This window comes from Drosophila tropicalis, unplaced genomic scaffold, assembly GCF_018151085.1.
Source record: "Drosophila tropicalis isolate 14030-0801.00 unplaced genomic scaffold, ASM1815108v1 contig_694, whole genome shotgun sequence".
In the NCBI taxonomy this organism is placed as follows: Eukaryota; Metazoa; Arthropoda; class Insecta; order Diptera; family Drosophilidae; genus Drosophila; species Drosophila tropicalis.
This window is the reverse complement of record NW_027173176.1, coordinates 1-102,210: the sequence shown is the minus strand read 5'-3', so window position 1 is coordinate 102,210 and position 102,210 is coordinate 1. Positions and strand designations below refer to the sequence as shown.

The 102,210-nt window shown below is 39.3% G+C and overlaps 14 protein-coding genes across 20 annotated transcripts; 6 read left to right on the top strand and 8 right to left on the bottom strand.

Moving 5' to 3' along the window:
- Positions 1-23,589: 23,589 nt before the first annotated feature.
- Positions 23,590-37,728, bottom strand: Hml (Hemolectin). Its single transcript, XM_068292709.1, is given in 28 exon segments — positions 23,590-23,801; positions 23,874-24,130; positions 24,198-24,650; positions 24,725-24,940; positions 25,005-26,800; positions 26,862-27,193; positions 27,195-27,346; positions 27,403-27,912; positions 28,001-28,495; positions 28,567-28,765; positions 28,767-29,321; positions 29,387-29,639; positions 29,703-31,104; positions 31,169-31,717; positions 31,787-32,680; positions 32,756-33,874; positions 33,937-34,539; positions 34,598-34,752; positions 34,810-34,967; positions 35,030-35,196; positions 35,262-35,459; positions 35,522-35,617; positions 35,676-35,803; positions 35,872-36,264; positions 36,332-36,373; positions 36,433-36,579; positions 36,648-36,743; positions 37,582-37,728. Coding segments are annotated over 28 exon segments (11,589 nt in total). The 5' UTR covers positions 37,689-37,728; the 3' UTR covers positions 23,590-23,684.
- A 902-nt stretch (positions 37,729-38,630) lies between these two features.
- Positions 38,631-39,737, bottom strand: LOC137579041 (GPN-loop GTPase 2). Its single transcript, XM_068292718.1, has one exon. The coding sequence runs from the start codon at positions 39,644-39,646 to the stop codon at positions 38,723-38,725; it is 924 nt and encodes a 307-aa protein (XP_068148819.1). The 5' UTR covers positions 39,647-39,737; the 3' UTR covers positions 38,631-38,722.
- A 202-nt stretch (positions 39,738-39,939) lies between these two features.
- flr (actin-interacting protein 1 flr) lies at positions 39,940-44,838 on the top strand. Its single transcript, XM_068292892.1, has 6 exons — positions 39,940-40,346; positions 40,878-40,999; positions 42,103-42,193; positions 43,026-43,289; positions 43,354-44,559; positions 44,632-44,838. The coding sequence occupies exons 1-6, from the start codon at positions 40,313-40,315 to the stop codon at positions 44,739-44,741; spliced, it is 1,827 nt and encodes a 608-aa protein (XP_068148993.1). The 5' UTR covers positions 39,940-40,312; the 3' UTR covers positions 44,742-44,838.
- A 1,019-nt stretch (positions 44,839-45,857) lies between these two features.
- On the bottom strand, positions 45,858-56,834 carry LOC137578779 (protein abrupt). Of its 5 annotated transcripts, none has more exons than XM_068292344.1 (6): positions 56,301-56,834; positions 54,650-55,082; positions 50,973-51,173; positions 48,983-49,306; positions 47,546-48,702; positions 45,858-47,477 (listed from the first exon to the last, which is right to left on the bottom strand). In XM_068292344.1, exons 3-6 carry the CDS (start codon positions 51,117-51,119, stop codon positions 46,949-46,951), a joined length of 2,157 nt encoding a protein of 718 aa, XP_068148445.1. In that variant the 5' UTR covers positions 51,120-51,173; positions 54,650-55,082; positions 56,301-56,834; the 3' UTR covers positions 45,858-46,948. The 5 variants fall into 5 exon arrangements, with proteins under 5 accessions (XP_068148445.1, XP_068148444.1, XP_068148448.1 ...); XM_068292343.1 differs by having other exon boundaries at positions 54,820-55,082; XM_068292347.1 differs by having other exon boundaries at positions 54,820-55,079.
- On the top strand, positions 56,116-68,318 carry LOC137579124 (probable chitinase 10). Its single transcript, XM_068292821.1, has 4 exons — positions 56,116-56,754; positions 67,388-67,528; positions 67,592-68,028; positions 68,094-68,318. Exons 1-4 carry the CDS (start codon positions 56,292-56,294, stop codon positions 68,316-68,318), a joined length of 1,266 nt encoding a protein of 421 aa, XP_068148922.1. The 5' UTR covers positions 56,116-56,291.
- LOC137578780 (uncharacterized protein DDB_G0283357) lies at positions 56,846-64,812 on the bottom strand. 2 transcript variants are annotated; one of them, XM_068292348.1, is made up of 4 exons: positions 64,077-64,812; positions 59,254-60,081; positions 56,958-59,178; positions 56,846-56,890 (listed from the first exon to the last, which is right to left on the bottom strand). In XM_068292348.1, exons 2-3 carry the CDS (start codon positions 60,072-60,074, stop codon positions 58,314-58,316), a joined length of 1,686 nt encoding a protein of 561 aa, XP_068148449.1. In that variant the 5' UTR covers positions 60,075-60,081; positions 64,077-64,812; the 3' UTR covers positions 56,846-56,890; positions 56,958-58,313. The 2 variants fall into 2 exon arrangements, with proteins under 2 accessions (XP_068148449.1, XP_068148450.1); XM_068292349.1 differs by lacking the exon at positions 64,077-64,812 and adding an exon at positions 61,326-61,365.
- On the bottom strand, positions 65,419-66,854 carry LOC137578766 (protein obstructor-E). The gene is made up of 4 exons (XM_068292327.1): positions 66,815-66,854; positions 66,445-66,642; positions 65,713-66,194; positions 65,419-65,643 (listed from the first exon to the last, which is right to left on the bottom strand). Exons 1-4 carry the CDS (start codon positions 66,852-66,854, stop codon positions 65,419-65,421), a joined length of 945 nt encoding a protein of 314 aa, XP_068148428.1.
- A 317-nt stretch (positions 68,319-68,635) lies between the features above and the next one.
- On the bottom strand, positions 68,636-70,061 carry LOC137579123 (protein obstructor-E). The gene is made up of 4 exons (XM_068292820.1): positions 70,056-70,061; positions 69,437-69,632; positions 68,937-69,368; positions 68,636-68,850 (listed from the first exon to the last, which is right to left on the bottom strand). Exons 1-4 carry the CDS (start codon positions 70,059-70,061, stop codon positions 68,636-68,638), a joined length of 849 nt encoding a protein of 282 aa, XP_068148921.1.
- A 550-nt stretch (positions 70,062-70,611) lies between these two features.
- On the top strand, positions 70,612-71,932 carry LOC137578782 (uncharacterized). The gene is made up of 3 exons (XM_068292351.1): positions 70,612-70,752; positions 71,000-71,060; positions 71,122-71,932. Exons 2-3 carry the CDS (start codon positions 71,007-71,009, stop codon positions 71,854-71,856), a joined length of 789 nt encoding a protein of 262 aa, XP_068148452.1. The 5' UTR covers positions 70,612-70,752; positions 71,000-71,006; the 3' UTR covers positions 71,857-71,932.
- A 315-nt stretch (positions 71,933-72,247) lies between these two features.
- cmb (combover) lies at positions 72,248-80,408 on the top strand. Its single transcript, XM_068292340.1, is given in 9 exon segments — positions 72,248-72,677; positions 73,279-73,456; positions 74,057-74,595; positions 74,655-75,500; positions 75,502-76,219; positions 76,280-76,578; positions 76,636-77,216; positions 78,180-79,476; positions 79,547-80,408. Coding segments are annotated over 9 exon segments (5,478 nt in total). The 5' UTR covers positions 72,248-72,362; the 3' UTR covers positions 80,252-80,408.
- A 117-nt stretch (positions 80,409-80,525) lies between these two features.
- JMJD7 (Jumonji domain containing 7) lies at positions 80,526-81,561 on the bottom strand. The gene has a single exon (XM_068292350.1). The coding sequence runs from the start codon at positions 81,501-81,503 to the stop codon at positions 80,568-80,570; it is 936 nt and encodes a 311-aa protein (XP_068148451.1). The 5' UTR covers positions 81,504-81,561; the 3' UTR covers positions 80,526-80,567.
- Positions 81,562-81,803: 242 nt separating this feature from the next.
- Positions 81,804-84,554, top strand: LOC137578783 (GSK3-beta interaction protein). 2 transcript variants are annotated; one of them, XR_011032767.1, is made up of 3 exons: positions 81,804-82,430; positions 83,158-83,584; positions 83,641-84,554. XR_011032767.1 is itself a non-coding variant. In XM_068292352.1 (1 exon), exon 1 carries the CDS (start codon positions 81,817-81,819, stop codon positions 82,363-82,365), a length of 549 nt encoding a protein of 182 aa, XP_068148453.1. In that variant the 5' UTR covers positions 81,804-81,816; the 3' UTR covers positions 82,366-83,151. The 2 variants fall into 2 exon arrangements, 1 of the variants encoding a protein (XP_068148453.1); XM_068292352.1 differs by lacking the exons at positions 83,158-83,584; positions 83,641-84,554 and having other exon boundaries at positions 81,804-83,151.
- On the bottom strand, positions 83,033-85,830 carry Ddx1 (ATP-dependent RNA helicase Ddx1). Its single transcript, XM_068292342.1, has 4 exons — positions 85,624-85,830; positions 85,517-85,568; positions 83,775-85,450; positions 83,033-83,555 (listed from the first exon to the last, which is right to left on the bottom strand). The coding sequence occupies exons 1-4, from the start codon at positions 85,637-85,639 to the stop codon at positions 83,110-83,112; spliced, it is 2,190 nt and encodes a 729-aa protein (XP_068148443.1). The 5' UTR covers positions 85,640-85,830; the 3' UTR covers positions 83,033-83,109.
- On the top strand, positions 85,812-90,815 carry Rich (Guanine nucleotide exchange factor subunit Rich). Its single transcript, XM_068292341.1, has 2 exons — positions 85,812-85,933; positions 86,015-90,815. The coding sequence occupies exon 2, from the start codon at positions 86,077-86,079 to the stop codon at positions 90,475-90,477; it is 4,401 nt and encodes a 1,466-aa protein (XP_068148442.1). The 5' UTR covers positions 85,812-85,933; positions 86,015-86,076; the 3' UTR covers positions 90,478-90,815.
- Positions 90,816-102,210: the final 11,395 nt, after the last annotated feature.

The window sequence follows — 102,210 nt, the reverse complement described above, 5'->3', positions numbered from 1 at the left end:
TTTCCTAGCAAAAATGCAAAAACGAGAGGGAGAGAGAAAAAGGATTACAAAAGACAAAATGCTTTGGGCCTTCTCCTCTATGCAAATGCTAACAACACAAAATAAAATGTAAATAATTTTTCATTACGTATACGCAGCGTATACACCAAGTATCAGCCTTTAGGAAACGAAGACTTTGGATTAAAAAAACACAGTTGGCGGCAGCAAACTTGGGCGCCAAAAACCAAATAAAAATAAATATCACAACAAAAATTTTGAAAACAGACATTTTATAATTTGTTCTGTTCTATTTGCATCAGTATTGACTTATTCAATTAAATTCAGCGAACTTTTCACTTTCAGCATGCTTAAGTTGCTCATACGTAATTTAAACAAATGTAAAAAATGGTTTTCATAAAACTTCCTTTCATTTGTACACCAAACACTGACAAACAGTGTATTTATGCAAGTTTCCTTCCGGTTTGTGTGAGTTGGTGCTCGCATTTTTATCATTCTTTTGATACGGCGGCGTAGTACGTATTTTGCTGCAATATTTTGCGCTTCGCCTAAGAGCAACAACTTCTTGGCGCCAACAAGTGAAAGCATTCATTTTGCTTTCCCCCACAACTATAAAAAGCAATGTTTTTAAAACAAACGGAAGTTGCACTTGAAAATCAACAACAAGAAAGTACAACGAGTTAAAGGTAAGACAAGGATTCAGTCTACAGTTTTTCTTTTAGTCACGCTTAATTCTAGCTTTTTTTAATTTAAGTTTTCGTTATAAACAGCAATTGGGATAAAGTAAAATTCAATGTCTCATTTTGGCAACGAGAAACAAGGAAGAGAATGTCTTTTCTCCTATTGATATTAGGTATATATTAATAAATGTCTTGATAATAATTTATCAAACATTGAAACATATTTAACACGTTGCGATTGATATCAGTATCACTTAAATCTTCTAAGATATTTTGCAATCTATAATCTTAATGCAATTTTTATTTGGCATTTCATTTTGCCTGCATTTAAATGTTATTCCATGCTTAATTTCATGCCAATCTATTCTCACATCTCATCAAATATAACTCATACGCACGTTTGCACTTTAATAGACTCTTGCAGAGAATAATAAAAAAAAAAAATACAAAATTATATGTAAGTATAAATATTAAAACACAAAAAAAAACGGAAGGGAAAAAAATGTTTGCCATGTCACATGAAAAATGCCTGTTAAAAAAATAACCGGAGAAAGATGAGGAGAGGCGGCAGCCAACTGCCATTCAATCTTTGCAACTTATACACACTCGCACACACTCGTCTGATAAAAATTACAATCAGTTAACTCTTCTTCTTCCTTTCCGCTTTCCTCGCATTCAATCTCCTATCCTCGTCAAGCTAAAGCCAAATAAAAACATACTGTCATTTTGCCATGCAATTTTTATTTTTTAATAAAAAAAAAAAAACAGATTATTACAAACAAACAAAAACGCAGAGGACTTGATTAAATTTCGGTTATGCCGAAGTTTATATACCCTTAAACTTTCTCTAAGTCAGTAAGACAGGGTTTAAAGAACAAGCTATTAGCCTATATCGAACGCATCATATGGAACCGATCGGAGAAAAAACAAGGATTACATTAATAAGACTAATGGCAAAATATTAAAATACTCAAAGTTGTAATCTTAAAATCAAAATTTATATACCCTTATGCGAAAAAAAGTATATAAAAGTCGAGTAAACTGCACACATGTTGCACATTTTTGTTTGCTGTTGTAGTTGTTCTTGTTGTTATTGTTATTGTTGTTGGGGTAACATGTGATAGTCCTGATATGAAAGTTGGTTGGTTCGCTTCGGTTGGTTTGGTGTCACACTTGTAGCTGATAAAAATCAACAACACCAACAGCAACAACAACAACAAACCGCAACAATAACACAGCTGGAAATGACAACAATGCAAAATATTCTACATATAAAATGATTATCACAGGAATTTGTACAACAAGACCAAAAAGGAGCAAAGGAGCGAGAAAATGGGGAAATGTCCAGTTGTTGTCCTCCTTCTACTGCCCGGCCCCATTTATAAAGTTATGTCACCACTAGATTGTCTATATCAATAACATAAATTGTCGTTGATGGAGCAGGAAAGAACAAGGAGGAAGTGGCTATTGTTATGTGTAATCAAAGGAAATATATACAGTTTCTTAAACCGCAAATCGATTTGATAACCCAATTAGAAGAATATTGTTGTTGTTTGCAAATTGCTGCAGAAATATAGCAAATTGTTGGGTTTTTACTATTGTTTTAAAGAGTTATTTTTAAATTCATTGGAAATATTTTCACATTTATATGACTTGAAATGCTTAAGTACTTCAATCTTTTAGCCAATAAATGAGAAAATCGATTCCTTTGTAATCTAGAAATAATTTTATTCAAATTATTCGAAAATATAATCAAGCTATTAAACAATACTATTAAAATTATGCATATATGCAATGATTTACCAACACTAGCACAACAAAAAAGGAGGTCGAAGATTTAATTCACCATTATTATTCAAGAGCTTTTGGAAACATTGCGAAAAAAGCGGTCACATCCATTTTTTGGCTTTATTGTTTTATTTTATTATTGATTAAGTTCATTTAAGTTCAAAACCAAAAAAAAAAAAAACTTTGATTCTGGCATATCAAATGGATTTGGTATGGTATTAAAAGAAACCAAAGGCAATTCATAATGTTAACCAGTTTACTTAATTTACAGCTAATCATAAATAAAAGACTCTCAAGAAAAGCCCTATCAAGACAAACAGTTGGGAACGGATTGGATGGGGGGTGCGACGATGAGGAAAGCCATATTAAATATTGTAGGCCTGCCAGGACACATTAACTTTTTTGCAACAGAAACGGACAGGATAACGAACAGGCAGAACTCGTAGACAGAAGCAGGCACAAGTCGAGTCAAGTCAGAGTCAGAGTTGAGTTAAGCTGAGCAGGCAAGAAAATTATCTGGCTAAATGCCAAAAAATTATGCACACACATACATACATACACACACACACACACATATGCACAGAGAAAGAAAAAGGGAATGAAAACGGACAGATAGACAGACAGACAGAGAGAAAAAGCAAGACAGTAGTTGGACAGAGACAAACGTGGCAGGACATGCTCTATGCACGTTTCGCGTGAGCGGCTCACGAAGGACACTCGAACCTCTCCCTAACAAAGTCACACACACAACATACACTCACACAAAATAACCACAATTAGGATAAGCGACGCTAAAGTGCTGCAAAGTGCCAGCGGCGTTTAGTATGAGAACCGAAAAAGTACGTAAAATTTTGGATGAAGAGAACTAAAAACACTTCGCCATGTTGGCCCGCTGCTGCAGGGCAAATGCCCAAAAATATATAAAAAAAAAAAAAAAAAGAATTTGTGCAGCCTACTCCTCTTTTTTTTGTTGTATTTAAAGTCCAAAATGGAGGGGTGGACGAAATTAACAGTTAGCTACAACAAACGTAAACGTGCTAACGCCATCGCCGCCAACGCTGCTGCCAGTTCCGAAAAACAAACAGGGCTGGCAAGTTTTCTTTGAACTGAAAAAAACTTAACTTATTCATTTATAATTAAATTTAAAATAATAGATTTCTCAAATTTTCCAACTAACTAATCGCAATCAATTTATATATCATTTGAAAAGAGTCAGAAAGAGGGTAATTCAGAAAATGTGTAACCTTTCGTTTCGATCGTTAGAACAACTTTTGAAAACCACCAAAGTAAATTAATAATATCACTTGTGAAAGCAAAGAGCTCTAGCATTTGCCATCCCTGATCAATACAACGCGACTGAAGTCAACCAAACCAAGTGGACTGACTGTTTGCCCAGTCTGGCGGCTGCTTTGGCCTGACTCGCTTTACCTACACACGGCTCGGCTCGGCTTTGCCTCTAACCCATACACCTCATCGTTCTATGCCTGCCTCGAAGCTGTCTCTTGCTTTGGTCCTTTTGGGCCTATTAGCCTTAATGGGACTTTTGCATGCTTCACTACAACAACTCGCGCTGGCTGCTGCTGCCGCTGCTATTGCTGCGGCTGTTACTGGTTCAGGGTGCTGGGTGTTGGTGTTGCTTTTCCTTCATTCTGTTTTTTAGAAGCTCAACTCGCTTGGCCTTTGGTATGAGCATTTTTGCACGTCTTTGCAGTTTTCAATTATTTATGGTTTGTGGACGCTTTTGCATTAAAACTGCCTAAATATTGCCTTGGTCCTTCATCCTACTACTCGTAGTCCTTCTCTCTATCTTATATATAGTTCTCCTTTTCTTTGGAAGGGCACAGACAACCAAAATTGCCCAGACACAAATTATTGCTCTAGTGCATATGAGTCAATCTCTTGTTCGTCCAGCTCGTCCGGCACCAAACTACGGAGCACGACCATGACCAGTTTTCGTTATAGTCGCTCTTGTCTGTTTATGTAAAACAGCTTAACACGCTTACACAAATTGCTTTATTTTCCCAAGGAAAAACGCAAAAAAAAAACACACATATAATGTCTAAATTACAATGTAAATATTGGTTAAATGTTCAGTTAATGTTTATTTATTAAGGCCAGTGTGTCCAGTTTTTGTTGTCCGGACATGCTGAAGTAGAAAGTTTAAACAATTCACCATGAGTGGAAATTGGGTGTTCTTAATAGAAAGATAAGAAAATAGGATGTCAAACAAATTGTAACAGTATAGAAAATTTAGAAGGATACAGATAGTAACTAATTACCCACATAATAAATAGCATACTTTTTAGGGCAAACTAAGTTCTTTAGTCAGTATTGCACTGCACCGACCTGTTTTTTATTAGAATTTCGATAACTACAAATTCAATAATTTACCTCTGAATATTTTTTTTTTTTATTTTGCATAACTTGCGATATTTGATTTATTTATTAAGCGTGTTTAAATGTTGTGCATGTTTCTATATATTTGGTAAACTCTTTAACTCATTCTCCAGTGTATTCGCTGCGTTGTTCTCAATTCAATTCTATCAACTTTGACCTCGACCACTTGGCGGCATAACTCTTGCCTCGTTATTGTTGCTGTCGTCATTGTTGTTGATGCTGCTTTTGCCCCACCATTTTGTCAACTTCTAATAAATTTGCAGTTGGAAAAATATAGCACCAACAATAGATGGGCTATGGCTCTAACCAGAGGGGTGTGGGGCGAACAAAACCCACCAAAAACCCACCCACCACAAAGAGGTAACAAACAATGGAGCGCCATTTTGTAAATCAAACAAGTTTTAAGTACGCGAACCGAACCAACAGCAGCACCCACCAACAACAAAATATTCATGAACACAACAGCCTCATAAATAAATTGCAGCCACAGCGACGTCGTCGTCGTCGGTGTAGTCTGTTGATGCAGCTCCAAACCCACCCCCTTCCACTCATAGATCTTGCCACCCAAAAACTGGGCACAAAGTGGCTTTGGATGCGGCGCGAAAAATTTGAAAATATGCTAACATAATGCAACCACCTAGCACCACCCAATCCTAGTACCACCACCCACAATGGCAAGCGAGGCAAATGCAGCATCAAGGTTTTATGATGCTTCGATTTCGTGGAATTAGCAATGAGGCAGATAAAACACAGGAAGACGACGACGATGACGACGGGGGGGCGCATCAGGGAAAAGGGCCAAGAGCCATGCACAAGTTAAAGGGACAGGCAGGCAGAGGGCAGAGGCGATGCGCAGGCAGGGGGCATCATTGCCGTATAGGTCGAAGCTCGATATTTATTTGCACACAGTGGCAAGAAGCGAATTTTTAATATCACCTAGAGAGTTTAGTGGGTGAAATGGCAACTGTAAACTGGAATGGGAGTAGTGGTAGAGGGGAGAGTGGCAGTGGGAGAATTGGGAATGGGAATGGGTCTGAGAATGAGTGCCGAATGCATCATGCAGAGCCATCAAAGTGCTCAGGCTCCTGAATTATTTGTCAGGGAAAACGAGGCGAATAAAGGCAGCTGACTACTGCTGCTTGCTTGCTGCTTTCTCTGTTGCTCCTGGGCAAAATAATTGTTTAACCGAAAGGGAAAATTTATAATTTGCCAATTTCAATAGTTCTTACTTACTCCCCATTTGGTCTACCGACAAAACAAAGCATTATTCTAAAGAGCATATTAAAGGCATATTAAAAATTAAAAAGGGTTCTAGGATCGAGGAAAAAACTCACCAAACAAAAATAATATTTTTGGACTTCAACGGAGCCTTAAAGTCAATGAATGAAAACTTTATAAAATGAATACTTAAAAGTTCAATCATCAATTTTGATTTTTCAACAAGAGTTACAATTACTAAGAGTATCCAAAAGTCAACACGAAGCACTTTATGGTGTATTTTTTTGATTCATTTATAATTTGCCTTAGTAGATTAGTTATCATTGAAAATTTATGACATCATTTTGGTCACACAAGAAAGCTAGTTGGGCTTAAATTGAAACATATCTTGATATGTAGATGTATATGTATGTAAATGTATATATCTGCATGGTAAAAGTGTAAAATCTCTTCTAATTAATTTAAGCCACTGACATTGAAAGACTTTTGCTGAAATAGGATTAAATGCAATTTGCAAAACTTACACGACGATAGAAAGTTGGAGCGATAGACATAAAGACAGATGGACGGAACGACATGCTCAGCGAGGAGTAAAGAGATAGATGGATATACATGCATAGAGAGGCTGTGTGAGAGAGATAGAAGTTGGCGACAAAAAGCCATGAAAATAAATTATTTCAAGAATCAATTACAACTAATAGCATAGACCACTTGAAAATCAATTCAATTCACTTGAATGGCAGACATCCTTACCGTGCCAGTTGCACAGAAGTGGATAGGAGTGTGGAGAGTGGGCAAAAAGCAGCCAGGTCACACAAGAGTCACATTCTGGATAAGTTCAGGCCTGTATGGATGTGTGTGCAGACATTGGTTGATATGGCATAAGTGTATGTGCACACACACACACACACACACACTTCCCCACATATGTGACGATTTAAGCTAATGCATAATTGATTGTAATGCCTTGGCAAGCCGATTTTCGGTTGCACAAGCAACTGCCTTTTGAAACTGAAAGCAAATTAACCAGGTAGGCTGAGAAAGGTTGTCTAACTGGCGCTGGCTGGTTGCTTGGCTAACAAAGCGTACAAAGTTGATCGAAATTCCAAGTAGAACTTTCAGAGATTTATATTAGTGAAATGAAATGTCATAAATTTTCATGTGGTGTAGTAGCCTCAACTTACAAAAGAAAAAAACAATACTACTTGTGATCACCTAAAAAAATCTAACGATACTCCAATTTATTTAAGTTGGTCTGTAATTAGAGAAATTCTTTCATTTTTTTTTGCATAACTTACTCCTATGTGGTAGTTAGTAAGGTACATCATTTAATTTAATGAACGAGATAAGTTTATAACAAAGTGCAAAATTTCAATTTTCACAAAAAGTTTTTATTTGCCAGTTGGTTTATGTTTTAATTTTTACGTTAAATTGAGTCAAAATTTATGCATCTATTTATTATTATTATTTCCCCTGTTGTTGTATAAAGTTTAGTTTAATTTTGAACTAAAAATCAGCCTTGGCAATTTGCTCAACTTCATTCTTGTACTCTTTTTCCCTCTATTTGCATCATAAATTTACCTTTATCCAAAAATTTTGACCATCGTCTTTTCCATTTTCCACTAAATTATTCCACACAGAGAAAAGTTCAATGTTTAGTTGGGTGTGTTGTATATTGTATGAGTTTGTGTGTGTATTCAAAATAACTCTCTTTTATAATGAAAACTCTATACCCACAGACAGATACAGACACATAAACAGAAGTTTGCCCTCTCAGACTCAAAAATCAGCACATCATCCATAACCCCGCAGTTTCATCTATATATCCCAAAAGGTTTTCTCATCTCCTCGTCACTGAATTTTTGGTCACTTTTATATTTATGAAATGCATAAACAACAGTTGCCAGGCGGCGGCGGCGGCGGCGGCAACTTCCAGTCTGTGAGTGTCGAGTGACAAATGTGGAGTTTCTTTTTTTTTCTATATATATGTATGCATTTCTATACCAAGGCAAACTGAGTCGTTGAGTTATTTAAGCTAAACATGGATGAGGCTGAGAGACAAACGGACGAACAGCCACACAAAATAGTAAACCCCAAAACGTTGGTTTGATATTGCTGACGTTTTAATACTCTCTGTTGTATACGCATTTAAGCTTGTTCTTGGTTTTAAGTTTGTTTCCCTTCTATTTGCTATTTGCTTTTATGTCTAGAATTTGCAAATACTTTATATTTCTCCCCATTTAATTTCAGTTCTAATTTTTGCGTATACGTGATATTTTTTATAATTCTTTGTAATATTTTCACTATCTGGATCGACATGATTCATTTTATAATACTCTCTGTAAGAGAATACAACTGCTTTTGTTTTGGGAAACCAAAAACACAAAAAAAAAGCTATGTATATAAAAAGAGGAACAAAAATGACAGACAAATGCAGTGCAAATGTCAACTGCTTGCAATTTAGAAGCAAACATCTAACAAAAAGAAAAAAAAAGAACAAATATAAAATGAAAACAAGAACAAAATGTGAAACCCCAAAAATTCGCATCTCTTCTTGCTTAGCTTGCTGTCATTTAATTTGTTTATTAACTCGGCGCAATTAAGCCTTAATGAGCTGGAGCCAAAAGAGGAGGAAGAAAGTAAAAAAAAAAAATAACACACAGAAGGGAAACTAAAAAAAAAAACGACCAAGAAAAAAAAGAATTAAGAGTAAAGTTTCTTATGGTCATGCACTCGCTGTAAGAGGACGTGAGTTAGAGGCTGTGGAAAAAGTTTCTTTGGTCTACAAGAAACAAGTTGAAGCTGATGTTTCTCTGTGTCTGTTCTTCTCGTCTCGTTCTCGTTCTTGTTCTCGTTCCCGTTCTTGTGCTTCATCTTGTGCTTGCAGCTGCTGCTGCTGGCCAGCAGCACTAACCGCAACAACAATGTGGCAAGTGCTTTAGATGCAACTGCCGATAGAAGAAGGGGCAGATGGATCTGTGTAGACTGTGGACCACTTATTTTCATGGCGGGCATCCCGAAATTAATATCTAGTTTGTCGCAGTTTCATATAATGCAAGATTATATTAAAGAAAGCGAGCGCATAGTATTAAAATCATTCAGAACAAGTTAATGCAAATTCCGTTTCAATTAAACATTACAATTTCTTTATTTTTTGGCTTTCCAGTTAACGCCGTCAAAATGAAAAAGCTAAATAATATAAATTTTCTTTAATCACTAATAAAACCGACAGAAATTAGAAAGAATATATTATCAAATTGTTTATGCACTCTTTTTTATATTGTGCCACCATTTATTTAAAAATCAACTCAAAAGCGAAACGAAAAGTAAAATAGGGGAAATGATGTCTCTATAAAAATGAGATTTTAATATGATAACGCCGAGACAACTAACAAGAAGACTAGGATGTTTCTCAGAGTTTCTAATTTTAAACTCAAATGGCTGGTACTTAAATTTACCAACAGTAGCAAGTAGAATTTAATGCATTTGCAGCTCTTTTCCTTAAGAATGGAACGCGTTCGCTCGCCTGCATTCCGATTTAGAGCATCTAATCTGTTATCTATTCCCGTTTCACAAAAATTTCATTTTGCGCCATTTCTTTTCCACTTTGCTTATTTCTGGGCCTGACGGAAATGCAAACGCATAACTTTTGTCAACTGCAGCCCCTACAACAACAACAGCAACAACAACAAGAACAACAACAAAAAAACGAACCGAAAAACTCAACTTCACTTCACTCCACTCCACTGAATTGCACCACCAACCAACCAACCAACCGACCACAAAATATGCTCAACGCAGTGCAAATTTTTGGTTTAGTTTACTACTCATGGTAGTAGTAGTAGTACGTTGGCGTCGACGTCAACGTCGACGTTATCGTTTCAGTGCAACTTAATGTGTTTGCAGTCAGCGTAAACGTCGACGTCGACATCGAAATTAGAAATTAGTATTCATGCCCCACAGTGTCATTTCCGCGTATACGCGAGAGCAGTGCAACAAGAGAAAAACTTTTACCCCAACAAGTCAAGTACAGTAGAGAGAGAGAACAGCACAGAACCGAACCAAACCGAAGAACAGAGAAGAGAAGTGTGCAAAGGAGTGGTTTTGGTGTGGTTTCGTGTAGAGTAGAGTAGAGTAAAGTAAAGTGGAGTGGAGTGGAGTGAAGTGGAGTGGAATAGAGTATGGGAGTGAAAGAGTGTGGAGAGAGATTGATATGCCAGCCAACCACCAGCCAACATGGCTGATTATGAAGTGCATCTTTCTCTCGGTGGATGCATCTGTATGCGTGTGAGACAAGTTCAAAATTGCCAGAGTTCAAGTTGCACAAGTGCTTAGTATGTGCGTGTGCGGGTGTCCCTGTGTTTAAGTGTGTATGTGTGTGTGGGTGAGTTTATGGCACAACTTTTTCATATAAATCCTTAATTATGACATTATTTTGCATATTCTAAAGTTGCCCTTTTTTGAGTCATGTTCATTCTTCTTCAAAGCTTCTTCTCAGTTTGCCCATAGAACTTTACTCATATACGCAAACGACAATATTTCAAAATAAGTATTCTCAAAAAATTATGATACTATATTAAATTCAATTAGTTTTGCTAGCATTTCAGGTAGATAGATACATAGAAAACAACTTCACTTGGCTGACTGTTTTGTCACCATTGTTCCATTGACTTATTAAGGCTAATTAATAATACATATTTTTTTCTAACTTGAAAATGGAAATTAATTTTATTTAAGCGGTTTGCGTTAATTCCTTCCTAGAAGATGAAATATTTTATCACACATTCCACAATTCTCCGGTTTTTTCTTTTCTTTCATTCCAGTTTTAAATATCCGTTGGAATTATTCATTTGTCGTGTTTTTAATTTGCCGCATGAATTGATGTGTCCACTCCCTTCCTCTTGATCCCTCTCTTGAAGTTCAATAAAAGAAAAGCGCATTAAGATTTTACCTTCAAGCTCTGGGAACTGGGGCTATTAATTGAAATTTTTACCCTTACTTAACCTACCATTTCCGCGTAAAGTTGTCAATTTATATATCTTGGCTTTGTTTTCAGTTTTTGTTTTTGTTGCTGGTCGAATTCCTGTAAGCGACACATGAGAGGTTTCTTTTTTTCCCCCTGTGCAGTTTTTTGGGTGTGCCACAGAAATTTCAAAAGCCACGCCTTGCAGTTGCCTCCCTCAAATAAAAATAAAAAAACATAAAGGCACAAAATGGGCAAAAAAGAAAAAACGACTTAAACAATAAGGGAACAGACTTTTTGCTTGCCGCGTTCTGGACAGGCATATTTGCATTTGTTTTAATGCCAGGACGACGATGCTTAGGCCTGGTTCAACGATTTGAACTCTTTTGCCGCTCGCCTGCTGTTAAGCCTAAAATCGACATGCAACCTACACGATGGCCTCCGGCTGTGTTCCTTCTCACACGCCCGCCTCCTACTGCTCGTCCTCCTCCTCTTCCTTCACCAAACTTCCCGCTCCAACACCATCCTTTGAGGGAGAGAGAGAGACGTGTGTTCAAAATTGGAGAAGTAGCTGGAGAAGGAACTGCAACCAACACAAAATGGGTTGCGGTAAGGTAAGGGTGAGGTGCAAAACAGGTTGGGGTTGAGTCTGGGGCTGGTTTTGGTTCTGGTACTCGGTTGGTCCTGATCCTGATGCTGATGCTGATGTGGCGGCAACTTTGGCACTTGGCCAACGGAATTTCCAGGCATAAAATACAAAATATTCCAACTGCCGGCCGTCCTGCCTGCCTAGTCTTTGCTGCTCTCACAATTTGAGGCTTATTTCTGTTCGCTTGACACTCAGTGAGACTGTGTGTGTGTGTGGGTGTGTGTGTGTGCAGCCGAAAATTTTAGCCGTAAGTGCAATTCGTTGTGGCATCAGCGTGGGCCATCGACTCAGTAGACACTCAATTGCCATAGTGTTTTGGGCTTGTGTTTTTATTTCGATGTTTCTTTTTTTCCCCCTTTTATTTTCGTTTTCCTTTTTTAGTCTGATTTTTTATTTTCCATTTTTGTGTTGTTACCAATTTAAAGTTTCTTCAAGGATAGGTCAAGAGTACTAGAATCTAAATAACATATATATCATATTATACAAAACTAGTTCAATACAAAGTTTTGTTCGGCTTAAATGAAAATGTATTCTATCACGATCGATTAGTTCCTAATGCGTAGAAAAACGGGCAAATAAAAAAGTTACAGGAACCTTTTACCAATAGTGTTTTAGAACGCCTTTCAGTCAAATAGTAATCAAAGAGTATCTTTCAACTTAAGAAACAATCAAATCGAAAGGAAGAATTTTAAGTTAAGAAAAAAGGGAGCGATACTCTCTAAATCTAAAATATTTCTGATTTCAATTTATCTGAAAATAAACTAGATCAGTTGCCAATATCGGTAAAGCAAACTTGAACTAGTATATACTTATGTTTCATACTTAAACTTCGTGGATATATTGCCAAACTGTTTCGATGTTTTTGCTATTTGAATTTTTATTGTTTCCCTTTTTTATTCGTTTTCTGCAGAACTCTATGCGCACACGTGTGCTGGCGTATATCCTTTTCACCCGCATGAGCATCTAGTAGGGCCAAACTCGAGTTAGCCGTCATGTTTACCCCTCTTTGAGTGGGTGTATGGGTGTGGACGGGTGTGTGTATGCTAGACATATTTGTTTAGCCGCTTAGGCTTAAAAGTTGAGCCAAAAGTTTTGACCTTGAAAGCCACATTTACACACATTCGCACACGCCAACACACACACACACACACAGACACCAACGCACACATAAACTCACATGTATGTAGCGAGCTTGTCTATCATTTAGGTAGGTCCAACATTTTTTAGACTTGCCGACTTTAAACAAAAACTTGTCCCTCTCACATAGAAAAACCCAACACACACACATACATGTGCACGTATATATATGTATACAGTTAGCTAAAGTAAACAATACTCGAAATTTGAAATTGTAAATGTTTGCACTCAAGAGTTTCTCGGGCCCGAGTGGGAAGCCAAAGCCGGGGGCGTTGCCATTTGCCGCTATGTTTAACTAAAGTTTCGTGCTCTTGTGCAAATAGTAAAAGGATTTTGCCCGTTCTTGATCCCTCCTCTTGCCTCTCCTTACCCACAACACAGCCCTATGCCAGTCAGCCAGCCAGCCAGCGTCGTCCTGTGTCGACCCTTTCAACGTGCCTCTTGTTTCTTGTTCTCATTCCTCTCATCATCATCCTCTTTGGCCGCCGTCACCATTGCCGGCATCATCGTCGTTGTCGGTGGTCGTCGCCAAAAGCGGATTACAATCATAAGCGAAAATTAATGAATTATTTACCAGCAGCTTAGTTAAGCGAAATGTGCAAGATGTGGGTAAAGGTGTGAGTGTTTCTTGACTCCCACTTATACCGACTTTATATACATATATTTATATATATATATATATACATCTGAATGTCAAAAGTTCCTCCAAAGTTAAATGCCTACCCCTCCCCAGAGAGAAATAGATTCGGATGTGCGATGACTGGATGAGAGTTTGGGTGGGCTGATTGTTTGTGTGTGTATGTGTGTGTTTGAGTGTGTGGGTGGGTGGGGTAGACCTCTGCAGCTGCCACCTGATAATTAATTAGCCAAGTCATTTGTCAATATTATCTGCGACTGTTGTAAATTGCAGCAAATTTCAAGAAAATTGTTGCCTACCTTAAGGCGTTTGTTTTGGTCTCTATACTTTTTTCCCTCTCATTTGAATTTGATTTATTTGTGTGTAATGGCATCATGGCAACAGGGACTCATAGCGGCGCGGTGGTGCTTCAGAACCACTTAAAACTTGTCACGCAAAATGGCCTTGGGAAGTCATTAATAAAGTGCCTACAGGTACAGCAAAATGCACTGACAAATATTTTCAAAAAAAAAAAAAAAAATGTGTTTATATTATAAGCCGACGATCTCATTAAGCTGAAAATATAAATTATACACCATAAACAGAGAGAAAAATAGAGAGAGAGAGAGGTACTTAGGATTTCAGGATGTATGAATATAAAATGATAGGGATTTACCCCCTAAAGTATGAAAGTATTACTTGAAAACAATTAAGACTATTAAGAAGCAAATGTCGATAATTACATAAATAACCCTAGAGCCGCCCTTATGAAAAATATGTCTTTTCTTGTGTATAAGATGCTGGCCTTATTATTTGAATTAAGGAATTTGAATGTTTAAGTTACTCTTAATCAAACGTGTTTTTTTTCGTCTATATGAATTAAGAATTTAAGTAATATTTTTTTAGTTAATACATAAATGAACTAAATAATGTTTGGAAATTTTCATCAAATGATTGTCCAGTGTCCAATTAAAACCTTTCGCCAATGGTTCATTTACCCCTCATTTAACTTTCGCAATGTGTTCAGGTTAATCAATTTCAATTGCAAATATGTCTAAATATCAATTTACATAATTAAACGGTAAATATATGTATTTGTGAATGTATGTGCACATATATACGGCATACAGTTGTTGCCCATACAAAGCAAAACTACTTAAAGCATTTTCTGTTTTTGTTTGTCGAAATGTGTTCAAAGGATGGGCAAAGTTTTTACGCCCTGAAGAAAGTTTTTTTTATTTTACACTTTGATTGTAAGAGAAATGCATATTAAGTTTTGTCCCCGCCCCAAAACCGACAAGTTGCAATAGACCTAAAGAGAAAGAGAAAGAGGGAAAGATCGAGACAGGACACCACGTCCCTTTTTGCAGAAAGTTTGTTTTTTGTTATGCAAAGCACGACATGCAGCCTACGAAGGATGAATATCCTTTCTTCTTTCTTCTCTCTACCCAACGGCTCATAGGAGCAACAGAGATAGAAAGAGAGGTAGTTGGAAAATGCAAACAAAAGAGAGGCAAACACACAGATAAATCCATTATAAACGCACGTTTGCACACCACAAAAGCAAAATGAAAGAAGAAGATAAAGATGGAGATGGAGCAGACAAAATTGCAATAGCTTTAAGCGCCGACCATAATATATTATCCTTTAAGGACTGATTTTCTCTCTCACTCAAACATCCTGCCTATCTGTCTAGCCAGTTGTTGTTGCTGTTATTGTGGTTGTTGTTGGCTAGGCACCCACCCCATTTGGGGGTAATTAAAAGCGATTACAGCTCATTAAATGATAAAAGAACGCATTGCACGCGTTTGCTTCGCAAGTTTCGTTTCATTAAAATGATAAACACGCACGCAATGTCCTGGCAGGATGTCCTTGCCGCAAGCGGCTTGCAATTGCGGCCAATGCAGCAACACTACCAGCAACACGAATACAAACACACACACCTCGCCTCGCCTCGCCTCCCGTTGCCTGCCTTGGCTTGCTTCCAAAGTGTAAGCAACAATTTTTGAGGCAGCCGCCAAAGCTATTATCCTGCTTCCAGCTGCCGCAGGACCTTGTCGCTTTTTGCTCCCGGGCCTCAGCCTCCCCCCCCTGCTTCTCCTGCTTTTTGTTTTGTTTTTTTCTTTTTTTGGATGGCACACAAATTGTTTTTTTACACATGTGCGCGCCCAAACATATTAAATTGTAAACATGCATAAATGTTGTTTATTGGACAACAAACAAAAAAAAAAACATAATATTAAAAGAATAAATACAAGTACACTGAGAGAAATTAGCAAATGTACGGCAAAGAGGAGTTTTTATTCCAAAGAACAGCCATTTTAGATCCTTTTTTACAACATTCAATTAACTGGAGTGAAAAATATCAAGTTTATTTTCAACTCAAACTAACTTAAAACGAGCTCAGCTTAAAGTTGCAGATGCTTCTTGTTTTAGTGTGCCGAATTTTTGAACTGTGTACTACCTACCAGAAGTCCTCAAGTTCGCCAAGAAAAACTCGAAGCGTGCCAAAAACAATTTTATGTTATTTGATGACATTTTGAATAGCATCCCCGCAAAGCAAGGAGGAAAAGGACTCTAGTCTACTCTACTCAGTTGCTGCTGCTGTGCTCCTTGAAGCTTAGCGAAAGTGTATCCTGTCAAAGGATATTATGCAACGAAATTATTGTAGTTGGCACCAAACAACAAAAACTTGCATGTTTTTTTCGTTCTGCCCCTGCTTTATTTTGGGTTTTGCCAAATAAACACACACACACACACAGGGAGTGAAAGATGGGAAGGAGAGAAAGAGCATTGAAATAACACACCAGGAGGCTCAGCTTAGCTCAGCGCAGTGCCAAAAAGTCCTTCTGAGCCTGGCCAAAACAGAGTGGCATGTGTGATATACCAAAAAATTGTGTCAGGAAGAAGGGAGATGGAACAGAATGTGAGCCACAAGGCGACAAATGAGCACCGCATTAGCGTCACCAAAAGTGCGGTCTCTTCATTTAAATGCAACCAACAAAAAAAAACACAACACAACAAAAATATTGTGAAATCCCTGTAATTATTTTTTTGTGCACACTTTGTCAAGGATTAGGTGCAGACCAAAAAAAAAAAAGGGGGAAAAAAAACAAAACATTGTAAAGACTTAATTATAAGCAGAACTTAATGGAAACCATGTTTTGAAACATAAACACATGCAAAACGACTGGAAAGAGAGACCAGAAGTTTGTAAATTCGTTTGATAAATTAACAAAATTAATGAAGAGATATCTCTACATTAAGGTTTAAAAGACAGACTAACTCTATCAGCCATGATCATGCAAAAGTTATTAATTAAAGTAAACAAATTCTTTCAGGGACAGTCCACTCTATATTTTGAAAATCTCCTTATAACATTAGATGCAAGAGAAATATAATCTCATTAGAGGTTAGAAATTTGTTTATGTGTCTCATTTTTTATTCAAAATTAGTTTGTTTTAAAAATCCAAGAATGATGACTGTCGTAAACGAAAAGCAGAGGTAACTGTTCCAATAAAGAGCAGACAAAGACATAACTCTTTGCAAACCTGTTAACCTCTTCAATTGAAATTCTTTAAACCATCCAAGTTATGTAAGTGCCCATCATTTTTACTCTCCCATTGCCTGGTATGCACTTGCATTAGATTCTTAGGACTCTCTGAAGTGAGGTTGTAGAGGATGGTGGGCATGATTATATGTGCATGTGCTTATATACATATGTGGAGAGTTCTAGAGGCGCTTCAAAAATAAATTTGCTAAGTATGTTTCCTACTTTTAACACCAACTTTTGTGTGTTGCATTTATTTTGCCAAAGAGGGGCATAAACACGCCCACTTTTCAACAACAGCAACAAGCAACAACAATAATAGTACGAACCCATAATAATAATTCTCGGCTGCTGTAGCATCAGCAGCAGCAGCAGCAACAACATTAACAAGAACAAAAAGCCGACTGTAAAACTTAACGTGCAACTTTTCCCACACACGCACACACACACACAAACAGGCTGCGATGTGTGTATAAATGTAAGCACCCTGCTCTGGTATGTCTCTCTTGATCTTTGTGTGTGTGAATGTCGGTGTGTATATGTGTGTGATAATGCAATTGTAATTGTGGTTGTAAATGTGAATTTGCATTTGTTACAAAACTCTGTGGCAAATTTAAACAATTTGCACATTGTTAACATTTATTTATCATTGTCAGCGAGGCAAGAGCAAGCTACTGAGACCCACACATACACAAACAGAGAATGAGAGAGCGAGAACGAGGGGGAAAAATGAGAAGAGCATTTTAGTTAAATTATCTTTTTGGCATCAGGCACAACAAGGCGGCAGGCAGGCTTTTTTTTTTTTTGTGTGAGTCATAAATTTTCGTTAAGTAAATCAACAACAAATAAAAATCAACTTTAACACCACACAATTTTACTCAACCAAAGGCTCCTCGAACCACTCATCCACCCCCACCCACTCGTTTATTTTTACATATATCAGAGAGGGGCCAACAGCTTGCGCCGGAAAAACCATTGCAAATGGCAAATTCTATACACATACAAAAGCATATGTGTGTATGTGTGTGTGTGTGAGTGAGTGCGTGTTTGTTTGTATTTTTAGTATTTATTTATCAAACAATATGCAGCTGTTGCATTTCCCATACACGCATTTGCCCACGTATTTTGAATTTAATGCCAAAAACTTAATGTTTCTTCTATGTTATCTTCGTCTCTGTTTGCTACTACTACTGACTGTTCGTATACATGTGTGTGTGTTTGAGTGTGTGTGTGTGTGATTTGGTATATCTTGTCGTATTGCTTTGAGTTCAAAAATAGCATTTCCTTTTTGCATTGTTCAATTTGCTGTGCAAGATTTCCTTAAAGTATGCTTTGAACTTTTTAGTAAACAAGATCATGAAAAAAATTGATTTATATCTTTAACTCAACCAATCAATACCGAAAAGGCCGAAATTTAATTTAATAAACTTGTATGTGTTTAAAAGCATTTCCGTAATTTAATAAAAAATAGTAATATTTAAACAAATAATTCTAAACTCAATAAAATTTAAAGCAGAAAAATTATTGGAAAACTTTAAAATTTTCTGCCGATTTTTCTGTTTTCTAATCGATGACTCTTTTTAACCTTTGGAAAGGATTGTGAAATAGAGGCACCTTGTCTCATACCCTATACAAAGAGAAAATTAATTGAAAACTATAAAAGTTTTTAAAGTATTGCATACTTTAAAGAGCAAAGTTCCTCCGTAAGGCCTTAAAACTGTCTATGATTGTAAGAGGGTTCTTACTAGGGAGAATCGATTCTATTTTGTCACTTAGTCACTCTAAAGCGATTGTAAATTATTCAAATTATATTGCAAATTAACACTTCAACGCAAAAACATGATAGAGTTATAACTGAGGAAAGGACTTGATTTGATATGGAGAGTAATCCTTCGATTGGAGTATTAAAATTTCATTTGTGACATTTCTATTTTAAATATGACAAAAATTTGAAACTGAAAATAAAAGCAACGAAAAAAGTGTCTTTTTGATTGGTGTGTGAGTGTGTGTGGGAGTTTTTTTTCGTTTTTTTTTTTTTTTGCTAACCAGGCAAATGCAATGACTTTATGGAAACGCATTTGTAAGCGCAGCTGTTGCACTAGAAGAAGCACAAGGAGACAGAGTAGAAGTCGAAGGAGTAGGAGCAGGAATAGGAGCAGCAGCAACAGCAGCTGTTGCTGGCGACGAAGAAGACTTAAAACGTCGCTTGGCATAAATCCCCGCCCAAGTAAGAATCTGCTGCACTCACCCACACCAACACACACACACACAGACTCATATTGAATCCCCACTACCACCTCTAAGCGCATTTGTATTAAATCGAACGTGTTCGTACCCCAGGACTTTCTTCTACTAGTTCTACTTTTGCGAAGCGAAAGGACTACACAACTGTTTTATTTATTGACTGCACGTAGCGTATATCCTTATAATTTTTGTATGTCTCCTTTTTCTTATATGTTTGTATGTATATATAGAAGAGAGGCCTGTGTGTCTGTGTATTCTCTTCTGCGCTCGACTGCACGTCCAAATATCTACAACAATTTTCTTCGTCAAATGGCATTGAAGGTAGCGGAAGAAGAGGAAACATCCTCCCCCTCTCTATTTCTCTCTTGCTCTTCTCATTCTGTCTCAGTCTCAGTCCCGAGCCCGCCATGAGCTTCACTCACTCACTATGTATGCAATCAACTGAAATTGAAACCTGCAACAAATGGCCATGTTTGACTTTTTGCAGCATGACCAAGTCGAGCGGCTCCTCTTAACCCCCAACAGCCCCTCTCCTCCCTTACCCATACCTCTGCTTCCACCTTCTCTTCCTCATCCTGATTTCTCTACCACCCATACGTTCATTCTGTATCCAACCGAGAGGCCGTAGCACATTTGTACATTTTAACGGCTCTTGAGCAAATAAACGATTTTTGCATTTTAGATTTTTAAGCGTTATACGATATTTAAGGAAAATTGCATATCGATTGGAGGACACACAATTGTGTGTGTGTGTGTGTGTGTGACTGTGTACATGCACATATGTATATTTCTATATTATATTTTAATATTCTCTTTTGAAGTCGTTTAGCCATTTCGGTAGCTCATTTCCGTCTGGAGATTACTTTTCTGCATATGCATGTTGCTGCTGCTGCTGTTGTTGTTGTTGCTTTTGCTGTTGCTACTACTTTTGCAAGGTGCACTACAATTTTAAAAGGGTAGGCTTCATCGGATAACACAATCGAAAATTTATAAGTATTTCTTGCCAATAATATCAAAAATATTATGTAATAACATTCAAAAATAATGCCGATATTATAGTCTACTTTTGTGCGTTGAGTTGAAAGATTTACTTTGGATATTGATTACTATCATAGCATGATATTCTTAGAATTTCCATTTTATAGAAATCTGATTGACGTCGCTTCTTTTCAAACATGTTTCAGTGCTGACTGAGAGAAAGATAATAAAACTTGGATTATGGAACACCAGTTTTAAACCCTTCTTGTGTTGAATAACTTTGCAACTTTGAATGGGATTCATTCAGATCTATACTCCGTTGTCCAACAGTCATAAGGTTAAGGTTCTTATTTTTATGGATTTTATTTAACTGCTATTGTTGTTGTTTGCGTTTCCCTTTTATCCTTTACAAAAGTGTCAAACTGTTGTAAAGAACTTAAAAGTTTTTTAATTCTACAGCGTATTACTTATTCGTTATATCTTTTTGAATGCTTTTGCAGATTGCTCAATTAACTTTTTAATATGCACTAAAACCGAATATTTGTATATGAACATAAGTGTGTCTGTTTGTTTGTGTATGTGTGAATGTGCTTGCGTGTGTATATCTTTCTGTGTGTGTGTGTGTTTGTGAACTAAAGTGAGTTTATCTAATTGACAATTTCCTCAATTTTTGCACCTGCTGAAATCGTGCCATGTGAAAACAGTTTCGTCTATTTACTAATTGATTCTGATGACAGTTTTCCTTTCGTTTCTTTTTCCCTCTCCTTCTTCTTGTTTGTGTTTTTGTAAGGAATTCATTCGTGACCTGCACCAGCTACATGCATACAGCTAAAGATAGTATGAGAGAATGTGTGTGTGTGTGTATATTTCATAAATTAAATTATGCGCAACTTGGCAAGTTAAAAGAGGGCCGGAAAAATAACTCAACTCAGGTACTTGGCTATTGCATTAAAAAGAGGAAAAAAATCAAGAAAATTGCTAAAGAAAGAATGAAAGAAAAAAAGAGAGTGGGTGTGTGGTTGGTTGGAGAGAGAGTCGGATGGATAGGGTCGAGGAAAACGGCTCTAAACCTGAGCCAAGTCATAATAGAAGGAGGCGTGTGTACGTGTTTCTATTGTTCACTTCCTTACCCAAAGGATAATTTCATATTCGCGTCGCCTAACTTACGTAAATTGTTGAATCATACAATAAATAAAATGCAATGAATGTGCAAAAGTTCTCTCCTACCGTGGTGGGTAGTTAGGTGGGGTAGGTAGGGGAATAAAAAAAAATAAAATAAAAAGTGCAGAGCTTGCGGTTTTCTTTTTCATTGTTGTTGTTGCTGTTCGGTAGCTTACTACTTGCTTGCCATTTGCCAAGCGCAGTAAATAAATTAATGTCAGCCGCACCACAGCGACGACGACCGTCAACGTCTTTGTTGGTTGGTTATTATGTCCTTACGTAGTTTGGCTGGGCACGCATTTTTATGGCCCGGTTAAGTCAGGGTTGGCGACCAAATGAGCTCTTATTGCACATCAAGCAGGATCATTTTGATCAATACGATTTGTGTTTTAACAACTTTATAATAATTCTAGAGAGACAATTTTTTTAATAAAATGGGTCTGTCTGTAAATCGCAAAATTTAATAAATCTAAGTACAGTTACATATGTACATATGTACATAAAATGTTGGGGAACATCGAAACACTTTAATGGACAGTGACGATAATGAGGAAATGTCCTTTTACAAAGAACAATATTTTATCTCCTAAATTAAAATTTTGTTATCCAAGATCAATTTCTTATCTTAATGATCAATATAACCCTTCAAAATCTTTAGGTAGATCCGCCCATTTGCTCCCTCTATTGAAGGGAGAGAGGAGCCCCACAAAACCAATTCGGTTCCGTAAAGGGACTATTTTTGATTACCAGGCGAAGAATACATAAACAACAAGTCTACACTTATGTATATTTCCAAAAAAAATATCCCAACATTATCTTCAAAAACACAGTTTTTTAATATGTAGATTCCTGTAACGTTTTTGGAAATAAACTGTATATGTACATATAAACAACAAAATGACGTACTTACCAGGAGAAGTGCTAGCTGTCTCTTTCTGTCACATTCTTTGAATAGTTTGCATACGGCAACGTTGAAGCCCACTCCCACTCCACCATCTTGGTTTTGTCACAAAGAGCCAATTTATTCACTTAAGTTATTTTTCGATTTCACAATCATTATTTTAATATTGATAAAGAACTTTCGCGATTGCCCAATTTGAAACAAGACAAATTTTAATCTGCTCACACACACACAAACACAAGGGGAAGGAAAGAAATGTGTGCCAAAAAGAGACAGGCAATCAGAGAAGCTTTAACTGTAAGTGTGTGTGTGATTTCATTGTATAGAAGCACATGCATATGCATGTATGTATGTATGTATAACGGATCGTAATTGTATCTAGCTAAAATTCTTAATTTGGTTACGAAAAACATTTGCCTTTTCATCCCTGGCATATGCCACAGCATACAATTGCACACACAAACACATACACACGGATATGTATGCATATGTAAGAAAAACAAACAAAAAGTGCTCAGGCCAACAATAACAATTAATTATTGAAATGCAAATGCAAAAAGCATGGCATGGTGGCAAATGAATGGGGGTGGGGCAGCGGCGTCGAGTCAGAAAGCCGCAAAGTTTTCATAAACAGCGACAACTCCTCGCCAACCTACTCCTGCGACTCTCCTTGTCCACGCGCACACTGAGACTCTGCTGCCGTCGAAGTATGACGACCAAGAAGTGCATTATCAAAAGGTGCCACAACATTGTTAATGGGCTGGCTGGCTCTGGCTCGGGCATGGACTTGGGCTTTGGCTTGTCCTACTTCTTCTTCTTCTTCTCCTCGTCCTCCCCTTGTCCTAACGCTTATACATTCTTTTCCAGTTGTTGCGTGCCATTGGCAAATAGCGCTGCTCGTGCCGCAGGCGCTGCTATAAATTGACTTAAAATTAAGCCGAACTCGTTGACTTGACTATACTTATACACATACATACGTATGTATTTGTGTATGCCATGGCAATTGAACATTATGGGAATAAATGTTGGCAAATTACCTATTTGTGTTTCAATTGAGCTGCGATTTATATACATTTATTTTGAATTATATATTTACTTGTGCGACATTTTTGCAAAAGGAAGCGTTAGTTAAGTGTGACCGTATTAAATTGATCTAATGGCAGTGTTGGTTAACCTTTAAATTGAGGGCTTTCGACTTGTAACGGTCGTTGGAGATCTCATGACTTATTTAAAAAAAAAATACTAAATTTAAATAATTCAAAAACAATCGATCAAGTTTATTTACATACTTTCCCAAATAAACGATATAATTTTGTATAATCAATTTATATTTTTTTTATTGTCAATGCCTTTGGTTTTAAAACCTTAGAACTAAATACTTAAAATATTCTAGCATCTAATTATGCTATTGGCCGAGCAGTTTTAGCAGTGGGGATTGAACATCAGGTTGCATTCTCACATCAATCATACTGTCGGAGTTCTCAGCGCAAGGCGAACAGCCACAGTTAGAGGGAACTTCATGCTAATTGGATATGGGAAAACAAAAAGAATTAATATTTAAAATTACAATTCATCGATTTGGGGGAAAACCTACGCGTTGTACATATGTATGACCATCTTCACAGATCATTTTCACTGAGATCGGTTGATAGGATTTAATGCTGCAGCAAGTACAGAACTTCTCATGCATGTCGGTTAGAGAATTGTATTTGGAACCGGAATTACAGGCGCCCACACAATCCGTAAATCCTTTAATGGGCTCTGCGTTAATGCAAACACCATGGCCAGATTTAGGGAATTTCAGTAGCTCCTTAGTCTGGGATTCTGCCAAGGACACAGGCAAGCAAGTGGCTACAAAAGCAAACAAGAAATTATAAATTACATATAAAATATTTTCGTTATCTCTTCAATTACTCACATTTATCCTCGACAAGTGGTTCCACTTTGCATCTCTTACAGCAACCATCCTGGTATAGTAAATGTGTCAGACATTTGCTAACATCTGGACAGATTTCTTTCGAAGAACTAACCAACAATTGTTTGTCCTTCTTGAGACAAGCATAGTGGGTACAATTATCAATGGATTTCCATAGGGCGTCAGCCTCATATAGCTTTCCTTCAAACACACAAGCCGTTTGCACACACTCGCCACAACATTTGTTATCAACTTTCTGGTATGTAAATCCAGGCTCACAAGCTGTATTACATTGCTCTGAAGTAAATGATATTTGGGCAGTGCCCTCGGGACCATAAGAGCACACTTCATGGCGACACACATCCTTGGGATGAAGCCATTTATCGCCAATTTGCTTTGTAAACTGCGTAGATTCATCAATCTCATATTGAACAATGCAAAGATGTTTGGGAGGGACTAAAAAAAAAACACAAAAACCAAGAGTTTCATCATAATAATTCCACAAAAAAAGTGTTTCCAATCTCACTTACCGCATTTGTAGGTGGGACAACAGTCGTCTATGTCGTGCTTAGTCTTCAGTTCATAGAAACGCTCCTTACAACTCTTTGGAGCTGGCGGACATTGATCTATTTTGCAGACAATCTTCTGACTGGGACAGCAACCTTCTTCGATTTTAATTAATTGCTCACCGGGTAACAATTCCCGTGGTGGTTTAAGCTCTTCACACTCTTCTTTAGGTTTGCATTCTAGAAATAAATAAAAAGTGGAAGATGAATTGGTTTAAAGGACATAATGTCTCTCTTTCCTTACCGCAAATATATTGAGGACAACCGTTGACATCATTTTTCTGTTTCTTAAACTGCCCGGGTCCACAAATTGGCATAAGAGGAGCTAAGCACAATTTGTGCGGTTCTTTGGGCTCGGGCACACAACGATAACGTGGACAACATTCTTCCTCGGTGACAATTTTTTGCGGCTGGTAGCCTTCGGCACAGATATTCTCCTCCACTTGGCATTTCTTAACCACACACGAAGTTTTTCCTTTAGCATCACATTGACAATCTGTACATTTATCCTTTTGCCATTGATCGCCTGGCAGATGCAAGGCGTCCTCGCATTTAGTGCAAGCTGCCTCGGGAATACATTTACCACCATCCATTACTTGTCCCGGGGGACAGAAACAACCCTCGAAGCGTTCCGAACTCAGGCACATTTCATCACTCTTGACCGTATGGAAGATAGCCTGATCTTTGAGATTCACTGCATCGTATTCAGTAAGGGCTTTTACTGTATCACAATTCTTGGCACATCCGCATGGCTGGTACACCATATCACTGGGGCATTCATAAGGACATAACTCGGGTCGTCTCCAGTTCGTGCAAATGCCATGTTGATTACACTCCTTGGCATAGGCAGCCAAGGACACACAAACTCCTTGCTGTGTATTACCGGGCTTGCAGATATCTTGTTGGCATGACGAGACATAAGCTACCGGATCCACCACCAAAGGACATTTGCCGAAAAGCTCCGCATTATAGAATTGTAGGCAAGGATCCTTTTCGGGTGCAAGAGGAATGCAATGATCTTTGGGCACATTCTCGCTGAGACACTCAAGGGCATCTTGCAAACCCAATTTGGGTTCATCTGCTTGCCAGCTTTCAATGACATCGATTTCCACACCTGGCTTGCTCCTTTTAGCGGCCGGATTACGTTGCAAATCATTGTTAGCATTGCCATTACAATCGCCACAGAGTCCTTCCATCTTGCTGCCATACTTAATACTTGGTACACCCAACGAAAAGATCAATTTCTCCAAGGATGCTGACAATTCCACATGCGATTCAGTCAGCGACAGCTTTAACTCTTTACCCTCCACCTGACGCAATGTTATCCAACTATCCTTATATGGCAATTGCTTCACCTCAAATCCATCAACCAGAACCTGCAAGGATTTCGGCTTATTTGCCACCCTCTGGACATGTATGACATGATCTCCGTTCAAAATGTGCAATGATTTCGCACAACTTCCACCCTCCACTGGGCTAGTCTGTCCCAGTTTCTGGCAATTATCCATGCTAACATATACCTGGAATGTATGGACACCTGGCAAGATGACATCGCGTGACAAAAGATATGTACAATTGCCATTGAAACTGAAACTCTTGCGATCGTAGGTCATGTATTTGGAACCACCCATGGCATTGCATACACAATCCTTGCACTCAGCAATTGGCACACATTGCGGTCCCTTGCGTACAGTGCCCTCGGGACAATAGCAGCCAGGGAAACATGCATCCGGCAGAATGGGACATTCGTCGGCATGTAAATTATCACAAGAAGGCTCACAGCGACGTTTATAGCAATCCGAATGAACTGAATTCGATGGGCAACTTATCTCACATTGAACGACAGCACGCCAATTGCTCAATTGTGCCAAAGGATTGACACTCAAGCATTTCTTTACAAAACTTTCCAGGATATTACATTTACAGGCCGTTGGATCACCATTATTGGCATTTAGACAATCACAGGCCGCCTCTAGACAATAATTATTCGAAAATTGTTTATAATTCACAGACTTATGGCATCGTGCAAAAGTTGGATGACTGTAAGGGTAAATAGAAATAATTAGATGTCTGCCTATTGTTAAATTCATTGCCCACTTACTTGATTATATTACATAATTGCAAGGCCTTGGCCTGCATAGCCCTCGAGCATTTGAGATCGCCGCACTGTTCCTTTGGTATACGCTGATCATACCAACTGTCACCAAATTTCTCGGTATTGGCCAAAATTTGACCATCTGGCGTACGTTTATCATCGCGGGCATTGCCATTGTAATAGCCACATAGGCCATCAACGGTGCGCAAGAATTTGGATGAGATGCCCACCTTGACAATGCCAATGTCATCGAGTTGCACCCAGAAACCATATTTTGTGGATACAGCCAGCAAGGTCTTACCCGGTTGGGAGACCACAAATGATGCCTTACAAATGGGGGGAATTGCTTAATTGTTCCACGGTGAAGTCAAAACCATTGAACTTCAATTTCAATTGTGGCAAGAGAACCAATTCCTTGCCAGCTTGTATATCCTTAATGGTGATCACCCTGTGGCACACTTTACGCGTCTCGTCCGTGCATTGTTGGTGAACTGTGAAAAGGTTGGGCGATTAGGAGTGACTTTAGAAATTTCTGTGCCTATCTTACCCGATATAGACCAACTGCCATTGTGTATATCCCTGGCCAAGATGTGACTACATGGACCATATTTAAAGAGTGTGCCATCGAATGTGGTGAAACTTTTGCCACTTATTTCACACACATCATCCTTATTGGGACGCAGGACACAAGTGTATTTAAGGCAATCGCCCGCCTTGGCCGTACTCAAATCCAACTCAACATCATATTTATCTGGACATTTGGGCTCCGGGCATGTAAACGTTTCATTCTTATCGATCTTGGGTATGGGCACACAAGTGAACTCATCGCATTCCTCGTCCCTTTGGTAATCCAGTACTTCCAAACCAGTGCTAGGCATTGCCAAAATTTGCTCCTTCGATGAGACATATTTGGTCTTGGTTATCGTTTCGCCATCGTCCACAATTGAAATCTGTTTCGAGAACGTAAATATTTTCGACATTTTGCGGGCCTTCTTTTCAATGATTTTCAGTTTCATTTGTGGCGGACATACAGGTGCCGGGCAGGTGATGACTTCAGCTGCAACGAGAAGGAGAGATAGAGAGTCGAAGAGGAATTTCGTTGGTAAGAGTAAATTTCTTGTTGGTTTCTCCATTCGAACACTCACTTTTGTTCTTCTCTGGCTCTGGTTCAACAGCAAATGAATCTCGGCATGTGGCATCCTCATCATCGGCACAATCCTGCACACCGTTGCACCAAAGGACCTCTGGTATACAATCTCCACTCGATGGGCACAATTTCTGCTCTTTGGGACAGGGTTCACATTTGCAACGGCAATCGCTGGTTATCACTGGACGTAAGTTTCCACCACCTTGGCATGGTGGGCATTTTTTGGGCTTACAATTCTTATGACCGCCCAGGACACAAACACATTCCTCGCAAGCGGCATTCTCGAATTTATTGCCAATGGGGTAGCTAACATAGTTTTCCACACAAGGACACAGATTATGCTGGACACAAGTGTTACCATCCCAGAACAGTTGTTGATCCTTGCATGGGCATTCTGTGCTGCCAGCTGGAGATGGTGGTGATGAAATACCATCACAAATATTACATTTGGTTGGCTCTTTAGTCTCTGGTATAATCTGGCGAGCGATTTCCGCTAGCAAAGGGGAAAAATATAATTGATATTAGGCTGTGTTTTTGTTTTTTAGAGGAAACCATCCCACTTACGATATGGTTTAAAGCACCCTAAGGGTTCAATGCGCATGTTGATATTCCTTTCCCATTTGGCCGGAACCAGTTTGAGGTACTGCGTCAAAATGGGTTTCTTGAAATGATGTTTACGCTCCGTATCCGCATCGACATTGGCCTCAAAAATTCGTGGTTGACCACTGCCTGAGAGTATGGTATTCCAGGTGGGCTTCTTTTTTGGAGAACATAACTTTATAGCCAGTGACCCAGCCATCTGGACCTCCTTTGGTAATGAAGCCGGATATATTTCGAGGTTCCAAGAAGTCAAATTCAATAAATTCATTTGCCGTATTGGCCAATGGACGCCAAGCCTGAGTTGTGGAGAGTTTTAGTTGTTCCAAAAGTTGCGGTTTTCTCGACGATTGCCAAAGACTAGAGGATTGTATCTGCTGCTCATACATTTTGCCCTCATCCACACCCATTAAATCAATGCACTCTTGCTCAATTAGAGCAGCTGGATGCTCTGTACTGGTCACTGGAACATATGGAGGAGCTGGCAAGGGCAATTCCGGCAAATGGGGTAATTCCTCTTCACTACAAATCAAAAGCTCCACACGCATGGCAATGGAACCATGCCATTTCAATGGATAAATCCTCAAAGAACTCGCTTCAATGGGTATCTTGAAGAGTGTCTGCACGGGAGCACGTGAATCCAGTGGACCATTGAACATTTGCGGCTTGTCCGTTTCATCAACCAAATAATGATAGGCCACACCATCATGACTGTGTAGGATCTGAAACAACATTTTGTGTAAGTTTTTTGAATCTTCCATAGAAATTTTCTTCAAAAAGTTCACACCTTAAATAGGGTAACATAATTATCAAATTCAGGACTTCCGGCCATTATGACACCATAGAAGGGTTCTGGTTTACCAAAATTCAATTCAAGATATTGCATTTGATCATTGATATTGGGTGACCAACTGCCCTTGGGATGATCCCCCCTATGCAAACGAGCCATATGAGGTCCATGTTCGGGTCCAAGTTTTGAGCTAGCATTGAATATGCTGTCCGGCAAAGAATGTGGACCATTTTCAATCTTTGGAATAAGTCTAAAATCAAAGTTAAGTTATGATATGGAGTTCTTGGAATTCTTTTATTTTTAACGATCTTACCGTTGTGGAGCGCATTTCAGTGGTGGCGTATGGGTAACTGGTAGCAGGGGCAATAAAGTTATCACTTCGACTTCAGGTAAAGGTGGCAATGTCACGGGTTCCGGTTTATTGGGCACACAAGTGAAGGAATTATCAATACATTGGCATATCTCGAATTCACCTACAACCGGTTTATGGGGCTGAACATAATGCTCGGTCTTATCCATGCATGGGCATTCATCGGCATGGACACAAGTGTCCTCATCGCGCCAATATTTGCCCAATTTGGGGCAATCGGGTCGCAGTTTATCCACACAGCCGGGCTTACAGTGTTCACCGGGCTGGCAGAGACCACGTTTCTTTAATATACTGCCATAATAATGACAACTATGCTCACACTGATTGGCACAATCGGACCATATTTTATCATCGGGACATTGCTTGATGGGTTCCAGGGGTTCCAAAGGTTGTGGCTTCTTGCCACCACATGTGGGCTTTAGTTCCTGAACTGTGGCAATGTGATCACAGATGAATATGGTCGGATTGAACATCATAAATTCACCACATGTCTTCTCCACATAGATCCAACCGCCATCGACACCCTTGGGTTGGCAATGCAGGAATTTATGACAATCGCCTGGATAATCCTTGTACTCCACAATGCCTGCATCGCAGCTCATGCCAATTTGTGGCTTCTCGGTTGGCTTGGGTGCCGGCTCAAGTGGCTCTTCATCGCATTGGCAAAATGCCCTCAGCTCATAGTCATGACATTTGCCAATGCAACGTAAGCCCTCCTCCAAATTGCATACAACATTCTCGTCCATTTGCTCGGGCGGCTCATGTGTCTCCTTCACCCGGCACTCCACTTTGGTCATAAATTGCTTCAAGCAAGTGCCATAAATATTCTCCATTCGATCGTAGCGTGGCACTTTCTCTTCATCATTCAGACGAACACTCTTATCGGAGTTATCCTTATCCTTGTCACACCATCTTGTCCAGCCACGCACACATTTCGTTTGATTCTGTGTGGCCAAGACCGGTGGCAATGTGGTGCCCTCTACGATGGGTGCGAGTGGTGGCAGCGGTGCAGCGGCACATTTCACTCCACTGCAAATCTCTTTGCGCTTCGAGCAACGGCAGGTGGCGCAATCGTCGATAAAGGTTATATCGCCCTCATAATAGGTTTTGCCCTCCTTGATCATGCAAACAGGTTTACATTCCGCTTTCGGTACGCACTCCTTGAATGTGTCATTCGAATAGATGAAGCCATCCTCGCACGGTTTAACGTGACAACCTTCGAGACAATTCTCACGATTGCACATACGTTCGGCAATTCCCTGATCCAAGAAGTTATCACAAGTCTCCACAGCACAAGCTGGAGTACAGGCCTTGTAGTCCGAGCAATGTGGATCACACTGCATGGCTGCAAATGAAGAATTCTCATTTTTAATTGGTGGTTTCTTTTTTTTCATTCTGTGCGAACTTACGACAAAAGTGCTGGGACCGCCAACGTATATTGATGCCCTTCTGGGCACAGGCATCGGCATAGGCAGCCACCGCCGTGCATAGGCACTCGCAGTCGCCACCTTGATCGCAGGCGCAGGTATCGAAGATGCAACGTTTCCAATACCTCTCAAGGGGAACCTCCGAATGGCATGGCTTAAAAAGTTCCGATTTCAAGGCACCACATTTCAATTGAGCCCAGGTCTCACGCTCTGGATGCTGCTTACAAGCATCAATGGGAGCTACCGGCGCAGCACAATGTGGCTGCAATTTCCAGGAATGACCGAAGAGCATGGCACTAGTTTCCAATCCCAACGAGGGCGTCTGCATATCATCAAGTCCGTTGCCATTGTAGTTACCACATAGTCCACTGACCTTGTGACGCCATTCATTGCCCAGTTTAACATAGACTCGAGTGCCCTCATCCCATTTGACCTGCAGCTTAAGAGGAATCACTTCGACCACAACAAACACACCGGCCTTGTAGATATGGAAAGCAGCGTGCCCCTTGGAATTGACACTATCGCGTAGCTCTAAGATATGAAAGTAAGAGACCTGTTCAACTGTATCTGTGATTAAGTTAGTTGCATAGGATTACTCACTCTTTATGGCCGACTTGTTGGGATCAATACTATAAGCAGAATCCTTACTTAACAATAGAGATTCCTGCGCATGTCCAGTTAGGGATATCTCCAAGGACTTGGAACAAGTTACACCCATGCTGCCACATAGCACATTCTGTATGGTTATGCTAAAACCATCGCCATTATCAAAGACACCCTTGGCCAGGACATAATCGCATGCACCTTGGAAGTCAAAATCTTGCCCATCGAAAGTGGTAAAATGGGAATCACCCCAAACACTGCAAGTGGATTCACAGCCATTTTCGGAGCACTTCCAATTGCCCGCCTGACAATGACAGACATTGCAATCCTCTTTGATTTTCTCGCCATCATCATAACTCTTGCCGGCATGATGACACGAGCAATTGGTGGGCAGGACACAGGATTGACGTGATATATCATAGACATAACCCTCCAGACACACACAGCCCGGCAAACAATCCGAAGAGTCGGCCACATATTTATCCATATTTTTGCATGTCTTTGGCTCCTTTGGAGCACATTTCGTAAACTCGGCAAATGGCTGTTTCGAGCATTTGCTACGCAATTCCGATGATGGGGGATATTTGTCTTTGTCACCCGTTTCGGCATCCTGGCAATCCCAGATACCATCCGTGCAGGTGCAAAGGTCAAGGAATTTCTCGCCAGGACGAACCTCTTTGTAGCCCGGACGGAATGTCATGCCATCGAACGTGCATTGGCATCTCTGTTTGGGCACACAGACGCCCTGATCGTTAATGTACTCCCCATGGGGACAGCGACAGCCCTCAACGCATTCCCGATTGCAGGAGCCCTTGCTGGGTAAATCATCACAGGTCAGAGCACAGCCATCGCCGCATTCATCGAAAACTTGACCAAGTGGACATTTAACAGCTGGAAAAAGAAAACAAGAAATGAAACAGTCTTCATCAGACTAAGAAATGAAGGAGAAGGATGAGGTGGAATTACCGCAATCCTTGACTGTCATTCGCCAGCCAGTTTTGACTCCTTGTCGCATGCATTCAGTGCCATAGGCCGATAGAATGGGACAGTAGCACTTGTCCAGATCACTCTTACAGGCGCATGTATCATATAGACAATCCTCATAGAACTGCTCCGGTTCGACCATGAAATGACAATCCTGGAAAATATCCTGTAAAAGCCAATTGCAGTGTTTCTCTGCCTGGGCTTTACGTTCCGGATTCAATGTGCATGGATGTGGACCTTGATGGGTCTCGGCAGGAAATTGACAAGTGTCCTTTGTACGCCATTTATCGGCAAATGGTTCAATGGCCGTTTCCACATCCCCCTCCGGAGTGAGGAAATCATCTTGGGTATTCGAGTTGAAGGTGCCACATAAGCCCTTAGTCTGTCCCCGCCAACTGGGTGGGGCATCGATATAAACTCTCGATACACCATCCCACCAGATGCGTATGCCTCCAGCGAATTCCACAGTCAAAAATGTTGAACTGGCCCGACGAATCAGCACTTCACCCAATCCCAACATTTTGGGCAATTTCGCTATCGGCTTATCATTCACAATTGTGGTCAGTCCCTGATCTAGCTTGATCACCGCCGGCGAACCATCCCTCAAAGTGAAACGGATGGTCACCGATTTCGTGCACGACGGATCATCGGGTGCGGCCAAATTGAGAGCCTCGGACAGGGCACCCGAACATGCCACATTTTCCGCCTCCACCGACATGTTTTCCGTCTTCAATAGATAATACGAACATTTGCCCATGAAATCGAAGCGTTTGCCATCGAACGTCTGATAATGAGGATCACCAATGGCCCCACAACGGGCACCACACTTATCATCCGTACACTTCCATTGGCCATTTTTGCAGGTGCAGGTATTGCAATTCTTTTTGATCGTAGCCTCCGGCTTGAATTCCTTGCCACGCAATGTGCAGGGACACAATTCCCGTGTGATGCAGGCATCCTTGTACTGCACTGTGCCCTCGGGACAGAAGCAGCCCTCATTGCATTTATCCTTGGTGGGTGTGATGGCCAAATCAGAATCACATGTGGGCTCCACATCGGGCCCACAGGCCCGATAGACACGCCCGAAACCGCAACTGATGGCTAAGGGAGGAAAAGGGAATCAACAAAATTGTGGGATGAGATTTAATTGCTAGCAAACTCACGGCATAATTCCAAATTGCGCCAACCATGTTCCATCTTAATGCCTTTGAAGGCACACTCCTTGGCCAACATGGCGAGGGCATCACAATTACAACTCTCGGGATGATCACGATTCGGGCAATTGCAATAGTCCGCCATGCAGGTTCGGATCAAGGCATCATAATTGAAGGGTTTGATGCAATCGGAGAGCTTTTCATTGGCCAACAGACGTTCACACACCGATACGGCCTTTTGGAGTTTATTCTGTTCACACGACTCCAGGCCAAAGTCCAGTTCAGCGCCATTTTCCACTCGACACATCTCGCTGCGATCCTCCACACGCCAGGCATCGGTGAATGCCTTGACCGTTTCCAATTTTTTGCCCGTTTTTGATACAAAATCATTTCTATGATCACCATCCAGAGAGCCACAAAGACCAGCAACTTTGCCCCACATTTGCGGACCGGCATGTACTGCAACATATTGGTGATGATCCCAATCCAATTTCAAGCCAATAGATTCCAAGTCAATTTGCACATGCTGGGCCACAGGCATTACCTTCATGCCCATAACCTGGACGGGCATCGGTAGTCTTTTAGTGGGCGTGACCAATTGTATGGTGCCATCTATCAAAAAGAGACAAAATTAGGGCATCCATAACCAGAACGCTATGTTAAAGCTTACTTAAATTCTCGAATGTGTATTGAACGGATTGCCAGTAAACCTTCAGGGAATGGGCACAACCATAGCCAGATCCATAGGGGCATGCTTTCAAGATTATATCAAAAGTGCCAGATATTTTGTCGGTGATCAGAGTGTGCGAACAGGACAGAGGAGCCCTGTAATAATATACGTTAAAGAGTGTGACCCTATTTTGGCTAGCAAAAAATACTCACTTAAATACCAAACCATCGAAAGTTTTCATATTAATACCACCCCAAGTGGTACAAAGCGCCGGTTTTGGTGTATTATCAATGGTTATATCCAAATCACTGCTCTGATATAACGAATAGCTGCCTGGCGTGACCACAGTCTCCTCCGATGACCACCATTCCTGCCAAAAAGAATAATCAACAATCATTTCATTTCATATATTTGTTTGGAAGATATACCCACACTTCTTCTCTCCAGATCTCTATACTTGGCCAGTAGAGCCAATATTGTCTCACGTTGGGTACGCAGCTCGGATACCATTTCACCACTAAAACTGCCATGATAGACATGTCCTGCTTGTTGGGTTATCTTTTGGCTAGTGCTACCCTTACGAATTGTATAACCGGGAGCTACAAAAAGGATTGAGTTAAACATCTTTGGCAATTTTCGACCCATTTTTTTGAGGTTATCTTACGGAAAATGCATTTCGGCAATGGTTGTGGCAAATATTTGCTATGCTGATAGCTGCACTTGTATTCAATATCCAAACGTCCTTCAACTTTCAGTCCCGGCACTTGGGGACATGAGAAGGTACAACGAGCTTCTTCCTGATCATAGGCACATTTGTAATTGCCATTAAAATTGGTATTCGTCACATTACAGCTTCCAATGTCTTTAGAGTATTTCAAAATAGAATGATGAATAAGTTTCAAAAAGATTTTTCAATATACTCACTATATTGACAATGATTGCCACGATATCGCTGAGAGCACTGACACACATTGAAACTTATGCATTGCCCTCCATTCTGACAGGCCGGAGCACAGGTGGCTAAGGTAAATGATTTGAATCATCAGAATGAAAAATAATTGCTACTAATTGCACTTACGTCCACAATCTGGCGGCTTGGCCAATCCGGACTTGGAATGTATCCACTGGCCATTACGGCACTCGATATTGGTTATGCCACTGCCATCGGGAAACTGAAAACCACGCATACACTCCGCATGGCAAAGACTTGAAAGGCACAAAAAAGGATGGACAAGTTATGTGGAATCTTTGGCATTGAATATTGAAGACTTTACTTATTCATGCAGGAGACTTTGGAGTTCTTGGGCACTGGCGGCTTGGCTGCACACACCGACTTCTTATGTTGGCACAGTGGGCCCGAGTAATTCTCCGGGCACTGACAGACTCCAGCCGAGAGACAAATGCCGTTATTCTGGCATGGCGGCAAACATTGGGCCTGACATGGTGGCACCTTGGTGAACACTGAATTGGCCACAATCCAACCATCATTTGAGCAAAACATATCCAAAGCTTTGGTATCTTGAGCAAAGCTATAGCCATCGGGACAAAACACTTTGCAACGTCCACTATGGCATTCGGAGAAGACATTCGGTGGCAACTGTATGGCCGCACATTTGCCATAGGCAGCCAAGAATTGTGCACTGTTGCCATAGAAATTACCCTGATTCCTAGAAAGAATAAGCTCAAAATTATTCAAAATCATTATTAAAATTAAATGTACACCAATTCACTTACCCCTTGGTTAGACCAATTAGGCCGAGAGTACTCTTAATGCCCCTTAAAACAAAAGAAGAATTATAAATCGTCGACACTCAAAAGTTACTTTCTCTACTAACCCGATGACACTAGTCTTGATGCCTCCGCCATAGCCTCCACCAAAGCCACCACCATAGGAGCCACCACCATAGGAACCACCACCAGTTTGGACTATTTGTTGCTGCTGCTGATTGCCTCCATATCCTCCTCCATATGTATATCGGGCACTTGTTGGGAATAATTTTTACTTTTATTATGAAATTCCATTTATAAGATTTTGGCATCATTTCATTACCTAACAGCGGGAGCACTATGAAGTTTGAAGCTTATATGGCGCTCATCTCGCTCATTTGCCTTATCATCTGCATCCGGTATGGCCTGAGCCAAGGGGCTAAACACAAAAAATATTCGCAAAAAGTCATTGAAAAGAATTTGCTTAAAAAAATAGAATTTAATGTGATTAGAAAGAACGGAAGTGGGCAAGATATGTTTATACGTAGCCAAAAATAAACGTAAAATGGGTTTTTACTTTGGTTTTTCCCTTAAGGATTGTGCTTTATGATAACTTGACTTCAGAACATTTGTTTGCAAAAGTTCAAGGACATTCAAAATCAAGACTTTTGATCACCATGATCTTACTTGGTGTTGACTTACATTTTCACCTGAAAAGGACTTCATTCATTTCATTCTAGGAAAGACTTAAAATGGTAGGAACTAAATCTAAAGTTTTGATTTCCTATAGATAAAATATAGATCAATATATTTCAAGCAGATCGAATTTAATACTTAATAGATGTATCCAGAGCCGTTTATCAAGGGCAACCGGCGTGTCAATTTCGCCAGTGATTCATCGAGAAAATAGTCCTTAAACGTTCCAACAAGTCGTCGAAAGGATAATTTTACACAAGGTTTAATTTATATAAATATTAATTTGAAAAATAATCGCACATAATTCTTCGTCTTGGCCCCTTATAACTAGCCCTCATTTTTGTTAATAGAATGCTGTATATATAAATTAATAGACAATATAATATTTTCTAGAAACCTTAAGAAACTGCCAAGTAATTTTTTATATAATCTCAATTGAATCAGAAGTTATTCCTTTCAGTTTGGAATTTATGCATGTTTGGAGGCTTTTTTAAGCCACTTATTATTGCTCATTTTCCAAATATTTTATATTTTTATTATGATATTTCAAATTCTCTATGTTTTCCTCTCTCTCAACTCACTTTATATCCTCGTCTTCGTCATCGGTCATCACAATATCACCATTTTCGGCCCAAGTGTGGCCCAACATTAGAAGCCATAGGGAAAAGTATATTAATTTGTTTGCCATTTTGGCAAGTAAAAAAAAAAAAAAAACTCTAAATATGTATTTTTAAATTAAATACGTTTAATTAGTTCTTCCCCTTATTCCCGGAGGGAACAAAAATCACTTGTAGTCCGTTTAATGTTTCCTTGTAAATCTCTTTTAAGTTAACACTGGTAATCCATACTGTTTTGCCTAATACTGGCAATCGATGAATCCCTGAGGATCCTTGACACTATTTAAAATGTTGAGCACTTCATTAGCACTCTCACTTTTCCGTTGATCACAGAAAAAAGCACAGAAAAAACAATTAAGCGAGCATCAGGCAACCGCGCGAACGCAATTAAAGCTGGATACGTGGAGATATTGCCTTTTATAGTCTCCAGATTGGGTTCTAAGCGCCATTTTTGATTTATACTTTATCAAAAGTTCTATGGATTGGTCGAGGGTCAACAAACACACCCACAGTTTTTATCCAAAGTGCGCATTTTTTAAATCATTTCGTACTATTTTTATGTGTCTTATCGTTTGAAATATTTGTGTAGTTTTCATAAAAAAATGTGCCAAGTTGAGTCTGAGGGCTAATTATATTATCATTTCCGGTTTGCTGATGTTATAACATTGACATATTGAAGATTATATGGTGAAAAAACCCACAAATACAAAAACTGTGTATTATGTAAAGTATGTTCATTCACTAAAGTGTAGCTATGTCGCAACTTGGCTTATCACTCATAATATATAAAATACTGGACACTAAATGACCTTGTACTTGAAAATCGTAAATGAAAGTGAAGGACTGAAGATGAATGAAACTTGAAAGTTTTAAATTTGCAACGGACTATTGTGTAAAATCCGTTGAAGGGGAATGGTAGAATTTGAATTCATGGCAAGTACTTTACAACACTGTACTTAACAGATCACTGTTAACATGTAACATTGCTGAATTTAAAAAACAGGACAAAGCAGTTTGAATTGGAAATGGTTTTTCTTTTGTTTTATTTAAATTACTACAATCAAGGTGAATAAATTATCACAGGATTACATCCGCCAGGCCATGCCTACTCCACATAGGGTTGTATATCGTGCTGCTGCCGTACTGCCTCCGTTTCAGCACCGACAGCACATGCCAGTAATGAATTGACCGTCTGCTCCTCTCCGGCTTTATACACATAGCCATTGGCCTTGTCGATATGGTTCCTTAATCTCAGCATGCTGTCCATACTGAAGGCATCGAGCAGTTGAAAGGATACCAAAGCATAGTCCTCTACCATCGAACAGATGGCTTCATTGAGTTTCTGATATTTACGCATAGCGGGATCATCGTCCAACTTGTCCAGCAGGTACTTCAGATCCAGCACATCTGTATAATAGTCTACATTGAAATGAAGCTTTGATTCGTGCTTCCGTAGTAAGTCCGCCTTGGACAGTACATTCACATGAGGCAGACTCATCCGTAGCATGGTATTGAGGGCCATCAACAGTGTGGCTATAAATTTAGCCGGTTCGGAGCAGTAATGCGAATCGATAAGATTCACTGTGACCAGGCTGTAACGTTCCCGTTCCAAGCGCTCAAACACTCTGGCCATGGCCGTGTGATGTGTGTAGAGCTCTATCTGGCCAGGGCAGTCGAAGAGAAAGTAATTATGCGTGGCACCCAATTGCCGCAGTTTGGGCAAGAGCCAATCGTCGATATGATCGGCCAGGTATTCGGCGCAATGCATTAAAGCACCATTGGGTCCCAGCTGCAGGTGCTCCATGCAGTCCTCCACAGTGATTAGTTCCATTACGTTAATTACCGGATCATAGGACATATTTTCATTGGCCGGATCCAAATTGACAACGCCAACTTGGCGTCCCAGTTCTCGGTAGAATTTGTGTGCCTCGGCGCAGTAAGTCGTCTTGCCAGAGCCAGGTGGTCCTATTATCAGTTGGCCATAGCGAGGATTTTCCACCTTGGCTTGAATTGTCATTCGTTGCAGCATTGTTCTTTGCAAGTTAATTATTGAGTCAATTGAAATAATAATTGCACAAAAACAAAAACATATGCGCTACTGTTATTGTTATCGATAAAAATGTATCGATTGAATGGGGCTCTGTAAACTAGAAAAATAGTGTTATTTTAGTTACAGTTTTAGTTCTCTGTTTTAAATACGGGAACAGTTTGACAGCCACTGTATTGAATATCGATAAGTCCGAGAAAATACTACACACTTGTAGTCTGCTTTAGACATTTACGTCAATATTTGAAAATCGCGCAGTTGTTTCTAACATAAATACTTTACATTTTGCCCCAACAGACTCAAATTGGAACTCCGCAACGAGAAAACAACAACGAATGTTTTGCTCATGAATTTTATTTAATTTAAATATAACATAATTTCCAAACTTCACATCGATCGGACGTGTCTGGTAGTGCTCGTACAAAAAATAAGCAAAAAATAAAACAAAAACAGATACCATATTTTTTTTTTTGTCCGGCCTGGTCTGCGTCTTTGTCGGCTGCGCGCTCTAGTGACTGTTAGTGCTGGTGTGTGTGTATGTCTGTATTCGCCTCAAGAGTTCTCTCAAAGTGCTAAATTTTAATTTTTGAACGGGACCCCGCATTCGTTTAAACAAGTTAACACAAGAAGCAAAAACACAACAACATCATGGCTCAACCGCAACCACCGGCCTATGAAAATAGTGAGTTAAAATGCAATGTAAAATATCAGCATGACCTTATTTGGTCATACCAAAAACAAAAAAGAAAGAAAAAGCGAGAAAAGAGAAGTGAAATGGAGAATGAGTCAGTCAGTCAACGCAAAATAAAAAAGAAACGAAACTCAAAACGGTAAATCAAATACAAACGCCGGAAGCGCTCTCGATTATGACCATAAATGGACACAGCAGAAGCAGCAGCTGACTGAGTGTTGGGATAAACAAAAAAAAATGAAAAGAGTGTCACATGAGGAGAAGGGTGTAAAAAGGAGTATTTTGTTGTTGTTCACAAGCAACAGCCGAAGCCGGCCGGCTTGGACCGCACCCTCTTTTTGCACCACCACCTCTCCCCTCGCTCTTAGTTGTTCTCTGCTTCTCTTACTCGCTTCTCCATTCTCATGGCTTCTTTTTGTTTTTCTTATCTATACTTTTTTTTTTTGTTTTGTATTAATGAGTATTTTTCTTGGGTGAACTAAATCAATTTTTTTTTACGTTTGTTTTTTTGTTATTGTGCAGAAAATATCTACGCAACGCTGCCCCGCACCCAACGAGGCCAACCCATTGTTCTAGGTGCCGATCCCAAGGGCAAGAACTTCCTCTATGCCAATGGCAATTCGGTTATCATAAGGAATATCGAGGTAAGTTGATATCTTCCAAATTTTTCCATTCCCCACCCAAATTCCTCCTCCTCGCAACTTTCTCTATGGTCTTTCTTTTTGGTCATAATCTCGCGATGTGGTGTTCCATTTATTTTTGGACAGCTGCAGTTTCAGCTGTTGCTTTTTGGTTTTTTGTTATTTTTTTGTGTTTCTATATGTACATCGATTTATTTATAAACATTGTCTATGCCGCACGGCCGGCTAAAATGCCGAAAATGAAAAAATTTTCCTCGAAAATTTTCCCCACAACACTTTTCTTCTTTTTTTCTGCACCGCCCACGCTTCATCATTATCATGTTCGGGTTTCTATTTTGTTTTGCCTTATATACATAGAATATATACCCTGCTAACATCAAAATTGCCATATATATTCCTGTTCAGTAGTGACAGCTAAGCAGATTTAGATTAAAAGCAACTATTCCTCTTATTGTTAGTTTCGACTATATACAGTCTATATTATTAAATCATTTCGTTTTTATGTTCTATACCATAAAAACATATAGTCTCTCTTCTTCAAATACACTTCTCTTTTTGGCCTATGAAAACTCAGGATATTGTCCCTGATCTTTATCCTTTATATTCAACTGAATATTGCTTTGCATCTTCTACAACTATAGCCAAAAACGTTTATAGAAACTGTCAGTAAAAAGAAATCAAGAATATGTGATCTATAAGGTTGTGGAACCAAAACCTTTCCTAGAGAATTTTCTAGAATGCTTTTTAGCCATTACCATTTTACAGTCTATAAACGACAGACAGACAAGCTGAAAATTTTTAATACAGATAATGTGTTTCATAGGATATTAATGCCAAATTAAAGATGTTAAAGTAATGATCTTAATGAAATATTCATATACAATTGGTCTTCAGTACAATTTACCATTGAAACTAATTAGAATCGTAGAGTAAAGCGAATCTCTAGGGTAGATACAAATTCTCACTATCGTCTTCTGGTGCTCCTGCTGTTGGTCTCGTTAATTAAAACCTAAATCATTCCGAGTGTCACATAAGACAGACCATTAATTTGTTTCTTTGCATACAAACTAATTGTAGATATTTCTTCTTGTTCTCTTATTAAATAGAATCCAGCCATTGCCGATGTCTATACGGAACACTCGTGTGCAGTCAATGTGGCCAAGTACTCGCCCAGCGGTTTCTACATTGCATCTGGCGGTAAGTTCTCCACTTTTCGTCTCTACCTCTTGATGCAATCGAAATTTCGCACTTTACGAAGAAAAAAAGTCATCGAAGCAGAAACCAAAACCAAATTGTGGGTTACCCAGTGATAGTGTGAGAGGGAGGGAGAGAGGGAGCAGAGAAAGAAAAGAAATGCAACCAACTGAACCATCATGCATATAATTATAGCATATAGTGCATATATGTATGTATTATAATTGAAAAAAGTCGTGTCAAGTGTTTGGATCACCATCAAAACGCAATGCGAAAAGTGTATTCAACTTTTGTTTGTTGGTTGAATTTTTATTTGAATGTGTAGAGACTTAGAAGAGACCAATTTGTCATAAATAATGATTAGATATTTAGTGTCAGATAGACTCTTCTACACCTAAAGTTGTAAATAGTAGACTCTTATATTTTCTTTTGAAATGATTGGTTGTGAAATTTCATAATTTTGATAACGAAAGACCTGAAAGTGCACTTCAGCTGAAGGTTAATACGTTTTTTTTTTTTGAGTGAATGAAATTCTTTATTTTCACACGTTTAAACTAAAATCACTGAAATGTTAAGTACTCCAATAGAAAAAGAGAAGCGAAAGAGAGAGGGAGAGAGAAATGAAGTGAGAGCATTAGTTTAGTTAGTAAGTCTTCATTTTAACCACTAGTCATATATGTACATGAGTCATTGATGTTTCATTACCATATTGGGTATTTTTGCTTTGTTTTTGCCTTTATCTAATCATATATTGCCACTGCTACGTGTATTATTTATTTTTGTATTGTGCTTTTTGTCGTTGATTACACTAATAGTAATTTCTCGCATATTTCAGATGCCTCGGGCAAGATACGCATTTGGGACACGGTTAATAAGGAGCACTTGCTGAAAAATGAATTCCAACCGATAGCAGGACCTATTAAGGATATCAGCTGGTCACCGGATAATCAACGTATTGTCGCTGTGGGTGAGGGACGTGAGCGTTTCGGTCATGTCTTTATGTCGGAGACCGGCACTTCGGTGGGCGAAATAAGTGGCCAGAGTAAATCGATCAACTCGGCAGACTTTAGGCCAGCGAGACCTTTTCGTATTGTGACTGGTAAGTACATTTATTTCTGTCTTAAGGTTTCTTCTTATTGATTTCGTGTTTGATTCGTTTGCAGGCAGCGAGGATAATACAATTGCTGTCTTCGAGGGACCACCGTTCAAATTTAAAATGACTAAACAAGATCACACAAGATTCGTGCAGGCTGTACGCTATTCACCCGATGGCAAATACTTTGCCTCTGCCGGATTCGATGGCAAGGTCTATCTCTATGATGGCGTTTCATCCGATTTGGTTGGTGAATTTGGTTCTCCAGCCCATAAGGGTGGCGTCTATGCTGTGGCTTGGAAACCAGATGGCACACAATTGTTAACCTGCTCGGGGGATAAAACTTGCCGCTTATGGCAAGTGGAGACACGTGAATTGATCTCGGAATTCGTTATGGGCAACACTGTCGATGATCAGCAAGTGTCGTGTTTGTGGCAAGGAGAACATTTGCTCACTGTTTCCCTATCAGGCGTTATTACCTACTTAAATGTGGACGATCCCAGTAAGCCATTGCGTGTGATCAAGGGTCACAATAAACCCATCACTGTCCTGGGACTAAGCGATGACAGGAGCACCATTTATACAGGCAGTCATGATGGCATTGTGACAAATTGGAATTCGGGTAATGGTGTCAATGACCGCATCGCGGGCACCGGACACGGCAATCAAATCAATGGCATTGCTGCTTGGGGAGATTTCGTTTATACTTGTGGCATCGATGACAGTGTCAGACAATTCTCCATTGAGGGTAATACCTATACAGATTATGTGGTCAAATTGAATTGCCAGCCTCGCGGATTGGCCATTTTGCGTAGTGAGAATATCATTGCATTGGCATGCATTAAGGAGCTGACTTTGGTTCAAGATCAAAAGAAAATCTTCTCATTGCCCATTAAATACGAGGCCAGTTCGATAGCCACCAATGCGGAAACCTTGGATGTTGCTGTGGGCGGTGATGATCAGAAACTGCACATCTATTCGCTGAAGAATTCATCGCTGGAATTGAAAACAGAACTCGATCACTTGGGCGCTGTGACAGATGTTTCCTATTCGCCAGACCAAAAGTATTTGGTGGCCTGTGATGCTCATCGTAAGGTTGTACTCTATTCGGTTGAGGAATATAAGCTTGCCCACAACAAGGAATGGGGTTTCCATAATGCTCGTGTCAATACTGTGGCCTGGTCGCCCAATTCGCTGCTGGTGGCCAGCGGTTCTTTGGATACAACAATTATTATTTGGTCTGTGACCAATCCAGCTAAGCATACCATTATTAAGAGTAAGTAACATCTTATTCTATTAACTAATAACTGATCTTGCTAAAATATGATTTCCCCTTCTGTTTTGTTAGATGCCCATCCGCAGTCGCAAATTACTCGTTTGGTTTGGCTAGATAACAATACTGTGATCTCAACTGGTCAGGATTGCAATACCAAAGTCTGGCATGTGGAAACTATTTAAAAATAACAACCACAAATTCATATTTTGTTACAACAAGCAAAATGCAAATATTTTTTATACATAATCAAGAAAAAGATCCAACAAATGTTGCTCAGTATATGACTCTGTGTATCTCATCTGTGTTTTCATGTGTATGTGTATGAGTGTGTGTAAAGGAACCCGAATTGCCAAACAGCGTTCCATTATCATCATCGTTAGCAGTAGGAGCAGCACCATCCAGCGTCATTCATCATCATTCAAAGGCACAGGAAATATATTTAGCTTCATTTGATTCAAGTGCAAAAAATGCAAGAGAAGAGAACAGAAAAGAAAATCCCATTTTCGATTTATTTATAAATATTATCGCATTTCTCCATGATTTCTAGCTTAAGAACCAGAAAGTGTGTGTGTCTCTTGCTAATCGTCATATCATGGATAACTTCTTTTATCAACAACAAAACGGAATAAACTAGCTATTCCATGATGGTATAATTAACAAGCTTGCGTGTTTCAAATCTATTTACATATATCTTTTTTTTTATCATGGAGCATTATTTATTGTTTGTTTCCCTTTCTATTTTTTTTTTTTTTTTGTTTGTAGCTTTTCTTTTCGTTTTTGATACTACTTACTACTTACAACTACAACTACTGATAATGAAAAAAAAAAAGGGAATACCTATGTACTAAGTACGCAAGCGTACGTAAATTATTGTATTATGAAATGAAAAATAAACTAGTTTTTGCATAAAATTTGAAAATTGTATTCCAATTGAATTGTAATCGAAGCGGGAGAAAACTTCATAAAATTCTATAATGAATTGATTGATCAATGTTAATTTGTACATAAATCGAGACTATATATAACTGCCAGTTGTTTTTATATAGAATTTTTGTCCGATTGTCCTTAATTCCACTATTTCTTACGTATTTCATATAAATACTTTAAGCAAACTCCAAAATATAAGTTTGGTGTTTAGTTAAAAAAAGAAAGTTTCATCTCTAATTACGAGACGTTTCCTTTTAAAAACTTTTTTGCAGTCTTTTCTTTCCTCTGTGTCATAATTAATTTCAATTTTATGTTGGATTTTTTATATATTTTTATTTTTAAAATTTCTTTTTGTTTCCTTTTTTTTCTTCTTTGTAATATTTTGAGTGGTAGGTTTCTTTTTACCTTGTCTTTTGTGTGTGCGTGTGGGTGTGTGTTTTTTTTCTTTTCTTTTTTGTGTATATAATTACAATATTTATAAAAATGTTTACTTAATTTATTAAGAATGTGTAGACTTGAGTGTGTGTGTGTGCGTGTGTAAGTGTGCTTGTGTCTGGTTTAAGAGTGAAAGGTTTTTGTTTGTGTTTCTTTGAAAGCCTCGCAAATTTGTACACTTTTTCTTTTTAACTCGAATTGAACATAAAAAATTTTTGCTAAAGTAATATTTAATTATATAAAGTAAAGGCGTGTATGTGTGTGTTCACGTGTGTGTGTGTAGAAGACGAAATAAAAAATGAATTGCGCTAAGTATCACAGCCGGGTCTAAGATGTTTGGTTTGGTTTTTTGTGCTTTGTCCTTTTTTTTTTGGTTTTTCTTTTTTGTGGGTTAAAAAAAAAGTTCCATTTTGGTGTATGTTTGTATATGTAAGGTGTAAGTGTGTGTGCATGTGTGTTTTGTGTCTCTTATGTTATGTTGTTGCAAAGCCTTTCCCTCCAAATGGTTTACCAAAATGATTTGGCTCGAACAGAACAGTAATGGGAACAGTTGTGGGAACAGTATCGGGTCTTAGGAGACCTAAAGCAAACCCTAAATCTTTTTCATTATTTCTATTCTCTTCTTTATCTCAAAGGGTAAAAGTATATGGGCCATATTGACTTCAGGAAGGATAAACTCCATAATGATGATTTTCTTTTGAATAGTTCAAATAGTTTAAAGAAAAGATAAACTGAGGGACACAAAGTAACTATAACCAATTTGGCTTAAGGCACTTTATAACAAGGGTTTGAAAATGATGGCTTCAACGACGTGTAAGTAGGAAGAAAGTGGGAAAGAATTACTTAACATTTCTTTTGGAAAAACCTTTTCTCTATCTAGAATCAGTCGTGGATCTGGCTGTAGATTTTGTGGGATGAAATCGCGGAGAGAGGGAAAATATATCTTCTCCTAGGATCGAATGCCTTTTACCATTTTGGCCTTGCAACATTTGTGGGAAAAAAAATATTTTAATTAACTTCTAAGCCTCTAGGTTGTTTCTGTTGCTGCAGCAGCTGATGAAACATTTGTGGCACTGTTCAACGTTGATGCTTCGCCATTGCTGGGGATTGTTGTTGCTGCCGCTGTTGTTGTTGCTATTGTTGTTGTCGGTTCAATTTTGATCATCTGCGTCGTTTCATGGGCCAAATCCAAGGCTGGCGTTGTGCTGGCATTGGTCTCGGCCACCGCTGCAGCAGCTGCAGCTGCAGCCAATTGAAACTGATTGGGTAGAAAGAGATAGGGATTGGTTAGGCCAGCATCATTGCAGTTGCTTGCCGATTGAGATTGAGTGCTGCCACCGACGATGCCGACTCCTCCTCCCAACAAACCATCGCCACTGATGGCCGTATGGCTGGCTACGGGATTCGATTGCGTAGTATTCACCGTCAGTTTTGTTACACGTTTACGTCGCGCCTCACTCTCACAAGGAGAAGGAGCTCCTGGATGGCGATAACTCACATGTTTGCGCAATGCATCCTTGCTGCGCGACACATGGGAGCAGACATTGCAGGCATAGCTGTTGCGGGAAATGGCAGATGATTATAGCTTAGTTAAAGGAATGGACTCGTGTTGCTGCTAACTTACCGCACATTCTGATGGGTCTCCAAATGTACTCGGAGATTATATTGATTACTCAATTGCTTGTGGCAAATGAAGCATGTGGCATATAGCTTAGAATTTGAAGGCGGCTTGATCGGCGTGGCTGGCAATTGCTTCTCGGCGGTCAGGGACAATAGATTCGGCTCCGACTTGGCACTGACCAGAGCCATGCTGCTACTGGCCGCTGCTGCTGCAGCTGCAGCCGCTTCCCGTTGATATTGCTCGATGTGTTGCTGCAATTTGGCATGATCTTCGGGTGAGATATAGGGCGCGGTGCTGTTGGTGCTGCTGCTGCTGTTGTTGCCCCCATGCTGATGGGAGTGATGCACCTGGGCGGCTTGTTGGGCTGACGTTGGTGTAACGGCGGCACTGTAAATGGACGGCTTGTTGCTGTTGCTGCTGTACATTTGACCAGGTGTTAAGGGACTATGATAATTTGGTGAGGGCTTCACCACCGGCAATTGGGGAGAGAAATGTGACATTGTTTGGGGTGTTAGGGTAATGGGTGAAGTGGCCACAATTGGATTTCCAGCTGAACATTCCATTGGTGACTTGTTGTTGCTAGTGTTGTTGTTGCTGTTGCTGGCGATATTGTTGTTGCTATTGTTGGTTGTAGTCCTCAAACTCTCGACAATCTTGTCAATGCGTTTAATATCCTTTTGCTGCTGCTGTTGTCCCATCAAAGTGGATGAACCTGCCAAAAGATTTGTGCCAGTCTTCAAACGCTTAGCGTTTCCATAGCAATCATCGTCCTCCAGGCCTCCACTCTGATAGAGCTGACATTGCTGTTGATATTTGGCCAACAGTTCTGTTGTCTTATTAAGAGCCGTTTGCGAAAAGTTCAATGGTTGCGGCAAAAGATTTGGATAGAATTGCAGCGATTTCAGAAAGAAGTTCTCGAGGGGTGTACAACCGCCGGCTGGACTGGACAGTGAGCCACCGCACCCAGTCATAGAGCCCAGCTTATTAGCCAATAAAGGAGTATTCAGTGCTGGATTGTTCAACTGTGGTAAACTGGGCATCGGTGTGGGCGATGGTGTGTTCGGACGTTCGAACTCTGATTGCTTGTCATTGGGGGAGTCCAGAAAGGAGTTTGTGGCACCGGTTGAAGCGGCAGAGCTCTTGGCTTGGCTCTTCGGAAGCTGTAAAGAGGGATAAAGTAACTAGAGATCCTTCACTTTTTTGACTAATTTCCAATGATAAATTGAAATCATTACAATTCGAAATGGCTTCGTATAGAAATTGAAAGACATTTTAAAAGATATTAAAAATATATTGACTGTTATGTCTTGAGCTCAGAGGTGGATCAGCTACTGCAATACTAGCAATTTTAGTTAGGTCCACTAATAAAATCGAGTTTAAAATTAAAAGAACTTGAAATTGTCTAAATAATGTGACTCAATTCGCGTAATCTTTACTTACATTATTATTTTGAACATCCGCCAAACCCTTGATGCCCAGCGTTTCGGCTAGATTCAGCAACATGGGTATCTGCTCCTCATAGACATTTACCTCGCCCGAATACATGAACGTGAGCAGAGCGACAATGGCCCCAAAACTAGCACCTGGTATGATAATAACCGGATGATTGCTTGCCTCCAGAGCTCGAAAGATTTCCATAAAGAAGGTGCTGCATGCACTGAGTACCACACGATGTGCCCTCAACTGTCGCCCCTCGGCCGAAATGGTGACATCTGTCAGATGCGATTGGTCCAGCAGTACGGGTAGAGTGCTTAGCAAACTGGTCTGCAGAATCAGAAACGACAATAAAAACAAAAAAGAATAGAGAAAATGAAGTATGCATATAGAAAATGAGATACAATATACAAATTTGGGTCACTCGATCATATAAATACATTTGGCAGGTCTTCTACTCCGGCTGTTTGGCTGGTTTTCCTAGAGCTCCCTAACTATATCTAAATTTGGTGATCATCTCGGTCTGAGGGCTGAGTTTTTGGAACACACACACACACACGTAGAGTGTATGTATGTATGTATGTGTCAGCCATGGGAATGGATGTTTCGAGGGGACAGCACTTGGGCAGCAGCTGGGGGCATTTAATTGCAATTTTCAGAGGAAAATTCTTTGGATTTTGGCAATTGCACGAAAATTTCATTTATTTGACATTTCTTGGCCCTCTCTCTCTCTCTTTCCTGCTCGCTCGCTCTGTCTTACTTTACGTCTATTTTGGACAGGGACCAGGGACAGACAGGCATTTGGTTGTTGGGTTAGTTGGTTTGGTTTTTTGGATTCAGCTAGTAGTAAACATCGAAAACAAAAATTGTCACCAAATGAAATGCGGAAAAACTATGTGTGAATAAGTATGCATGAATGTGTGTATTATATAGCCTATATATAGATGGGTGACATTTTCTCTCTATTTCGATTCTTGGCTCCCTGCTGACGATGCTGCTGCTGCCTCTGAGGCTATTCTGACACGATGTCCAGTCAATTTTTATGACCGAGGCCAAGCACCTACACTAGACAAACTATAGATAATGGTCATATAGACTCGAAACAATTTTGCTGTTTCTGTTGTGCTGTTGCTGGTGAGTTTTGAAAAACACTTTGGTCATCCATAAATCAAAAGATGATCTCTCTGAAGATGGAACGGTGTGTATGGAGTGGGATGAGTGGAACATATTCTGATTCAAAAAACAAAAAAGAAAAACCAGATTCGACTAGTTGAAATATCTATTATATTTTTTCTCGTCCAACTCATTCGCTATCGAAAATGTTAAGATCACACATTAATGGGGGATAAAAGGAAACTGAAACATTTTTGTATTTTTATTGACTTCCATGACTGATGACTGATAGAATACGGAACACGAGTTAATAACTTTTTAAAATTTGCTTGAAAGATGAAAGATTTTGATAAAGTATTAAAAGAAGGCAACGGTTGAGCTCCTTACAAATCATTTATATATTTCATATTTATATTTATATTGTTAAAATCTATCACCTTTGGCATTCTCCCTTATTTGACATACTAGAAATCCTAATATACGTATGAGTTCATTTAGTTTCCGATAATTGTTTTAACCTTTGTCCGAAAACAAGCTTCTCAATTGATTAGAATTTATAAAAATCTAGTTGGTATTATAGAAAGAAATCATATTTTCCATTTAAATGAGTTTTAATTTGTAAAATTCTATCTTAATGTATTTCAATCTATCATTATTACTTTTCAACTCCAACAATAAATCGATTAATAGATGATTAGTTGGTCTTCAAATTTTTGAACTCTGCCAACTAAAAAGTTATAGATATAAGAGACTAAAATCGAATCATTACTTAATTCCAAAATGATTACAATTTCGTATTAATAGGAGACGATGAAGAGAGGAATTCGTTTGTTTAAAATATAATTCGATGTTCGATTTTTTTTCTTTTGCCTTATTAATTTACCTGATGATTGTGCCAACGTAGGCAAAATTGTTGTTGATTCTCATTGTGTTGTTGTTGTTGCTCCAATTGATGCTGCTGCAGTTGATGGTGTTGCTGTTGTTGTTGTTGTTGTTGTCTTGTTGCATTAGTTGTATTTACATGTTCCATAATTCATTTAGTTTATTGAATAGACCTTACATATAGGATATAGAGTAGAAGTAACTGCAAAGTCAATCAATCAATTGGTGAGATGAAAAAAAAAACAACTAATTAACATTTAAAATGATTAAATTTTTTGTTATTTTTTTTGTTTTTGTATGTTCAACTCGCGTGCTCTTCCGCTATGTTTTCTTTATTTGTTATTTATTTTTCATTTTGATGTGTGTATTTTCTTTCATAATTTTTGTTTGTTTGCTTTTTGGTTTCTTTTTGTTTATATTTATTGAACATTTTGTCACACACACACACACACACACACACACACGCAGACACTTAACGTGAGGGTGAGAGAATGTGTGAGAGAAAGAAAGATCAGGAGAGATTTTGTTCGTCTACGCGGCGTATACGTGTTATGTCGTAGCATTTGACCATATTACTCATACGCCATGGTATGCCTGCCGTTTTACTGGCAGACTGGCAGGGGAAAAAAGCAAAGCGCGTGTAGTGATCAAATATTTTTTATTATTTCGTTTTTTTCATTTTTTTTTTTTTTTGTTTGAAAGGGTTTTCAGTATTCATAGGGCTATATGTTATTGGGGCTGGTTTTAGTTCTTAATGTCGATTTGTTAGTTTCTTTAGTAGCTTGTCTTGAGTTGTCAGCGCTTCTACGCTGCTTTGACCAACATGAGATACAATCGATACGCTAGACATCCCTCAGAGACCTCAACTTGACAAATCTAATTTACAATGAAAATAAAAAGCGACAAAAAGACACACACACACATACATACATGTAAAAATTTGAGTGGAACACACAAGAATGGGAGGAGGACGAATTGGTTGGTGGTGGTGGTGGTGGTCGAGGAGAAGATGAAGGAGGCTAAACCGTGCGCTTGTGGTGCTGGTGGCAGTGGTAGTGGATGGGAAGGAGGGGGAGGAGGTTCTATCTAAGCATGTGCTTGCTGGCAATTAAATTAAATTTATTTAAATAAAATAAATTTCATTGTTCTTGTTGCTATTGTTGTTTTTGCTGTTGACTGGCCTGGCCTGGCTGTGCTTTTGTATCTATGTATGTATGTATGTATGTATGTATGTGTATGTATCTCAATCTATGTATGTATCTGTATCTTTTTCTGGGTCTGCCAATCTTCCATTGTTTTAGCATACAGTTTGGCTATACTATATAGAAAATTGTAACAACAACAACAACAACAAAAGACATTTGTCCGAGGGCTATTTTTAATGTCTCCTCAATGTGTCTATGTGTGTGTGTGTGTGTGTGTGTGTGTGTGTGTGTGTGTGTGTGAAAAATGCAGCTCATTGGAGGCCCCACCAAAAGCGAAAGAAAAACCCACGAAAAACCAATGTGACAAATCCGTAGCAACCGAGACATCTTTAGCCTAGCCCAGCATGCAATTGTTGCTCTTGTTGTTGTTGTTATTATTTGTTGCTGTTGTTGCAGACGGAATTTTCTTCATTCCATTATGTGTGTGCAATTGCATTTAAGCATTTTTTTTTTTTTTTTTTTTGTTGTATTGAGAGACAACCGATGATGTTGATGCTGGTGGAGAGCAACAAGGGGAGGTTTTCAGGGGGTGTTAGAGGGGTGGCCTTTTTTGGCTCTCGTTCACACACACACACACACACACACACACCCCATAACAAAAAGTGTCAGTCTTTCCGTAACTCTTTGCGGTATTTTCCTTCAAGTTTTTACTTGATTTTCCGAAATTAGTTTTGTGCCTGCCTTTTAGCATTTTTTTTTTTGTTTTTTGTTTTTGGCTTTTCTATTCTATTTCACTTTGTTGTTGTTGTTGTATTTTTAAATAAATTGTGTTAAATGCTCTCGACTCTCGGGCCCAGCCTGTCTATTTTGATTTGTTGTCCAAGTGCCTGAAATACATATATTATATACAACATGCTATGGCTAAGCAAAAGAACGAATCGCGATGATGCGTAATACTTTACACATAATCACTCATACGCCAGGTTGTCCAAAAGCATTCACAAGAAATACAAATCTATTGTTCTTGTTGTTTTCATCTTTAACTTTCATTTGTTCCATGAAACACACACACAGACACACACTCACACACACACACACAGTCACATGCATAAATTGTTTCCCACTTGTCAAATGAAATATTTGGCTGTCATTTTGTTTGTTGGATTTTTTGGCTCTTTTTTTTTATAAATTTTATTCTTATTTATTTATGATTCAGAAATAATCCAGCATTTTATTTAATTTTTTTTTGCCCAGGGATATCTATTAATAGGATCAATCCACACATTGTATACTATATATGTATGTGTATTGGCCTACAAGGGTTTTTTTATTCTTCTGTGAAATGTTTTTTTTTTGCTTCTTTTTTTTAATGTTTTCCTGTTTTCAAATTTATATGGAATCATTAAAAAAATTGTCATATACATTTTTATTTTTATGTTTAATGGAATTCTCGTGCTGAATATCAAATGCAAAACAAAAAAGAATAATTATATATGTATAAAAAGAGAACAACACAAAACTTTTATTTTAATATTAATGTTCTTCTGTGTTTCATTTTGTTCTATTATTTTGTTGTTGTTGATGAAATCTTTATAATTCCCTTAATGTTCCATTAAGAAATTTCGTATAAGTATTTGAGAAGGAAATATTTCAAAATGTTCACCTCAATATTGAAACTTAAACAACTTTGTCAACATTTTAAACAATTTATTAACACATGATTTCGCTTCCCATATACTGAGAATTGAGTCAATATAATCCTTATAATCATTTTAAATGTTTTAAATATGTGTATATATATATCGAAAGTCTAAGAGAATCTCTTACTTTCAATAGATTTGTTGTTTCTATTGGAAATTAAACTTCTAGAAGTGGATTCAAATAAAATCTAATGACTTTCGACTGTTGGGAGTCTCTGTGTAAAAATCGTAGCTTTTAGCCCCATAAAACATGTTTTTATTTGCCCTTAATGTGAAATTAAGTTTTTGTCAAAATTGTGGATGAAAACCTTTTTCAGCCCCTTTACTGTCTGCACGAGAAGGGCTGGAATAATGCTTAGTGAATCGTGGCAAAGTTAAAGAGTAAGTCGATTGACTAAAGGGTATATATCTAGGGATCTTTGGCAAACGAATACAATGGAAATTTACCATTGATTCTTCAGGAAATTAGATTCTATGGTTAGCTTTGAATAGTTTAATTTACAAGGATAGTGGCAAACAAGATTAATGATCCCAGCTCACTAATTTAAACATTTTCAAAGGCAATGTCCTGGTAATCCATTTCCGTAAACAAAGAGCCATTGTTGGAATAATCCAATCGATTAGATTTTATTATTACTTTCTAAGCGATTTATCATAAAATTTGTAGTGTATTTCCAATTGAATTCTCATTTTTGATTATGTGAATTTTGGGTTTATTTGTTGTATAAGTATGTGTAAGTGTAGCACTTTTCCTTCATACGTTTTTGAATATCCTTCACATTCTTTCAACTTTCGCGCCCGTTAGAAAAGTTTGAATTTTACAAATCATGCACATTTCGTATACTTGTTGTTGTTTTCTTGTTGCTTGCTTTCTTTTTTTTTATTGTGTGTGTGTGTTTGGTTTTCTTTTTTTCAATATTTATTCATTTTATTTGAATATTTTGTTATTTGTTTTTTTTTTTTTTTTTGTGTTTGTCAAAAAAATTGTGTTCAAAGCGCGCACCTTTGTTAACCGTTTGCTGTTCGCATCTGAAATGAAAATATCCGAAAATGTTTCAATTCTTTCGGTCTTTAGTTGGAGATTTGTTTCTATTTTTCGAATGTCCATCTCTTGACAATTTTTTCGTAGTTCTTGTTGTTGTTGTTGTTGCTGCTGCTGCTGTTGCCATTTGTTTTAGCCGATTTGAATTTGGCTGGGAAAAAGTCTCTCTGTTCGGTTCACTTTGTCGCCTGCTGGTTCCATGTTCTTTAATTAATGAGAAACTACTAAAAAGAAAAGAAAAGGAATGAAAAAGAGAAAATCTCTTGGGCCATTTTGCACTTGCAAAATGTGTGCGCGATTCTAAGTGTGTGCGTGTGTGTGTTAGTAAGTGTGTGCTTGTGTGTGTATGCGTGTTTTTTTCGGGTTTTAAATTAATTGGCTACAAAAGCATTTAGTTAATCAAAACATTTGTTAGTTTGAGATCATCATCATCACCCCAACAACAGCCAGCCAGAAGAGCCAAAACCATCAGCTAGACACAATTGACATGGCCAAAACGAAGAAAAACTAGACAAATTTGTTGCTGCTGCTGCTGCTGCATCATCATCGTGTGTTGCATTATTAATTTGCAATAAAATGTGGAAGCGGCGACAGCCGCAACTGAGATGAAGCAGCAGAACAAGAAGAAGAGAAGATGCCCGGCCAAAAATAAATATGCTCATAGGTGAATTATGCCTGACAAACGTCTGACACATACAAATGGAAGGCGAGGCGGCAGGCAAATGGAGGCAAAACTATCTCCGACCCAAAAGACCCAGTACCTTTATACATCTACATAGATACATCATACAGACCAGACCCAGCCCGGTTGCAGTTTCTCATAATTCATTCAAATGCCATAGCCAAATACTTACATATTTATTATTGTCATTTGTGGTCCGAAAGTGATATTTGGGTTACACCAGGTAGTTTCTCATATTGAAGGATATGGCTTTGGCATTTGCCTTTTGGTCTTAAGTGTCCAATCATCAATGTGAATTATTAGCATGTTCACTTTTACTTTGGATCTTCTTACTAGACATCTTAGCTTAGATAGTCCCTAATATAGATTATTCACCATTCATTTAGGGTTAACTATTTGCCTTTTTGGCAGAAATCGGATCACTATGGTGGTTTCGTACTAAGCTAATGTTGTTCCTAATTTTTGTCATTTCATATTCCCAAAAAAAAAAAAAGAAAACAATATTAAAAGAGGCCTCAGTCAATGGACGACCTTGACATAATTTTGAACATGACAATTACTATAGATAAAATTTTGGCAATATGAATTTTATTTTCTTTTTTTTCTGACTTTGGCAACAACACATGTCGAAGAGATAGCAGCAAATAGATAATGTATATTAGGTAGAACATGTTAAATCAACCTTGAAAAAGTGTCATAAAAACAGCTGGCAACATGTCTAGCATAACCATTAACAGGCCAAGACTTCATAATGACTTACCAAGTTTCAGTTTTATTGCTCAGCCTTCTTCTACTGACAGGATGGGCATGTGCCGAGGATTTCTCAGAGTGTTCCAATGCCGAGGTGGATACATTTGTGATGGTGATAGATGATTGTGCCTCATACATCTATTGCAATGGTGAGGATTCCTTTAGGGACATGTGCCCGGAGCAGACTTATTTCGATGCCCAGGCCAAGGAATGCGCTTTCGATGATGAGGGAGTGTGTCTAAGGAAAGCCACTCAGGCAGCAGATGTTCCTGTTGCTGCTGCCTCTGCTGAGGGTGAGGGTGAGACTGAATCCGAAGACACTTTAACGGAGGGAATTGAAGGCGACAATTCAGCAGAGGAGGAAGCGGAAAATGTTGTCACACCTGCAGCACCTCTGCCATCGACTGTACCAAGACCACATTGTGATCCGGCCAATGACAGTTTCCATCCACATCCTCAGCGTTGTGAGTATTATTATAGCTGCATCAGTGGCTACCTGACCATAGTACGTTGTCCCTACAAATATGGCTGGGATGTGGCCACAGAGCAATGTAATCCTTTGACCGATGCCCAATGCTTTGTTAGTTTGTAGTTGATAGGCTAAGTGGGTTTAGAGTTAGTACAACTTAGATCAAGTAAAATGGTTAAATTGGAAATTTATTCATGCCTTTTTCAATTTGTTTTTTACATTATTATTTTTATTTTGTTTATATTACTGTACTGCTTTGCCATATGATAACTCGTTACTTAACTGACCTACTTGACTACTAATACTGTTGTCTCTTTGATGTGTTTGTGTTCATTTTACTGCTGTGTCTCTATTTCCTCTGCTAACTTTAGTTTGTTATAAATGTTCGGGGGAGGAGAGGCTCCATATGTAGAAGGGGAAATGGGGCAGGCAGTGATGACACCCAAAAAATACGATTTTGTTAGACATTGAAGACAATTGAGGGAACTTGTTTGAAAACCTTTAATTGTTGGCGACATTTGAACGCCATTTGGGTATAAAATTTAAAGAGAGCTCTTTGGCTATATTCAAATCGATATCTGAGAAATGTCTTAGACCCATAATGAATCAAATGAATAAGACTTTCGTTCATTCATTCAGTAGCGTACAGAGATTCGTTTCGTCTTGTTTAAAATTTCTATAAATTTATTGAAAGGGTATTCATTTGAATCAACTGAATTTGGATTTGAGTACTCATTGATGAGTAACAGTAGTTTTCAATCTATTCGTACAGGCAACTAATTTACAGTCAAACTTCCTTATAAAGAAAACTTTGCACACAGAATCTTTTCAAAAGAGAAGAAATTGAAAGGCCTCGTAAAGTTCCTTTTCGATTTCCCCTACAAAGGGGAATTCGGAATTCAATGTGAATATGATTTCTTTAGACATTTGCTAAGGATTCGTAGTCCTTGAGCGGATCCTACAACCTTGAACCAAATCTAACTCGACTTGGGTGATCAGAGGGAACTTCAAAAATCGTTTTCAAGTGTCATCGCAAACTACTAAGAATATTGTACTATATTTGGTTTGTTTACATATTATTTCTTTTTTGTTGTTGGGGGGAGGGATTATCATATGTTTTTTTTGTTTGTTTTTGTTTATAATTTTTGGTTTTCATTTGAGCATATCACAGAACAAAAATGATAGAAGAAGATTTTGCCTTGTTTATGTTTGTTTCTTTTAGAGTTTTCTTGTGTTGTTGTTTTTGGTACCGCGGATTTTTAGAAAGTTTAGAAAGTGTAAAAATATTAATATATATATATATATAGTATTTTGACGAATATATATATATATATATGTATAGATTTATGTGTATATGTGTATATATATATATATATTTATATAAATTGTGATATCTTTGTAGGTTGTTTTTTTTTAGAAAAATACTGAGCAAAAGTATTTGGTTTAGGGTAAAAGCTTGGCTTAGCTTGACTTTTGTTTTGTTTTGGGGTGTTTTTTTTTTTTTGGTGTTGAACTGAAATTGACGCTCAATTCCTAAATATTAATATATAGCCTCTACACTAAGATCTTATCATAGGACGGCGGTGGTGATTCATCCAATGGCAACTGTTTGCCCAGAGTTGGTGTTTGTTCTGGCAATAAGATGGCTATATGATATGGTGGGGGTCCAGCTGTGGCAGCACTTAGACTCATCTCTTGGCGATCATCTAGATAGCGAATATCACTTAGTTCCAGCATGCAATTGGCCGCAACTCCGCCACCATTGCCTGCAGTACTAATTAAACCTGCAGTAACTGCACCACCGCCAGAACCAACTGCACCACCAACTGGTCCAGTGACTCTATGACAAACAGCTACCGAACGTCCATCTGCATGGCGAGTGGGCATTAGACCTTTGGGTATGCGACACAAACTAACCATACAGGCGGCCAGGAAGAATGTTGCTGAGAATGCGCAAAAGATAAGAACCTCCAATCCAGTGCCCTGATGATCGAAATAGAATTTAGCTCCGGCCACAAATACTGAGGCCAGTATAAGACTGGCACACATGCCACATTTCAGATGACTTGGCAGCAATTGAGAGTCGGAATTTTGGAGTAGAGCATGATGTTGCTGTTGCAATTGATTGCTGTTGCTACTGCTGTTGCTGCTGCTATTGCTGCTGCTGCTGTGCATGGTTGTTTGTCCGGCTGTTGCTGATGGTGGTATTGCCGTTGCCGATGTGATTGAGGATGTTGTTGCTGCCCCTGCTGCTGCAGTTGCCTGTCGGAGCATGCTGTTGTTGGAATTGTGACGACGTGGCGTGGCATATGATGAGGATGAGGAAGATTGTCGGGTATTGTTTGTCACATTGGTGTTGGTATGATTATGATGATGATGCTGATGCTGATGTTGATGATAGGCGCTGTAGGCGTCGTCACTATAATATAAAATATAAATCATAAAAGGTTCAAATTGTTAGGGACTGAATCTTTGATCCTGAATTTGTACTTACGCATAAACACCAGCATGCTGTTGCTGCAGTTGTTGTTGTTGTAGTAGATGTTGCTGATGTGATTGATGTTCATAATTATGGCGTACAGGCACTGCCATATTACCAAATTGTGGATGATGATAGCTATAGTGTTGTTGATATTGTTGTTGTTGCTGATATTGTTGTTGCTGCTGCTGCTGCTGTTGGTGTTGCTGCTGATTCTGCTGTTGCTGTTGCTGCTGTGGGCGAGTCTGATAGCGTGTGCTATGATGATGATTATAGTGAGCGGAGCCACGTAATGGCACTATTGTGCCACTTCCTGTAAGGACAGCTGATGATGAGCTGATTCCATTGGCATTATTATTATTGCTGGCAGTTGTTGTTGTTGTTCCCAATGCTGCTGCTGCTGCTGCCGCCGCCGCCGCCGCATTGTTGTTGTTTGTGGTGGTGGTGATGTTGTTGCTGCTATTGCTGCTGGAGTGTTGTTGCTGCTGGCTGTGCATGGAATTGTTGTTGCTGCTACCATATTGCCGACTTGTACTTGGCTGATGATGATGATGATGATGATGTTGCTGCTGTCCAGGTCCATCAGTATACGGAGTTTGTGGCAAAGATCTATGTACCGAGGCCAAGGATGATGAAGCTGCCGCCGCTTGGCTAGAACTTGCCGAGGCTGATGTGCCAGCGCCACCACCGCCAGCACCACCACTTGTGCTGCTCGATTTACTGCGTCTGGGCGGATGACCATAGCTAAGACCACTGCCAGCATGGGACAATGAGGCAGCCACACGAGAGCGACCAAAACCACATTGCTGTGAGCGCTTATCAATCCAGAAATGCATGGTCCAGCTTAAAAATAGAAATAGAAATACAAGTATATGAATTATCATTGCGACAACAAATAACTCTCTCTCTCTCTCTGCCTCTGTCTCTGTTGCTCGCTGTAATCCTTTTTAATGTATGGTCCCGCCACCAAGTATCGAGACGAGATGGCATTAAGTGCAAAAAGCTTTTTGGAGCTACAAAAACTTATTTGAACTTGAAGACTCTTTGTCGTGGTTATGGCAAACACTCCTAACTCCCTGACTAGACAAAGCACATGACTCATTTGGCTTTGTGTCTCTCGTTCTCTCTCTTTCGGTCTCTCTGTCTACCGGTCTGAATGTCCTTATGTCTGCTAGACGGAAGAAATTCCCTTTCCCGAACAGGAAACGTGCACATCACATTTTATTATGCTGCCTCTTCTACTCCTCGTCTTTGTGGGGGGAAACGCCTTGTCTGGCATTTCCTTTTGGTGCCTTGCATGTTTCAAGTTCAAACAACTTTCTTGTCCAAAAAACAAAAAAAGAAAGAAAGGATGCAAGCAACTCAGTTTCCTTTTCTAAATCCCAACTACACTGAAGGTAAAATGGGGAACAAAGGTTGCCTCAAATGGCATTGCTGCTGCTGGTCAAAGAACTTTTACCAAAAAATAATAATGAAAACAAGAATGAAAATGGAGGGGAGAAAAAACGAAACCGAAAATTCTCTCAACGTTTTCACTTCCCGTGTCATTGGCAGCGAAAAAACCACCCAAAAAAGGAGAAACCAACCGACACAACGCGCCAACACACACACTCAGACAAGAGAAGAGTACTAGGGGGAGGGAAAGGAGAAAACGAGGTAGTGCAAGTGTTAGAACAGGACATGACTAGACAAAATCCCATAGTGAAAATGTCTTTATTAGAATATTTTGGAAAGTTTTCTGATAGAAAAACTTATTCTTGTTATTATATGAAAAAAAAATTGACATGAAGTTTCCCCGAAGTTCTCTACATTCACAGGTATTTGAATTTTGTATAATTCTTCAAATTTAAAATTGAACAAATTATTCAATTACATTGACATCGATTCTACAAAAATGTATTTGAAATCCAGAATGGAGACTGACTTAATAAACTTAATTTATGTAAGGATTTTGAAGTTCTTTAGATTATTATTACTTTCTCAATACTTTCCAGTCAATTCAGAATTTTAAAAGAATTCCTAAAGTATCCTTTCTATCTCTACTGAATTATCTTTTAGCTGTTTTGTTAAAAAATATAGTATCTTACCAATAGTCAAATGAAAGTAACGTTCCTTTGACAAGGACCTTTATAAGTCTTCTCGTTTGAGGAATTTTCAATATTTTATACTCTGTACTTTTCACTGGCTCCCAGACCACTGTGCACTGTGATGTGTTTGCATTTTTGGCTCTTAACTTGCTTAGCTGTTCATTGAACTGTTTTTCCCAGTGGTCTAACAATTGTTTGGTTTACTCGCGGTCTTCGTGGTCTTTGCGGTCTTTTTTTTTTTTTTTGAGGCCAATCAACAATGACATCAAAAATAAAAAACAAAAGAAATAATAAGTAACAAAAAATAATAATAAAAAAAAAAAATTGGTTTTAAAGAATATGATGAATAAAAATATACAAATAAATTTACTCAGCATATATATATAGGTATATATATATATACATGAATGTGGTACGCAACGTTAAAGCAATTCGTTGATGGTTTGTCATAAAAGTTCAAAGTTCAATGATTCAGCTACTGTCCTGTTCTCTTCTGTCCTGTCATCGACTTTGGGCATGGACCAAGGAAAATTACACAACAAATACTAGAAGAAGCAAGCAAATAAATAAATACGCACAGCAATAAAATAAACATATTTAAAAAGAGACATTTTGACAACCTTTTGATAGGTTCATTTCAGTTACACTTGACTCTCGACACTCGACTTTTTTTGTGGTGGCGGGGGGAGCATCTCTTGAATGGATTTCCATTTCTAGTAGTGGTCCTGGGTGAGTCCAAGGTTCAATGCTTTGTGCATGACTTTTGGCTTGATTTGTGTTTTATCTCTCTACCATTCCGATAAGACCCCCCGTTTTTCTCACCCACCCATTATCATCTCTTTGCAAATCCACCTTTCATCCAACTTATGATTCTAGGGGGTGTGAAATGGAATGGAGGCTTCAAGTTTATCCTGAGTTTATCTTTCGACTTCTGCTATTTTTATTTATTTTGTTCTTAAATGGAAAAAGAAATGGATTTCAAACTAAGAAACTTTTCTATTGATTCAGAAGCTTTAATTAGCGTAGATAATTTAACAAGTGAGACAAAAATAAGGTATAAACTTGTATTGTTTCAGTCTCCATTAAGATCTCTAATTCTACTTAAATAATTAGATTATGCCTATATGCTGATTCAACATTCCACAATCAAATGTAAACAAGAAATTTTGTGTTTTTTGTAAATAAAGTAAAATATTTTCTTCTGCTTCCGTTAGAGATCGAACTGCTATAAGACGGAAACAGTCGAATACCTAAATCGATCCAAGTTGGCACATCCAACTGAAGTTTCTGACCATCAAACAATGGCAAACAAAAACGAACAGACCGGAAATAGGTTTGGTTTGTGTATTTAAGTTTGTTAGAAAGAAATTGTCAGCAAGTTACTTGTCATTTTTGTTAATAAGACCTGCTAGTTTGAATTGATTTGTATTTTTTTAGACCACTATTTGTTTAATGAGTTCGATTACAATAAGTTGTTGCTCCTAGGCTTAAGAGGTTTGGAGTAAACTTCAGGTCCAATAGGAAAGCGAGAAAATTGATATTGAATCTTAATAAAAAGTTATTCATTAAATTATAAAGGCATTTTCTTCTTAAATTTAATCTAATTGGGTAACAATTGGAAATTATCTACATACATTTCTCTTTTAGACTGGTAACTGTCAGTTAATTATAATTGGATAAGTTTCAATAGGGAAATATTAAAATAGTTTACAATTAAATTGCCGTCTAACGTTTACTTACTTAAATTTGCAATAAATTGAAATGTAAATCACAAAATCTCTGCACATTTTCCTAGTCTGTGGAAATAGCTTCATGAAAAACTACTTAAAACAGTGAGTAAGTCAAGGAATTGAATAGGGCATTTTGCCAGTTGGTGTCTGGAAGGGGAAGGGTTTTCTTTTCTTTTTTTTTTTTTTTTGAAATCTTAAAAACTTTGGCATTTGCATTCTTTATGCTACACATTCTTGTTTTCTTCTTTATATATATACATATGTACATACATATATACCGATGTATATTTTCTGGTTATAGCCTTTTGCTTGCCGTCAGAACGCAAAATGCCAGACATATTTGGTACATTTCATTTTTCACAACATTTCCTGGGTTTTGCCTTTTGTCTTTGTCTCATGCGTTTTGCGTTTTCTGTTCAATTCATTAAACTTATGCAAAAGAAAAGTGGTAAAAATTTAAAACAACCTCGTCACACAGCCCCTCCGTCTCCATCGCCACCACTTCCACCCATTTTAAGGACCTTCCACAAATCAGAACATTTTACTCTCACTTTGATGGTTTGTTTTTGCTGTTAACCTTTCCTCGCTTTTTGCTTTTTGGTTCCCTTTTTTCGCTTGGCGGGAAGTAAATTTGTCCCATACGAATGACTTTGCAAAGGCAAAATGTAAATGTAAATGTGTGTCTGTGTGTGTGTGTGTGTGTGTGGGGTGTACATATGCATATATACAGAGGGATATGTATGTGTAGAAGAGGGGTTAAAGGTGAGGACTAAGACTGACGGATTGTCAGTCTATAGAAATTGCTGCCCACTTAATGGCACATGCTGCGTATGAGCAATATGTGTATGTGTGAGAAAATGCAATGTGAATTGAGATTTTTTTTATAAGTATGGGCCTAAGTATGTGTGGGCACAAGTGTGCGTGTGCGTGTGTGTGTGGATGGCTTTCAAGTGCATGTCAATTGGCCAAGGAATTTTTCTAAAACTTTGCTTTATGTGTGGTTTTTTTTTTCGTTAGTTACCTGTTTGAAAATATTTCACCAAAATTCCTGAAATATTTAAGCGATAATCTTTGTCATCTATTCGAAGTCCTTTCTTCTTTTCTCCTTTCTTTTTTTGGCTTATTTACTATTTTGTGTGTGTTTTTTCTGTTTTTTTTTTTATTGGCACATTTCTTCTGTCACGTTTATTGCACACATATTATTATTGTTGTTTTTGTTGTTGTGGTTGTTGTTGCTGCACCAGTGAAAAGTCCTTGAACGCTCAACTGACCTGACACGATACACACACACACAAACAAACACACTGAAATCTAAGCAAACAAAAAAAAATATATATCACACTTGCAATATCCTTTTTGACAAAATTCACACGCGATTTTGGCCAAACAAAAAAAAATAAGAGAAATATTTCAAATAAATGTTTGTAGCTTTTTGTTTTTGTTTTGCTACTGCTACTTTGGTCTGTTTTGTTCTTTTTCCCTGTTTCTAGAATTTATATTTGCTTTCGATGTTTTCTTTTTTTTTTAGCAAGGATATGCTCCGCTTGTGTTCATTTTGCACGCTACCTCAGCAAGGACTCGCTGCCAACTGAAATTCATTTTCACTTTTCATTTGAGTTTTCGGAGATGTTTCTTTCTTTCATTTCACATTTTTTTTCTTGCTTCTTTTTGTTGTCTTTGCTTTCTTTATTTGTTGTTGTTTGCAAAAACGCAGACAACATTTGTTTTTGTTTTCGGTATTTGGTTGTTGGTGTGTGTGTGTGTGCCACAGACTGAGCATAATATGAATGGAATGACACTAAAAGCTATGTGTGGGTGCTTGGTTCTTATACTTTCTCTCATTCTATCTCCACTCTCTCTCTCTCTCTCTCTCTCTCTCCCTCTCTATTTTTCGCTTACTTTCTCTTGAGAGCAGAATGCACGGAACATGCGCGGAAATTATTGTGAATGAAACTTTAATCAATTCAAAAATATGGCGGAAAAACCAAAAGCTTTACTACTGATAAGAGAAAAGCTTTTCGCATTAACTTTCATCAAGTCAAAAGTATAGACAATTGTCAATCATTTGATTATGTTAATGGAAAGTCATTAGAGAACTTCAAGGAACCCAAACAACTAACTGAGGTACCCCAAAAGCTTGCACTTTTCTTCATATCCTTGCCAAGAGGGTATATTAGTTTAATTGTAAGATCAACATTCTGCAAGTATTGGAACGGATTAAGCCTAATCGATATATGTAGATCCCATATGAACGATTATACTCGCTAGAATATGCAAACCTTGGCACCGCCTTTCACTTTTTCTTTTTCTAACAACAACATGACAAAACAAACACCAAAAGCTTTCACGATTTTTATTGGCATTTAGGCAAAGATATATTGGGATTCACGGCATTCTTGAATTTTGGGGTCATAGTAAAGGCCTGGCGTGCAATCGAGAGTCACACCACGACCATTGACACAATAGTAGTAGGCATCGCGACGCCTCCTGTGCTCAATGAAGTGAATACCGCTGGCTGGACAAGTGATATCAGCGCGACGTGGTGGTCGACGGGAATACGGTTGGATATTCCTTGTGGCAGCTTCGATCTAAAGAAAGAGAGACACAAATTAAGATTGAGTTTTCGTCTGTTGCAAGACAAAAGCCATGCCACTCACCGTACAGTTGACATTCTTCTGAAAATCACAACTTTTGATTTTTGGATTGTACAACAAACCATTGGAACATTCTTGACTCCAGGCCTTGCCATTGGAACAGATGTAATATTTATTGCAATGCGCTTTACTGGGCAAGTAAATGATGTTCTCCGGTTGATCCCAATTCGAACAATAATTGGCAACACAATCCACATGTTGCGGGAAATCACAGCGATCTGTTTCATTATTGTATTGCAAGCCGTCGGGACATTCTCTTAGCACTGGATAACCGAAATAGCAGAGAACGTATTTGGTGCAAGTATTGTCATAGCAGAAACTGCTCAATTCGTATAGCTCACAGGTGGGCAAACATTTCACTTTTTCGCGGTAGGTGCACACTTGAAATTCATAATCGAATCCGATCTCACATGACGCATTGTTTTTGCATAGTGCGTGAGTTTTCATCTCTTCATCCCAGCAACTGCCAATCTCGTAGGTGCCATCTATTTCAACAGAAAATATAATAAGCTAAAAAAAGGGGAGTCTAAAGGGTTGGGAAAGGATTGACTTGGACAATTCCAATTTCATATAAAAACGATCTATTTTGTGCAATTTAATGGAATAAATTTGGACTTTTGAGTGAAAAAAAAGGACTCGTTTACCATCTTAAGGGTCAACAGTTCAAAGCCTATTGAACCAGTCCATGGGTTCTATAAAATGTATATTAGATTATTGTCTGATTTCATTACTCACTGTTACATTCGACATACATGTCACAATTGCCCACATAGGGCAAATTTACGCCATCGGCGACATTGGCACAAATATTGATAGATGTATTCACATAGATATCATATATAGGACCAATATCATCCTCTTCATCGCGATCTCCGCCAGGCGATGGAGCTGTTACATCACTTCCATCATCACCATCATTAGGATCGTTAGAAGCTAAGGTTGTAGTTACATCATCTTGGCATGAAATGCTCTTGGCAAACAGCAACAAAACCAAGCCATATAAAATGAACGATCTCACTAGGGATTAAATATTGATTGTAGTAGCTCTATATAAGTATGTACATAGATTTAGTTGAAACTAGTTTATAGAATGCCCGTTACTCACTCCTACACTGCAGAAATTGTGAAACACAACTGATCGCCATTAGGTTGGACCATTTTCAATTTATATGATCAATGAATCGAATTGATTTCGTTTCTTGGAAAGCTAACTTTCTTATCAAATAGCAATCGGCACGCGCTTTTGTCGTGTACATTTCAATTTGTCGATATATGTACATATATTAAGGATCACTTGGGTGCGAATTTAAAAGCGATCTCTCTTTCTTCAATCTTGAATGGCGAAAGTCTGCCAATGGAAATGGCACAGAAGCATAATGAGGTTCTGGAGCAAACAAACATTTTTGTATTTGTTTTTATTTTTGGGCATTTTATCTTTTGTAATTAGCTACAGGGGAAACATGTTTCACCATCTACCAAGATAAGTTCAACTGTTTTTGCATGTTACCTTTCGATTGATTGCCAAATATAGTTTGACTATAAATTGAACTGAACCACGAATGTTTATTCACATAGTTAACCAGGAAGACTAAACGAGTGAGTGTGGCAAAAAACAATGAATGGAAAATTATTAATGAAATATTTGTCGTTTTGTTTCATTCTGTTTTTTGTTTTGTAGTGATCTGCCAATTGGCTTTGATGGCATTAGCCCTGGTTATGGGCAGCAATGGAGTGACTGCTGTTAATATCTGCTCGGGCGTAGCAGATAATCTATTTTTACCCCAAGTAAACAATTGCTCTGCCTATAATCTCTGCATTGGTAAGCACATTATTTGTAATAGGTTTACAAGACACTCCGAATTTGTTCAATGTTTCCTTTCAGGTGAAACGGCCATTCCACGAGTATGTCCCACCTCATACTACTTCGATGCTGCCGAACAAGAATGTCTGGTAGCTGAAGAAGTTAAGTGCCTGCCCACGTGCCCAACAAGAGGACTTTCATCCTTTGACTATTCTCGCACCTGTAACAAGTATGTCCTTTGCTTTGGCGGATCGTCTGTTATTCGGCAATGTTCGGATGGCCTTCAATATAATAGGAACACCGATCGGTGTGATTACCCCCAATATGTTGATTGCTTGTCAAACTTGTGCACCAAATACGATGATCCCGAGGAGATTGTCTATCTCGCCAGCAAGGCAGCCTGCGATAAGTATTTTGTCTGTCTCAATGGTTTCCCAACAGTTCAGACATGCTCCAATGGTCTACAATATAATCCGAAGACAAATCTTTGTGATTTCCCCTCAAATGTGAATTGTACGGTAAGTGAAAAAATAAAATACAATTTACTTTAATTGAAATATTAATTTGCCACTTTTTGTTGTAGGTGGAAACTCTTCAACGTAATATTCTGCCATATGCCAAGGCTCCGCCACGTAGTGCCGATATAACGTGTCCAGCTAAGGGTACCCATTTTATTGCCCATCAGAAGCGATCGGATGCCTATTATTATTGCCAGGATGGTCGTGGTGTCACCTTGGATTGTACTCCCGGTCTCGTGTATGACTCCAAGACAGAGGACTGCCGTGAACCTCAGTTTGTTCATGCCTAAAAAGTGTCCACAATAAAGTACAGAATCTATCAGAAAGTTAATGGAGTAAACTATTTAAATACATATTTGAAAATTCTTCTGAAACTAGTCTCCATAAGTTCTTTGAACTGGTCGAAAAGAGATCTTTAGAAAATTTCAAGTGTTTGCAACTCAAAGACGAATCTTCTAATGGTCTTATATTGAAGGTAATTCCAATACCCTAAGAGGAATTGTCCTCGCCTCAAATTCATGATGAATGAGAATGAATCTTTAGTTACATTTAGGTTTATATCAACATTTGATTACTTTATTTAAGTTCAAAAAAATTTGGCAATGTTTTACCAATTTTGAATACCCAGATTTTGGGATTCTCGGCATTCTTGAATGGTTGGATCATAGACCAAGCCGGGAGTACAATTTAGAATTAAACCATGACCATGCACACAATAGTAATAGGAATCCTCTAGACTTTGATGTGGATAAAAGTGTATACCATGTGAGGGGCAAGACAACTCTGATCTCTCAAGTGACGAACGTTTGAGCGGAGGAAGTGGTTTTTTTCTCCCCCACGAGGTGATCTGAAAAAGAGTTATGTGACCCAGTTATGGGTGATCAAAAAATGGCAATTCTCACTTACATTACAATCCGAATACTTTGGCAAATCACAGCAAAGGCATTTTTCATTGAAATACAAGCCTGGGGCACAGGTCAGCTCCTTTGGTATGCCATTGCCGCAAATGAAATAAGTGTCACAGGCTTTCTTACTGGCCACGAAATGCAATTGATAGGCATTCGAGTAGATCGAACATTGCGAGTCCACACAATCGACAATTTCGGGGAAATCACAGCGATCCGTTTCGCTATTATACTGAAGACCATCTGGACATTCACGTAGCACTGGTGTACCAAAATAGCAAAGGACATATTTACTGCAAGTACGTGCATAGGCAAATGTGGTCAAATTATAGTCCTGACACATTGGCAGACATTGATCCTTTTCCCTTACACAACTCTGAGTGCGTGCATCGAAATAGAATGGCCACTCACATTGCCGCATCACAGCTTCACCATCTGCAAAAAATTCCAAATCCAAACTATTGACGAATAATGACGAGGGCGTAATATGACAGCCAACTTACTCCAACATAAATAATATTTATTGCAATCACCCACATAGGGTAAAAAGACCTTATTCGCCACATTATGACACAAACTTATATTCCCCACAAACAGTTCTTGGCGCTGATCATTATCATCATCATCATAATCGTGGATAGTGGTATTAGCTTCTGGTGGATCTGTTGTATTGGTTGTAAACTCTTCACTTAGTATCGGCTTCAAATGGCCAATTAATATTAGCAGCTCAAAGATTATTAAAAAATACACTAAATCAGAAGTAAAATCGTATTCCTATTTACGAAAATTCTAAATTCATTGAATCCAACTTACTTCTAAGCTTTGCCAGTTATGGTAGAGAACTGCTGATATTTCTGTATATATACAAGTTTCTCCCTTTCCTTTTTGGGGTTTTTTTTTTTTTTTTTTTGGTTTCTTTGCCCATTCAATGTTTTATTTTTAAGTCAGTCAATCTTATCATGTTTATCATTCTTTGTAGGAAATTACATTTTAATTATCTCTCAATGCGTCAGATGACTCAGCGACGAGAATTTTCTCTACATAAAATGCAAATCTAGGGCAAGAGATATATTGTCCCTGAATATATAATGTAGTTTTGGCTATGCCAGTTATACTATATACCCACATCTTTGTATAATGAGTGTCCCCACATACCAGAAATTTCAAAAAAATAATAATGTAGGAAAACTGAAAACACAAATAACAATTATCAGCAGGGACGGATTGAGGGGATGGCAGGTGGGGGCGAAATATCAAATGATCAATGCCAAAATGAAGCACACATTAGCACAGATATCATTATCCAAAATCCAATCCTGTTTATTAATGTCAAAGAACTTTCAGTTCAACTGCCTTTATATAGATACCATGGGTTAGCTTTTGCACGAAATTGATATCCTACTTAACTCTTAAAAGCCAGAAAGTTGTCGTTTGAGGAGAAGGTTTGTGTATTCCATAATCCAAACAAGCTATAAGAGATAAATTACAATTTTCTCTCTTAATTCAGACATGTAATTTTCCAATTTTCATCTCACCTCAAGAATATTGCCGCCTTGCTCTAGAGTCTAGACACGAGAACACAAGAGAATTGTACATACATACATTTATATCTGCATATATGTAGGTATATATAGCATAGATATATACGGGATCTCGTATAAAATATTTTTATTTTTCGGCCAACGTTTCAGTTAGAACTTTGGCATCTAAAGGCAAACAACCTAACCGAACTGAACTCAATTCAATTCAAAACGATTCGTCTAAGAAAAAGTGTAAAGAAGAAAATATAATTTAAAGACAATTTTCCTTAAATTCCTATGTAAGTTTACATAATTGTTTAAGTTAAAAAGAAAAAGAAATAATAATTTCTTTTTGAGAATATTTCAAATTGTGATTGACAGCAAATTGGTACCGGAAAAGCACTTTTCTTCTTCTGTTCTTTTTGTTGAACAAAAGAAGGAAATTTTTATTTATAGAAATGTGTTTCATTTCGAAGCGTGTGCATGTGTGTGAGTCAATTTTCAAAATTTTCATGTTTTTTAATTTTTTCTTGTCTTTCCATTTAGCACAAAAATGGTAAATGAACTGAATAAGCCACCAAATGGCGAAAATGCAGCTCTTAGTGAGGTGATTTTAAATCTAGTTAGAAGGAAATGTATTCCATATGATAATATTTTGATTTTTACAGCGTCTCGCTGACTCCAATCGGCAGCTGCAGGAGATGCAGGAGGAGCATCGTCAGTTGTTAGCCGAAATGGAAACACTGAGAGCCCGGGCCGCCGAATTGACGATTCTGAATGCCCAGAGACAGCAGTTTAGACAAGTGACCAGGCGAGAGGAGGAGACCCAGTCAGTTATCAGACATCAGAGCCAGACAGTCAGTCATTCGGGTGCAGAACTAAATACTGAAGTCCAATCCACTGCAGCAGAAATTGTCACAGAACCAGTGTCAGAGCCCCAAACTCCCGAACAGGAGGATGTTGAAGATGAAGACAAAAAGGAAACTGCTAGTTATTTGCAAGAGAAACTCAATGAGATTGCCAACCTAAAAGCTCAATTTAAACGTGTCCAACATATGGTGGATACCACAAAGTTAATAGAGCAACATATAAGCTCGAAGGAGTCGCAGTCGACCAGTGTACAGCAGCAGTTGCAGCAGAGAATTCAACAATCAAGCTCCTCCACCAGCTCGAGCAGCACACAAATTCAGTCCAGCAGCAGCAGCAATACAGAAGCTGCCTCATCATCATCAACAGAAGACCCCCAATCTCCAGCAGATAATGCTGAATTATTGAATACCATGTTGAGTATGTTTACGGACTTTACGAGCGATTTACGTGGACAGGCGGAAAGTTTGCGAGAGGAGAGAGAACGCATAAAATCACTTAAGGAGAAGATAATCCAGAGTAAACAAGGCAAATAGGTGAATGAATGGCTTTGTTTAAAAAAAAATAACTATTGTTTGCTGATTAAGAATATATTTTCATATGTTCTATAAATGCTGATCTTGTCTTAAACTATTTGGGGGAAATACAAAGAGAGAAAGGATAAACGGGGGAATAAAAAACGTATTGCATAGTCTTTTTTTAAAGTTTCTCGAATATATAAAAAAAAATTGGTATAAGGAAAACCAAACCTATGACCAATAAATGTTTGATCAGTTGACTCAGAATATATAAATATTTTAGAATGATTATTCGCTCTCAACGTATTATTTGAAATTTGAATTTTGCCGCTAATGTCCAGTGTGTACACACTGAATAAATTGCAATATAATTTTCGCCCGTTGAGAACTGGTCACACTAAATCACCTAGCAAGCCGAAAAAAAACAAAAGAAGATTGAAACAAATTTTATTTTATTATAATTTAAGATTTTAGCCAACAAATGTATAATCGGTTGACTTGACTATATATATTTGTTATACGATATGGCTCCGCCGGTGAAAATAATTGTGGACAGTGGGGGCAGCGATAGGAGCAGTCGCAGCAATGCAACCGGCGCTGTGCCCAAACAACAGCAGCAGCAACAACAAAAACAACAAACGAATGGAAATGCACCTACTGGCGCAACAACAAACTCGACGATTGGGGCAAATAGAGTGGGAGCGGGACTAGCACAAGCGACAACAACAACAAGCACAGGTAACCGAACGGCGCGTTCCAGAAGGCAACAGGAGCATCTAGGAGATATGCAGGACATGGAGTTCGGACAACCTGAAAGAGAAGCCTTTAGGACATTAAATGTAAGTATAATAGTAGACGGAGGCTGGTGGGCGGGGGCGTCGTTGGCAAATAATGAAGGAAAAACGCCCACACAATTGACATGATTTCGCACGAGAGAGAGGAAGCTTAGAGTATTTCTTGGAGAAAGGGAGAAGTTTGAGGGTTAATCCACTGCTATATCAATGATCCGAAAGAGATTTACATCCTCTTTGAGAATCATCTGCTCCAAGTTCGTTCGTTCGATCTGTCGTCGATTTTCTCTCTTTTCTTCAAGTTTTTCCACCCAAAAGTTTTTCTCTTACTCAAATTGATTTTTAAAAAATAAATTTCACACTCATCTTCTCTGTGTGAAGTGCCGCCAAGTCGCATTAGGAAAATCAGTTTTTCAGTAATACAAACGAACGCACTTGGAACGGACAGTGAAATTTTAAATTTGCTAGGAATTTTCTATATATGTATTTCTTTGAAGAGAGGGAACTTTATATATATCTTTTCTAAGGCAGATATATACATATATATTGTTTTATATATATATATAGATAGATAAAAAAAGTAGCAAACATTGCCGCGTTTTTGGTTTTAATTTGCCTTGTGCTAACATTTATATGTTGTTGCTTCAAGGATTTATTACAAAGGACACGTATCAGTAACGGTAAAATCCTTACCCTTGAGCCCCATCACCAGCAGCTGCAGCAGCAACAGGCGCAAACGCCAACTACAACAACAGTTATATCCATACAGCAACAACAAAGGGATCCTTTTCGTCAACTGGCCGATCACACAAGCTACGATCCAACAGGTAAATATAAAGCAAGTACACATACAATATATAGATGCATGTATCTGTTTAATTTTTAGCACATGCCGATTTTTAAATGATTTTACGTTTCCTCTTCATTCTCTGCTTCCTACTAAATTATTTGGATAAATAAAGGTATCCGCATACTTAACACTGTGGTGGATCCGTAATCGGGGATATTTCTCCTCCCAAGAATTATATTTTACCTCTCTAACTAATTTAACAACAGATTTTACACCCCAATCTCTTCACCCAACTCGTCCACTGAGTAAATGTAGCAAAAGTTATCCAATATAATGTCGGCAGGGATTTCATGAATTATTTCATTCACTTCCTGAATTATTTCATTCAAAATGCAATTTTTTCTATATTGTTTAAACTCTTTTTGAAAATTGTCTGCTACATGGCGTTCGAAAATGTTCGATACTGCCCACATTAAAATGATGTGTATGTGCGCTAGTTCATAATCTAAATTTAGACATAAGGCACAAAAATAAACACCCACCAATACTTGAAACTGACGACAACAAAATAATGATAAAAATGATGATGATGTTGATTGAGAAAACTTAAATTCCATTTTACTTTATTCGTTTGCAGATCATTTGCAGGAGCAGCATCAACGTTATTGCTTTCCCGTACGTCCGGTGCAACGTGTGCAGCATCAACAACAGCAGCAACAACAACAACAGCAGCAGCAACAATCTTCAGCTGGTTTGTTACGTTTGCGTCAATCCACGCCACCGAATGCAACCGTAGGCGTTGTTATACCCAACGCCACCATCAACGGTAACAACAACAGCAGCACCAACATCACCAGTATCAATACAGCCATCAACAATAGCAACAACAACAACAACGAGGACGAGGAAGAGGATACATCTATACAATTAACCCAAGGCTTGCAATCACTTGTCCAGCGTTTATTCGGCGCTGCATTGCAGCCAAGAAGTACAGAAGCCGCACGCCTGCAAGTGGAAATCTTAAGATCATTGTTATTACGGCCGGATGATAGTTTAAATAGCAACAACAACAACAATATGGTGCATGAAAATAATCCCAGTGCTGAGCATCAACAGCATCAGCAAGATGAGGGCATAGTGAATTCCACTAGCCTAGAAGATGTTGCATTGAGTGAAGTAAGTAAAACAAATTAGACTAGAAACCCAAATTGATGTTATGCTTTATTGGTTTGTAGATGAGCGACAATCGTGCCCAATCGATACAATCGTTGCATAGTGTCCTAGATACTCCCACACCAGATACGGCGCCCACTTTCGATGAGCTGCAACAGCGTTTGGAGGCCTCCAATCGGAATATGCAACATCTGCAGGATGAGCAACAGAAGCTGCTACAAATACAGAATATGGCCAAATCGCATCTAAATGAAATGGAACAATTGCGCCTCCAAGCAGCTCGTATGCCAACAAATGATGGTGCCGAGCCACCAAATTATGAGTCCGTGCAACAGGTGCAGGATGACATGGCCTCATTGGTGGGCAGAATGAAGAATCTAACAGCCTTCATACACAATCAAAACGAACTGAGTAGTGTCCTGGGCGATGATGGACCCGAAATACTGGCAGAACAGCAGGCACTGCAAGAAAAATTGGAATCTCTACGCAGCCAACGTGAGGATATGAGAAACCTCGTTGATGAGCTTAATAGCATCAATAGAACTGCAAAGGAGGCGAACAAAGCCCGAAGGGAGAATCAGAATCAGAGAGAAGAGGCGGCGTCCTCATCTCAAAAATCATCTCCAGCTCCAGCAGCAACAGCAGCCGAGCGTGTTGTGCCCGTGGAGTATGTGCAGACCAGAAGAGCTCCAGTTTCTGCTGCTCCTGCTGCTGCTTCTTCGTCAGTTAATGAACGTAGTGTTCCAATCATCAGGCAAGAGGCAGCCAGTGCTGCTCAGCGAGCACTACAAGCTCAGGTTTTGATACAGCAAAAGACCGCGGATATTGATGCCCTGAAATCCCAAATGGCAAGACTCAAAAGCATGTTGAATACGGTAACACAAATCGAAGAAAGTACCCCCCAATGTGGTGGGCGAGAGTCTGGAGAGGGAGGACGGGGATATGACCAATGAAATCTCGGATCGTGTGCATGCGCTCAATGATGTGACATCTGAATTGCGTGCCGAGGCTGCCTCCCTGCAAAAGGAGCGCGATAGAATACTCTCTCTCAAGGCAGAGATCGAGAGACGAAAACTTCAGGCCGCAGCTGCTGTCCAGTTGGGAGAAGAAGCACTCAAACGAAATAGCCTAACACCAACACCCACTCCAGGCCGTCAAAGAGAAATACAGCAGCAGCAGCAGCAAGAAGAGGAGGCACAAGAGGAAATAGAGACCCCGTTGCAAACAACACCCACTCGTCAGCAGCTGCGCGATGAGTTGCGTGTGCAGTGTGAACGCCTTCGCAAGGAATACGAAGCCAAGCAACGTGAATTGGAGCAACAATATAACCATCGGCACAATAACAACATCAATAACAACACCACATCGGAGGCCGATGATGAGGGCAACGATGATTCGGATAGCGATAAGTATTTTGTGCAAGGGCGCACTGCCTCATCAGCTACCCTGAAGCGTACACCCTCATCATGTACAGTTGTTGAGCCCCGATCCTTGAATCAATCTACACGAGACGAGGATCTAAATGTCACAATTGACAGCTTATCCCTGGGTAATGATAGTCTACCGTCGAGCAGCAATAGATCCCAATATATGCCGCCACCAATGCAACCGGTGCAAGGAATGTGGGGTAAGCTATTTCATCACTCTTTAATCCTCAATCCTTTACCTAACTTCCACTTGACTCTAGCTACTCACAATGCTGGCCTTGCCTGGTCAACGCATGGACAGCAGCCGATCTATGCACAAAATGCTGGAGGCGGCAATATAGCTGCCCCAGCTCCTGCACCTGCTCCGGCACCACCACCAACACATACCGGCAGCACAGCTACAAATGCCTCCAATACGAATCCACCCACAGCGGATGCAGTTCTGCTGCAGCAATTCTTGCAAACCCAACAGATGCTTATAAATTCGGTATGCCAATGCAATCAGACATTGTGGCATCAGCAAAGGGAGATCGACAGTCTCAATAGTCAATTGCATGCGGTAAGTAAATGAATCCAGCCCCTTAAAGAAGCACTCTAATCTAGGTTTCTCTTCTAGCTGCAAGATCGTTTCAGTGTAGTTGTGCCCATGCAGGATCATAGCTTTAGTATGCGTGCCGAATCAGTGCCTCCACCGCCACCACCCACACTCGGCCTTGGGCAAATGCCCAATAATCTATGCTTGGGCGGCGGTGGAGCCAGCAATCGTGCCCAGTCGGAGCAATTGTTTAGCTTTGGGGCCCATCAAAGCGCTTTTGCCAACTATCAGCGCAATAGCCATCGAAATGTTGGCACGGCGTCCAGTGTCTATAGCAATAGCAGCGATGCTCATGTCCAGCAGCAGACTTTCCTTAATAATGCAGCACCACCGACGCAGGCTCCGCCGACCACGCATTACAATAATGAGACGCCATTGTCACCGCATTCGTATCGCGCCAGTCCGGGTCCAATATTTATGAATCATCACAACAATACGATCCATCAGAATAATGCCAATTTGCGTACACAGAATCAGCATGCGAACAATTTGCATTCATTGCCAGAGGTGGTGCCTGGCGGTGGTGCACCGCCTCCACCCACATTGAACAATCAAGTGCCACCGGGAAATCGAGCCAACAACTATTGGGATAATTTCAGAAGGTAAATGTCACAGACACCAAATAGAAAAGGAAAGAGAGATCGAGTTATTTGGGGGAAATGGCAGAGATTGATTGTTAGGAGGGGATGTGAGTGAGATAGAGAGATAGTGGTTATTCATACATATATAAATGATAATTCCTTTTAAAATCCGAGGAAACTATAACCGCAACGAACTTATTTATTGATTTAAATATGAGTGCTAAAACAAAAAGAAATCAAACCAAAGTAAATAAAAAACGAATTTCAGTGAAACTTTTATTTAGTTTCTACAAGCAAAATTGATTTCTTTATTTCGAATTTACTATTTTTTTTTTTTTTTTGGTAAGTCAATTTATTTGGAAGTAACTTACTAATATTATGGAAAAGCACTTTCATTATAAATTATTCTTTCTGTTAAAATAACAATATGTTCTATTTGACTAACAATTTTTTTTTAACCCGTTTCAATGCTAACGAAATTTGTTCACAATTTGTGCTCGAAGATCTAATCCAAAACTTCTTTAAATGTTTGAGGAAAATATGCTTAAGCAACTTTTTTTTTTTTTTTTTATCAACGTAATTTATTTTTGCAACTGAAAATGAGAGTAATGAATAAGAAAGTCTATTAATGCAATGTTTTATAGCTTTTGCATAGATTTACCAAGTTTTTGTTATTATTTTTATTAGAATTGAGCCGAGTTATGTTAACATAATCATTTTTGACAAACAATAATAATAGAGGAGGCAATGTTTAATTACCCATAAGATTTGTAAGCAGTTTTCCTTTTCTTGATCCACACCTTGTATATATTGTATATTGTTCTGTGAACCTTTTTTTTCTTGTTTATGGGAAAAGTTAAGCCACTTTTGTTTGTTTATTGATTTAATTGAAATTAACTTGCGCATTATTAATTTAATATTTGATTTAATGCTTGTGCTTGGCCATTAACCTCAACTCTAATATGTTTGTATGCGCTTTTGCAGCTACTCGCGCCAGAATTTGCTATCCAACAAGAGCAACGAAGAGCTCAATGTAGACCAGCAACAGCAATACCGCCAGATGCAAAGGCAACGAGCACGGCTCAGCTATTTTCAGTCACACGGCGGTCCATCGACTCATGGTCGGAGCACTAGCAGCGGCAGTTGCCTGCCGCCACCACAACGTCGCCACTTTTTGGATTCTCTGCAACAACATCCGCAGCAGCAACAACAACTCCAGGTGTCATTGCATGCTGCTGGCGGGAGTAGCAACAATTTGAATAACAGTGGTGTAACTGCCTGTGGTGGAGGGGGGCGTAAACGCGATTGGCGTGATGACGCACCGCTAGACCATGATGACGATCTAGATGTGGATGACGAGGAGAGTAACGAGAATATTATGTATCGCCGACGCAATCGACGTCGTCCACAATTGGCCACATTGAGAGATGAGAATACTGAGCATTTGAATTCCTCCAATTTGCTCAATATGAATGTCAACTATGGCAACAGTCCATTGTATCAGCAACGGAATAAAGTACCAGCAAAACCGACTACATCCACGGTGTCCTTGACTCCGTTACAGCAGCGCCATTTGCGCTTTGAGTTCGATTTACCCACCACACAACAGTATTTTCGCACCAGCAGTGGTCAGTATGGCTTGCCTGATGTATCACTTGATGCACCACCCGCCACTTATAATCTAGCTACCACCCAAGAGACTGTAACAGATGAATCCAATGTTTTGGAGCAAAGCGAAGAGACCGCTTCAGAGGAATTGAATCGCAATCTGCTAGTGAATGCATTAAAAAATGATAAATTTACGACAAAATTCTATGAATCGATTAAGGAGGATGTCTATAGAAGATTAGAGATACTGTTTGAGCAGCAGCAACAGCAATTACAACAACAACAGAGCCAACAGGCAACAAGGGAACAACAGGAGCAACAGATAAATGGTATGGATATACAGCCACAACAACCACCTCAGCAATTATACAATGAAATCCGAAAGACCCTCAATCAAGTGACAACATCATCGCACACAGATGATCGACAACAGAATGGTTTGGATAATGACAATGAATTGTCCAATGCAGCGATGGAGGGTACAGAAAGTCGCAGTGAAACACCATTGGAGATGCGATTGGAGAATGATAGACCAGAGGATGAGGAGGAGCAACAGCAACAGCAACAACAAATCAAAGCTAGCGAAACTAATCAAATGGAACATGATCAAGAATTAGGTGAGGCAGCAGCAGCAGCAGTAGTTCCAGCCATCAATATTCTAGAAATCCATGAGGTAAGGTAATAGAGAGGAGTGGTGTAGTGAATCTGGGTAAAAATATTTGAAATAATCTTTTTGATTTTAGGAAATAATCGCCAGCGGAGTTTCCATAGATTCCAGTACCACTCCAATAGATGTTACGCTCCAATTAACTCCGGATCACGAATTGATAGAGTATATAATCAAACGCATACGCAATCAGACGCATAACAATACCGTTATCAATGATTCCCTACTTGCCGAGGTATCAAAATTGACTGCGACAGCAGCACAGAATTCAGCTGCCCATTGGGTGCCCAATGCCACATCGCCGCTTATCTCACCCAAACGTATTTATACGAAAATTAAGAAAATGGATATGCCACGACAACGTGATGAATTCCTACTATGGTATCGGTCATATTTAGAGCAGCTATTCGTAGTGGAGCAACCTACCACGACCAAATGCTGCAAAGCCAAAGAAAAGGACAGCAGCAATAGCAATCCAAGGAAACAGCTGAACAAACGAGTACGTGCCCAATCTCAATCTCAATCGCAGGACTCAAATAACGATGCCGATTTGGCTGAGGCAGATCAAAAGAATCAATCATCATCGAATGGTGGTGGTGGTGACGTCATGGAGTGTGAAAACAATGAGAATCCTGAGGAAGAGGCCGGCGGTGGTGGAGGCGGCGGCGGCGACGCTGCTGCTGCTGCTGAAATAGGTGAAGAAGATTCAATGGCTAGTAGGGCAAATGGTAGTGTGGTACTAGAAACAGTTATTAGTACTCAAGATATCAGTTTGGATTAACCTGGATACCAGATTAAATCCAAATACAAAAACTAAAGACATTCCTAAACAGAAAAGAATCTAAAATTTCCTTCCCAAAAAAGATCTTTAGATATTGGTAAATTATTTTTCGTTATAATTCTTTCATTGCCCAAATATGTATTTCAGTTTTTATTAAATTATATAACAGTTAATATATATTATACATATATGTTAATATGTATATACATATGTATATAATCATGATCTTCTAGAAACCGACAACGCCCCAGTTGGAGATCAGACTCAAAAAAGATTTGTAGTTTACATAAATAGACTTTATTAATCACTAAAACTTTCACCGATTCGCAGTCAACTCCTCCAACATGCGGTAGTAACAATAGCGACTATCATAATCCATGTCATACCAGAAGTTTATGGCTATGCACTTGTGACTCTGTTGGACATGATGGAACCAATAGTTGGGTAAATACAATATATCCCCAGCATTAACACGAACTTTCAAAGGCTTGGCCTTTGCATATTCCGGATAGTTTGCATAATCTGGAGCCAGCGGATCAATGCTGACCCATTCGGTAGCCTCATCCGCGATGGGATCTATATAAAATTGACCACATGGTTTCCTTTTATAGATACCAGTGGGATACGTTTTACGCGGCACACAGCTTAATTGATGAGGAGGAATTAAAATGAAATCCTTGTGACCAGCTACCACGCAATATAGATTCTCATAGGGATCTTTGTGCATGGAGGTAATGGCACGCTCATCGCCTAACCAGAAATTAACTGCATCTGGCGGCTTATTAAAGCATTGTTGGGCAAAATCCAAATCTTCTTGCCGTATGTCTTCGGCCAGTTCTGGAAAATCCAGACTAAAATTGGAGTTTTGTTTTTGTATATAGTAAATAGCTCCCATGGGATCATCTAGTTTCTTAAGCAAATCGGATAGCTTCATTTGGGTTTCAAACGGCAGTACAAAGTACTCCTTGCCCTCTTGAGTGGCCAGACCATCAGCATATCCGTTGGGTGTAACAGCTACATCCACATTCTTGTCATTTAGTGTCTGCACGAGATAATCTGGGGTCCATTTGGTCAGGGCTGGCCAGGAAATTGCCTTGCGTATAACAACAGGTGTATTTTTCGCAAAATAATCGCGGGAAAATTCCAAGGCACTGGGTATCCGGTCAAGCTCTGTAATTTGACTGCCAATACATAGCTCCTCAGCCTCTTGGAGGAGCAATTTAATGGCCGTTTGGATTCGAGTTGCGGCCATGCCGGTTTTAAATTGACGATCACGATCAAGCGAAAAGTGACTGTTACCAGCAATCAAGAAGTCTTGGCTAAAAAGGACTAAGCATTAATATTTAAAACAATAATTGGCATGCTGACTAGTGATTGCATATAGAAACAAATAATATTTGTTGTTAATATATTTGTCAAATATATTAATTTTAATTATTTAACATCACACAAACTGTGAATATGTGAGAGTCGCAGTTACATTTGCTGATTACTATAATAATTGTGACTTTTGTGTTATCGATAACTTTTGAAACGTGTACCTCCACTAACAGCTGCTATGCCATATGGCAGAAAGAGAGAAAAAACATGTTGCGCTTGTGACTGTGACACCGAACAAGATGAGCGATGCCAAATTAAGTCCGGATGAAAATGAAGAGCAGCCTTTTAATTGCATTGACGAGGCGAATGCAATTATAAACGACGTTAAATCTCATGTAGCCGAAATTTGTATCTCCTCGAAGTTGGCCAGCGATGCCAGTCAAATCTACTTAAACATACGGACCATTGAGAGTGCCACCTGCTGTGTCCAGGTAACAAGTCGTGGATTTAAAATAGTTTCCTCTCAATATGACACAATAGATGAGGACAAGTTGATCAAAGCTGCACTCAAGCAAAATGGCAATGGTGGAGCAATAGCTGAACATGACAGGGATGTGGATGTCGATGAGGACGAGGAGATATTTGAGACACCCTACGCCTTGCTCGATAAGATAAGCCCACGCTATGTGGAATCATTTGGCAATCAATTGTGCCAGCAACTGCGTCAGCTCCAACAAATGCGCACAGAATTCCATGAAGAAGACGAAGAGCAGGAGGAGGACGACGAGGAGTAGACGCGATGCAATTACCCAATTTCAACCTGAGGCTGTATACTCTCTTAACTTGACATGATTTTAATGTTAGTTTAATTGTTATTAATTAATTGAATGTGTGTGTATGTGGCTAATCTGAAGTTGCTCTTAAAGGTGGCTGAGGTCTTATAAAGGTCTTAAACCAAAACAAATTTGTTGGAAAATGTTATTGCAAATTGTATTTAGATGTTGAATAAGAAACAGTTTCGGAATCAATTAGCATTGTCATTAACTAAATAATCGTTAGCAAAACAGAATATAATATCCCTTCATTATTATTTATTCCATGCCCACACCTTCCATAAATGTTTCAATAGAAACAATTGTTCGGATATATTGAATCAAATAGATGTATAAGACTCATGTAATGATCATCTGAAACCTAACTACTTTACAGTTTATGTGTGTGTGTGTACCGTAATAGTATTTGTTCTCGATTTAACTTAATTTCTGATCTTATACTAACTAAAGCATTACATACATATATAGGCACGTTAACTTGACCACACACCAACTGACTAGAAATAAGTCAGAGATATTCATTTAAGTAATACAGACTTCATTCGTATACATATATAAATAATGCTTGTTGCTAGTATAAGACTTTTTGTATAACAAACAAAAATAATTAGAACAATTTTTGTGTGTATGTGTGTGTGTGTGTTTGGCAATTACAAGATATTTATTTTTGCTCAGCAAAACGCAAAATTACAAATCAAAATTCATTTAGACTTTTAAGCGTTTCAAGAATAAAGATTGTGATTGCAATTCCAGATCGGTTAATTTGCGTACAGTTGGTACCAACTGTTCCACATGATCCTTATAGCCGGTGCCCAGGGATAGATTCTTTTGTCCATAGACTACCTTGCCATCGAAATCATTGACAGGGACATCTATAGATTTATCCACCTGCTGTATGGTTATATTAAGATGATCCTCCACTTCGGCCAACAGATTTGGTTCATTATACCAAATGCAGCAGCCACGGACATCGGTTAAATTGGTGTTATTACAATTGCGACCACGCGATTTGCACCAATCACCATGATACCAGACCTTTTCGGGTACTGTGGAGACCAAACTGATGGCCAGACCCATACGTTCGGCACGACCCACACGACCAATGCGATGGACATAGTTCGATTTGTCATCCGGCAATGTTACATTGATCACTGCAAAAGCGATCAAGTATTAGTAAAAGGTAAAAATATAGTTAAAAGCAAAAATATTGAATAACTCATTTGATCATCATTATAGGCGAAATTTAAGACCCAGGATTCGTTCGTCTTGACTGAAACTTGGGGTAAGCTACCTTCTTTTATATTTAATGGATCGGTCGACCGGTTTTAATGCGAGCCAATTAATGTGGCATAATCTATGTTGATACTTACTGAATGGTAATCCAGTAATGTCCAATCCTCGAGCAGCCACATCGGTAGAGATCAAAAACTTAACCTCCTGACGCTTAAACATTTCTAGATTCTCCTTACGCTCCTGTGGCCGACGATCGCCATGGAGACAGACACAACTGTATCGTTGGCCACCACGTTGCCTTAGATAGTGCTCTAAGTTATCACAATCCTGTTTGGTGCGACAAAATAGAATGGCCCGATCCATTTTATTCTGTTCGATAGCTTGAATGACATATTCCCCTTTTAGAATTTTCACCGCTTGGGATAGAGTTTCGGGTGACAAGTTACTGGGGTGAACATTGTCACGATCATGGACGCCATCGGTGCGTATCGATTGTCTGAGGGATGGCCATGATTTATCCAAATGTGGATCGACCAAACAGACAACATGGTGCACAGTTTCTGGAACAGCGTCCTCACCCTTGAGATCTACCCAGGTGGGAAAATGCATCAGTCTTTCGGCCATTTTCTTAACATCAAAATCATGCAGAGTCGCCGAGCAGACAATCATCTGAAGGCGTCTGCCATCTGCAGTTATTTTTGGTATTTGCTTGTGCAGGCGATCAATGAGCTGGGTGTAACCCTGTTTCAGCAGGGCATCGGCCTCATCCAATACAAAGAACCGACAATGGGTGAGCTGGACAAATCCGCTGTTAATCATCTCCTCGAGACGACCTGGAGTACCGACCACAATGTGTACACCTTGTTGCAATTGTTGCTTTTGCTCCTCTACCCGAACGCCTCCTATGAGGAGCAGAGAACGGACTTCCGGATTACTTAAATGATACTTGAATTTCTCAATTTGATTGTAAGTCTGCTCAGCCAACTCACGACTGGGTTCAATAATAATGGCCTGAGGAGCATTCGGTGCTGGTTTCAATGGGATTGCTGAGCTATTATTGCTACTAGCCAAAGGATTTGCCGTGGTATGATCAGAGCCCGCTTGGCAGACAGCAACATATCCATTACCAGGGTGATATTTCAGTTCGGTTTTTCCAAAATTAAAGGCCATTTCGGCATTTTTCAATACCAGAGCCGGATAGAAGGTCTCTCTGGACATATTTTCGGGTATTTTAAATGCGACACCCAAATGTTGGCCATTTTTTGTAAAACTAATCTCTAAACGCTGTAAATCCAAGAGACATCCGATGACATCAGCCTTACCAAAAGCTTCACCATAATCATCAAATTGCCGATTATTGGATTTTTTACCAGTGCCACCGAAACCGAAGCCAAAGCGACATGTGCCCAGATCCAATTTAGCCTGTTGGGTGGACCACCCAACACGACAGAGACCCTCATCCGTGACCGTAGCCTCGTAATAGTATTTACCCTTGCCGCGAACTCCAGTTGTTCCACGGCAGCCGTGCCATTCCTTAAACTCTCGGGATTGGCATTTCAAGCCATCAGGCGTAACGGCTAAGGCATGATCGCGATCAAAGAAGGACATCGTGAATGGTGCTACTGAGACTCCAGCACCTCCACCTTTTCCGCCAGACTTGCCTTCCTCCAGATCCCTCATTGTTTCCCAAACAATTTGCAATATGGGCAAACAGAAAGCTCCTGTCTTGCCTGAACCCGTTTCAGCAGCCATTAAAACATCGCCGCCACCAAGAATTAGTGGTATCGCCTCAGCCTGGACATCAGTTGGCAGGCTTAAAATGATAATGCATAAGTTAATAACGAATTTCGTGTGCGCACATCATTTTTAAGGAACTTACGTCCAGTCCAATTCATCAGTTGCCTTGCCCAGCTCGGGGAGCACACCAAACTCTGGGGGTAAACCACAAATAAGCTCAAACTGGGATGGCTTTCCAAATTAACTTACCCTCGAATGCAGTCATTTTCTATAAATTCGCAATTTCAATTATATAGTAGTTATTTATAAGCCGGCTGCTGGGATTTTATGTTTTTTTTTTTTTTGATTAGCGATGAGTGGCAATTGTCACACAGTGTTATCGATATTTAATGTAACCCTGAGTATTGCAGTGATTTGTTATCGGGAAATCATGTGTTATCGATAATTCAAAATCAAAGCTGCATCCAATCAGCTGTTCATATTTGTATACGCGTAAATTGCAGAGATTTGTCAAAAAATTGCTAATTGAACATGTAAATTTGGGCGTGTGGATCGAAATGTAAATGTTTTGAGAGTTATATATACAAGTTGCCCGAGTTGATTATAATACTAATTCAAATTCATATTTTTACACCGGCAGCAATTCGTTTTTTTTTTTGTTGTGTTTGGATAACAGAGCAGGCGGAGGAGGAGGGAAGGAGAATGTACTTCCCAGTGGGCTGGCCTAAGCGGGTTTCTCTGGCCCTGCCTGGAGAGACTGCCAATATACGTCACATTTGCTGTGATGCTGTTAAAATACTCGTGGCCGCTGTGGGTGATGATTTTCTAGGAATTTGGTATGCCAATCCATTGATACCCATCAGCTATTATCAGCGAACTGAGCAATCTTTGGCGGAATACGGAAAAAATCAGTTAATTATATGGAAACCGGACTCAAGACAAGTGGCTATATTAACCCATAAGGGAGCCCTACTTTTATATCAATTGGACTATGAGGAGAATGGCAATGGCATTCTTATGCAAGTGGATCCACCAGCCGCCAGCTTAAAACGAGACTCGGCGGAGTTGTTCATAAAGGAGAACATACCAAGGTTAAGCCTGCGAGAGTTGTGCAGCGTTAGCCTTGGCTCGATTATAAGTACTGTATGTTGTATTAGTCTAAGCGAACTACTTCTGGCCACACATTCCTGTGAGCTGCTGCGTCTGCAATGGTCACAGTTGGAGATTAATGCCTCAGAGGGAGAACTGGAGTTGCCCGCGTTGTCTTCCATTAAGCTGCGGGATATACCCTTTTATGTGCAACAACAGCAACTGGCTCCAGCTAAAAATATCCCTCCACTAGGAAATGATTCGTTTGTCTCCTCGCTGGAATACTCACCCTTCATAGGAGGTTGTGCCGCGGTGTTCAGTGACCGAAGAGCTGCATTTTTAATTGCCAATCATTTGAGATTCGAAACGGATCACATGCACGGCTGTTGGGTGCCCGAGGTGTCCGATGCGAGTGTTTGCAGTGTGAATCATAAATTTCGTCTACTCGCCTATGGTCAGGAGAGTTCCGCTGTAAATGTTTATGCCATAGATGATGCTACGGGAGGATTGGAATTCTCGCATCGCTTGATGTTAACAGAAAATGTCCTTCCCGGAAGTCTAGGAGCTGTTAATGAATTAAAATGGAGTCCAGATGGTTGTGTATTGGCTGTGAGTTGGTCCCGCGGAGGCTTATCTCTATGGAGCACCTTTGGAGCTCTGCTAATGTCTACATTGAGTTGGGACTTTGGACTGAATGTCGATCTAATGAAGCAGAATCCATTGCAATTACGTAGATTGGAATGGTCCACCGAGGGCTATCAACTATTTATGATAACGAAAGAGAAGGAAAATATGGAAAACAAGGAAAGCAATGTCCTACAATTACAATTTGTGAAGAGTTGCTTAAGCATGAATCCCTGCATGACCAGCAATCCTCACATATTACTACAAGGCGACGATTGTCTTTATATCAATCAAGGCAATAATCTCGAGCAGACTTTCGGAGGACAAAAATCAACATTTCCCCAGAGTGGAGGCAAAGAAAAAGAAGAGGAAAGCGAATGCCTGGAACTGAAGCAGAATTCCATAGATATGGGTAGTATTTTAACAGAGAGTAAATATTGGTCTCTTTTGCAATTACCCCTTAATTATGCAGCCACCAATTGGCCCATACGATATGCAGCCATTGATAAGGATGGCGTTCACTTGGCTGTGGCTGGTCGAACAGGATTGGCCCATTATTCCCTCATTACCAGGAAATGGAAACTATTTGGTAACGAATCGCAAGAGAAGGACTTCGTTGTCTCTGGCGGTTTACTTTGGTGGCAAGGATTCATTGTGATGGGTTGCTACTCTCTGCTGGATAGGACCGATGAGCTACGTTGTTATCCCGCGGATTGTAAGCTGGACAATCAGTTTGGGCATAAACTTCAGGTGCGGGCCCCAGTCATCAGTCTTAATTCATTTCGTCATCAGTTGATAGTGCTAACAGCCGATGGCATTGTTAGCCTCTTCAAGATGACGAAGAAATCGGCATATGCCATTGATATTGAGTGTTGCTATGAGCTCGATGTGAAGAGCATATGCATACACCCGGCCTGTATTGTTAGTTTGACTGTAACGAATCTAAAGAACGAAATGAAACCGCTGGGCAATCATTTGGAGCAAGCGGAAACCATTATCGTCAATGTATGTGGGCGCATCCTAATGATACAGCGTGACTTTAATGAGAATCTACCCAATACTTTGCTCGCCACCTGCCTGGCCAGTTGTGTTGAAAGTTTTTGGCTCTCGAATACCTTGGAGCGTTGTGCTATGAGAGATTGCCTCTGGCTGTATTCCGGAGCACATGGCATGAGAGTTTGGCTACCGATTTTACCACCCAATCAGGAGAGAAAAGATTTAGGCAATTCACAGCGTTTACATAGTTTTATGTCCAAACGGATTATGCTGGGTTTCCCACTAAAATTGTATCCCTTGGTCATACTCTTTGATAATGTCATTGTGCTGGGAGTGGAAAATGAGAGCACTTTGTATACCAATGAATCTTCATCACATTTCTCATTGCCATTTGCCATAATGGAAAGGAAATCACAGATTTATTTGCATAAGGTATTGAGGCAATTGATTAAAAGAAATTTGGGCTATTCAGCTTGGGAAATCGCCCAATCGTGTCGTTCTTTGCCGTATTTTCCACACGCTTTAGAGCTTCTGCTCCACGAAGTGCTCGAAGAGGAGGCGACTAGCAAGCAACCAATACCAGATGCCCAATTACCAAGTATTTTGGACTTTATACGTGAATTCCCCGTGTATTTGGAGACGATTGTGCAATGTGCGAGGAAAACGGAAATTGCCCTATGGCCCTATCTCTTCTCGATGGCTGGAAAGCCAAAGGAACTCTTTCAAATGTGTCTCCAATCCGAGCAATTGGAAACCGCAGCCAGCTATTTAATTATACTCCAGAATCTAGAACCATCTGTGGTTAGTAAACAATATGCCACTATGCTATTGGATATAGCGTTGCAGCAGAGGAAATGGGAGCTGGCCAAGGATTTGATACGTTTCCTCAAGGCCATAGATCCCAATGAGATCGATTCACCGCGCTCATCGATGGTGGTCAATGTGAAAATTGCCCCACCGCAGCAGGTGAATACCCAACAGCAGGTTAATCAAAATGCAGATGCCTTTAATTTGGTCCTTGGACCGATTGCCAGAGAGAGAAGCTATTCGACAACTGTGACAAGTAATTTACCAAAGGATAAGCACAGCGGAGGAGCATCTGGTCCAGGTGGTGTGGGTACGGCAGCCAGTGTGGCTGTTTCACCCACCGAAACGAGTAGTTCGGGTGCGCCGACTATAGCCAGGCGAAGATCTACGAAACAGAAGGAAACATTCTGCATCGATTTGATACTCCAACGTCATGCCCGACAATTGCTGCAGCATCATAAACTTTTGGATTTGGGTTATATGTGTGCCTACTTGGATTTCCATTTGGTTACCTGGCTGTCCCAGGAGGCAGAGAAGGCAGCCAAATTGGATGATTTCGCCGTGGCATTGCAGGCTCTGCACGAGGAGCTCGAATTGCCATGTCCATTCCCGCAGCCAATTAAAGATGATTTCGCCCAGCTGAGAGAAACACGTCGTGGTGGCTCATCGCAAACCTCCGAATCGGGTTATTTCAGTCTAGCCACACCCAATGGGGCTCTAACGCAATCGCCTCAAATGCAACCAAGCATTAAGGAGGAGCAGGAGGACGACCAACCCAGTTCGTTGCCCATGCTCAAGATGCGTTCCAGCTCGCAGCTGTCGTTTGATAACTTTCGCTATCGTCGCCTATATTCGTTGCCTGCATCGGAGGATGACCTGGTCAGTAATCCTTTGCCCGAGAAGCTTTCCATTAAGCTGAGATACTTACTGCAACTCTTCATCGAAGCCAATTGCACCGATTATGCCCTGATATTGTCCATCGTACTCCATGATGCTGCCTCAATATCTCGGATTGTAAATGTAATTATACGCAGTGAATCGGTTAATTTGTGCAAACGCATTGAATCCGCTCTCAAGCAGTTGAGTCAATGTACTTTCGAGCATAATGCCTCGGTCTATAGGGGATTCGTGATGACCCTGCAACCGCATATTTATTTACTCGAGCAGTATATACAATCTCTGGGAGATCAATCCAATAATCCCTCGCATGACTTAAACTGCTCCGATGGCAGTAATTCAGTTGCTGATTCATCATCAGTGTTGGAAAACGATGAGATGAACAATTTTGTGCCAAAATCACAGCAAAGTGCGGGTGGTCCTGGTGGTGGTAGTCATGGTGGTGGTGGTGGTGGTGGATTAGGAGGAGGAATATGTGGCGCCGGCGGAGGTGCTGGCAAAGCCGAACTAAAGCCGAATCATCATCAGCGTTTAACGCGTCATGCTAGCCTTGAATCGAACGGTACTAGTGGCCAGCAAGGACACGGACTTGCCACCTCATTGATGACCCCACAAATGGCACCCAAACACCATCATCAAGTACAGTCGTCCCAAGCAATTAAGGATCGAGAGGGTTGTAGCCTCATGTAAATTCGCATACTCAAATTAAGTACGTAAAATGTTGGCCCCACATGCAAAAGTTAAATGTAGTGATGTGTGAATTGTTTTCTGTTGCCTGTCCTCCCCCACCACCCCGTCAAAATTTATTGTTAAATGTCGTTAAACACACACACACACACACACACACACACACCCATCTTCATGTGGGAAAGGAAACATACACAACGAAAATTTTTGTCGTCGCCAAAAACAAAATTCAACAAATAAAACAAATACTTTGTATAATACATACATATGTACTAAAACTATACGTAACCTAAATTTATAATTTAATAGATGAAATTTGCTGCAATATTTGTTAATTAAAATTATACAAACAATATACACATACAATCTATATGTATACAATATGTGTGTATATATATTTATAAAATAATACTTAAATATACAAGAAAATACAATTATATTTTTACTAATAAATTGCAACAACAAAAACATGATGGAAAAAAAACAAACTCTTAGAATTTATATGTATGGAACATGGAGGAATAGCTTATGGAAGAAGCTTGTGGAGTGAAAGAGATGAAAGTAATTTCTTATCTCATGGTTTCTTCTATATTTATTCAAGTTTAACAAGATATTGTTGATGGACTTTTTCAAATGGAATCCTTTTTTGGAGTGAAGAAACCAAAGAACTACTTGAATTTATTTGAATCCCTAATCTTAGTCCCTTGCAGAGAAAAACCCTTCAGCAAAAAAAGTCCCATCTGTGCAATGAAGGGTTAAGGGTTTTGGCTTTAAGTTAGTAAAGAAAAAAGAACCTTGACAATGCAAAGTGCGTGTGATTTATCCCATAGACTTCATTCATGAACTGCCATTGCAGTTGGTTGCTTACTTGTTTGGTTTCTTGGTTGGTTGGTTGGTTGGTTGCCTCCTTGGTTAGTTAACGTTATTTTATTCCCGCTGAGTGTGTGTCGCGCTGCGCATTTGAACTTTGCCCAACAAGTTTCCCTTAGCCGCAATTCGAAAAGTTCAACTGCCGACATCATCCACATGCATTCACATCCCAAGAAATTGGGAGAAGGATACGAGGAGGAGCGTAGAGCATGGAGCTAGTGCTTACAAAACGTAATCACTGTAATGTTGCGATGCAAAAATCATAGAACTTTTGCCCAAACCCCCAAGGGTGCAATATGTAAGAAGAATTCGTGTATTTCACATCCGCCAACTCCCCCTCCATCACCATACATATCTACACCAACACCAACAACAACAACAACAGCAACCAGTTGTGCCCGTGTGTTGTAAAAATAACTATTGACGCTTCACTGAAGAGCCCAGGCAAAGTTATAGAAATAAAAGCATCAACACCAGACACATTGCAACGGAAGTCGTCGGAGTCTTTCTTGGAGTCGCCTCCATCGTTTCTATCGTTGTCGGTGTGCACCGTCAAGTGAGCACAGCTGAGCAACACCAGCAACTACAACAATAACGAAAATAAAAATAGGAAAATGAAAAACCAAAACGAAGAAAATGAAAAGAAAAACGCAAACTTTTACACAAAATTCTTCAGAAGGCAGGCAGGCAACGACAATAACAACTGTAATAATGGCAACTACAACAGGATGCTGGAATGCCGCAGACAACACAACCTCAGACAACAACAACGACAACAACAACGACAACGACAACAACGCCTGCAATCCACTACAATGTAATCAACAACGCCGCATGCAATAGGGGAATGGTTGGCGGGATAAAGGAATACGATGGGGTTATAAAGAAGTAGGCGGTAGACCACTCAAGGGTTAAGGCGACTCCTCGGTATGCCTCAACTATGCACCAATCGACAGCGGACAAGGGCGTAGTGTACAACAGACCGTCGGCAATGACAATGACAACGACAATATCTCATCTTGATAAGGCAAAAGGCAGTTGACTTTCCATTGCTAGAGGTAGTCCTTAATCGAAATATTTTTTGATCCACCAGCTTTTTTGTCTATCTATCCATTTGTCTTTCTATTCGACAGGATTTGCCGGCATATGCACTTGATTAGCATTTCTATTGTTTTGTCTATCTGTTTGTATCTTAAGATGGAAACAGCCTTCACAGTAACCATTGGCGTTTCCGCATAAAAGCTTCTAAACTAGTTACTATAATCTATATATTGATTACAGAAAAACTACCCTCTCAGACTCCGCCCCTGCGTAAATCCTTGTAATGTTAAAAATGCAAAAGGACTGCTTGAGGCGTGTCTTCGAATGGTTGGTTGTTACCTGGGCTTTAGCCACTTGACAAATGCAAGAAATATATAAAATTCGGATTAAGGTTTATTCTTTTTCCTATGGAGACGACAGTTAAAGTTAAGCCTTAAGAAATTAAGTTCTTTGATTAATATCAAGTTTAGTTGCAGCTTAGTTAATCCAAGTGCAATTCGCATTCTGAACCATTCAGCTCAACAGTAATAAAAATGTATGCACTTTGAGGAATCAACTTGAAGGGTGAAATGAAGTCGCTTCTCGTCGTCCTCTCTGCAACAAACCCCCATCTATCTCTCTGATGAGAATTTTCAGTTGCCGTGGTGATTTTGATGAATGCTTTCCAATATATATGGTACAAGTAGGAGAATAAATGCATGTAGACCATCTAGGCAGACATCTAGGCGGAAAGGCTGGGCGGAAAGATGTCTATAAACTGCAAGTGGAATAGTAAATGTAAAAGTGGGAGTGACAGCACCGAATGGTGAGCGGAGGATGGGGGGTGGGTGGGCAATTGAGAGTGTGCCTGAGTAATATTACAGCTGGGGCAGCTGTCTGCAATGCCAAATGAATGAATGGCATGTAAACTTGTTGTGGTTGTAATAAAATGTCGAAAAACGTTTTGGAAATATGTCTACTGCTAAGTCTATTACACATTGTTGAGGTTATTTTGAGAGGTGGAGGCTTCTATTGCGGGGGGGGTCGAGAAGGGGAATAGATATTTGTGCAGGAATTGTGGCTAGTGGACGACCTTATGTTGCACTTCTTGTGGCATTGATCTCCCGCTTTTGCTGCTAACTGACAAATTGAAATTGTTTCACTTGTTCTTATAATTATTATTATTATTTATGAATTAAAATTTTTGAATATTAAGTTAACTCCTTGACATTTGCCATATTTTTGAGAACAAATACACACACACACATACATTATTTGGTATGTGTGTTTGTTGAGAAACCAATTTATTTTCAAGTGAAGTGCATAACATTTTGTTTTCAATTTTGTTTATTTATTTTGGCACCATTCTTGCCACTGAATTGGCATTGGTAAAGTTTTTTGGCCAGAGTTAAAATCAAAAACAATTTCATTAGCATAGATTACGAGTCAACAACGACTTGCATTTCAAGTGAAACCTCCCCTCCCCTCCACACAGTCTCTTCTCCAGTCATTCCTTAACACAAAGACAAACACAAACACACACACACATCCGACAATCTGTTTCCCTTCAATCTTTTGGCGCTTCTCGTTACGAACCTCAAAAAACAGTTGTTCCACTTTGTTTTTCGACCCTCGACCCCCTCGAAAGAACGAGAGAGGGATACAGTGAGAGAGAGCTAGAGAGAGAGAGAGAGAGACTTTGTCTATTGAGTCTAGTATTTTTGGTGTAAAAATTTACTAAATTGTACATTCATTGCATTTGCATTTTACAAGTAAATCCCCAAACTGCCAATCTAATGCATGTTGCAAAACGCATCTCTACTGGAAACTCGAGTCTGTCTATTTGTTTGTAACCAGCCAACCGTCTAACCATTCGTCCAGGCGATCCCCCAGCCTCCTTCTCCCCCTTAGCCAAAGAACTTCTGCAGCAGCAGCAATCCATGTTGAAGCCCATCTTCTATTCCCTATACCAGATTTCGACCCCTGTCTATGTTGGCGCTTTTGTGTAAAACACTAAAAAGTCTACACTTCTTCCTTGTTTTTTTGTTTTTTGTGTTCGTTTTTCCTGTTTGCAACTTCAACTTTGAACCAACACGACGACGAGGCAGAGGAAGGGAACGAGGACCAGGAACAGAAATGGTTAGAAAAAACATAATAAAAGCACCAAAATGCAGGACGAGACCTTCCGAAATAAAACTTTTCTACACCCAACCCCAAAAATCACGGAATCAACTTGCCCAAAACTGCAGTCCATTGCCAGGCTCTGCCATTGCCATCATGCTCATCCTCTTCCTTTACCTCCACCACCATCTCCACCTCCTCATTGTCGTCATCATCATCGTCATCTCTGTTGTTGTCGCTACATCGTTAGCTGCATTGAAGTTTGCTTTTGCCTTCATTTCATTCACTTCACTCCCACTCAGGCGAGCACCAAGCCCCAACGATCCCTCCCAGAAACATCACTCCCATTCCGTCCATTCATCGCCTCGTTCGAATTGCTTTTTGTGAGCATGAATAGATAAATACGCTGAGCTTCGGCACTAGGTGTTGGTCTTCTTACCAGTCCCAATCCCACCGATAGCAACTACTACACATTTTGGGCCTGTGCGAAAATTTCAAAACCGCAAAAACTGTCTGCTGAGCTCTCTCTTTCGCTAGCCATGCATATGCACTGCAAGAAAATGGAAGAGGCGGTGGTAAATTTCACAAATTATTATCCATTTGCCGTTTCTCTCAGTGTGAATGAGATGGAAATGGAGTGCGAGTTGGAATATGTCCATCCCAAATGTCGAATTTTATTTATTTCGCTAAGGCCAAAAGCTCACAATAGAAACGTTAATGGCAACGTCCTGACGACCCCTCCCGTCTCGTCCCGTCCCTCCCCCGCCATCACAGTTGGGCAAGCATTTGAAGAGCTTGGGATATGGGATTCAGCACTAACAGAAGCGTCAGTTACAGAGTTTCCGTTGCTAACTTGAGGCATTTCAAACTTCTATCTGGACCACACATATTACCACCTGGTGTAGGATTTGCTTGGGGGATTGGAAGGTGTTTTTCTCTCTTCCTTTTTATTCTTTTTTGTGGGAGGTTACGCCACAAAAGAATTGCCAAAGTTTTTGGGGAGCTTGTTGTTTCTATACCTTAAGGTGTGTGTGTGCGTGTGTGTGTGTTAGTGTGAGTGTCATGTAAATGTTAATGCCTTGTGCCCTTATGCACCTACAACGTACACCTGTATTTCAGCTAGGGGGGTAAGTGATGGAGAGATGATGTTGGGCAGGCGTGGCAGCGTTTTATCACGTGTCAGCAACAGCAACAGCATTGACGTTAACTTCATCCCCAAGCAACTGTGCAGTGTGTGTGTGTGTGAGGGTGAGGGTGTGTGTGTGCGTGCATTGTCCCCCTCATGGTAGGGATGGACTCACGTGAGGAATGAGTCGAGTCATGTAAATCACAGTCGAAATGGCCAAGATTGCGGACATTGACGACATTAGCAATGCTTTACGACGTGGCCAAATTTATGTTCAGCCAGAACTAAACGTTTTCACTTTCGCCTATTCATAATTTCATCAAAAAGAACAAAGAAAATCCAAAAATAAGCCTAAAAGTATGCAAGCATTTGTGCTTTCTATAGGAATGTAAGAAATCTGAGCAAAGGTAAAAGAAAAGTATCAAAAATCAAAAAGCGTTAATGTCAATTTATTGAAAAATATCCCATCTAATATAAGGAAAATTACTTTCTTTAAACAACGCCTTGAAGTATGCAATAAAAAGAGTTTGGGGAAAATTTGTATAAATTGACGGATAAATATAAAATCTTTTCCATTTCAACGTTTCGATAGGAGTGTTTGCTGTAACACTTCAGAGGACTCACTGTGGGTAAGTAGAGAATTTTATTTGGCAAATATTTCGTTTGATTCGTTGGCGATTCTCAAAAAAGGTTTATTTCACGTTCCCAGCACTCCTTTTGAATCGTATGTGTTGGTTGCAGTCTGCGCAGCTTCTTTATATGACGAAAACTTTTCCACCGACTGACGCCAACAGGCAAACTGACTGACCTCTTGAACCAATACATTAGCAAACCAAAATCAAAGACAGGCCTGGGCCACACAACATACACAAAAAACAAAACGTATGGCCACAACGCAACGTGAGGATGATAGAATTTGTGATGGGATCTGGGAAACGGGTGGTGGGATGGGGGAGGCGGCGTTTTGGCATTAGAAGCAGAGGAAGATGGTGAGTTTTGGGTTACCTATAGATGGGAAGGTGGAGCAGGGCACGAGCTGTGTCATTGAGGTGCAAAGTTTACCTCATTAATTCATTAATCAATGTGTCTGCGCCTGTGTATGTGTGTGTGTGTGTGTGTGTGTGTGTGTGTATGGGTGTGCGTGTGCCTATGCGTCTGCTTTGTTTTGGCACTTTTTGGCATGGCTAGAGGAATACGTGAAGAGAGGTAAAAGAAGAGGGAAACCAGCACCTGTATATAATGGCTCTTTGTTCTACGCCTCAATGGAGGCGGGGTAGTTACTTGACGAAGGGGAGTGGCAAGGGAAGTGGGAGGTGGAGTTGGATTGCTGGAACATTGGATGGAAAACAATATGGGGCGAATGACTCGACAGCTTTTTCGTTTCTAAGCCTAAAACGAAAAAAATTCAATGAAGATTTATGCTTTGCTCCAGTTACATTTCTCTTGGCCTACCAACCCCCTCCCTCGCACATCTACCCCCTCACCACCCTTCCGCCATGCATCCTCTTTAATACGCTTGATAGGTACTGACTGTTAGTTTCGATTTCGTTTTCGATTTCATGGCTTTTACACGCGCTTTTTGGCCATACGAAAAGTCCGAATCCAAAATTTATGCAATTCACTTCCTTGTGGTTAGAACTAAAAAGCCATTTACGCAATACAACAACAACAACAAAAACAGCACACACACACATAGAGAGAGAGATACACACACCTTACACACCACACAACAAAGAAAAACTTAATTTCCTGTCCATTCTGTAAAGCAGCCAAAAGAGTCCATGACCCGCAACATATGCCACAGATCATTAAGTTTTCACCCACACAAACACACGAACCAACACCTACACACACCCAAACCATTTACACACAGTTCCCTCCTCATCCAAAAGGCTATTTCTGTCTAGATAAACTGCAATTTCGTTGCAACACCTGCGAACTGCTTAAGTTTTCGTTCAAAAAAAAAAAAAGGAAGAAACCAAAGGGGGAGAATAAAAAAAAAAGGAACGTAAAAGACGTAGTAAAAGAAGGGGTTACTCTTCCACAGTTATGGCCCAGGACCAGTATACTAGTATAAGCTTCGTCCTGCACCTGGATGTCTTGTGCATATTTGCCCCTGACGTTGTAATCCAAAAGATTTCGTCTTTTATGGGTGTATATATTGTATATATCCATCCATGTGTGTATGTGTGTGTTTGTTTGCTATGTGTGTGTATGCCTGTGTATCTGTGTGTGTGTGTGTGTAGGTAAGTGCATAACACTTAAGCAACATAGCAAAAGAGCTTGAGCCGAGTATTTCGTACAGCCGACAAAAGCCAAGAAAACTAAAAACTCTCAAGTTCTCTCATTTGATCTAAGTTTTGCAATAATTAATAGTTAATAACTAATTAATAATTATTCTACAAACTATGTTTGGTATGTCGAAACTTATCAGTAATCGTAGAAGATTTTTCATAACCATTTAAATTTAAAAATTTCATATAAAAGATGTAAAAGTTAATTAAACAAATTTAATAACTGTATATTCACTTTTAAAACCTAATGAAAGATGTCTAAAGCATACTTTTAGGGTCACGTTGAGCTGTATTTCACTGCCATTGGCTGTAAAACTCATGTGTCTTATTATTAGGGTAAAGTAAAAGAACTTTTTAAATGTTTTTCGGTTTAAAGCAAATTTGAAAGTTGAGTACTTGTCGAGAATCTGATGATTGGCTTATTTATCTCTACTTGAATAGATTTAATCTTGTAACCTTTTTGGCAATTTTTGCCGCCTGTTGTAAGTTGCAGTTGCCTTGCAACTTTTGGCTATAACAACTCGAATACATTTATGTGTGTGAGTGTGTGTGTGTGTGTGTGTGTGTGTGTGTGTGTGTGTTACTTAAAATCATTTATTGCAGAATTATGCATATTTTTATTACACTCGAGTTGCATAAATTCAAGCATTATTGCACTTTACGACCAGCAGCTGTCCCTTAGACCTAGGCTACCTCCCATCAAGGTGATTGCCAGGTCCTGTCAGAGAGAGAATCCACAAAACCACATACACACACACACACACACGTAACCAGATATGTCTTCTATCTTAGTAAGTAGGGAATGACAATGAGAGAGAGACAGAGGGAGAGGGATGTCATCATCAGGATGAAGGCATAGATTTTTGCATGCCATGTCCTATCCTTACACCTGAACTGCACTTAAATGTCTTTTCCAATGTGTGTCGAAAATTTCTGTCATTCAAAGTGTTTGGCCAGAATCTCACATGCTACCGCTGCCGTTGCCGTTGCCGCTGCCACAACCGATGATGCCCCTTCTATCCATCCCCTTCCTGCTGCTGCTTTGAAATTTAGATTTTTATGACTTTTGGTATAAAGACGGAAGGAATGAAAATTGGCTTTTCGTCTATTAGAAATGCACAATTCAGCATTATTTTCCACTGTAGAAATATGCTAAAAATGTTTCACCTCTCTTTCGCTCTCTCTCCCTCCGTCTCTGTCTTATTCTCTCGTCAGGTGAACTGAAAAAAGGGCCCAAAAAAAAAAAAAAGGGTTAATGGGCCATAGAAATGCGAAACTTGTCAGCAGGTATTACTCTACCTCTACATTTACCTTTTGGTTTTTTTTCCTTTCTTGTTCTCATTCATTCTTTTTAGGAAATTATTGAAATACTTTTAGGTGTTTGTTTGTGGAAAGTAGTTTAATAGAAAGGTAGCACATCATGCGTTAGACAGAGAGAGAGAGAGTGAGAGGGTTGAAAATTAATAGCCTCAGGGCATGTTGATATTGCCACTTGAATTTGATGTGACAGCATTTTCGTATTCTTTTTTTTTTTATTTACCCCCCTTACCACCCAATTTAGCCTTGTACTTTTCTTTCCTTTGTGTGTGTGTGTGTGTGTGTGGCACGCTTTTAGGCTCAAATTATGCCAAGTGTTTGAGTGCGTTTCAAGTGTTGAATTCGAAAACGAATATCCTTCACACACGCACACAACACACATACACACACACACACACACACACACACACACACACACACAAGCAAACAAATGCAAATATATATAACATACTTTGTGGCTGTAAAAGTTGCCTTGCTAACTTCATTATTGGACATTTCAGTTAGCCAAATGAGATGTGATAGTTTTTCACCCTGCTCTGCTCTGCCCTGTGGAATGTCTGAATTGTGCGCCGCATGTGAACGAATTGGAGTATTCAATTTCATGTGTGTGCTGCATGCTGAAAGCATTTTCAAAAGTTTTTCATAGCCGCCTCAAATTGTTTTCACAAAGATGAAGATTTTCAATTTGCCTTCTAATCTGCAGCTAGGAACTTTTTGTGATGATGTAACTACATATGTCTTATTTCTCTCTCTCTAAAAAGTTATTGAGTTGCATTTAAAGCTTTGAAATACAAAAATATATCCTTGAAAGAGGACATTTAATATACAAATATCTCTATGTTCATGAAATCTGAACAGGTCAGGCAAAGCTCCGGCTGAGCAGTTTCTTTCACGGCTTGCTCTTATACAAAGACAAACCTTGACGTCCATTACCCGACAATGGATTCCGGTGAAAGGAACTTCCTATCTGTCATTCCGCGTTGCTACCTTCCTGCCGCATCCCCCATATCATTGATGACATAATTGCATTTTGGTCTTATCACAAAATCGCATGGAAAATTTCATATCAACTCAATTCTATTCATTAAACATTGCCCTCCTGCCAACATATGTATGTACACGCTCTCCTTTCCCTACAACCTGTCAGAATCTGCTCATTAAGCATAAAGCGATGTTGGCAAATTGCCAGGCATACATATCTCCTTCTTCTTCAACTGCCCCTGTCTGTCCCCTTTTGTTCGCTCTATGCTGGACCCCTTCGTCATCCTCTTTCTGGCGCATTCGTCATCAACTCTTAGCCTCCATTACACATTCTCTGGCTTTTGTTCATATAATTTCATTTAAAACAATTCTTTTTGTCATTTGCTGTTGTTGTTGTTGTTGTTGTTAATGATGATGTTGCTGTTGTTGTTGTTATTGTTGTTGCTCAATGCAATTGAATGTCATTTTATAAAAATTGCTTAATGATCACACGCAGCAGCAGCAGCAGCAGCAGCAGCAGAAAATTGCAAACGTATGTACAGACATATAGTATGAACGATATATGCATACATATATCACTTTATGCCACGCCCCTTTGATTCCATTGTACACCGCCCTTGCCACTTAAAATTGTTGGCAAATTAAACGCTTTTTAATATTAATGCATATGAAATTTCTTTTTTTTTTTTTTTTTTATTAATTTTCTTTTTGTATTATTGCTGTTGTCTTCTTTAACATTTCGTTTTGAGGGTTTTGGCATTATATATATAGGTACATACATATGTGGTTGTTGTTGTTGCGGTTTTGTCAGTGTTGCTGTTGTTGTTGGATAAATCATTGTCCTGCCATTGAAAATAATTTAATATGCAAATTTATTATAAATGCTTGCAGTTTGGCAAGTAATTTTAATAACTGCCAACTGCCAAACCAAAAACTTAAACTGATTTTTTGCTTTGTGTGGCGCTTGTCTGTAAGTGTACATGTGTGTGTGTGTGTGTGTGTGTGTGTGCGATTGTTGTGGGCGTTAAAGGCGGGGATAATTGCATAAATCAACAAACAAACAAATAAACAAACAAACAAACAGACAAACAAACAAATACGCATTGAGCACTCGATGGCCACCAACTTCGAAGTCTATGTGCAAATTGAAGCTATTTAACCCAATATGCTTTATTGGTTATCCACCAAAATCCAACTAAAGTTGACAAACTCTCAACTTACTCGGCACTTTAATTCCTATTTACATATGCATTTGCATATAAATCTACATACATACACACATATGTATACATCTACATACATACATAAGTCGTGTGTATGTATTCATGTTTATTTTTCATATGCTCACATAGTTTAAGTGACCATGGCAAAATATGCATAATGCAAATGGTTAATTAATACAACATTTTTTATGCCATAATTCTATATAGTAAATATAATGCAACATCAAAATAATGAAATTTTATACATACAAATGAACTCTATCCGCTTTGGGTTTTAACTGTTGTTTAGCTGCTTATAGCCAAATACTTTTCACGAAAAGGGGCTTGGAATCCAATCCAAATGAAAAGTGTAATCATCCACAAAAACAGTTTCCGATTTGAGGTGATAGCGTTTCAACTCACTATTTACTTTTTAGACGCAAAAAAAACGTTACTTTTTGCTATCCCTTCTTTTCATCATTACAGAAGACGAAACATCCTGCGAAAGAAAGACGGCGATGACCGGGGAACAAGTCCTCACACTCAGGAACCACAAGAATGCATGTCCTGACCAAATCGGTTAGAAAAACAAGCCAAGCCTTCTAACACTTTCTTAAGTCTCCGAAATTACTTTTAAAAACAAAAATTTGATGTAAAATATTATTATCTTCACAATTAGAGCTCTAGAATAGGAAAAAGTCATAAAATCCTTGATATCTCGATTAATATTTTTGGAAAAATATTAAGAAGGTAAGTCCTATCGAAATCGATTAATGTCCTGCGTAGATATGACCTTGAGAATATA

Bases quoted from the DNA above. Each gene is read 5' to 3' on its own strand.
- LOC137579124 (XM_068292821.1), top strand. From the start codon at position 56,292: ATGACTTACCAAGTTTCAGTTTTATTGCTCAGCCTTCTTCTACTGACA. The intron at 56,755-67,387 runs GTGAGTATTATT...TTTGTTTTGTAG, and splicing joins CCATCCACATCCTCAGCGTT to TGATCTGCCAATTGGCTTTG. The intron at 67,529-67,591 runs GTAAGCACATTA...GTTTCCTTTCAG, and splicing joins TGCCTATAATCTCTGCATTG to GTGAAACGGCCATTCCACGA.
- flr (XM_068292892.1), top strand. From the start codon at position 40,313: ATGGCTCAACCGCAACCACCGGCCTATGAAAATA. The intron at 40,347-40,877 runs GTGAGTTAAAAT...GTTATTGTGCAG, and splicing joins ACCACCGGCCTATGAAAATA to AAAATATCTACGCAACGCTG. The intron at 44,560-44,631 runs GTAAGTAACATC...CTGTTTTGTTAG, and splicing joins TAAGCATACCATTATTAAGA to ATGCCCATCCGCAGTCGCAA.
- LOC137578766 (XM_068292327.1), bottom strand. From the start codon at position 66,854: ATGGCGATCAGTTGTGTTTCACAATTTCTGCAGTGTAGGA. The intron at 66,643-66,814 runs GTGAGTAACGGG...CTACAACCTTAG, and splicing joins ACAATTTCTGCAGTGTAGGA to CTTCTAACGATCCTAATGAT. The intron at 65,644-65,712 runs GTGAGTGGCATG...CTCTTTCTTTAG, and splicing joins AGAAGAATGTCAACTGTACG to ATCGAAGCTGCCACAAGGAA.
- LOC137578779 (XM_068292344.1), bottom strand. From the start codon at position 51,119: ATGGAACATGTAAATACAACTAATGCAACAAGACAACAACAACAACAA. The intron at 49,307-50,972 runs GTAAATTAATAA...CTGATTCTGCAG, and splicing joins TACGTTGGCACAATCATCAG to ACCAGTTTGCTAAGCACTCT. The intron at 48,703-48,982 runs GTAAGTAAAGAT...CCCTCTTTACAG, and splicing joins CGGATGTTCAAAATAATAAT to CTTCCGAAGAGCCAAGCCAA.
- JMJD7 (XM_068292350.1), bottom strand. From the start codon at position 81,503: ATGGCCGCAACTCGAATCCAAACGGCCATTAAATTGCTCCTCCAAGAG.
- LOC137578783 (XM_068292352.1), top strand. From the start codon at position 81,817: ATGGCAGAAAGAGAGAAAAAACATGTTGCGCTTGTGACTGTGACACCG.
- Ddx1 (XM_068292342.1), bottom strand. The intron at 85,451-85,516 runs GTAAGTTCCTTA...TATCATTTTAAG, and splicing joins ACTGATGAATTGGACTGGAC to CCTGCCAACTGATGTCCAGG. The intron at 83,556-83,774 runs GTAAGTATCAAC...TCGCTTTTGCAG, and splicing joins CATTACTGGATTACCATTCA to TGATCAATGTAACATTGCCG.
- Rich (XM_068292341.1), top strand. From the start codon at position 86,077: ATGTACTTCCCAGTGGGCTGGCCTAAGCGGGTTTCTCTGGCCCTGCCT.
- LOC137578780 (XM_068292348.1), bottom strand. From the start codon at position 60,074: ATGCATTTCTGGATTGATAAGCGCTCACAGCAATGTGGTTTTGGTCGC. The intron at 59,179-59,253 runs GTAAGTACAAAT...TTTATATTATAG, and splicing joins CAGCATGCTGGTGTTTATGC to TGACGACGCCTACAGCGCCT.
- LOC137579123 (XM_068292820.1), bottom strand. The intron at 69,369-69,436 runs GTAAGTTGGCTG...AATTTTTTGCAG, and splicing joins TAAATATTATTTATGTTGGA to ATGGTGAAGCTGTGATGCGG. The intron at 68,851-68,936 runs ATGTAAGTGAGA...GGAGAAAAAAAC, and splicing joins GCCAAAGTATTCGGATTGTA to CACTTCCTCCGCTCAAACGT.
- LOC137578782 (XM_068292351.1), top strand. From the start codon at position 71,007: ATGGTAAATGAACTGAATAAGCCACCAAATGGCGAAAATGCAGCTCTT. The intron at 71,061-71,121 runs GTGATTTTAAAT...TGATTTTTACAG, and splicing joins AAAATGCAGCTCTTAGTGAG to CGTCTCGCTGACTCCAATCG.
- LOC137579041 (XM_068292718.1), bottom strand. From the start codon at position 39,646: ATGCTGCAACGAATGACAATTCAAGCCAAGGTGGAAAATCCTCGCTAT.